The following is a 144,179-nucleotide window of genomic DNA, read 5'->3' as shown; positions in this document are numbered from 1 at the left end:
AATCACACAAGCTAAAAAAGTTAAATCACACAAGCTATCTTTATCACACAAGATAAAAAAATTTTACCTTTTTAAAATGTTTTCCCCCTTCTCTATATCCTTTCTTCTGGGTCTTCAATTACTCATTTGATATTAGGCCGTGAAACATTGAGAATAAGTTCATTTTATTTCAATCTATTTTCTGATGATTCACTTTAGATATTAATGTTAGTGAATTTTATCATAACATTTTAATATTTTATTTCAGTTGAGGCTCAGTGAATTTGATTTCATTTTTCTGTGACTTCAGTTTGTATAATTTCTATAGACTTCTACTGTGCTCTCTGTCAAGCACATCAAGTGATTTGTTTTAAATATATTTCATTTCTCAGTTCCCATTTCATTCTTCTATAGGTTTTATATCTCCTCCAAAATTTTGCATATTTTCCTCATTATATACATCTTTAACTATAGAACATATTTTACATACTCAATATTTTAGAGCCTTTCTCTGCTAATTCCAACATCTGTGTCATCTTGTTTGTCCTTTCTGTGTCCCATGGGGCCGTGTCCCACTTTGCTCCCCTTTTATTCAAATCTTGCATCACCACCAGTATCTACTATAAGCAAATGTTTATGGCTTGGTGGTCACCAATAGATGAATGGATAAATGCACTGATACATCACACAATGGAATATTATTCAGTAAGGAAATGAGCTATCAAGCTATGAAAATACAGGGTTGAATCTTAATACTGTTATGTGAAAGAAATCAGTGTGTAAAGGCTGACCGTTGTACGATTCCAATTACACAGAATTCTAGAAAAGGCAAAACTCAAGTAATGATAAAAACATCAGTGATTTACATGAGTTTTTCAGGAGAAGAGGGAGAAGATTTACTAGGTGAGACATAGGAGATTAATGCAGGGTGGTGAAGCTATTCTGTATGAGTGTGTAATGATGCATGAATGACACAATGCATGTGCCAAAATCCAGAGAACTTTAATGCAAGAAGAGTGAATCTTAGTATATGCACATTTAAAACATCATTTAGGAGGTCAGGGGATCCCAGAACAGAATGCAGAATGTCACAAAATCATCTAGCTGTATGACAAACATGAAAAGAATTTACTGAAGAGGATGGGAAAAATGGGCTGACCTAACTAATTTTGGAAATGGAGTATATAAGCATTAAGCACCATATGCTACTTGATAAAGTTGCTTCCCACAGGAGTATGGATGAGCAATTGATACTGCTATACAGGTGTACTGGAATTGAACAATTAAGTAAACGTGCAGTAGATTGTGGGAGCCAGGTATCTCACGGTTGGAGAGGGAGGTTACAGATAAGCAAGTAAGAAGAGTTTACAATGATCATGTTAATGAATCAGAGCTGGAGAAACCATATGAACTCATGTTTGGCCTAATATAAAGATGATTACATACATAATTGTAGATATTTATATATACATGTGTTAGTACATACACATATATTTACTTGTTTTGTCAGCTAAGAGAACCTAGAAACAACTACTTCCCTAACAATGAGCACACCTAGCTTGGTTTCCAATACTATTCTTAAATTTTAAAATCAGGGTTCTTTAGAAAAATCCATAATATACAAGATGAGCCTGGAGCATTTCACAGTTCCAGAAAATAAGGAAGTGTTAAAACAAAGCAAAATACAAACAGGAGAGAGAGAGGGGAGGAAGAAAAAGATTATGAGGGTATATCAAAGGAACACAGAAGCCAACTGAAAAAGCCCCCGATGGTGAAAGTTGAAATCATTTGAGAATGAATGAATAAATAAAGTAATAGTGGATTTTATGCCAAAAAATAAAATTAATATCAATGAGTTCATAACAATATAACAATATAATGATTGAGTAAAGATGGAGAGAATAGACAAATCTCCTATGTGGAAAAATTCCAAATAACTTATATCTAGTACTCTATCTTCAGAGCGGCAAAGCATAGCTCCTGACTCCTCAAGTATGGGTTGCATACGCTTCCTTCCAAAGAGTACAGTATGGAAAGGAGGGAAAAGGTAAGTTTATAGTGGACAAACCTGACGAACACTCCCTCAAGCAAGGTGATCAGAGTTAATCCTCGATATGATGTAATAAGAATGGCACTTTATCTCAGAGGTCTTCCTCCCCAAAATCCATAACATCAGTATAATCATAAAAAACAATCAGAAAAACCAAAATGAAGAACATTTACCTAACCAGTAATCCTCAAAACTGTCAAGGTCATAAAAAACAAGGAAAATCTTAGAAACTGTCATAGCCCAGAGATACCTAAGGAGATATGATGACTAACGTGCTCTTGATGGGATCCTAGAAACAAAAAAATAAATTAGGGAAAAACTAAAGAATTCTGAATATCACTGGGACTTTAGTTAATAATATATCAGTATCAGTTTACTAAATACAACAAATATCCATATTAACTAAGATATTAATAATTGGGGAAACTGGGTATGGGGTATATAGGAGATCTCTGTATTATCTTCATAATAAAATAAAACGTATTCTAAAATAAAAATTTTCTTTTAAAAACATATCCAAAGTATTTCTAAAGATGACATTGTAATTTGTCTTTTTAAAATGTAGTTAGATTTTAGCATTAAATATCCATCTAGTTGCCAAAGTATAGAATTGGCTTAATACTTTACCCCTCTTATGTATGTAATTGACATGTATACGTGTGAATATGTAAATTTATTTAAGAGGAATATTGTTCCATTTTGTTAAATGGTCCTCACCTGCTCTGTACAACAATAACACATCTCTGGGAATCATATTGGAACAAAAGGAAAAACAAGGAAATTGACGTTTGGCATTACTTGGAAACAAATGCTTTATTATGTATGAATCTATTACAGTCATGCTAACAGAGGAACTATTTGCAAGTTAATGTTTTTCTCTTATGCAAATGCTTCCTCTGCTCACATCCTCCCCATGCTCTAAAGCAGGTTGTCTTCAAAACTGGCAGCAGCATAAAGCACAAGCCTCTGTGGCATTTAGGTGCACTCACCTCCCCTCTTCCTGGGACTTGAGTCCACAGGGGAGGAGAAGCATAGGGTTTGAATGATATTAATCATATAACTGGATGATTAGAGTTATGATTGTACTGTGCCTGCACTGAGCGCCAGACCTGATGACAGAGGTGTTGATAGATTCTTTGTTTTTTGTTTGGTACATGTAGAGCCCTCTTAAGCAGTGCTATTCAAAATGTGATCTATGCCATGATGCCAGTACATAAACTTTTGGCAACTGGATGTCAAAAGATAATATGGAATACTTACTTGAGGATAAACATTTAGAAACTTATTGTACTCTGAAACTGCCATAATATTTTTATTACATTTTATGGAAATATCTGCAAAAGATTGAAAATATAAATTTCATCCTTGATCACAAATGGTGAGGAATACTGCTCTCAAGCACAGGGCCTAAGGCTGGGGTCCCCCTTGCCTAAGTTTCGATGTGATATTTATCATGGGTGAAAGGGAAGAGTACCACAGATGAAGAAAGATCGCCTCTGCCTTGTCCACAGTCTTGCTCAAGATGGAGCCTATCTTCAGCTCTTTGATAGCAGAGGTTATTTGTTGAGATTCTTTTTTATTCTCCCATGGGCTTTTAGTTACTAAGCTTATAATCACCTTCATACAACTCTAACAACTAACTGTGGGAAATATACAGGGGACTAGACACATGAACTTTAAGGAACAGAAAAAAAAAAAAACCTTTAAGGAAGTAAAAATAAGAAAACACAAGGTTGAACTGTGTGATTGCAAGATTAGTCATGCTTATTTTTCATGGACTGATCTTTGGATTATTGCACAGGGATAACGATGATGCCTGAAGAAATGTACTGATGTCTTTACATACACTGTGAATTGGAACTATAAGGAAAAGCATTGGGTTTTTTTAGCCAGTGTATTAGGAATTTAATCATTATGTTTCTTACTTTGGAGAATTTATCTAACTCAGCCTTTTGTCTCCTTAAGGCAAACTTCTACTGTCCTCCAATACTACAAACACCTGTTTTATTTTTGAAATGTGTACTATGGCATATGTTCATTTTCTTTTTTTAACTCATAATTTATTGCCTCTTCATATAAATTATTAAATTTATGTATTACAGTTATACACAAAGTCCCAGTTACACTGTGATGCCATATTACTGCCTTGCAAGTGTGAAGGTTATTACTCAGCTCTTCTGCCACCATGGATGACCACTTCTGTGGTGATGGATTTGCACTCCTCCATCCCAGGCTTTCACATTTGCATCTCATGAGTCATTACGTCCAGGATTAAAGGCTTAGTCTGTGTCTTAGTTCAGTTTGCTATAACAAATATACCATAGACTGAGTGGTTTAAACAGAGTGGCTTAAATAGCAAGCATTTATAATATTTCTCATAGTCCTGAAGGCTGGGAAATCCAAGGTCAAAGTGCCAGCAGATCCAGTGTCTGGCAAAAGCCCACTTCCTAGTTTGGAGATCATTCTTGCTGTGTCCTCACAAGGTGAAGAACAGAGAGAGGGAAGCAAGCACTCTTGTGTTTATTCTTATAAGGGCACTAATCCCATCTGTGAGGGCTCCATCCTCATGACCTAATTACTTCCCACAGGCCCCACTTCAAATACTATCACACTGGGGATTAAGCTTCAACATATGAAGTTTGGAGGGACACATTCAACCCATAGCACTCCTCCCCTGGCCCACAAAAATTCATGTCTTTCTCACATGCAAAATACATTCATTCTCTCCCAATAGTCCCAGAAGTCTTAACTTGTTCCAGTATCAATTCTAAAGTCATAAGTCCAAAGTCTCATCTAAATATCTAAATCAGATATGGGTGAAACACAATGTATGGTTCATCACAAGGCAAAAATCTTCTCCAAAAAAAAAAAAATCTTCTGCAGCTGTGAACCTATGAAACCAAATTCTCATTCCAAAAGGGAGAAATAGGAAGGAAGGGGTGACAGGTCCCAAGAGAGTTTCAAACCTGGCAAAGCAAATTCCGTGAGATCTCAAGGCTCGAGAATAATCTGTGGCTCAGTGCTCTCCCTTTTGGACCTTGTTGGGTAGCAATGTCACCCACATGGCTCAGCAAGGTACTACTCAAGCCTTGACTCTCTTCAGAGACACTGCCCAGGTCAAGACAGGGGTTGTGCCCCCAGGGCTGCCCCACCCCCATGGTTTCTGTTGGAAGCCTTGGCAGTGGCTCCGATGATCTCTGAGTCACCTTTGGAGCCCTTCCTCCCTTTTCTTGAAGGAGAGCACACATTCACAGCCTTCTTTCATCCTATCCCATTTCCTGTTTCCTTTAGTCACAGCTGACAAGAGTTTCTGCTGGTATAATCCCATCTCCATTCCTGGTTTCTACTGAGATGCTGAATAAGTCTGTGATTAAGTCTCTATAGCTTGCCTCTTTTCTTTCTAATACCTTACCAGAATCACCTTTAAAATTCCCTTACTGGCTTTTTCTAGCCTGCATCTCAGAACTCTTCCAGCTTCTACTCATTACCCAGTTCCAAATCCACTTCGACATTTTTAGGTATTTGTTTAGTTATTTGTTAGCACCCCACTTCTAGGTACCAATTCCTGTCTTAGTCAGTATGGGCAGCTATTAAACAAATATACTATAGACTATGTGGCTTAAATAATACTTATTTCTCACAGTTCTGAAGGCTGGGATGTCCAAGATCAAGCTGTCAGCAGATCCAGCGTCTGGTGAGAGCCCACTTCTGGTTTTCAGTGGTTGTCTTATTGTATCCTCTCACAGTGAAGAACAAAGAGAGAGGAAGCAAGCACTCTTGTGTCTGTTCTCATAAGGGCCCTAACCCCATAATAAGGGGTCCACCCTTATAATTTAATTACCTTCCAAAGGCATCACCTCCAAATACCATCACACTGGAGATTAGGTTTTAACATACGCATTTTTTGGGGACCACGAACATTCAATTCATGGTAGTCAAGATACAAAATACTTTGGGCTAACTCTGTATTAAAAGTAGCTGAACTATATGGCTACATCTGGGGATGAAGCAATAAAATATAAAAGTGAAATCTTGCAATAACGTGAATATTACTACACATGCATATTTTAAGATTACTTGGCTCATTTTCCTAGGCATTTTTTTAATAGTCTGCCTTATGTTATTGGTGGTAAAGATCTGGCCATAGAGATTTTATCAAACAGAGATGATTGTACCTTTAAGTCTAACTGTTCTTAGCATCACTTAGTGTGATGATCATCTTCAGGGCTGACAGAAATCAAATTCAAGGGGAATATATGATATATGTGATATTTCATTGGGATTCTTAGCCATTTTGTAAAGGAAATAGGGACAATGTCAATCAAGAAATAGCTCTACATAAAACTGTTCACAGGTTCCATATCAATTATTTCTGGGACTAATTTTTGATCTTCGGCTAAAACACTTTAGACTGTTATACTCCCCACCCCTGCACCCCTTTTTTCCTCCTCATAGAAAAGTCTTCTCTTAGAATGAGTAAAGGACCTAAGGCCAGAGTGATGAACAAAACCAAAGCAGGGAAGTTCTTTTTAATTTGAGCAAGACTTATGCTCTAATACACTCATGCTCTCACCTGCTGTCTCTTTTCATGTATAGGACTGGGAATGAGGAGAAGTAAATTGTCAAGGGTCAACTTTTATTCAACTAGAAAATGAATTTCCTCCTGAAACAAAGTTAAATATTCCATATTTTATTTCTTCCTATGCTACTGGACTCATTCAACATTTCAGCCAACAATATAGGATTTTTAAAGGATGAAGCAGTCACCCCACATGTGTTGCCAATAGTGACCATCGAGTAAGCCGTATAGAGGTGAACATGTTAAAGAATTTTTAGTGGAGGGGTGAGAACGTACATCTGAGGAAACGTACATACTGAGGAAAGAGTGGAATTAGAGCTATAGACAACATTTTCAAGTGGTTTTCTTGTCAAATGGGGCAATACCAGTAAAGGGATATGGGATTAATAGAGGTTTGTTATGTTGTTCTGACAAATGATATTTGAGCATATATTTGGTCTCATATACTAAGGCTGAAGTACCTCCTGGCCATGTTTTAAAAAAATGTTTAATTATAGCAGATTAGCAATTAACTACAAACACTTCAACTAGAATTACTGTGGATATGTAATATCACATGTAAATTGTTTAACTTATTCATACACTCCTTTATTTCTTCACTGAAGGGACAGGGATGAAGTTCGCTTTCGCTCCATACTTCATTTCTAGTCCCCAGTCTAGTGGTTATCACAAATTTGCTCTTCCTCTTAACTGCAGGTCTAAGAGAAGCCTGAGCTAAGAGAAATTCTACTGACAGATATCTGAAAAGCCTGAAGCATTTGTAAAACACAAGAAGAGACGTAAGCTTGGTAGCCAAGAAATGGAAAGAAGCAACTAAATGGGCGTGGAGTTAAGCTTACTCGTGGGCTCTTGGAGGAATACTACAATGAAAAGTGAGGCGAGACCTCAACAAAGGAGATCTTTCTTTGCTTGTACCTCCATCCTGTGGTAACAGAGAACTCAGCAACATTAGTATTTTATGAGAGAGGGTTTCAGTCGAAGGAAGGGGTATTTCCCAGAATATTTTAATTCTTTCACCTAAGCAGAAGCCTGATTCTAATTTAATCTTCACTGTTAGTGATGTTAGTGATAAAGCGTTTCATGAAACATAGAAGACAGAGTCTCTGCTCTCCCCGAGGATATAATTCAGTCAGGACTAACAAACAATGAAGAGATATTTCTTTCATTTCTTGTTTTAGTTATAAAAATAAAAGGCCAACCTCAGCTGTTCAGAAATACCCAAGTGCCGAAGGGAATTGTTCGGGGGATGGCAGCAGCTGAGATGGGCTTAGTCTGGGAAGGCTCTGTGATGCTAATTCCCCTAGTGATTTATCATCTCCTTGCAACAACCTTGAGTTTCTTGCCTCCTGTTTGAAATTTAGTCTTAGTGTCTCTATTCCCCCTGGTTCTTTAAAATACACATTTTTAAATGCTGAAATAAAAAAGTATCTACAGTTGACAGAAAAACTTTGGAACAATTTCTAAACAATGTTTAAAAAAAACAATTTATCTAAATTTGTTTGAGACTTCAATTATATTGCTTATTTTCCTGATTCACTGGGGTTAGTCCAATTCACTGAGTACCCTTTCCACACACTATTTCTCTTTAAAATGGGAGTAGGGCCTTTCTGAATGTCAGTGATAATAGGGTAGAAAGAAAGTACATTCTAAAGGGGGGAAATAAAGTAGGGAAGATTGAGTAGACATTGGCATGGCAACACCAATGGCTGGCTCTGAGTGTGCCTGTGAGAGAAACCCCGAGGGCATCAGAAAGAGTGGAGAATAAAAACTGCTAAGAGAGAAAAGACGAATGGGAAATACAATGTACGGGTTTATAGTGAGGTGGTAAGGAGTTTTGCCAAGTCTGACCCTAATGACTAGGATACACCATCCATTAGTATATTGACTCAACAAAAACATTAAGTCTTCCATGTGCTAGACACAGTGCTAAAAATTGAGAATACAAATTGATTTTAAAGTAATTTTTTCTTTCAAAGTACGAATAACTTTGCCAAGAAATATAATATTCATAACTAATGTCAAATTATGATTTGCTATCACTGCTACTTTTGTCTTAGAAGCATCTTTCTCTTAAGTTGCTTATTGTGTATTTTCCACTAATTGTTCCCTTATTGGTATTAGTTTACCCAACCTGCTTTATTAGCACATTCATTCATTTATTCACAAATTTAATTTCTATTCCTTTATTTATTGATGTCGTCTATGTACCAGCTAGCGAAGATTCAACAGTGAACAAAACATAGTCTCTACATTATTTTTCATAGTCGCTACATAGTTGCATCATTAGTTTACAATAAGCTAGAAAAGACAGACACTTAAAAAAATGGTCAAACAAATAAGTAGACCAAACACCAACTAGTGATCAAGTCTACTGTAAGTCTCTCCTTTCTGTTCTTTTTGTGACTATCACTCTTTACCCCTGAGATGGTGGTGCTGGCAGGGATGAGTGTGTCGGGGGTGCGGGTACTTTGTGTGTGTGATAGATGGGACTTGGAGATTCAAGGTCTTTAAGCTTGAGGACTATAGCATCTACGAGACAGACAGATAGAGAGAGAGAGAGAGACATCCCTCTCAAGAACCCTTAGTGGAAAATTGGTAGGTGTTCAGTGCCAACCCAGTATTTCCCGAGTGTCTTGAAATCTGCCTTAGGCATTTTCTTCTTACTATCCCCAAATGATACCAGACAAAACTTCACCTCCAAGTCAAATTTACTTTAAGTCATTCACTTCTATATTCACTCTTTCATTCAATCAATATGCATTGAGTGCCTGCTCTACACAATTATATAACATATGATAAGTGTTTGGAGAGAGGACAGTGATCAGTGCAGATAGAAACTTCTCATTCTGGGATTTACATTCTTACTGAAGGGGTAGGGGTGAAACAGGCTTTACTAATAACACTATTAATTATTTACATAAATTATGATAAATGACAGAAAGAAAAATACAGAGAGCCAATACAGATTATAATGAGGGAAACTGGCCTAGTCTGGAAAGAAGAGTAACAAAAGTATTCCTTGAGAACGTGACATTTAATATCATAAAGTAGCTAGATGAAGAGATCAGAATCAGAGAGACAATGACCTAAGATTCAAGGTAGAAAAGGAGCAAGTGGCATGGATAGAAACCTTACACTATAAAATCAGACAGACATGAAATATCATTTTTATATTTCCCTTTAAAGCAAATTAAAAATGACTCCAACCCTGCAAGATGATGGGGAATTCAATCTTTGTTATAATTCTGGCTTCCTGCCAAATTTATCATAGCCACATCATAGCCCACATCTTATCCTGGACAGACTAGTCGGAAAAGCCTCTCCACCTATCAGTTCTCTATCGTTACAAAAGACTTGTGGGTAGTCTGGTTCTGTGACACTTGAAAGCCCAGCTGCTCTGTATTTCTGTGCAAACCTGGGCATGGGAAACAGTTTGTGGAAAGGGCCCCTAGCCCCTAGGTTACAGTATCCCTAGATGTATCACCTGGGTTCTTAAGAGGAAACCAACCAAGAATTACTTCTATTAGTACAGCTAACAGCCATCAACCTCCCACTCTTAAAGGTGACTGCTCTTCACATCTTGCATAAACCTCCCAAAGAACTCAGGCTACTGAAAAAAAGTGGCTCGTAGCTTTTGTTTCAGTACTCCCAACGCAAGGGAACATGAAATTTTGAGTATTTGGTGAATTTGATGCAAAATTCAAGAAGCAAAAGCCAACATTTAACATCTCAATAAATTATGATGCTACACATAGCATGTTTAAAAAGTTAAAAATAGGGGACTTCCCTGGTGGTCCAGTGATTAAGACTCCATGCTTCCAATGCAGGGGGTGTGGGTTCGATCCCTGGTTGGGGAACTAAGATCCCATATGCCTCGCAGCATGGCCAAAAAATTTTTTAAAAATTAAAAAAAAAAAAACCCAAAAAACTATCTGTTTAAAAAAAAGAAAGTTCAAAATATGCCACAGTGACCAGTCAGCAAAGACTTGGGAGACTTTCATTATTTAGAGAAGAATAAAATCATACAGGGTCTGGAGTGCCACCTAAAATAGTATCTACTGTCATAAGAAATATTTTGTTGACAATAATGTTAGCATCTGTTAATTGTTGATGCTAATAATAATGTAATGGTGAAGTTTTACAAAAATGTGTATATTATGTGTAACACACATAAATATATAGATATATTTAACTCTTCATTTTCTGAAGTTAGAGTATCAGATTGTTATACTAATTAATAATAGAGGTATATATTATAATTAAAGTTACTATGAATCAGAAAAAAATATTAAAGCCATCTACCCTTTAGAACTATAAAATAACCACAAGAAGACATACAACGTTAAACCTACTGTTGTGAGAGATGCCTCACCCTCTTCACTTCCACAGTGTACTTTTAGGTCTCTCATCAGTTAACCATCATGGAGGAAAGGAAGTAGGAAAGATCTAATCTGTTACTGTTATCATTTTTCTGGATATTATCATTCAAAATTCTGAGTATTTTATAGGCAATTGAGAATTATAAGGCATTTTTCTTCTTGTTCCTAAGGCTATACAAAATACTTATTTTCATCATGACAAAGGGACATGGGCTTGACTAAGGACTTGACTAAAAGACTTGACTAAAAGATCCTGAGCCGGAATGATAGGTCTTGCTCTAAAATATGTTCATCTTACACAGATATACACCAGGGCTTATCTGATGGAGAAAGAAGAGGATGCTCTGAGAAAGGGAAGGAAAAGACTTGAGGGAACCAACAACAGAGAAGTAGATCATTTAAATTTGAAGTTACATGGCTTGGCTCTGATGCATATGAATCAGAGACTGAGTCATTGAGCAATGAAGGTGTTGTGAGTTGTTTGGATATGAGGAGAATTATGCTACTGTTAGTGAGGCAGAGACTAGCCAGGCAGACAACATCACAAAGCACAGGAGGCTTAGTCACCTAGCCAATGTCTGCCTGCCTACTTATAAAGGCTGGCAGAGTGACAAGTTGATGTTCATTCATTAGTTACACAACAGGTATTTACATCGTGCCTACCCTGAACCAGACATAGAACAAAGTCCCGAGGTCAGGACAGTGGACAAATAACAGATTAACAATAACATCTTGACCATTCTCAGTCAAGAAACTAATGTGATAGCTTTGCTTATAATACATTGAATTTCTACTAGAATACTTTTTGATGCTATCTTTATGATGATAAAAGTGTCCCTAAATTATATTATTTTCATTAAAGACATTAAATGTATTTTCAACCATGTACTGATTAATCCTTTAGGAAATATTATTCAGAGTTAATGATGAGTTCATGGACAGTTCTATTTTCCAATACTTCCTTTAACAGAAAGTTGAATGTATATTTATAATGATATTTAAGCCCCCAAATAAGGAAAGATTACTTTACATGATAATCATAGGGAATATACTTTTTGAAAGTTATGGTGACAAAGCTATGCTAACATAAGGCATGTCTTTAAATGAAATGACATTCCTTTGTCTCTGATATGAATTAGTGCCCCCTTTTGAAAGAGTGTCTTTGCACTAGCCTGAAAGAGGGGCTTGAAAGAGGAGGGAGTGAGGAGAAATATCTAGGCATGAAGAAGACATGAAAGAAGAGAAACACTCTCCTTTCAAAGCACTGCCTCTTAAGCCGCCCCCTAGTGTAGTACAAAAGAATGACTCCGAAAAGACAGGACCTCTCCATTCAATTCTCAGCTCTTCTCAATTCTTAATCCTCCCTTGAGATCTTATTGTCACTAGAATGAAGACTCTCATACATCTCCAATGTATTATGGCACATGCTTATGAATGGCAGAGGAGTACTTCAGGAAATTATAATCATCTTCCCACGTTATCTTACAGAAGCTAAGAAAGAATGAGACAAAGCTGGAAAAGCACATGGCCACTCCGATTGCTCTGCAGGATCCAGACTGGGCATCCACCATATTGGAAAGATCCATGAGCCAGAAGCAGCTGCAGCAGCCACTACAGCCCAGAAAATATCCCCATACATACATCCCTGTTGCAAGATACTAAGACTGATCCTTGAGTCAGGCAATATAGAAAATAAGAACAGAAATAAGCAATGAGTGCCAACTAACAGAGTTCTCTAAAAGTACCATATCACAGTAGTCTCTTCCCCTCAATTTTTTCTGCCATTATTTTTCACTTTATGCAAAAAAATTAAAATTGTTGAATATCTCAAAATGAACATTTTGATGAAAAGTCAAACTCAACATTTAAAAAGCTGATTAAACAAAGAGTTTCCGTCATACAAACTTTGGATATATCTTGACTATCCAGATATGATCAGTGACCAGGGACTGACTTTTTGCTGGAATTAGAGGAGCATTATTTAAACCAAACATCATACCATGCAGGTTTTGCATTTAGTAAAAGAGATGTGATTTGGCCTATGATTAAACAGGCCCTAATTATGAGTAAAAGCCATTCCAAACTGGACATTTACACGTCAGTGATTTGGCACAGATGATACATTTTATCATAGAAAAAAAAAGTGTATAGAAGGGTCGCCTTCCTAAGTGGCACCATGAAACTAAACCAAATCAAAAAATAACTGAGTAGATGTAATCAACTCCTGATGTTAGGCCTCCTGTAATACCCCTCAGTAGTGCACTTATGTATTCCTTTTGTTACCATCACCACACCTACAGTTAGAGTGGAAACTGGCTATAACAAAATAATCAACGTTCAAACGTTGTCATATAAGATTTGTGGTTGTAGTTGGTGAGATAAGTGAAATGAAAAAGGTAATGCGGCCATTTAAGCATAAATTCTAGGGGTCCAGCTTTGTGATATATACTGCTGTGTTTAACTACTAAGGGGGTGATTCTAGATCTTGTGGCTGGTTAAGACTGAGACAGCAGCACTGATTTCAGCAATCCTCTGGTTAATTAGTACCACTTTTGTTGACCAAATATGGTATAGAAACTGGACTGAGGGAATAATAGGAGATCAAGATACCTGCTATCAGCTTTCTTCCCTTTTTAAGTTGGGGTTGCTATTATTTCTCCACATAGCTTTATTTTCCCACAGAATCCTCTCTTATCTCGTCCCATCGCCTCTGAAAAGCAGATCACTATCAGTACTTTTTGTGAGGACATGAACGGATCACTTTTAATATTTCTTTCCGCCTTTTAATTGAAAATCTTAAATATAAATTTACTTAAGTGATTATGGTTCACTACATACTTCATTTACTTGGGGACGAAAATGATCATGCACTTCTGTTCTACAGTAGGTCATGTTGCTGAGGATTCACTGCAAAAAGCAAAAGTGATAACATGTAAAGGGGGAACTTAAATAGTACCCCCAGGATTCAGAGTAATAGGAGGTAACCAAGGAACTGCCTTGTAGTGGAAAAGAAAATGCTTTGGAAAAATGGAAAGTGAACAACTTCTGATGGTTCCTCACTTCTCCAAAGTTTCATTGCTGCCCACTGTGTCCCTACTCTGCTCTGTTACTTATTCCAGGCCCGGATGTCACTACACACAACTTAGGACTATGATGATTTTCCCTTACGTCTGAGACAGATGCAGAGGAAGGGAGAGAAAAATACTCCTAAGCAAGTGGTAGTTGTGCTGTCAACATGTATGCCTGTAGGTAGATAGGGGAAACTTATCCATACTTCAAAAAATGACTAGAATCAGATTCCTCCTGATTCTGAAATTTTCATATCAGAAACTAGAGCCATAGGAGAGATCTGAGATGAGAAACATGATCATTAGGGAGTATAAGAAACAGAATCAGGCCAGAGACATCTGAGATGACCAGACATAAGAGCCTTCCTGAGGAAGGCGAGGGGAGCAAAGTTACATGTATTTAACTTTTACATCCTAATTTTCAATCTGCCCATTCTCCTGCCTCGACTGTTCACTCCTGTCTCTGTGGATACCAGAGTCCCCTCTATCCAGATCAGATCTTAAGCACACAAAACCAGAAGGACTGAATAGACAGACCTGGCAACAGCCAGCCAAGGAAAATAAGGGGGAGACTAGAGAGGACTCCCTAGTTCTAAGCAGCACCAGTGGGAGCCCTGGGATATTCTGGGTAAGCACTGGTGTATAAAAATTGCCCTTTATAAGAACTGTTACATATTTTTTAAAATTTAAGATCCTACAATGGCTCATTTTGCTCTAAGGAATTTTTGGAGCAATATTAATGTTCTACCCTGTGAAAAACAAATGTTTTAAATATTACAAAACTCTCACATGTATACTATAAATTTATTTTTTCCAAGTCTGAGCTGTTTTACATTAATTAAAACTAGGATATAAATAATATTCCCCCCCCAAACTGATACTGTTATTATTTATTTTTTCCCTTCCTTAACTAGTGAAATTATTTCTTAGAATGTGTGAAGGAGGTTGAGACTAATATAAAATGTTAATAATACCTTTGAGGACTTGAAAGAACTCAGCAAATGTTAACTCATTAATTCTCAATATCCATGGGCAATGCTAGAAAAGAAGTATTAGCCATAATTCATGGAGGAGGAAACTAACGCACACTCTGGTTAACCAGCTTTTCTAAGGTCAATAACACAGATGTGCGTATAACCATGGAGATCAGGGAGCAGGTGATTTCCTCAATGTGATTCCAATCTCAAGCTATTCTTCCAATCTATCATGTTTGAAGCAAAAAAAGAATTTGTATATATATATATATATATATATATATATATATATATATATATATATATATATTTACTTATTTAATTCTGTTCCTGAACTAATTTTACTAAAATATGCAGATGATTATTAAACTTAATTGTTGCCCAAACCTTAGCATGATACAGTTAATTAAATGGAAGTAGAGATAATTTTAGTACAAAGATTAAAGTGAATAATATCACAAGGATTGTATGTATGCAAGACATCTGCAGCTGATGACTAAAGTCTATTAGAGAAGTTACACACACACAAACACTTGTACAGGTTGCTGTCCTAAAAAGAGACCTTTAGCTTAATAAAATCATTAATTCTGCAATTCTTTATTCATGTCTTCAATAGACATTTTATATACCACCATTAGAACATGATGACCCCCTAAAGAGAGAAATGGAGGTATAAAATAAGCAAATAAAAAAAAATGTTAACATAGTCTAATGAGTTTGACTTCAGATATTAAGTCATACCCAAGGTCAAAAAAGGTATTAACAATGTATAATTTGTTCTATGACTTTGAAAACTGGTCTCAACAGAATAACCAATGGAATAACTATATCAAAGCCCACTAACACAGAAGTTTAAAGGGAAATAATAATCATGCATTTCATGTCACTGAAGAAAAGAAATAGTAATCATAGGTAATGATGAATATAGTATTCAACAACAACAAAAACGCCTCAGAAGAAGTTCCACTCCTGGTAATTGCAGGAAACTTCTATAATGGATTAACCTCCTACAGATATTAATTATGAACTCTGGCCACATAGACAGATGTAATTTTATATTTAAATATGTATAAATTCATATAAATATAAAAATATATATTTATCATATTTTAGAGAGTAACTAAGGCAGTCAGAGATTGGCAGGAGGTATTCCACCCTTGAAAGAAATGGCAATGTTTACATGTCTTTTCCCCCCGAGGACTTTTACTAAGATGATCCCCAATGATCTCTGCTTCCTGGTTTTCATGCCTCTGTCTAATCCCTTCCCCTTGAACATGGGCTTGATCCAGGGACAAATGTCTTCTAAAACTGAATATGGCATAAATAACAGTGTCAATTCTGAGATTAGATTACAAAAGACTGGCTTCCATCTTGTTCACCCTCGCTTGCAGCCCTTATGCTGGAAGAAGCACGCTGTCATGTTGTAAGGAACCTTAAGACAAGGCCATGTGGCAAGGCACTGAAATCTCTGGCCAAATCCAGGGAGAACTGAAGGTTGCCAACAGCCAGGTGCGTGAGCTTGGGAGCAGATTTCACCCCAGTGGAGCCTTGAGATGACTCCAGCCCTGCTCCTTCCCTCGACGGCAGCTTTGTGAGAGACCCTGAGCCAGAGGACCCGGCTAACCTGCGCCTGAATTTCTGTTAAAATATATGTTTTTAATAAGAAATACTTATTAGAGCAATCAAAGTAGGCAGGGACTGGCAGATACTTGATCCCTGAAAGAAGGGAACCCTTCCAATAAGGATGAGATATGTGTTTACACGCTTCTTCCACTGACAGCCCTCTACAGGCCACATGGAAGATTCTGCCCAGAACTCAGCCAGAAGTGTTGATCTTATTAGCATCAAGCAACAGAGGATGGAGATTAAGGCTGTCAGAATAACTGTAAATTGAGAGGAAACTCCAGAGTGAAAGTGGGGGTGGGGTCACAGGAGTAAGTCTCCAAATATGTATATAAACTCTCCTCAAACTGCCGGCTGATCTGTGAACAGCATATGTCTGGGACAGGAGACTGAAAATTGAACACCGATTTCAGCTGCTGTGTACAGCAAGGAACATAGTCTTTAGTGTTTGATTCCTACTAACTTAGAGGGTATGGGAAACAACTTGCACTTTACATTGAAACCCCAGCAGGTCCATGCTTTCTGAGTAAATACTATATGTCAGGAATAAGGATTCAGTCTAGGATTAGGGGAAAATGAGACATGTTTGCAATAACCAATTTTTTTTTTTTTTTTTGCAGTACGCGGGCCTCTCACTGTTGTGGCCTCTCCCGTTGCGGAGCACAGGCTCCGGACGCGCAGGCTCAACAGCCATGGCCCACGGGCCCAGCCGCTCCGCGGCATGTGGGATCCTCCCGGACCGGGGCACGAACCCGTGTCCCCTGCATCGGCAGGCGGACTCTCAACCACTGCGCCACCAGGGAAGCCCACAATAACCAATTTTTAAACCAGCACTCCACTAGTTCAGGTAATTTTTTCAAGGTGATCAAACACCTAGTAGAAAAAACTCACTCTTCAGGGAGTTGGGGAGAAATAATAGACACCAGACTCTATACAAGGCATCGCTGAAAATTCTTAGTACACAATACTAAATTACTACTATGGGAAAATACTAAGCAGCCTAACATACACGAAACTGGAATAACAAAGGAGGAGGAGAGCCAGAAAGAGCAGAATAAATCAATAAAATAGTAATGACCAAATATAACAAATCATGTAAAAAAGATTCACTTACTGACTTAAACTTATTAAACCTCAAGAAGGTAAATACAAAGAAAACCACATAAAGGCGATCAAACTGATGAAAAATAAAAATGAAGAAAAACAAAAAAAGCCAGAGGAGGGGAAAAAATGATATAAGCTGTTAACCCAGAATTTTATGTTCTGAAACATATTCAGAGAAGACAAAATACAAACATTCTTCAGTTAGTTTTCAAGACTTACAAAGCTAGAGTAATTAAGGCACTCTAGAACACATGTAAGGCTAAATACATAAATAAAATATAATGATGAGTCTAGAAATAGACCAACGCATATATGGTCAGTTGATTTTCCACAACATTGCCAAGGTAAGTTACTGAGGAGACAATAGTTTTTTTGTAACTTAATGAATATTTCTGGAATATTTGGATATCCATATGTACAAAATGAACAAACAACTCTTACTTAGCACCATATGGAAAAACTAAGTTAAAATGGATCAGAAACCTAAGTGTTAAAACTAAATTTCCAGAAGAAAACAGATATTTCAATTTTATTTTAGGCAAAAATGTATTCATTGGAAACATAGGCACTAACCCTAAATGAAAAATATATTAATTTGACTTCAACAAAATTTAGCATCTCTAGTCTTCAAAAGACAATATTACAAAAGGAAAAGATAAGCCAGAAAATAGAAGAAAATATTTGCAATACATATCTGTTAAGTGACTTTTACCTAGAATATAGAAATATTTTTATTACTCAATAATAAGAGAGAACTCAATTTAAAAAGACACAAAAATTTGAAAAGACACTTCATCAAAATTAAATAGATGGGTATGCTAATTTTTTTAAATTATGAGAATAATTTCATAATAATGTCATCTACTTGTGAAAAAATTCATGTTTGGATACCTTAAATAACACGTTGCTTCAGAAACAGTGATCAAGAAGCTTGGGTTGACAGCAAAGAATGAAAAGATATATTTGAGCTACAAAAAGAAGGGGCAGGAAAACAAAGTTCATAAGACAGAAAATCAAAATACAGCACACTTTTAAGACTCAGAAAGTTAAAGTGGCAATTGGTCACTTCTGAAAAAGAAATGAACTAATGAAGACCAATGGACTGAAGATGAAGAAAGGGCTGCTTGTTCTGAAGATAAATAGGCTCGGAGGGGAGATAAGAGGAGACAGGGTAAAGGGCATAGAATGAATGATAATGCCTGCATAGGTAGCATGTTTATCACTGAAGTAGTTCACAGCACTGTAGATTAAAAACCAAAAGTATATTAAATCATTTAATAGCTTGCTATGAATTATGTAAGAAGGCCCATTACTGTGGTATGTTGTTATATAAAACTATATGTTCCAGAAAAAATATCCAAGCCATATGCAACCTTCCTCAGTGATTTCTTTATCAACTTAGAATTCTTTCATGTGAACTAGATCAAGCATTAAGTGACCCTCAGAGGAGTAACAAATCTTGTGTTCTCCAGAATGGTGCAATAAAATTTAGCCACTCACAGACATATGAATTCATCACTGGATCTGTTAAATGCAAAAAAAAAAAAAAAAAATCAAACTTGTGAGATGTCATCAAAATTTAGACAACATATACTTTTTTCCTCAATGAAGGAATGGCCTTAAAGAATTAAAGGTAATTGCTGAATCTTAAGAAAGTTTGTGAAACTTTTTTCTTTTAAAATCTAAAATAAGACACATGTAACAGGAATATCTTTGTTTTTGAAATAAGTATTCATATATGAGTATGTTAACAGTAATAAATGGCAACTAAATTTATGCAAAGGAAATGGAAACTAATTAGTTACATATTGATTATATATTAGTATCATTAGAAATGGTGATTTAGCTGAAATAATACCGTATCATAGACTTAGGGTTTGGAATTTAGATTTTGGGCTTTCAAATAAAAAAAAATACAAAGTCATATGCTTTACGCATTCAAGACCAAGAATAGCAAATTAAATTTTGATGAACATAGATATTATTTATGTACTAGAAACTAATTAGTGTGAATATTTAAATGGGAAATAGTTTTGTGCTGATACACACAGAAAGGATTAATCACTAGGATTAAAAACAGACATTGGATCACTTGCTGCTTTATTTTATAAATTAATCAGTAAATCAACAAATGTTGATTAAGCAGTAATGATTTTCTAGTAATGTACTGGACAGTGCAAGAGATACAAAGGAAGAAAAATATGTAAGTCATATAATCAAAACCTCAACTGCTGGGTGACCACCATGACTTATTTATGATTTTTAAATTTTATAACACAGATAAGAATTCAAAGTGTATTGTAATTGAATTCTTCTAAATAAAGCAAAATAGCTGGCATATATTTATGAAAGTACAAGTTTTCTTTAATAGATTGTGAACTTTAATATCAATGCGGGCTAAAAATTTGCACTAAAAGGTGCCTGTTCTACTATTTGAGATTTTGTAGGAAAAATCAACTGATTTGGTAGACTGAGTTTTTCACTGAATTGGTTAAATTTTGCATAACATCATTTCCATTTATAAAACCAGATGAAGGTTTTCGAGCATAAATCTAGCCATTAATTTATTATACTTCGACATGTGTTAAGTAAAGCCTAAGGGAAGAAATGGGACCCCGATAATTGTATTTCTGATAGAATTTTTAAATGTCTGCATAGACTGTTTGAAAAGGAGCAATATAATTTTGATTATGTTTCTTTTCCATGTGTACACAATTTAATGCACACATACACTCATACATACTTTTTAAAATACATATCATGGGTTTTAAAGAAACCCATAAATGGACAGTTTGGCATTCCAACTAAGGTATTTTTAGATATTTGGCTAATATTATTTTAAAAATATTCTGGAGCAATGTTTATTCTTATAATTTACTCTTCCCTCAAGTTTGAGGTCAGTCTCAAAAACAGGTATAATAAAAGACATGATATCATGCAAATTTTAATTTTTGTCACATTAGATTTGCTTTAAGTTAAATATCACCAATATATTTAAGTCCTTTGTTAAAATTTCCCCTGTACGATTTTTCTTCCTTTCTCTTCATCTCAGGGTTAACCATCACCATGGCTTTAGATGTATCTTTCAATAATGTTCTCCTCTAGATGTATATTTATAAGCTGTAAATAATTTTGTATTCTTATAACAATACATCTTTACAAGTCTAGGAAAAATTTTAGATTCCATCTTCTGTTTGGGAAATTAAAATCAGTAAGAAATTGTCAAAAATGTTTTTTGTCAAAATTTCTAAAGTTCGAAATAATTTTCCAGATGTATATAGATGTCAAGAAATTTATCTCTGATTTTTCAGGCCTCAGGACTTGATATCTAAATTTACTTTGAGGTAAAGATAAATGATTTTTCTAAACATGCAAAATATCGTTTATTTCAGTGGTGGTATCCTACTCTAACATGAGAAAGGAGAATTCCATTCTTACTATAATTTTAAATACTTAATTAAAAAATGCACAGGCTATTATATCAATCTAACCTTTTGTGTTTTCTTTTTTCCCTTAGATAAGTACAGGAGGAAACTTATGTTTGGTATTTCCCTACATAGGGTAGGCATGCCATTAAACAATATCCACTAGAGGGGTTTAAATGGAAAGGAAAGAGGATTTTGCTACCCCTTATGGTGAAGTAACAGAAATGAATTCACAGTAACATTTACCCTCCCACCTGAAACAACAACAAGAACATAAGTTCATTCAAAAAGAACTAGATCACATGAAGACTTGTATATCTGTTAATGACATTGTATTTATTGTTAACCTTTCCAAAAAGAAAACCCCAGGCCCATATGATTTTAATGGTAAATTCTACATATATTTAAAGAACTAATAATAATACTAATTCTAAGCAAACTCTTCCAGATATCTGAAGAGGAGGAAAGATTTTTTAGTTCATTCCAAGATACTAGAAGTACTCTAGACATTATAAGAAAACTAGAGATAAATTTCTTCATGGACATAGATGCAAAATTCTAAGCAAATTATTAGTAAATCAAATCCAAAGCATGTATAATAATATCTCATGACCCTATGGGGTTTATCCTAGGAACGCAAGTTTGGTCTACTATCTGAAAATTTCTCAGTCTAATTCACCTTATAACAATTTTAAAAAGAAAAACCATATGACACTCTCAGTGCATACAGAAAAACATCCATTCCTCTCAACAAAAACAATAATAATGAATTTCTCTGCAAAGAAAAAAACAAGGATACTTCCTGAACCTGGTAAATGACAGTTAAGAAAAACCTGTGCTAACCTCACACTTAATTATGAAAACTGCTCTCTCCCAAGATCAGGAACAAGACAAGGAAATCTACCATCACCACTTACACTCAACATTGTACTGGAGTTCTAGCCAGTACAAAAGACAATAAAAAGAAAAGACCAAGACTGAAAATGAAGTAAAACTATCTTTTTTCACAGAGAACCTGATCACATGTGCAGAAAGTCTGGTGGAATCTACCAAAAAGCTACCAGAATTAATGTGAGTGTATCAAGATTGCAGTATACAAGATTCATACAAAAATTAATTATATTCCTGCAGGCACAGATAAAAGAGCCCCAAGAAAAGCCTGCTCAGTCTAGCCAAAGTCTCAGAAAAAGAGACACCTGGAAGGAAACCTTTCTGACGACTACACACCCTACTCCAGCCAAAAATCAAAAACTGCTCCTTCCTCGGCTGCAAAGTCGGTTATGAATCTGAACCTCCACCACCAGCCAGCAACTACCTCGGGGTTCCCAAGTGAAATTTGAAACTGGCCCCCCATACGCTGGGGGCAAAGAGACCGAGAAAGAGGCAGATTACTCCAATTGGTAGGTGGCAGGTTTAATAAGCAAAAGAACTTACCAGGCTTGTCTCTGGCAGCCGCAAAACCAAGGAGATCTCTGTACCCTTTCGCCAGGGTCTTGAGTTTACGTAGAGGCCTTACCTGGGTTCAGCCACAGCTACAGTCCCGATGGTCGCAATAACACGACGCTCTCAAGGCTCCGTCCTTGAAGTGGCTCCTATTTATTACAGAGCAGTGGGTGGAACATACATTCCAGGGACTTGTGGGTTAAGAAGCTTCCAATTGCCTGGGTCTTGCCTGGGCCAACCCATAGTCACCTCCTCTCCACGAACTCCTCCAACAGGCTCTTCCTGTGAGTCTATAATCACTTCAAAATTAAAAATAAAAACAATTAACGTAAATCCACGGTGATTGCCGAGGGCCAGGGGTGGGAGGGGGAAGAGGTTGTAAAAGCGAATGAAAACTTCCAGGTGAGGGTGATGGAATGCTCTTTCTCTTGATTGTGGCAGTGATTACACAGATGTATATATTTGTCTAATTCATCAATAGGTATATTTAACAGGGGTGCATTTTACACTCCAATAAAATTGATTTATTGTAAATTCACTTAAATGTAGAAAAACATTTTGTCGTAAACAGTTGGGATAATGTTGATTAAAATATTCACACTTCTTCTAGTCAGTATGGAGTTTCAGTTTGCATTTAACAAACTACAATATTTTTTGGTAAAATTTAAAATCAGGTGTTGATTTTGCATATATTTTTGACAGAATGATACCACATTATAATATAGTATTTTTCATCTCATTGGATTGTAACATTAAAAAAATTTTGCCAAAATATGAAGTGTTTCATCAGTTTCCCTATGAAGCTCTTAGAATAACTGGAAATTAATTCTCTTTAATATGTTCTTTCATGTTATAGATTTTTCTCTTCTGCAGGTATTAACTGAGCTTGCAAATCAGATCTTGATAATGGCTTTGTTTTAAAATATGATACCTTAACACGTTCCTGACCAAATCTTCCAATTTTCCCCAAAATTTGAAGTAATGTTTTAAAAAACTAATTGCATTGTACTGTAAACGGATTAAGAGGTAGACAATGAAGTTGACATGGTTAGAAGGAACAAAGTTTTAAGTAGAATTTGAGTGGTCATTTTATTAGTGAGTATTTCCACATTTGATGACTTTCTCTTTCCTAGGCAACATCAAAGCTACAGGGATATGAATTTTGGGAAAATAAGAACTCTATATATATGAGAGCCCAGTGTTGAGGGACCACTTTTTAGTACGAGTCAGAGCACAGGTTCTATCTAATGATGCTTACTACTTGGCCTTAAAATAACCAGAACAAACCTGGGTCTCACTCTATGCTTTTCTTATACAGGTATATTAGAAGTTTCTTTCCAGTGTTAAACAACAACAATAGCAACCAACTATATGATAAGGAGGCATTATGAATATGAACTGTTCCCCCATTTAAATTAAATAATGTGTTTTCTTAGCACTTTTTTTTAATCTCCATTATATTGGTACAATAAAAAAGTATGACTTGGACTCACCTCTACTGGCCTTCTTTATACTATAGCCTTTCCTTAGTACTTACAAAATATTTAAATTGTGAATCACTTGATAAGGTAATATTTATAAGAACTGATACATAGGCCTGCACTAATGCAGTACTAAATGTACTGATCTGTACACATTACCAGTATTGACTGTAAACATGAATTAAAGAACTACTATAGAGACACTAGCCAACGCCTCATATAGTGCATATATTCAAGCTCAATTCATAGACACAAATCTATCTTTCAAAAAATAACCATTTACAGTTCCATTTGAATTGTGATGAATATAAACAAATACATAAATAAACAAAGCAAATTCATAAATAAAGAGGTATTCAACTGGGACATCTGCTCAACAGATAATAAAATGCAACTTTGCTAAGAATTTACTCATCACATTATTACATATAGACCCTGGACACAAACTCACATAATAATGAGAAAAGAAGCTTGTTAGAGTTTTATTTTAAAAGCTTGGAATTTGGAGAGGTTTTGCCAGCTACGTAACTTAAAATTAGGGTAAAAAAACTGAGAAACGAGGAAAATGAGTAAAGCTGATACTCAGACTTGATGTCAGTCCCTAATTTAAATACCTATTTTAAAATAGTTTTCTCACTATGCTACAAAAGGAGAAAAAAAAAAAAAAAAAGATAGGTAGGGACCAGAGAGTTAAGTAACATGTTAATTCAAAAGACCAAACAAAAATTCTTCTTTCACTAGGGAAGCCTTCAACGTTCCCCATTCTGATGAATGTTCTAGTTCCTATTGAGTAAAGAAGCTCAATTAAAAGATGAAACACAATTTAATTTAACACATACCATAAGTATCTTATTCAAGAAAGCAGTTATACATTTTACTTCAAATAAGAAGGGCTTCCAGGTTTGCTAGCCAGAGGCAAAAAATAGAAGTAGAACCGTGGTTGTGCTGCCTTACGACAAATTTCATTAGTATGCTAAGAATTATTCTGTCAGCCTTTTTTTAGGTAGACATTTAATTAGATTTGTCTTTACAAACCTTAAGTGAGGGGAAGACAGCTGCATACTTACCTTGAAAATGACATGCTACGTTTTCCCTGTAAGCTGATCTGCTACAGCTGTCTGATAATTTTTGTTCTTTTTAGGAAATGGTTTGTAAGAACTAGACAAGTGATCGAGTTTCAGCTGTCTGATAATTTTTGCTCTTTTTAGGAAATGGTTTGTAAGAACTAGACAAGTGATCGGATTTGGGGCCATACTGACTTTTACGGGATTTGGGGAAGGCTGGGCAAAAGAACAAAGGGAAATTTATATCAATGCTAAAAATTGGTCATGCACTTGTGATTTCTGCTGGTCTGCTCTGGCTTATTCATTATGATATTAATATGTCTTTTTCAAAAACAGAAAAAAATGACATAAATTTTGAAATGCAAATATTACAGACAAAGGAATAGATTCAGTCCTGCCTATGCGGTAATTTAAAATCAGTGCATTATATATATGATATTTCATCCCTTTCCAGTAATGTTTTCTCCTCATTCAAGTCTATGAATTACTCTGGAGGCACTGGAATATTCATTTATTCTTGGTTACTTTTGCACAGTCTGTTATTACAGATGAAATACACTGATGCTAATGGGAAATATATTGCTAGCGAGACAGTGACAGTGAAATGAAGAATTTCCAAAAATTACAGTGCCAAAAGTTCCAATGTTAAGCCTGGGAGTTTTATTCAAAACATTTCAATCACATGTTTGATGTTTGTATAAGTCATGGGCTCTGGTAGACTCAGGGAGGGATAGGCAACTGGTGGTACTGGCTGCCTAGGAAGCATGTTATGTGTGGGATCAATGATTTAGAAGAAACCTATGGTAGGCAGAAATAGAAAAGGCTTTAATTTTCTGGGATCACATAGCAGAGGTGAAGGTCATAGTTTAACAGTAAGATAGACCAAACACAGGAGGAGAAAAATACATGTTGATAAAAAGATTAAAAATGAAAAAAACCCAGAAGCTTGTTATCCAAGCTCTTTAGAGCCAAGAGATAGCAACAGGGGCAAGGAGGTGCCCCAAACAGCTTATCAAACAATTTACTGAAGACTGGCTTGTTTGTGATTGCTCCATCGGTCCAAGCCAGGGCAATTTCTTTGCTGCGGGATTTTCTGGCTATATTCAGTGTATTTCAAGGATTAGCAACGAAACATCCCTGGAAATGTTTTACAACGTTATGTTTTAAACTCATCCTTATTTATAATCAGTTATGCTTCTTACACTCTCCTCTATGAATTAAAGAAGCTTAAACAGCAGACAAGGGAGGCTGCCTCAGTGAGCTTGCCACGTGATGAGAAGAGAATTGGGCAATTTCAGAAAAGCAGCACCATGAGATGAAGCCAAAGCTGAGTTGGGCATTCATGCTCAGTTCCCTGTTTCAGTTGTCTTCCCAGTTCAATCACTCACTCCTCCTTTAGGAATTACTCTTTAGGGAGGAATAAGGGCTGGAGGTGGTACGGGTTGGAGTGAGGACAGATATGTCCCTCCCACATTTTTCCTCTGTCAAGATGGGTTTACGTGCCCCTTCCCCTAACTCTCCCCATCATCTTACATTCTTTATTCACTGGGCTGAACAATTGATCCTAGAATCAACCAAAGGGAGACTGGTCAGCAATATGTAGGGAAAGTGAGATTTTCACCTTTGTGGAGCTGCTCTCCCATCTGCAGTTACATAGCTCCACTGTGAATACTCTCAGTGTTACTGATAGGCACTTAGCTTTTACCCCTAAACTTCAGGCTCTGAAAGGCATTCCAGGCAAAAATATTCACACCCTAGTCTAAGTCTTATATCTAGTATTTCCAGGCATATGTTCTGAGATGGCTCATGAGTATTACACAATAAATCCAAATGCCAGTAGAAAATTATTCCATCTAGTTAGATGTCAGCATTATTAAAATATGCTAAATTTGAACCAATATTTATTCCATCACTTTATTGTATTCCAGTTGAAATTAAAGGCCGTAAGTCAGATAACTTGCTCCTTTAAATTGTAAAGAAATCAAAAGCTAAATTTCTTAAGTGTAAAGAAATTAAAATCCCCAAATTTATACTGCCTTTTTTTTTTTTTTATACTCTGTCTTAGCCAAATGAATCTCATTTTGATGCCTGAATAGTATGGGGATTCCTTTACCAACTGCGACCTAGGCTGTGATCCAGTGGGACTGGTATAGCCAAATACAGAAATTGAATTATTGCAATAAATCCTCTTAATCTAAGGCTATGGACATGTTTTAGCCAAAACTCTTAAATTTTCCACCTACTTTTTCAGTGCTCAAAGTAGTGTTTGTGATTACTTCTCAAAGTTTCAAAATAAAATACGTGTTCAGGAAGTCTAATGGATTTCCGTAATCTTCCCCTTATATTTATTTAACTTAAAAAACTGAACTAAGGAACCCAGCTTACCACACAGAAAATAGAGAATTGAAGCCTGCAAAGTCTAGGTACTTATGAATGAAACAGAGGGCTGAGTTGTGCAGAGCATACTTTCTATTCTTCTACCAGTCTTACTAACTGGGTCAATGAATCCTATCTTGAGGAAGTGTTCCTTCATACTTTTTCCTTTCTGGTGAGTAAAATGGAGCTTTACTTCCCTCTACGGAAGTTTGAGGATGAAAATAGCTCTTTACCAACTACAATAGATATACCAGAAAACTGCTAATTAAAAGAAAGATGGGCTCATGTCATTAATACTAGACATGATTTAAAGACATCATTTTTAAGGGCAAAGTACTCTGTCTTGATGAAGTGTACCATTTAAAATGAATGTATAATTGCTGTGCTAGACATATGTAGAGTTTTCCTTCTTAGCATATTTTTCCTCGTTGGGAAAGAAGAACTGCTCTCTTTTGGCTCAGATGGGCCTAACCCCACTTGCCACTCCTACGTAGGTTCAGGCATTTGATGGAGGTCTACTCTCATGAACTTGGACATCAGAAGCAGTTCAACAACAGGCCAGGAAACTACATAAGGACAATCAGAATCCTCTGTGTGGTTTTCCTGTTTGGATTATTTGGGAATCATCTCTCTTTCCAATAGGAAGTATCTATATGATGAGCCACAGGGTTACAGCTAATATCATGTCCACAACATGGAGACAACTTGTTCCAGAAAAAAAGAGTTAGGACTTACTTGATGACATATTTAAATACCTGATGGAATTATGCCTAAAACTCAAAAACACTTGAATTTTCAGTTACATTATTTAGTAAATTCTTCTTTTGCTTAAATCAGTTTTACCAAGTTTCAGTCTTGTATAATAATAATTCAGAACTGATGTGACATCTGTACTAAAAGAATACCAAGTAAGATTTAGCCAAGATCCATGTTTAAAGATGTTTACCACAGTAAATCTGGAAAACACACAAACTGCTGTATTATATTTTCATAAACTAGTACAAAGGAAAATTATGTTTGATATAGAACAATCTTCAAATTATATTAATTCAAAAAAGATGGGTACAAAACTATATGTATCTAGTATAATTAATTTCATGAAAATTAAAATAATACATATCAATATGTAAATTTATGCATCTGTGTTAGCATACATAAATTCTGGAATTACAAACACAACTTTTAATAATAGTTATATTTGAGCACAGAGAATAGAGATTGAGAAAAGGAAGATTTGCTAATAATTTTATCACTTTTCTTACCTTGATTTTTTTTTTTTTTCCTTTTTTGCGGTACGTGGGCCTCTCACTGTTCTGGCCTCTCCTATTGCGGAGCACAGGCTCCGGACGTGCAGGCTCAGTGGCCATGGCTCACGGGCCCAGCCGCTCCACGGCATGTGGGATCTTCCCGGACCGGGGCACGAAACCGTGTCCCCTGCATCGGCAGGCAGACCCTCAACCACTGCGCCACCAGGGAAGCCCTCTAACCTTGATATTTTTATCATTAATTAAAAAAAAAAATTTAAATAGAGATTACCTTTTGGTGTAATTATGAGCCACTTTTATTCTTCTTTTTAGGATCTTAACTTGAAATTACTAATGAATATCATATTTCAAAAATGTATATGAAGGTGAAGGTGGCACAGAGCTATGAGTGATAATAGATCTAATTTCAGTAAGATAGTAGCCCCTTGAAGAGAAGGATCATGGTTTCTTTTTCTTTTCTCCTTAATGGTAGCATATAAGTTCTGCCAAGTTGATTTGATAGAGAACGAGTAATATGGTTTGATGACATGTATTAATTGCCAAGTTCTTCCCTCTTCTCTCTTAGAGAAACTGTGAGCCTTGTTTGAAAATGTATGATTCTTCCAAAAAGCATCTGAAAATTACAAAACTGAAAATGAAATAATCATTTCATCTACTTTATGGCCAACTTCACATAGAAAAATGAACTTAAAAGCAGCAGGAATTGTGTGACCTTTGCAAAATATCAAAGACTCTTCCTCTTATAATTGTCTTCCAGTGAATGAATTTCTTAGGCTTTAGGACAAATTGCAGGGTTCATCCAACCTTGAACATTCCGTACATTTTCATTTTCCTTTAAAGAAAGCACTGGTATGATGCTTAAATAGCTGGTGGTCACATATGAATATAGGAAACATAACTTCAATGGCAAATCTCAAATTCTGCTATACTGCTACATCTGTAGTCAATGACTAATGTAAATGAAAGTTTCAAAATTTTCTATGTACTGTATGCATTTTTATTCCTACTCTTTTATTTGTGATTATTTATGCCAGCTTGTGATTTTGTATCATTGCAATTGCAAATGAAAGGTAATTGTAATATGGTTATAAAACATAACATAGTAACATTTTAGGTGATCCTCCAATATGTATCCAAAGCTTTCTGTTAAAGTTCAGTTTTTCTTTAAGAGTTATAATTGATCTCTAATTTAACAGAAATGTTGGATCAATGGTTTATTTTTACTACCTATTCCTAATATATCTATACATTAAATTAGTATTTATACAATAAATACAACTTAAATAATGATCAAGTTCATCTTACTACATTCAGGGAATGTTGAAAAATACAGGATTTAGAATTATCCCAAGGATGATATCAGGTATCTTTCTCAACGGCTTAATCAAAATTATATCAACTTAATGATGACTCTTACATACAGTAAAAAATATTATATTTAAATTAATCCCCAAAACAGTTATGTATTTGAAGGCAGTGTACTTTGTCTTCTTTAAAATAGCCCCTATTGATTTGAACTCTCTCACTGAAACTATAATGCTGACATGCATCCATATACCACAATCATTCATTACTATTTTTAAAGGGAACCTCAAATATAAGCATATCTATTTTCTGCAAATAGATACTTTAATGCATTCAAAGATCAGTTTCTTTTACTTTTTTTTTAAACTTAAATGTATTTTTTAATTAATTAATTTATTTATTTTTGGCTGCATTGGGTCTTCGTTGCTGCATGCAGGCTTTCTCTAGTTGTGGTGAGTAGGGACTACTCTTCACTGTGGTACGCAGGTTTCTCACTGTGGAGATTTCTCTTATTGCAGAGCACGGGCTCTAGGTGCATGGGCAACAGTAGTTGTGGCACGCAGGCTCAGTAGCTGTGGCTCGCAGGCTCTAGAGCTCAGGCTCAGTAGTTGTGGTGCACTGGCTTAGTTGCTCCACAGTATGAAGGATCTTCCCGGACCAGGGCTCGAACCCGTGTACCCTGTACTGCCAGGCGGATTCTCAAACACTGCACCACCAGGGAAGTCTCTCATTTACTTTTAAAATACAAGGTCTTAAGGGTAATTCTTTTAAGGCAGCTTTGCAATGCTATTGTAACTGGATGGTTTTCAGGTATCTAAAGTTGGGTTATTTTTCCCAGGAGTACATTCTAACAAATGTCCAAGTGATTTCAGGCAAAGCTACTATTTTTTTTTTTTTTCTGATACTGTCTTTTTTTAGCTTCAGGTAGTTTTTTCCCCCTTGGCTGTCCTCTTCGGCCCTCCATAGCTGCCTTTAAGCCCCAGGTCACATAGCAGGTACCACAAAGAGACAACTGCCGGAAATCTTGTGCTGATGGAAGCTTTTATTTCTTCAGCTTTTGCACAAAGTGATTCTTCAATTGCTTCCTCCTTCTGTCTGTTCTCCCCTATCCTGACTTTGGGTTTTATTGTTCACTTTCTATTTTCAACCTTGCCTTGTCTTTTAGACTAGATGTTCAGCATTGTTTTCTTACCCATAATCTTGTCTACCTGTTTTCCAAGAATTAGGTCCTTTCTGTACACTGTTTTGGGCTGCCTATCTCAATAAAGCTACCGTTTTTTAAAGGAGCTTTGAAACAAAGACAATATCATGGGACTATGAAACAGCAAACTGGACAAATAGTCAAATGGGTTTTCCTTGTCCCCTCATTTATAACATCAAAGGCTACAATTAGAATTGAATTTGAAAACACAGATTAGAAGGTATATTTAGACACTAATGATCTTTGAATAATTATAGAATTAATAATAAGAACTTAAATTTGCATTGTAAATTTTAATTTTCAAATGTATCTGCACAGATTTTATCTTATTGCATCTTATTACAAGATATTGAAATTCCATCTTATTGCATTTAGAAATAATTATTTTTTATAACCCTTTTAATTTTTACAAGTTTTATTGACAGAACAAGTATATTACACTCTATTTTGCAGGATAACTTCTGTGTGTTCTGTGTAATTAACGTCTCTACAACATTTTTTAATGATCTCTTAGCTCGAAGAATAATTATTTACGGCTACCAAAGCAGAATTCAGAACCCAAGTTTACTAATACATAGAACAAGACCTGTCCCATTACTCGACACTGCTTAAGTTGAGATGGTTCCCATTCATTACTGTTCATGGTGTACAATATGGTAATGCTTAGATAAAAAGTTATGGGTACTAAAGACTGTACTTCAAATACCAGTTTATAAACTAGCATGTATTTAGAAAAGGGGACTCCTAGAAAGATTTAAGAAACAATGACAAATGAGACTGAATCAGATGTCAATGTTCTTTTAAAATGATAACAAGACACAATTTAAAGCAACATTTGAGTTTTGGTAAATTAGATATCACTTAAGTTGGATTCTCATTGTTAAAAACCATCTTAAAAAGCTTCCCCAAGTTAATGGTTCATAGTACTAAAAGCAAAGCTCACAAGTGTCAGAGACGGAAAGATGTGTTTTTTATGAATATATTGAATATTTATATGTTTACATATGTATTTATGTGTATTACATATGCATTTATACATACATATATAACAATTGATTACTATGTATATGTTTATATAAAGAAATATAGAGGGTAATATGTACTTATATATACATATATATACACAAATTACATGCATATAAAATAGACATACTCATGTATATATGTATATTGACTAATAATTTTGCAAGGTATTTTCACATGCCAATGCATATGCATGGATTTCCTTTTGACTGAAAAATGTACACTGGTTCAATCATTTGTATTCATTGCTATTGTATACCCCCTTCTATTATTCCCAGAGACATGAAGCTAAGAGAATATAAACATCTGCCTGAAGCTAATACACTCAGATTTTCTCTACAGACAAGAGTTCCTGAAAATGGTGAACAAAGAGAGTAGAAAAAAGAGAAAATCTAAATGTAAAATAATATTGACTTCACTTCTTAATTTCCAGTAAGCCCATCCTAATTTCTTTCTGATTATGGGTTAGTATTGGTCAATATTTCTTTTTGTAGCTAATAGAGCAATAGTATATAATATTTTAATATTGTAAATGGATTCACTTTTTAATTCACTGGATGAAGGGAAAATGTTATTTGCCATTCTCCTATGACAATATGTATCATCAGAAGTATCGAAGGGGGAAAAAGTTGCAGTGGTGACGATATTCTTTAAAAATTTTAATTTAACATTTCCCTGAGCTTTACAACTAATTTACTATTTCCTCTGCTTTCTATCATATTTTCTGCTGATAGAAGTTATGAATCTCAAATAGGGTCTTAATATCTATTAGTATATTTCTGCAGAGAAAAACCAATCTCTTAAGGATATAAAATAAACAACATGCTCTGATTAAAGAAAACACTGTAGAAAATAAAATATTTTTAAATGTAATTTTTAAGCAAAATATTAACAACAACAAAAAATAATCATGAAGAAGGCTATATGTTTTACTATTTAAAACTGTTATTTTACACAATATATATTCTAAAAAATTAGCTAATAGCCAAACTTCCAGGAAGGATATTTCTTGTAATTTGCTGACAAGGCTATCTTAAGTTTAAATATAAAGAAAAGTTCATGACTTTGAGTATACATAAAATAGAACCAAAATGCAGTTTGCAAATATTTAATGGGAACACTTACCAAGAATAAAATAACAAGGACCACAGAATAATAAAGCAACACAATACTTATTTTAAAAAATAGAATTATTTTGACAAACCAGAAATTAAATGAACAAAAAATGGTGACGGATATCATATAATGGCATACATTCCTTCTATATGATGGAACGTGAGCTGATCTATTTTTCAAGTCCAAAGGTGTGCAATAATTGTTTTTGAGATTTAAGTAAATGCACAGGTTTGTCAGATACAAGTGATATAATTCAAGCATAGCCAATAGGCTATATCATCATATTAACCAAGCAATTTAATGCAATGTTTACCTCTTTCTTAGGCTTATAAGAAAATATTTAAATGTCAAGAACCATGATCTTGTTCACATTGGAGGTAACATTTGTTAAAGGTCATTCTGAAAATCTACAGATTATGAAGAATGGTTTTTAAAAAGTTATAAATGAATTAGTTCAGTCTATATAAATAGTATACGTGGGTGAGACCCAAATAATGATTAATTTTCACATCTAGTCAACTGAAAAACCTGCTGAATAGATTTATTTCTTAAGCCTGTTTTTCATCTAGATGTGTTTTCCCTCTAGCTTTCTATTGATTTTCCCACTACTTCCAAGGGTCATTCTACTGGTTCAAGAAAACGTTATCAACCATGTCAAAAAATACATTTAGTGATAAGGCAATACATTTATTTAAATTGTTATGGAAATGTTAAATTATAAATATATAATGGTGTTTTATATATATATATATATATACACACACACACACACAGTTTTGTAAAATGATATTTGATAATAACATACATATTTCATAGCCATAATATTGAATTTAGCTTATGCATAACATGACAGATGAAGAAAAATAACTTCTAAGGTTCTAAAAATATAAACCTGAAAAGAAACTTTTTCCCCTTAATAAAAACAAAATAAAGATGGTGTGAACGAATTGACTACAGTAATGTTAAGGGTATTTAAAATGATTCTTCCTTTATGTTTTAAAACAATATAAATAGAAAATTTTTATTTTGTAAAAATTATTTTATTCTATTATATACTAAAACAGGGATGATTTCAAATGAAAAGGTGTCATTTTTTTTTTCTGTCATCAGGGATATTCAAACTAAAACAGCAATTAAATATCATTAAATGCCCACTATGGACCCAGAAGTTTAAAAAAAAAAAAGAAAAAAGATTAAAGATGTGAAGAGCAGGAACTCGTGAACATTGTTGGTGGTAGTGCAAACTGGCACAAGTTCACCACTCCGGAATACTCTTTGGCCTTCCCTAACGCTAGGTTAATATTCTTACATCTGGGAATCAGCAAAACTGCCCCTAGTTACAGAACAGAAATGCATGCCTATATGCAATAAAGATATGCATTCTATGTTCCTAGAGTAATATTCAAACATCCCCAAACTGGAAACACATGCCTGTGAACCACAGAATGGATAAATTAAGTTGGAGTATAGTAATACAAGGGATAAGGTAAAGTAACCAGATTTAAATAACAACTACATACAAAACTTCCACAAATCTTACAAATATATGAACAAAAGTTCCCAGACATAAAACAGTAATAATTTATAATTCCATTTCAATTAAGTTCAAAAGTAAATGAAACTTATTTCATTGCGGGGAGAGTTGTTACCCTGGGTGGGGAGATAATGTTTGGAAATGTGTACAAAGGTGGTTTCTTGGTAAGATTATTGACCCCTGTGCTCACTTATATTTAAGATACATATTCATGAATTACACTTCAATTTTTTAAAAAGTTTAATTAAAAAAATACAATGATGCTTGAAATGATCAGAGTAAAAAATCAAGTGTTACCCTTATTTCCTAATCTTTTAAATAGCCATGATTTAAAACTGACGTGACCAACCTATCAGTAATACCAAAAGCCAGGCATTATGCACAAGCTCATTTATCAACTACAGTGAGTATTTTTGCAATGTATTTACCAGATGTCCAGCCCAAAATATTGTCACTCTGGTGTTTCTTAAGAGCTCATCAATATTAGCCCCAAGGAACTCCGGTTGGAGACCTGGGATTTGCTTTCATTGTCAATATCTACTGGCCTCTCCAGGTAAGTCCATCCTCGGGGAAGACTTTCCAAACTAGATTAAGGTAACCTTCCCACTTTATCATGATTAGAGAACTGCCTCCTTTCACTGACCCTATAAACTATTTTTAGTTAAAATGATAAGGGTCTTGGAAAAATTTAAAGCATAAGGTTAGAAATCTGGGAAAATACCAATTCTATTAAACACATATAAGGTACCATTATAAGTCACTTCAATTTCAAAGTTTATTTGCATTTCAGTGCCCTGGGCCATCTCTTGAGTATATGGAAACAATGTGTCTTGGTTCAAAAAAGATTTGCAAATAAGTTTTCTCCTTAACATTTTTTTCTTTCGTTCTTTCGTTCTTTCTCTTTTTTTTAGCAAAATAACTTTTTTCTCACTAACTTTAAAATTTTTTTACAATATTTTAACATTGTAATTAATATTTACACTGGCATCTAATCAAATATGGTAACTGATAACCATATGCTTATTTGTTTACAGTGATTTGTCATCTGAATCTAGGAATTTCCATCTGTGTTGAGTAATTTCTTGTAAAGGATACAAAACTGAAAAACTATGAAATGATTTCAATTTCCAGACAAGCCAAGAATCCCTTGTACAAGATTCCAATAAGTAAAAAGAAAGTTACACAAGGAACTGAATCTCTACATAATTTTGACAAACACTGTGACTGTTAATGCTCAGTTCCCAATAAACAATTTACCACAGACATTCTGAGCTCCCACTGAGCTCAGAATTATTTCAGTAAATGTTCTGAATATTAAACAAAAATATTTTTTCATGTTATCTCTTCATTAACACTACAGTTATATTGACTTGATTTCCAGATATTTCTAAATAGTTTATCATCTCATCACTTTAGGTGTTTGTTGTTGTTATCAAATAGTGAGAAAATACAGGGAAGCTCAGAAATAATAAAATAAATCATTGTGTTCTATGATTTATAGTTGTCTAACCAAAGCAGTAGTAAATTTATGAGAAGTGAGAGTGGTGGGTAGGGGAGAGCTAAAGTACATAAGCCTTCAAAGAGCAAGTAGATCTCTCAGGACATGGGTTGACAACTCTTCACCATCAAATTCCAAATATGTACGTATCCCAATCTATCTGTCTAAATAGTTTCCATGAAGGGGAAGTATTTGCCAATCAGTGTAGAACAAAACAAATTATTGACCCAAGTACCTAAGCCATTTTGTAATCTTGTGTAAAGTAAAATGAATATTACTGAGGTTTTAAACTTCCTTTTCTTTGTGTTTCAAGACATAATGCTCCTTATTCATCTTAGTGAAAAGATCCACGAGTCAGAGTAGTGGAATAGAAAACATGCTACAGACCCTCTGATGAGGGAAAGCTTCCTTAGAAAAATAGCAATCAGGGAACACTGCAAACTTAGCCTGTGAGCACACAGTAGAGTTGGCACCCTGAATTTCAGAACAGGGTCATGTGTTTTGAAATCTGCTTCTGTTTTGGTGGCAGCTGGCTGGGAGACCTGGTTGGTCAAGTTACCTAAATTTTCTGAAATTTAGTTCTATATGAAAAATGCTTAGCTCTTTCCCTTAAATAAAGGAATAAAGGCATTGTTTTTTGTTGTTTTTTGATCAGATGATTGGAAGGAGTGTAACACAATAATTTCTGAAACATTGCATTTTACACAATTTTGGGGGTATGTTTTGCAGCATAAATTAGAATATGGGAGTATAGGGTTACAGACACCTTTACGAATAATTTATATCTTTGAAGTCAGGGTCCAACAGAGCCAAATACCTGGTTTCAACACCATTCAAGGTCACTACACTAAGGAGGAACCAAGGGAGATGAGACAAAATGCTGATTTACTACTTTTAGGAGTATAGTTTGGTATACTTGGCAAAAAATAATAAATCTACTAATAAATCATCACTGTCATCTTTATACAAAAACCATACAGAATTTGCATCTTGTTTTCTTTCTCACACTTGATCCTTTCTTCTCTTATTTTCCAAGTTCAATTTTGAGGCAAATATTATTATCTAATATAATTATTTTTTTTTTTTTTCTTGCTGTACGTGGGCCTCTCACTGTTGTGGCCTCTCCCATTGCGGAGCACAGGCTCCGGATGCGCAGGCTCAGCGGCCATGGCTCACGGGCCTAGCCGCTCCGCGGCATGTGGGATCTTCCCGGACCGGGGCACGAACCCGTGTCCCCTGCATCGGCAGGCGGACTCTCAACCACTGCGCCACCAGGGAAGCCCCACATATAATTTTGATATGCAGTTTTCTGAGTGGCTTCTCTGACTCCATTACCTAAGACTTTAAGTCTTTTTTTTCCACAGCAGAAGCAATGTTTAGGATTATGGTTGATCTTACAAAGATCAAAGAGAGTATATGCAAATCTATACTTTTACTGTTTTCATTCTGAAACACAAAGAGTCTAAGGATACAAATAAGGGAAAGTCACGGCAAATGAGAAGAAAATATTTAACATTAAATGGAAGCGCAATTTAATTTGTGTTAATTGTACATCTATGGCTCAAAACTTGTGGAATGTCATAGCTGTGGTCTCGTTCAAAGGGGATATTAAGCTTTAAAAAACACATAGGGCAATTAATGCTGGAAAACACTTGGTTTTATATTTCAGCCTAATTATACTTTTATAGGATTTAAACTATTATTTAATTATGTTCTTTATGCAATGTCTCGTAAGAACTAGTTGAGGCCAGGCACAGTAGAACTGACATTTATTTTTATTTTATCACTATTATTATCGCTATCACTACTATTTTCCTATGGGAAGGCAATGGCTCTTCAGATCCTTTTGAGGACACGGACTTAAATAGCCAGCTAAATGGGAACAGATCAGGTCTCATTTTAAGTGAAAGCTGATGAATTATAAATGACTGCCCACAATGATTAGATTCAGGTTATCAATTTCTGGAAATCCAATTAAATTAATGATAACTTTAATGTTTACAACACACATCTGAGGAAACACCTGTTTTGAAATTTTGACTTAAAATGATAAATTCCCACTTTGATTTTTACCGTTTTGACAACTTTGCTCACTACAAGAAAAAGAAGAATCTGGATTTGCTCAACCAAATAGATTCTTGCAGAGTGATGATAACAATTACAGCAACAAATTACTGTAAAAGACGCTGTGTTAATCTAAGCATTTTACTTGAAACATTATTTCATTTTAACCACTGTTAAGATTTTCAGTATATAAATAAGGGATATATGGCTCAAAGAACTTAATTTACTAATGCACATTCGGTTAATAAATGCACCATCCTGATTCAAAACTCGTTATCGATTCATTCCTTCAAACTTTGTGAGCCAGAGCCATTGTTATCCATATCATCCAGATGTGAATATCTATGTTTAGAGAGTAAAGTAATTTGCTCAGGATTAACATGGAGAATCAATGGTTGAACTCAAAATAACGTATCAACAAAGAAGTAAACATCATTGAGCTAAGGGTCACGGAATAAAAGTCTAAACATTTTTATGTGCAACATCAACATGATCAGCAATGTGCATTAACTGTATTAACACACTCATTGGTTCATGTTTTTAAATTATTAGGTAACTAAAAATTGGTTAACTCAGTTTTTAAAAGTCCAAAATCCTGTACCGTTAAATAAACGAAGTGGATTAAAGAAAACGTATTTTGTAGCACTTAGGAAGTGGAGATATTAAACGGCAATATGTCTTACAAATAAAGGGTGTGATCCTAGTTGCAGGATGCATTACACATGAACTGAACCTACCATTTCAGTTAACTCCTCTGTTACGTATAACATCAAATCTCTTCCTCTACTCGATATATGACCTACAAAAATGCTTAAAGCACCTCATTTACAAAATTAAAAATCCCCTAGGTTCTATAAATTCTAACTGCCCCAAAAAGCCAGTGTAACACTGCTGTTCCCATTAGGAATTTTAATTGATAACAAAAAAAAAGAAGGACAGAATTTTGTAGAAGAAGGTTCATTGCTGCCAGTTTTCTAGAGATAACCATAAACGTCTGGTTCAGAAATCACAGAAGTATGCTATTTGTGCCCCTCATAAAATCTTGGTAAACTGTTCCTACAATCTTGTAATCTATTTAGGATCTTTTCAGACCAATTTGCTTAAAGAGCTAAGGCTGATTTCTAATGTTTTTAATCAAAGTACACCAACTCTTACAGAAATTATTATCACAAAACTTCACTGAAGTGTCATACACCTGGAAACGGTTATCTGAGATGAGGCAAATGGTAGTGACATTCATATTACACAATGGGAAAGTATGTGAAAGATACCTTTTTTTGCCTTAGCTCATCTGAGGTCATGCATTCACTGAGCACAGGGCACTAGGGATTGACTAGCTATAAAACTGTGTATTGAGTTAGAATCAGAAAGGTAGAGAAAAACAAGTTCAATCTCTACATTATATCATTAAGTTATTAAAATACATATACACACACACACACACTCTGGAAATCTTTCTGTGACCATTCTGCAAGACTGTATCTTCATCTGTAGCCAAGACTGTATCAGTAATTGTACCTTGAGGAAAATCAAGATTTTGGTTTAAAGCTGCTGAGTTATAATGGCAACAGAATTATAACGTCACCAGGTCTTGTATATGCGTAGGTCACTTATGGAGGAAAAAATACAATGTCAAAATTCAGAAAGATGACACTTGGAAGTAACTAGAAAACCTAGAAACTCCAAAAGTCTTCTAAAATCCTCTCTTTCAGAAAACACTGTCTCAGGTATAGGAGAAGAATATCAACACCCTCATTCCCTAACCCTCATTATAACTAATTCAGAAATCAGGGATCAATCAAACAGAGAACAAAGTAGAAGGATAAAATAAATATGAAAGACCTGTCTGTATCTGCCTTGTACAGCAGTTCCTAGATGAGCAGTTCAGACGAGCAATGTAACTCCTGCAGCAGCTCCATCCCCTGCAGCCTTTTCGTGGGTCTCTTTCAGGAAACACTGACAAGAGGCCACTTAGTGACACGCAGCACAACTCCCACCACTGCAGCTGATTCTAAGACCACCACAACTAATACTCATCACCTTCCTCCTCTACAATGCATTTAGATTTTCCGAACTCTCAACCAGCATCTCTGCTGGTCTTGTGGGATTCTCCCTGGCGCTCACTTCTGAAAGGTCTAAGCCCTGGTCATTATGCCATTATCATGCTGTGCTTCTTACTGTAATGTGCTTCTACTGTAAAAGCAGAGCAAGGAAGTACCAAGGGAGGCCCCACTGGATAACTGGGTACCAAACATACACTTCTGCATTGGTTAGCAGCAGCCCTACAATAACCTGGTGATCACGTCAAATTTCTTTCTTGCTTTTTATTCTCTAGGTTAACAATGAACTAAGTAAATGGATAGACAGAGCTTGAAACGTAATGAGACTTTTTCTCTGTCATCTACTAAAAGCATTTTTCCTCTGGAAGCCCTTTAAATCTGCAGAGTCCAGAGTAACACAAATGTATCCAAGTAAGCTTCTGGGAGTGACATAAGTTGGGCCCTTCCCACTTACTCCTTTAAATTCTCATATCCAAGTATTCTATCCCTAAGTCCACAGACCATGTAAAATAAACAAAACAAAACAAAACAATGATTGTTCATTTAGAGTATAAACTTATTATGGAGGATGACACTCCAACACTGCAGAGTTTCATCACCAAGTTGGTATCTCATGAGGCCATTTCATTATCCTCTCCAGAGTGGCAGTTTCTGAGTGCTGCAGCACAGAATAGGTCCAGTTAATTTCATGGTCATATCCTTACTGCTGCATCTCCTTTTATGTAGAGTATGTCTCTTGGTCCAGTGAAATGTCATGTGAGATTCCATGATAGTAGATCAAAAACTTGGTAAACTCTCAGATAATATTACTGGCTAAGGCCCCATAGAGTAAAAAGACAAATCCATACCCAGAACACATGTACATTGCACCGAAGATGAATTCCTACATCACTAAGGACAGATAATCTAATGTAGTCAGGTGGTTGATTGATGCCTTCAAGAGATGGTGACATAAAAGGGATCAGCTTTACACTCTGTTGCTAGCCTGTTAAGTATTTTTCAACAGCAGTGAGTAAACCAACATGGGTTGAATGAGAGCCTATGCTTGCACCTTCTCACCATGGAAACCTACATGTGAATGTTCCAGCAGCTTCACTGAAAATTGCAAAAAACTAGAAACAGTCCATATGTTTCCCAATAGGAAAATGAAGAACCAAACCACTGATATATATATACAATGAAACACTACTCAGTAATAAAAGAGAAATATCAGGAACATAGGTAAATCTCAAATTCATTATTCAAAGTGAAAGAATCCAAATTCAAAAGCTTATATACTATATGATTACATTTATAGAACACGGCAAAGGCAAAATCATAAGGACAGAGAACGTTTCAGCAGTTGAGAAGGTTTAAGTGGGGGGAGGATGGTTTGGCTACAAAGGGACAGACAATACAATGGAGTCTCTTTGGAATGATGGCACTCCTCTGTATCTTGATTATGGTGCAGCTAACATGACTCTATGCATTAGTCAAAACACATAATATACACCAAAAAGAGTTAATTTGACTTTACCCAAGTTAGAAATTAAAAATTAACAATGAATGAATAATTAAAACTTTAGGACATATAGAGGGATTCTTCTTTGTAAAGAGATAAAAAAACCCAAAATCATGAAACAGCTCACCCCCTTAACACTGATTACTGCAACTATTTAAATAAATAGAATTTTGAGCTATTAATAATATCAGCTTAGAGAATGTAAACACTTAAATCTTTTCTATTCAGCATTTTTTAAATTGGTGGATCACCAGTGAATAAAGCAAACTATTCATGCTGCTCTGTAATGATCCTCTTTTAATTGCTTCGACTATTTTCTACATGGCACTATTTCTTTTTTTTTTTTTTTTTTTGCGGTACGCAGGCCTCTCACTGTTGTGGCCTCTCCCGCTGCGGAGCACAGGCTCCGGACGCGCAGGCTCAGCGGCCATGGCTCACGGGCCCAGCCGCTCCGCGGCATGTGGGATCCTCCCGGACCGGGGTTCGAACCCGTGTCCCCTGCATCGGCAGGCGGACTCTCAACCACTGCACCACCAGGGAAGCCCCGGCACTATTTCTTAAAATCTAAAAGATCACCAATATTTTTTGAACTGGATACATTAAAAGGAGAATTATCTTTATAGCTCAGCTTTTATTCCTTTATGTTCTGCTTTATTCCCAGAAATCGCTTAATACCTAGTCAATCTTCTACTTCTAATTAATCAATTATCACTACTTGTTTTTAAGGTAACTTCATGTTCTGCTAAAACTGTTAAATGTCTTTACAGACTGTCTCTCTTGCTATGCTTAAGCTTTTGTGTTTTTAACTCTTTGTAAACTTTGAGGCAAGAAATAGGGACTATGTAGATTCCTCCCAAATCACTATTATGGATCACAGCACTTGAATCCTGACGTTGCCCATCATTTCCTAGCAGCTTCTGGGGTCTGATGATATGAAAAGTAATAAAGAGAAAAGATCAAGAAAAAGAAAAGATCCTGGGAGAGAACATATGATAAATAATCAGCAGAGTTGTTTATTCCTGTCCAAGTAAAGTCGTTTAAGAAAGAATCAGGGACTGATTTGACTTTGACTCCTGTTGCCTCTTAGTCATTTTTATATCCTATTACATTCAGCAATTCTGTTTAAGATGAGGACGGATAGGTACATTATTCTTGATATTTTTCTTGAACCTTATTGGTAAAGTCAGTATTGACTTTCTTTTCTGATGATGTAATGAGAGCTTAGTGGAATAAAACAGTAATGATAAAAGACCTGAACTCCCCACTATGTCAGAAGCAATCAGCTCCTATTTTAAAATGAGTCATTATTGTTCATGAGCAGATTTCTATGTAGTTAGTATTCTGTTGGTTCAGCTTTATGAGGCCCTTTGCTGATGACTGGGCGGTCTTTATTCCTGGATGTCATGTCAGCCGTTTATGTGAAATAATGAAAATGTAGTTCTGCTACACGGGCCAATGAACGTGTAAAGAGTTTCCCCATTGCATCATTCTTCTGAGGAACTATCACTATTGATTACTATGTAATCTGTCTTCAGAGAGCATTAAAAATGATGGATTGTTTTGCCTTGCTTGTACCCCAGAAGTCTTGACATTAACAGTTCTAACTTGCAGATCTGGCTTAGTGATGTCATTTGCTTCAACAATTTTGAGCAAAATACACACAAAGGAAATATAAAAATAGAGGCTTTCTCATGATGTCTCTGGTTAGTTAGTCTTAACTGAAGATAGTTTAAAAAAATAGTGTGTATGTAATTTTTCTGTAACAAAAACTATTACCAAACCAGGATATATTTGTATGTAAAGTAGGTTTTCCATAATTCAAAGCTCAGCCCAAGGAGCAAATAGTTTAAACCTTTTTTCCTGGCTTCAGCTAGTGGCTCTCTGGACTTTTTAACCATAGCTCTTTGTATATATTTTTATTTGGGCATATATGTGTGTGTGTGTGTCTATGTGTGTGTGTATGTGTGTGTGTGTGTGTATATATATATATGTATATATATAAAATCACCCAAGGATTCTGACCTCCTGAGCATGCTATATTGTTATTTTAGTAGTAGTAATAGATAATAGAGTACCTACTATGTACAGGCACACAGTAAATTACTTTGAATTAATTCAGGAATTAATATAAATTATAAATAATTTACTTGTAAAAAATTCAACAAATTTAAATTAAAATTAATAGGTTCTTGTAAGAAGGTACTTTTCATAGATTACAGTATAAACATTAGAGGAGACTATAAGAACAAAACTCTTAGTTTCAGAGCCTACCAGGACTCAAAGCAAAGTATCTATCTGCCTGTCTGTCTGTCTATCAATCTAACTGTCGACATATATGCATCATACATACATATACATATATTACACACTTGAAAAAAACCAGGTAATGTTCTACTTTTCATTTTTTCTAACTAGTACTGAGATTCATCGAAACACCTGCTATTTCTTATACCTTTCTTACATTCATAGCATCCATTTTAAAGTTAAATGTAGTCCACCTATAGAAAATAAAAGGAATTAAAATATATACATTTCTATTTAAAGCTGTAATAATGTATCTGAAAATATACTACTAGTAGTCACTTCTCACCACAGTTAGTAAATAAAAGCAAATAAGGAATAAAGATTTGAATTTCCTTGTAGTAAATACAGTTAATTTTTAAGTGAGTCTTTTTTCCAATTTTGATTCACACTTTATTCAAGTGCTAATTGCACTTACACACTGCTCTCCATAAAATAATGCATGCTGATTAATCTATGGGCTCCTTTTAAAGTCCTTCCCCCCATCAGATGTTTATAGACATTAATGACTCTTTTTTAATAACAGAAGAATAGGACCTTATGGAATAATTTAATTTCTTAGTATCACAAGCCCAGATGTACTTTTTTCTACATCATTTCTTAAGTCCAGTTTAAACTCTTCTTTCTGGATAATAATTGTTCATATCAAAAGATGGAAACTGTATTTTAAGATAAAATGAAAACTGAAAAAAAACCTATAATGTTCTAGTTATACAGTATTTAATGTGATAACTTACCCATTGTGATTCTGCGAATCATGTTTCTAATGTGTGAACTTTAATAGTAAAAGTAGGACTGAAGTTTCAGTTGCACTGTGAAATGTAGTAAAATTGCATAAAGAATGAAAATCACTTACTAACTGTGCTCACAAAAACCTCCAAAATTTCTCCATGGTAAAGTTATATATCATAGCCAAAAACAAGCAGAATATCATCTCATAAGAGATTCTTAAGCCAGGATGCAGGTTTGTTGTAAAACTTCAAAACATATACATCATATCCTAAATATTTAAGTAATTATTTCTATATTAAAATGTGTTAATGCTCAAATCTATAAAATGCAATATACCATGCATGTACTTATTTAACAAGGCAGTTTGGCTTGTCAAGAACCTGGTACTTATGCAGGAAGAGTTAACTGCCCTCCTTCAGCAGTCTTCCCTCCCCAAATACAACCACTGGGATTTGGGACTTGGAGGCTACAAGATGGGATATCATTTTCCCCCATTAGAGCACTAACTGTAGAGTAAAATATATTGATATTCAAACACGTCCTTACTTAAACTTGTCTGACACATTCTCAGTCAGATATAGAAAGGAATGATGAGTAACAGTAGTTCCCAAGGGAAAACTCACCATATGGAAAATGGTTCTCTGCAGGTAATCAATTTCACCTTTAGAGCCTAGGACATAGAAATCAAGTGTTGATTCTAATCAGCATGCAGCTAATGCAGAAAGAGCTCCCTGTCCCCCAAACAAAAAAGAAGACAAGTGCCCATCTGAATATTAGTGCCACAGTGAGGACTTGAGGAAGGTTAATTATAAAAAGCTATATCACAAGGTACACCTCTGTGACCCTCACTGAACGTTATACTGAAAAGAGCATAATTCCTCATAGCAAAAGGGGAAATCTTGATCTGCACAAATAAGCACAGAGAAGTGGCCATGATGAGGAAACCATGATGGGCTTGCAGGGGTAATGGCTTTCCTGGTCTGCCCTGAGAATGAGGCCAGAATGATGAAGGGATATGAAACCAGCCTAATCAGGACATATGATTTCCTGTTATCTCAGGTGAACAGGGGAAGGACTGATTCAATGACAAGTATAAGTTACCCTGGAGTTCCTAAGGATGATATCTGGAATTAAATCTTAGAAAAAGACTGAATTCCATACTAATTCAATGGTTAGAGTTTTACAGATATTCGATTAATAAGTTATTATAAGTAATCCTAGCAGTTAAATCTAATTATATGCCAGCCATTCTTTTCAATTCTTTACATTTAATGTGCCTTTTAATCCTCAAAAACATTCTATTTAATATATGGGATAACTGGGGTCATGAGATATCAAGTAACTGGCCCAAGTACACACATTCAGTAACAGGTAGAATCACTGTTAGAACCCAAGAAATCTGATTCCAAAATTTCCTTTTAAAAATCACTACCTTAACACTGGATATTTTAGGAAATGGAAATTTACAGTGGGGATGAGGCTAACAGAATGTGGGATGTTTAGGCTTCAACTGATCCCCTCTTATTTACTTGTATTTGAAGATCATTTAACTTATGAGACATAACTTCTTGTATCTTCCTAACTAAAAGTTTAGTCATTTCTACCAATGGAGCTTGAAAAACAAATCTATTTTTTGATAAATAATGATCTTGCTCTCGGCATCTAAAACTTATTACCAGAAACATACCTTCTGTCAGACAGACAAATGGTATTATTTCTTATCCCAATGCTTAGGGTATGATAGGCATTTTGATGGTTATTATTTTTATTGTGTTTATTTCTGGAATTTTCTGCTTCTTTAAGGTTACTATGCTTATCATTAGCTAGAAGCTACAATATGAATTTTGCATTCAAATCTCGGTGCTTTTTCCTTTGCGTGAAACTATTATACTGCTTTCAAATGATAACATAATCTGTTCATATTTTTAATGGAATATTAAATAGTAACACTCAAATATTAACACTTTGCTCTCTTTGAAGATGGTGATCTGAGTTTTATATAGTAAACATTTCAATTAAATTATTGGTTTGAGAGGAAATGTCCGAATTTTGATCAAATATACTTGGCAATGCTTTTGTCAGATTAATGAGGCATAGCTTGATTTGTTTTTCATTGCTTTATTTTGATACATGGACACATAGCATTGCTTCAATTCATGGATAAATTATTTTTAAGAATAGAAGCTGGAAAAAAAAAGAATAGAAGCATTTCTAAATTTCAGGTTTATATTTAAGATGAGTATAAACATGCTTAGATTGTTTCAAGACACTCACTATCTTTAAGTAAGATTTGGATTTAAAAGTTGCTCTACTCCCTTCCATGCAACTAAAATTTCAGAGTATTAGTGATTATATAGAAAACCTTTACAAAAAGCTAAAAAACAACATGATACATAAAAACAAAAACTTATGCTCATAGCATATTAATGAAAGTAAAATTGACAATTCATAAGAGATATAAAACAACCATTTGTAGAGTAGATGCAATCAATTACTATTGTAACAAAGAAAATTCACTCAACCAGGTTCAAGAGAATTAACCAAAATCCTTATAAACACTGCCTCCTCATTAACAAACCAGCTGAAAGAATAACAAATGCACTGCCCTTTCTGGAGATATTTAAAACGTCCCAAGTTAATGGTTCAGGAATTATGAAAGGATTTTAAAAAACAAAATCTTTTGAAAATTTCTATAATGGGTGCCTCCGAAGTCTGAAACCTGTATATGAATAGGATTTGTCTGATATTCTGCCCTGCCCTTTCAAGACTGGATAAGAGGGGAACATGTAGCACTAAATCAGACACCATCTCTTACATGATGTATTTTCCGATGGTCAAGAAAGGAACACCACTTTTGTTTATATTCCCCTTTACTTTCATACAATTTTGCCTCTCATCCTTAAGAGGCATTTATTAATAACAATCAGATTTTGTTTCAGTGAAGAAAGACTATGATTTACACTAAACCTCCTGCTGAGAACAATTTAAAAACCTAGACACAAACACCTACATGAAGGCACAAAAGAAATAATAAGATTGTGAAGAATAACCAGTCAGGATCTATGGGAGGATGAAACCCTATGTGGGAGCAAGTGTAGGGCTTCTTTTAAGTATTTTCTGACTCAAGAGGAAGTAGCACAGAAGCTGAGAGGCTGAAAAACACTTTTAACAGTCCTGCTACGGGGGGGGCAGAAACTGGAGTTCTGAGATGGTAATCTGGTGAACTCACCTTGATTTGAGGTAAGTATGGTCAATAAGAAGATGGAACTCACAAGAACTGAGGCTCAGATTTAAATCTACTCAATCCTTGATATTTGATTAAGTTGATTCTGGATTGTTAGCATCTCAAAGTGCCTGGCAGAAACAAAAAGATAGTATTTTGAGAGAGGATAACTTCATATGAGACCATGCTATTTCTACAAACAATTTTGTTGATACAATGTGCAGCATACAGTGTTAAAAAAAAAAAAAAGCAATATACCTGAGGAGAGAAGACAATGCAATACAATAATACAAATCAAAAGGATAAAGAGACATAAATATAAACTCGGGGTAAAGGGATCATTTATAGCAAATGTAATAGAAGATATCCTGTTATATTTGAATTTCAGATAAACAGTGAATATCCCATGAAATATTTGGGACATACTTACACCCCAAAATTATTCACTGTTGACTAAAAATTGCATTTGATGTTTAGCTGAGATTCAAATTCAGCTAGGCATTCTGTGTTTTATCTGGCCACCCTACCCATTGGGAACCCAAATATTAGACTTCCCAGAACCAGATTTTAAAATAATTATGCCAACAATGTTCAAGGAGTTAAAATACAGGCAAGAGAGAAAGGATCCAATAGTCACCAGCTACAGGTTTTAGCCTCAGTTGCCAGCAGGATATGCAATTATCGGGCAGACAAGCTACACAATCACTGCAGAAGCCCCTATGAACAGCATAATGGCATCAATCGGTTACGGGCACCCCTCCCCCACTACAAGAACCCAGGAAGAAACACTCTTCAGAAACCTTGAGCTAATCTCTAAATGTGCAGAGCTTTTACTTAAAGTGCAGTCATTAACCATCTGTGGTTAATTTTAGAGTAGACTGAATACGGAAAGTGAAATGAAACCATTTAAAACAGAACAGATTTGGACAAATGGAAGTTTCTTTACTCCTCAGCAGGGTGGGAACCTGTGAGGGAGAATAATGAACGACAGAGGTAATTATGTCTCCCAGATATATTTAAAAAATTATTGTCAGATCTTCTCTTAGTTATCATAAGTTTTCTCTTGATCCAATTTTCTTGTAATTCACCTCTGTGAAGATATTGTTTGCTTCCTCTACATTTTTTGCAGTGGTGTGTATAGCTGATCTGTGAGCTAGCACGACTCCACCTAAAAACATTGTGCAAAAAAGGAATGAAAAGAATTGAGGACAGTCTCAGACACCTCTGGGACAACATTAAATGTATCAACATTCGAATTACATCAGTCCCAGAAGAAGAAGAAGAGAAAAAAAAGGGGCTGGGAAAATATTTGAAGAGATTATAGTTGAAAACTTCCCTAATATGGGAAAGGAAATAGTCAATCAAGTACAGGAAGCACAGAGTCCCATACAGGATAAATCCAAGGAGAAACATGCCAAGACATATATTAATCAAAATATCAAAAATTAAATACAAAGAAAAAATATTAAAAGCAGCAGGGAAAAGCAAAAAATAACATACAGGGGAATCCCCATAAGTTTAACAGCTGATCTTTCAGCAGAAACTCTGCAAGCCAGAAGGCAAAAACCTACAATCAAGTTTACTCTAGCCAGCAAGGATCTCATTCAGATTTGATGGAGAAATTAAAACCTTTACAGACAAGCAAAAGCTAAGAGAATTCAGCACCACCAAGCCAGCTTTAAAACAAGTGCTAAAAGAACTTCTCTAGGCAGGAAACAAAAAACAAAGAAAAGACCTACAATAACAAACCCAAAGCAATTAAGAAAATGGTAATAGGAACATACATATTGATAACTACCTTAAATGTAAATGTATTAAATGCTCCCACCAAAAGACATAGACTGGCTGAATAGATACAAAAACAAGACCCATATATATGCTGCCTAAAAGAGACCAACTTCAGACCTAGGAACACATACAGACTGAAAGTGAGAGGATGGAAAAAGATATTCCGTGCAAATGGAAATCTAAAGAAAGCTGGAGTAGCAATCCTCATATCAGACAAAATAGACTTTAAAATAAAGACTGTTCCAAGAGACAAAAAAGGACACTACATAATGATAAAGGGATCAATCCAAGAAGATATAAGAATTGTAAATATTTATGCACCCAAAACAGGAGCACCTCGATACATGAGGCAAATGCTAACAGCCATAAAACGGGAAATCGACAGTAACACAATCATAGTAGGGGACTTTAACACCACACTTTCACCAGCGAACAGATCATCCAAAATGAAAATAAATAAGGAAACACAAGCTTTCAATGATACATTAAACAAGATGGACTTAATTGATATTTATAGGACATCTATCCAAAAACAACAGAATACACTTTCTTCCAAGTGCTCATGGACCATTCTCCAGGATAGATCATATCTTGAGTCACAAATCAAGCCTTGGTAAATTTAAGAAAAGTGAAATCGTATCAAGTATCTCCTCCGACCATAACGCTATGAGACTAGATATCCATTACAGGAAAAAATCTGTAAAAAATAAAAACACATGGAGTCTGAACAATATACTACTAAATAACCAACATATCACTGAGGAAATCAAAGAGGAAATCCAAAAATACCTAGAAACAAATGACAATGAAAACACAACAACCAAAAACCTATGGGATGCAGCAAAAGCAGTTCTAAGAGGGAAGTTTATAGCAATACAATCCGATGTCCAGAAACAAGAAACATCTCAAATAAACAACATAACCTTACACCTAAAGCAATTAGAGAAAGAAGAGCAAAAGAAACCCAAAGTTAGCAGAAGGAAAGAAATCATAAAGATCAGATCAGAAATAAATGAAAAATAAATGAAGGACATAATAGCAAAGATCAATAAAACTAAAAGCTGGTTCTTTGAGCAGATAAACAAAATTGCTAAACCATTAGCCAGACTCACCAAGAAAAAAAGGGAGAAGACTCAAATCAATAGAATTAGAAATGAAAAAGGAGAAGTATCAACTGACCCTGCAGAAATACAAAGGATCATGAGAGAATACGACAAGCAACTACATGCCAATAAAATGGACAACCTGGAAGAAATGCACAAATTCTTAGAAAAGCATAACCTTCCAAGACTGAACCAGGAAGAAATAGAAAATATAAACAGACCAATTACAATCACTGAAATTGAAACTGTGATTAAAAATCTTCCAACAAACAAAAGCCCAGGACCAGATGGCTTCACAGTGAATTCTACCAAACATTTAGAGAAGAGCTAACACCTACCCTTCTCAAACTCTTCCAAAATATAGCAGAGGGAGGACACTCCCAAACTCATTCTATGAGGCCACCATCACCCTGATACCAAAACCAGAAAAAGATGTCACAAAATAAGAAAATTACTGGCCAATATCACTGATGAACTTAGATGCAAAAATCCTCAGCAAAATACTAGCAAACAGAATACAACAGCACATTGAAAGGATCCTACACCATGATCAAGTGGGGTTTATCCCAGGAATGCAAGGATTCTTCAATATCCGCAAATCAATCAATCTGATACACCATATTAACAAATTGAAGGAGAAAAACCATATGATTATCTCAATAGATGCAGAAAAGCTTTTGACAAAATTCAACACACCTTTACGATAAAAATCCTCCAGAAAGCAGGCATAGAGGGAACTTACCTCACCATAATAAAGGCCAGAAATGACAAACCCACAGGCATCGTTTTCAATGGTGAAAAACTGAAACCATTTCCACTAAGATCAGGAACAAGACAAGGTTTCCCACTCTCACCATTATTATTCAACATAGTTTTGGAAGTTTTAGCACCAGCAATCTGAGAAGAAAAAGAACTAAAGGAATTCAAATTGGAAGAGAAGAAGTAAAACTGTCACTGTTTGTAGATGACATGATACCATGCATACAGAATCCTAAAGATGTTACCAGAAAACTACTGGAGCTAATCAATGAATTTGGTAAAGTAGCAGGATACAAAATTAATGCACAGAAATCTCTTGCATTCTTATATACTAATGATGAAAAATCTGAAAGAGAAATTAAGGACACACTCCCATTGACCATTGCAACAAAAAAATAAAATACCTAGGAGTAAACCTACCTAAGAAGACAAAAGACCTATATGCAGAAAACTATAAGACACAGATGATGATACAAAGATGATACAAACAGATGGAGAGACATACCATGTTCTTAGATTGGAAGAATCAACATTGTGAAAACGACTATACTTCCTAAAGCAATCTACAGATTCAATGCAATCACTATCAAACTATCAAGGCATTCTTCACAGAACTAGAACAAAAAATTTCACCATCTCTATGGAAACACAAAAGCCCCGAATAGCCAAAGCAATCCTGAGAAAGAAAAACGGACTGGGAGAAATCAGGGTCCCTGACTTCAGGCTATACTACAAAGCTACAGTAATCAAGAAAGTATGGTACTGGCACAAAAACAGAACTATAGATCAATGGAGAAGGATAGAAAGCCCAGAAATAAACCCACACACATATGGTAATCTTATCTTTGATAAAGGAGGCAAGAATATACAATGGAGAGAAGACAGCCTCTTCAATAAGTGGTGCTGGGAAAACTGGACAGCTACATGTAAAAGAATGAAATTAGGACACTCCCTAACACCATACACAAAAATAAACTCAAAGTGGATTAAAGACCTAAATGTAAGGCCAGACACTATAAAACTCTTAGAGGAAAACATAGGCAGAACACTCTATGACATAAATCACAGCAAGATCCTTTTTGACCCAACTCCTAGAGAAATGGAAATAAAAAAAACAAAAAACAAATGGGACCTAATGAAACTTAAAAGCTTTTGCACAGCAAAGGAATCCATAAACAAGATGAAAAGACAACCCTCAGAATGAGAGAAAATATTTTCAAATAAAGCAACTGGCAGAGGATAATCTCCAATATATATAAGCAGCTTATGAAGCTCAATATCAAAAAAACAAACAACCCAATCCAAAAATGGGCAAAGACCTAAACAGACATTTCTCCAAAGAAGATATACAGATTGCCGACAAACACATGAAAGAATGCTCAACATCAGTAATCATTAGAGAAATGCAAATCAAAACTACAATGAGGTATCACCTCACACAAGTCAGAATGGCCATCATCAAAATCTACAAACAATAAATGTTGGAGAGGGTGTGGAGAAAAGGGAACCCTCTTGCACTGTTTTGGGGAATGTAAATTGATACAGCCACTATGGAGAACAGTATGGAGTTTCCTTATAAAACTAAAAATAGAACTACCATACAACCCAGCAATCCCACTACTGAGCACAGACCCTGAGAAAACCATAATTCAAAAAGAGTCATGTACCACAATGTTCACTGCAGCTCTATTTACAATAGCCAGGACAGGGAAGCAACCTAAGTGTCCATCGACAGCTGAACGGATAAAGATGATGTGGCACATATAGACAATGGAATATTACTCAGCCATAAAAAGAAATGAAATTGAGTTATTTGTAGCGAGGTGGATGGACCTAGAGTCTGTCATACAGAGTGAAGTAAGTGAGAAAGAGAAAAACAAATACCGTATGCTAACACATATATATGGAATCTTAAAAAAAAAAAATGGTTCTGAAGAACCTAGGAGCAGGACAGGAATAAAGACGCAGATGTAGAGAATGAACATGAGGACACGGGGAGGCGGAAGGGTAATCTGGGACAAAGTGAAAGAGTAGCATTGACATATATGCACTACCAAATGTAAAACAGATAGCTACTGGGAAGCAGCTGCATAGCACAGGGAGATCAGCTCGGTGCTTTGTGTTCACCTAGTGGGGTGGGATAGGGAGGGTGGGTGGGAGACGCAGAGGGAGGGGATATGGGGATATATGTATATGTATAGTTGATTAACTTTGTTATACAGCAGAAACTAACACAGCATTGTAAAGCAATTATACTCCAGTAAAGATGTTAAAAAAAAAAAGTGTGATTTGTAGAATCTACTCTTTTTAATGTTCTTGTTCTTTTCTCCTGTAATCAGAATTAATGTCTACAGTTAAGACTTACATTGAAGTCAGCTCAGAAAAATATACCACGGCTTCCCTGGTGACGCAGTGGTTGAGAGTCTGCCTGCGGATGCAGGGGACACGGGTTCGTGCCCCGGTCCGGGGGGATCCCACATGCCACGGAGCGGCTGGGCCCCTGAGCCATGGCTGCTGAGCCTGCACGTCCGGAGCCTGTGTTCCGCAACGGGAGGGGCCACAACACTGAGAGGCCCGCGTACCGCAAAAAAAAAAAAAAAAAAAAATAATTTTCTTCAAATTAATATATTGGCACCCTTTTCTTGCTGAGATTTCTGGCAATTCCTGTGAAAAAGGCAGATAGCCAATTCGGAAGTGCTTCCTAGAAAGAAAATTTCCTTTATCCTAAAAATACCTGAATATTTACTATTCCTGTCTCCTATAGAACTCAGAGGAAGAATTAAGTAAAAGTTATACTATCCTAAACACTACCACTGACATTTCACAGATAGTGTAAGACATTATTACAAAACCTTTACAAGAAGCTACCAACAGGATTATAAATAGACAAGAAGAGCATTATTTATCCTGTGTATTTTCTCTTTAAATAGTTCGTTCTTTGGGGATCGTCTATTCACAACAATACAAACCCCTTACATTTGTAAAGATAGTCAGAAAATCAATGAAATTTCAGTAGAAATAAAATTATAAAGCATCATGTAAATTTAATATATAAATATATAATATATAAAAAAGGAAATTTTCTTATAGCATACTTCAGTAATTTTTACTCAGCTATGCATCTCAATTAGTTAACATTTATTAATCTAGTAGTTTGCTTACCATCTCCACTACTCAGGTAGAGATAAGAGGGATTAAATATTTCAATTTAATAGTAATTCCTAATAATGATATTACATTTACTCAAGTATATTTAATAAATACAGCTTTAACAGTATACAAGTCTCTTTTGCCCTAATAGCCCTTTAGGAAGTACAACAGATAGGCATACACGGCAATTGATGTTTCAAAGATAAGGAGACTGAAGCTGGAAGAGTTCAAGTTACTAGCTCAAAATCAGAGTCAAATTTAGAAGTGGAGGCAGGATTAAGACAGAAGTCTTTGGAAGGTAAGCACAGTACTCTTTTTGGCACAGTACTCTTCTGATTGTTCTGAAAAGTTTATATTTCATATGTTTGTAGTTCTCTGGTGGCATCTGAGAGTTGCATTTGTTATGATTTACACTGATTTTTTAAAAGGAAAGAAAATAAAATTGGAACATGCTTTATTTATCAACAGCTTACAATATTCCATCACTGTTTTAAGTGCTTTACATCCATTAACTCATTTAATCATCCCAAAATGATACGAAGAGGATACTATTACTAACTCCCTCTCCGGAGGGAGATACCGAGACTTGGAAAGTTTCAGGGCCAGTAAGCAGAGTGCTGACCAGACACTGAATACAGACTTAACTTGGTCAGAACAACTGGTCTCCAACAGAGACTACATTCCCTCAGGCTTATTCGCTCTGTGTCCGAACTGCCATAGAGTCCGTCTCCGTGACAAACACCTACGGATCAAGGGAAATGTTTGGCTCCGCTTCTAATCAAAGCACATTTCTTCCTGGCTTCAGATGCATTCTGTAAAGTTCAAATGGCCATTATTCTCCAAAAGAATACTGGAGAGGAAATTAATGATGCTGATCAACGTGCACGTTTTCCTTGGTCAATGCCTAAAGAACAGGTCCCTACCACGTGCTGCCATCACCACAGGGCTCTGAGCTTCTTTGTCTTTGCCACACAGCTCAACACTTCCGCTGTCCACAAAAATATAAACACTGTGGCCTCTCTAACTCCCAAATGATTATAAAGGGAACCCCAAACCCCATATATTGTCATGCCTCAGCATTATTTCTCAATATTCTTGAAAGCTGAGTTTTCCTTAGAACACCATTTCCTATGCATCCATTTAAGTGGAGACCTTATAGTCTCAGAAAATATATAACCCAGGGTCAACATTCTTGATTACCACTTTTGCCCCTCTAAAATTAAGCATTCAGGGCATTTTAACAAATACTAATAGCTAACATTTAATGAGCAATAACCATGTGCCCAATCTCTTTTAAAGCAGTTTTTATGTATTTGCACATAAATCCTCAAAATATCTATGAGACAGGATTATGACTACCACTGTTTGACAGATTTTATGTCTTAAGCCAGGAAGTGATCATTTTAACCCTGATTATTAACTTCCATGCCATACTGCTTCTCCGTATTGACTCTCCTGAACAATACTTAAAAAAATCAACAATATTTTTCTTTCAACAATAATTTACTTTCCTATCCCTATTACGTAAATACTTCATTATTTTCTCTTCTCTTCCTTCAATTATTTTCTACCATGCATTACTTGTGTTTTTAATGAGGAGGAATCTTCTTCATTTCTTGTCATTCTTTTCTTTAAAAAGACATTCAAGCCAAATTTACGTAAAAACAATGTTGTCATAACTTTTGATTTATAAGGCTACTTAGTTTCTTTTTGCTGGATCTATTATATTTTTCTTATGAAGGAAATAAAATACAGATGATGGAATAAAAGCCCTATTTTTAAAAAGTTATTACATAAGAGCCTTGAAAGAAGAAGAGATTTCCAGAAGTCCAGTTGTGACAAGTCTCCATCCTCCGACTGTAGTAAACCTGGTGTGGTTGCTCACTAGGTCACGTGCATTAACTGATTTTGAAATCAGATCTACAGGCCATGCCATGACTCACTATGGCTGTAATAATTGCTGCACTTTAGCTATTGAACCTACTTTTGATGTCAGAGATAATTTTTAATACACGTATGCTTAGGTTTTGTCCTTCTCTATAATACAAGCTAAATAATTTGTGGGAATGTTTTAGTATCGTCTACATAAGCAATGATTTTGTAGCTAGGCTACAGAAACATAGGTGGTTGTATCAACACACTACAAAATTATTTATGAAGAAATAACCATTGGAAATATACACATAAACTTAGGGACAGCCTCTAGGAGGAAAGAACATTTGGACTTTTCTTAAAAACCCTGTTTATATATTCAGTATAAAATATTAAGCACTTGCCACCAGGTCCATGTGCCAACACTGTCTATGGCAGTAACTATGAATTTTTTTTAAAGGCACAAAACATAAAGCCAGTGCCACAGACCCCCACACAACTGTTTTTGCTATGTGCTGTTGCACTAAAACTCTCTTCTTTAAAGCGTGCAATTCCCACTAGCAACAAAACTTAGCTGAAAATCAAAGAAAGGCTTGAAAAGTCATTCATATTTTATGAAAATTATTAAAAGAAGCTGAAACTGACATCGTGGAGTTCATATTCTGGATATATTTTGATACCTGACTTAGTAAGAATATCAGACTGACCACTATGTAACACTACTTATAAGAAGCTTTACTGATTGAAAAATACGCTACAGGGCTGATGTACTTTGTTCTTTTTTTACTGTTGTTGATTTTTCTTTGTTTTTTGTTATTATAATTTTTGAAAGACTAAAGTCTTTCCAATCTTGAAAGATGTTTTCAAGTATCAGTAGCTTATGCTACTTACGTAATATCTGAAATCTTTTCACCCATATTTATCAGTATCATTCTCTCCTTATTACTCTGTTATTTCCATCTACTGGATAATTATTTATTATTAACTTACTATGTGCCAGGCATGATTTTAGATTCTGGAAGTTCATCTATGAACAAAAGAGCCACCTACAGCTCTTTGACCCAACTCTGGCTGAGAATCAGTAATAACCAAACTCCAGTCTTCCTCTACTTAAAAAAATTCTTCCTCTACTTAAATATAACATTACCTGAGGGCCGTCAGTGAATACATTTCTCTCAGATCCACATAGGTCCCCTCACAGAGTAACATGAATGTAACCAAGTGAATATGTTCTGAGATGCTATCACGATAAAGAAGTTAGATAGCAACTATAAATATGAGTATCAAAATCATATATAAACTCTCATACATGAATCTTAGGTTAGTCATATTTCACCAGACTTGGGGTTAAGCCTTGGTTCTGTACCTACTTAGTGTGATAACTTCAGCTAGTTGAGTTTCCTCTAAGATTTGGTTTTCTCATTTTTATTTTCTTTCTTCTCTTTTCTCCGTCTTTCCCTCCTTTACTCCCTCCCTTCTTCCCTACACATCTCCCTACATATTCTAGTGTAGATAGTTGGACAGTGAGACAGATGACATAACTGATGATAAGTACTATGGAGAAAAAAAATACAGCAGGGAAAGAGAACTGACAGTGCTGGGAAGGAACACTTGCTATTTTATACAGGGTGATCAAGGATGTCTTATTTAAAAGGTGACAGTTGAGAAGAACTGAAGGAGATGAGGAGTGAGTCTTATTAGGCTATCTGACAAAAGGTTATTCGAGGAAAAGGGAACAGTACAAAAATCTTCGAAGTTAGAGGATGGTTGATGTGTTCAACAAAGAGAAAGCAAGTCAATGAGGCCAGAGCTGAGTGGGCTGGGTGAAGATTATAAGCTGATGATGTAAAAAGTTAAAGGGATACAGCACCATAGGGTGTGGAATCATATATGGTAATGTAGGTTGCTGTGATGACTTTAGTCTACACAACTCTGAGTTAAAATCCATAAAAGATTTTGCAAAAAAGGAGAGACATGTTTTAAATGGATCACTCTGGCCTCCAACGTGAAAAACAGTGATGATCTGGACTAAGGTGGCAGCAGTGGAGGTGATGAGAATTGACTGGATCCTGGTTTTTGTTTTGAAAGTATTTTTTTAATTAATAGATTTTATTTTTGGAATAATTTTATATTTTTTAAAAAATTGAGCAGAAAATATAGTCAGAAATACTGTAGCTACTACCACTTAGAACTTAACTTCTACAAACTTCTATTTATCAACTAAATATCAAGAAACTCCAACTATATAAAAATCAGTTACTATATAAAAATCAGATGCATCCACCCTCATTCGTGACAGTAGATCCAGTCTTTGTGAACACAGCTGCTATCTCAGTTGTTTCCTACTGACTCTAAATCTGACTCACGATTCCAATCCACATGTGTAATACTAGCTTTAAGAATCTGGGATATAAAATATTTCAGTCATCATCCTCCAGAGCAGTGGATTGGATGTTAAGTCAATCTTTGCTTCCTACTGTAAGTCAGAAGAAAGGTATGGCTTCAAACACTACTCAGACTTTTAAAGTAAGTGCCATGAGATCATGAGATTAATGACTGAAATAAGGTGGACTAAGAAATATCAAAATAATAATTTCAAATGCAGTTTCTTATTTATGTGCTCTGAAGTTTCCTAGGTTGTGGATATAATCTCCACCTATGTATTTATTAAATTTGAATTTTTCTATTTCTATGCACTCACCAGCTCATGTAAAAGCCCTTCCTGCTGCAATACTTTCCACAACATTTCTGGAAGTTTTTTTCAGAGTTAAAAAAAAAAAAAAGCTTCTGTCACTCACTGCTCCCATTTTCTACAAGCTACCCTTCTACACTACCTTCCTTCTCCTGCAAAATGCAGACTGCTGCACCCCCATGGGGACACTTAATATTCCTGTGCCCCAAGGGAACAGCAGCCTCTTTCAAAGTGGAGAGACTAGCTCTATCCCAGATGCTTCACACTCCAATTTCGGTCAGTTTTAACAACATTACTTCTGGAACCATTAAAGTCTTGAAGAGATTTGTAAAATAACTTTTTAAAATTTAAACTGTTTCTCCTTGGAAAACACAGATATCAGTGTTGGGATGAACTCAAAAAGAATTCTCTAGTCCATTCTGAGAACAGTGATGCCCCAGCTCAGTTAACGAATTCAGCTTATTTACTTGCAATTTCCTACCTTATAAAGAATTTCCTGCAGTACGCCTCAAACTCCTCCTCCAAGCTGGCGTCCATCAACTTCCTCCTACTGAGCCAGCCATAGCAGCATATGCCTAAATCACAAATATAGACACAGATAAGATTTTACCAGTTGATTCCTTAGACCTCAGGAATAAAAATATATTTATAAAAATATAAATATATTTTTAAAAAGAGCATCACCAGATTTGTTCTAATCCGGATTCTGACTCAGTTTTCCTTATCTAAACGGGCTTTGGCCACTTTCTTCCAGTGGTTTCTGTCCTGTACAGAGGTACTACATATGAAAGAGACTATGTATTCATTTAAGCATTTAATAATATTAATTTAAGTAATTGATTAGTATTTACTGAGCATCTCATATATGACTAGCACACATTCCTATCACTTCAATTCAAAATGCAATCTCTAAATGCTCTGGCTTGTGTCATTTTTCTCGCCATATCATTTTCCCTGGCTCGTTTCCTTTTTGAGACTAATCTAGTTAAAAATTAACTAATACTAGCAATACTTATTGATCACTTTTTTTTTTTTTTTTTTCGGTACACGGGCCTCTCACTGTTGTGGCCTCTCCCGTTGCGGAGCACAGGCTCCGGACGCGCAGGCTCAGCGGCCACGGCTCATGGGCCCAGCCGCTCTGAGGCATGTGGGATCTTCCCGGACCGGGGCACGAACCTGTGTCCCCTGCATCGGCAGGCGGACTTTCAACCACTGCGCCACCAGGGAAGCCCTATTGATCACTTTTTATGTACCAAGCACTGGTCAGGTCTTAGGAGACCTGATGGGATTTGAAGGTGAACCTGGGAGGGATGAAAGAAAATCAGAACCTTGTTCAGTCAAAGGGAAAACACAGTAAGGAATAAATAGGCTTCCACATAAACTCAGTGACAGACTATTTGAAAGTTATACTCAAAGACCTGCATTATATTCATTTTTTAAATAAATGATTGTTTGGCTTCTAGTTACAAAGACTCAATAGTGGCTTAATTTACTTCCTCAAAGTTTTCCAAAATCATTTATTCTTTCTTTACTTCCTTTCTATATTATTTTCCGTGATTGGCTAATTTAAGAATCACTTTGTTGAAGGTCTATAAAGTAGTCAGTTAACAACAATGGTTGTTATCCTGAGTTATTTATCAGAAAAAAAATTGAGAACATCTTTTTTGCCTTTTGGTTATTTTAAATACCTTCTAAAGATTTGGATTCAGTAGGTCTGGGTAGGGCCCAAGTATCAATATATTTTTAAAGTTTCCATGGGTAATGCTGACGCATGCACCCTCTTCCCAGTGATGTCTACTGGTTTCCAGCAAATTGAAGGGGAAAAATATAAAAGCATCCAGGGTCTTCTCAACTTACATAGTTTATATACATTCTCTTAGTATACTAAAACAAAACAGAAACACCCCATGACCTTCCCTGAACTGAGAAGACATATTCCACAAATACTTTCTCAAATGAACATTAAATTCCTACTTAATTACTGTTTTTCAGTAATAGGTATCTTGACATCCCTGTTCTTTACTTTTTTTTCACTTTGCAATGCTTGGGTTTTTAAACGCCCTTCATTCTGGCCGTCCCTGAAGACAACAGGAAGAGCCAAATGGAGTAATCCATCTTAAGGTGGGCACATGGTCCTCAAAGACAAGCCGTGTCTCTGGAACAGGAAAATGTCCATGTGCTTTTCTATCTCTTTGTCCTTAGTTGTTTTAACTATTAACTATACCTGAAATGTTCTCTTTGGGTATTTGAGATACCCCAGAAGTGAGTTCTTCCAGCAGCGCTCTGTTAAGAATGACTCGAATAATAGTTTTACAAAAATCTAATGATTAAGTATTCTCTTCCTATCACTTCTGAGTTGTCCATAGGCATATATGTAAGTTTATATAGCACATAGACAGATAGATAGACGTTTATATTTTTTATATATACACCTATCCATCTATATTTATCACAAGAGCATACAGATAGGTGGCAGTACACATATATATATATACCACACAAATGAGCACACGCCCGTGCACACACACACACACACACACACACACACACATCTCTGCGTATCCACAATGGATGCCAAGATACCAGACTCAACGAAGTGCCCAATTAACAGTTATTGAATAGACACATTAATGGATAAATGAATGAAATTGCCTTAGAAAGTGCTGACTTTCAAAAGGACACACACACACTGAGTGCCTGCTGTATCTGGTGTGCAAATGCTCTATTTTAAGTCTCATCCCAGGCAACAACAAAGAGACATAACAAGACCTCATGTGTATGTGCAGCTTCAGATCATAGTAACATTTGGGCCTTTTGGTTGTTTTGTTTCTAATTATTAGACTTTATTTTCTAGAGGAGCTTTAATTTTATAGAATATTGAGCAGACAGTACAGAGAGTTCTCATATACTGCCTCATCCCCTCTCATAATTAACTTAATTATTAATATCTTGCATTAGTGGGATACATTAATTACAATTGATGCATCAATATTGGCACATTATTATTAGCTGAAGTCCGTAGTTTGCATTAGGGTTCACTCTTTGTGCTGCACATTCTATGAGTTTTGATGTATGTGTAATGACCTGTATCCATCATTACATCATCATTCAGATCAGTTTCACTGCCATTAAAAAAACTGCTGTGCTCCACCTATTCATCCCTTTCTCCAACCACTGATCTTTTACTGTCTCCATAGTTTTGCCTTTTCCAGAATTTTGTAAAGTTGGAATCATACAGGATGTAGCCTTTTTCAGTTTGGCTTCTTTCACCAATCAATATGTACTTCAGGTCCCTCCATGTCTTTTCATGGCTGGAGAGCTCATTTCTTCTTATTGCTGAAAAAGATTACATTGTATGGCTATGCCACGGATTGTTTATCCGTTCATCCATTGAGATATCCATTGGCATATTTGTTGCCTTAAAATTTTAGCAATCATGAAAAAAGCTACTATAAACATTTGTGTTCAGGCTTCTGCACGGGCACAAATGTCTGAAAAGACATTCCACCAAAGTAGATATATAAATAGCAAGCAAGCGTTTGGAAAGATGCTCACCTTGCATGTCATAAGCAAATTGCAAATTAAAACAACAATATACCACCACACAGCTATTAGAATAGCTAAAATCCCAAACACTGTCAACACCAAATGCCGGCCCGGATGCAGAACATCCAGGAGGGGAATAAGATCCAAGTTGGTCATCACTGCATAACAGAAGATTTTGATACAGCTGGGTAACTGTGTCACCAAAGAGTTACACCCAGAGAACAAATTTAATGAGCTATAAATGTACCAACCCAAAAGTGACAGTAAGGATATCTGGAAGTCTAGGAAGAAAGAGAAAAATGAATTATACCTGAGAAAATGAACTGCAAACCAGTATTCATACAATTATTTCAAACCACCAATGTGGTACAAAAAATCCTTAAGGAGAAAATTTAATCTAAAATGGCCTCAGATTGGTAGGACCCCTTACGACTGGCATAAGCAGACTCAGATTATCTCCAGAAGAATGCAAATTGAATCCAGGCCAGCAGGGTCTACAAAATGCTTTGGATTATAAAAGGCAATTTCAGAGATGTTAAAATGTTTTAAAAATTACTTTTCAAAATTATGGAATTTGGTATATCTGTTTGCTACAACACATTCTTTGCTATTCTGAGAGAGCTGCTTTACTTATTTCTTAGGTTAATATGCGAAGCACGTGTGTATTATTTTCCAAGAAGGATCATCAGGTTATACAATGAGAATCCATTTGCCTGACTTAATGGATACTTCTCTAATGCTTCATCTCCACGGAACATTTAAAATGTTTTACATTCCTTCTGTCTTAAAAGTCATTTTCTTCTTTGGCTTCTCTCACATTCCTCTCTGGTGAATATCCTCTATTTGCCTGACTATTTTTGAGTTTCTTCAACTCAGAACACTTCTCTATCAACTGGCCTGTAAGTATTCTTGTTCTTTAGAGTTCTAGCCTCAGCCATTCTCACTCCCACTCCACATTATTCAAACTCATTAGTTCAAATGTTAATGGAACGCATTCCTAATCATCAGGGCAATACAATTCAAAGCCACAATGAGATATCACCTCACACCTGTCAGAACAGTCTCATCAAAAAGAACACAAATAACAAATATTGGGAAGAATGTGGAGAAAAGGGAACCCTCTTGCACTGTTGATGGGAATGTAAATTGGTGCAGCCACTATGGAAAACAGTATGGTGTTTCTCAAAAAACTAAAAATAGAACTACTGTATATGACCCAGCAACTTCACTCCTGGGTATATATATGGAAAAAACACCCCGGTTTTCATAGCAGCATTATTTACAATTGCCAAGATATGAAAGCAACCTAAGTGTCCATCAACAGACAAACAGATAAAGATGTGATATACACACACACACACCACACACACACACATACATATACACACACAATGGGAAACCACCTAGCCATAAAAAAATAATGAAATTTTGCCATTTGCAGCAACATGGAGGGACTTGGAGGGCATCATGTTAAGTGAAGTAAGTCTGACAAAGAAAGGCAAACATTATATGATATCAATTATATGTGGAATCTAAAAAATACAACAAACTAGCAAATATAACAAAAAAAGAAGCAGACTCACAGATACAGAGAACAAGCTAGCAGTTACCAGTGGGGAGAGGCAAGGGGGAAGGGGCAATATAGGGGCAGGGGATTAAAAGGTATAAACTATTAGGTATAAAATAAGCTACAAGGATATATTGTACAACACGGGGAATATAGCAAATATTTTATAATAACTATAAATGGAGTATAACCTTTAAAAATTATGAATCATAATATTGTATACCTGTAACATATAATATAGCATGCCAACTCTACTTCAATATAAAAACATTTTAAAAAATATTAATGGAACCCAAATATCTATGTCCACCCAAGACCTCTTTTCAAGTTTTCTTTTCAAACAACAAACTGAGTATTTCAGAGTAACTTCAAATTCCAACATTTCTAAAACAACATCCATTCTTCCGGTTCAAGCTGTTTTTTCCTGGGTGTCTCATCTTTGTCACATTTTCAACATTGAACTGAATGGATCAAATTAGAAACCCAGAAGTCATTTTTATTCCTCCTTTCCCTCTCCTCTAATATAATTAACTTAACTGAAAATCCTAATATTCTTTATTAAAATGTTTCTCATCCATGAACCAACTATTCCACCCTGAATCTTGTGACATTGTCACTCATTCCTAAACTAATGCAGCTACTTACCTGTTTCTTTCTGGCTCCAGCTTCAGTCCCTTACATCCATAATTAATTCCCTGAAGATGCGAAAACAAGGAGCCACAAATCAGGTGGCTTAAACAACAGAAATTTATACTGTCTCATAGTTCTCGAGGCTGGAAGTGCAGAATCAAGGCATCAGCAAGACTGATTCCTTTCGAGGGCTATGAGGGAAAATCTGTCCCAGGAGTCTCTCTGGTAGCCTCAGGCATTTCTTGGCTGGTAGATGGTATTCTCTCTGTATCTTCACATCATCTTCCCCTTGTACTGAATATGTGTCTGTTTCTGCCTAAATTTCCCCTTTTCATAAGGACACCAGTCATACTGGATTTGGGTCTACCCGAACGACTTTTGTCTTAACTTGATCATCTACAAAGGCCCTATTTCCACATAAGGTCACATTTATAGATACTGGGCATTAGAAATTTCATGTGTTTTTATGGGGGGAAACAGAATTCATTCCATAACAGTTGCCAAAAGGTATCATTATAAAAGAGGTCCCAGCATATTCATCCCTTTCTTAGCTCCTCATGACTACTTAATACAGACTACTTTCTTAGGATAAAGTATGTAAGGCTGTTCCCATTCTGCTCCCAGCATATCCTGATGCTCTGACTCTTCTGGGCTTTGCTGATATCACACTCCACCTGAAATCTTTTTTCCTTCTGGTTGAAATTTTACTTAACTTTCATAACCGAACTCATATGATGTATTCTTTAAAGAGAGTCACTTGATTCTCTGAGTCCCAATTAATCATTTGCTATCCCCTTTCCCGTGGCATTTATTTAAACCTCTTAAAATTAAGATTCACTAAGCCTGGCTTCTTGAGTCTTAATAAAAGACTCTTATGAGTCTTTTATTCTCATTCTTAGACAGATTCTATTGTATTTCTTTTAATACACCAATGGCACGTGAACAATACATATTCGAGAATATCTGATTTAATTGATCTACGTTTAAAAGTAGATGAATCTGCGCCTCCTCAAACTTTCAGACCTGACAGAATTGCAATGCCATTGATGAAAATGGGAAAGCTAGAGCAGCCTCTTTGTCAGAATTATGGGTACCTGTTGAATATGTCATGGCAGAATTTACATCATCTCTATAAATGTGAGAGTCTAATTCATCATATAAAATCTCCAAGGGGAGAATATAAATAGAATAACCAGGGACTCCTCAGCTTTGGGAAACTCTATGTGGTAGAAGAAGAAATAATTGCCAACACTAGATAAAGTGAAGAAATGATGATCAAAAGAAATCCATGATAGAAATTTGATAATTATTGTTTCACATCTTAGTTCTAGACTATAGAAACCACAAAATTGGAAATATAGGCTAATATATTTACAAAGATAGGTAGATAACTTGCTGGCATAGGAAATGTTCTAAAAGGTTTCAGTAAAAATACATGTACAGATTTTTCTTTTAACTAAGGAACAGTGTTTTTCCAACTCTCTGCCTTAGAAACTGAAGGAGTAACAAGGAGAATATTCTCCTCATGATCTTGGCCTGTTTTTCATTTTATCTATTTTAGTTCTCATGTTAAATCATAACATTTAGCTGAGCTTTAATGTTTGCACTTAAGATGAAAACCTAAAGTGCACATTTAATGAGAATGAAATTCTTAAATCATACTACTTTATGATGCATGATTTAAGAGTTTCATTCCAATTAAGTATATGTATAAAGCTATAATTATTGCCACTCTGTCTTCTATTTATACTTTTACCCTCTCCAAAAGGCTTAATGAGTTTACTGGATAATTTTGGGAGATGAAACCTAAATCTTACAGCTTCTTTATTTCATTTGAAATTCTAAATGCAATGTTTCACCTTCAGCATTTGGTTACATAATGGATAACACAGTTAATCCATCTTTCCTTGATGATAATTCTGGCCTTTACTTAAAAGGTATCATAATTTAAATGCTATAAATCTAACTAGTAGATGATAATTTATTTTTGCTAGGATTACGGCAAGGCAGCTTGAGAGTAACTGATGAGTTTCTATCACCATCTGCCAAGAGCAGAGACGCATTCCCCTATGGTTCTCTTCTTAATGGGAAAATGAGCGCGTTTATATACATCTCTGGCTAATTTGGGGCCAAATACATCTCTTAAGAATCTTTGCTTCCTTTTAGAGAGTGTTAATTCTGAGGCAATTATTGTTTGACAGGTGGAAAGCGCAAGTGAAACCACAGCTGCAGTCCCTTAAATGATGCCTATAAACGATTGGAAATAACCTCGGATATTTCCATCTTACAAGAAGGGGTTGTCAGCAAGTCATTGCTGCTCTCTCCTAGTGGGAAAGCCCTGAAGGCAGCAAGTGATGTTTTACATGTTGCCAAACTATAAAATACACTGTGGTCTTGTTTGCTGTTCCCAATGACCTGCCAGTGTGGAATTCTCATTTGCTTCTTTTGGGGATTGTGGTCAGCAGTTTTACTTTTGAAATCTGTCACCTTCTCTATAATGTATAGAATCTCATGACTCAGTATATTTTAGAGAAAAAAGTGTTCAAAAATTCAGAGAGGTATACAATTTGAAAATAAAAATAAATGTTATATTTAAAAGAGAAATAGTTCTTTATGATCTGATGAAAACAGATGTCAGTTAAAATTCTGAAAAATATTAAAATTATATATAAGTATGTAAATTATTAAACACATTTAATAGAGTTCTAAGTATCTTCTTTAATGCAAAGAAAAATATAAACTTGAAGATCAGAGAATCTCAAGATATTTAAGCGTTAACGCTTGTATTTGAGATCAAAGAAAAATAACAGATTCTGTGAGTAATTAGTCTTTAGTATCTTGGTAAGTCATCCAAGAACCTGTGACCTTTTTGAATGTATAATAATAGTCATCAATATGAGCAGTAGTTGAAACTCTCTGAAAGGATGGAAGGAAAACTGTAGCAATATGGCCGCTTAGGATCTTATATTTGGTATTACTTGTTAAGCATTAACAATCCTCAACTACATTAATAAGATGCTAAACTTCTGTCCTAATTGCTTCTATGTCCTGATTGTAATTCTAGACAAGATGAATTAGAAAACGGGCAATTGACCCTGAAATTTGACCCCGAAGACCCGCTCTTTTTGGGTCATTCTATGAAACAAAGCACATACTGTCATGATTCAGCAATCTTGCCCTGGGGAATTAGTAATAGGGGGGGACAATTTTTCCTTTCTTGTTTAAGGAGACTCTATCTTCCTTTCTCCAAAATGTTCTAATTCCCTTACCCAAAGGAACTGGTTTGCAGTAGTATAATACAAGAGAAGAATTAACAGTGGCTTTGTGGGTCTTCCTCTAGCCTTGAGCATGCCTGAGAATTCTGACCCTTGGAAACTCATATAAATTGCTAATAACTTACTTATACCATATTCACAATAAGGACTATGTACCAGACCACTCACCTGTCATCAAGTAACAAACAACTCAAGTTAATGAGATGCAGCTACAAGAGCTAGTCACACGTGTGTGAAGGGACTGCAAGACTAGTCATGCCAGTCACAGTGGGGTCTGTGACTAGTTAGATATAAAAGCTAAGACTTTTTAGAGATAGTGATTCCCTAAATCTCAAGTAGTTTACACATTCTCAGAGAAGCCTATGTGAATTATGCATTTGATTGTCAACTCATATCCTGAACCAGTGCTGCTAGTGGTACACAGTGCTTTATGACTTCTTATCTAGAAAGAATTCCTCCACTTTACAAAAACTATATTGATATGTAGGTATTAGAAATTAAAGATACAAAGACGAAAGACATAATGCTTGCCCTCAAAATAATTTCTAGTGGACAGATAAGCGAATTAATTGCAGCTTAATAAATGTTAATAATAGAAACTAGCACAGGATATTTGGTGGCAATGCGTTTGGGGTTTACATATTGTCAGAATGGGGAAGAAAGATGTTAAATACTGCTTCTCCCCAAAACTATACTGGCTCTGGGTGTTGAAGGAACAGGATTCATCTACGAGCAGCATGGAAACGGCTCTGTTGGCTGCGAGAAGTAGATTGTTCAAAGCACTTGGATACTCATGCTTTGTTCAAAGAACTGCAATTTAGGAGTAAGGAATTAAGAAGAAGAATTAGGAGCTCTAGGCAGCTGTATCATGGGGGATGTTTTTCACATGTTAAAGAAATTGGGCACTGCCATGTAACAAATTGAGAGATACTAAATAATTTTAATTAGGTAACAATGATATCATTTTGGAGAAGCTAGAGAAAAATAGTCACCTTAGTTATGAGGAATCCATGATAAGAAATCCCATTGTAAAACTACTGCATAAAAGAATTATTTAAAAATAACTTTTTATCAAATTTAAACTGAAGAAAGAATTATTTTACTAATTTCTAAACATTTAACGTGACATGTTTGTGTAAGAAAATAATGATGGCAGTTTTAGAGTACACAAGATACAGTGCATATTGTTATTTCTCAGAAATAATATTTTATAACTTCTATAAATAAATATACTATATACCACTTCCATCTATAAATAGGTACGTTTACTTTTGTTCTTACTCATACCTTGCAGGATATTCATAACTCAAGAGGCATAGGAACAAAAAAGTTTGGTGGTGCTCTGTTGTTTTGGAGACTTTAATTTTGTTCCTTTTACAAGAAATAGACCTCAAGTGTAAAAACAAAGAAAATTTGATAATCAAAGGTTGGAAAAATATATAACCCATGGACACAAATCAAACTTTGTTTAACTATATTTATCAGACACAATTTACTTTAAGACAATAAGCATTATTAGAGATAAAATGGGACATTTAAAAATAGTAAGTGTTCACTCACCAAGAATACACAATTCTAAATTTGGAGACATTAATGTTAATTATCAGAACTAAAAAGGGAGCTAGAAATATCCCCAAACATGAGAAACACACAGTTCTCAAGATGTCAAGGCATCTGATAAAACAAGAAGATGAAACATCTGTGAGGTATAGAAAAATTGAACAAAATGATTAAGGAACATGATCTAATTGGCAAATATAGAACAACTCAATAACTTAAGAATATATACTACTCCCAAATCCATGTGGGACGTTACCAAAGTTAGCCATATACTGTGTCATAATGCTAGTCTCAACAAATCTCAAAAGATTGAAATCAAGCCAAATCTATAACAAATATGTATCTAAAAATCTCACCACATCTTTAGAAGGTAAGCAATGCACTTCTAAATAATCCATGGATCAAAACCAAAATAAAGAAACACTACACTGATTTCAGACAATATTTTAAGTTAATGATAAAGTATGATATATCAAAACTTACAGGATGTCGCTTACCCCATACTTAGAAGGAAATGTCTAGTCTTAAAGGTATATATTGGAAATGAGCAAAGACTAAATAAAAATAATATAAGTATCCATCTCAAAAAGTTAGAAAGAGAAAAGCAAAGGAAACCTGAGAAAAATAGGATGAAATGGATAATAAAGATGAGAGCAGAAATTAATAACAATAAAAAAATCAAATTGCAATAGAGAAAATAAACTAAGCTAAAATTTGTTTCTTTCAAAAGACCTAATACATTTATTTCTGGAGGTCACTCTAACTTTGATACAAACACCAAACAAAGAATATTGCAAGATAAAAAAGCTAAGAAACAAAATCCTCTCAAGAACAGAAATGCAAGTATCATAAACACATTTTTAACAATTAAAATCCAGGATTGTATAATATAGGACTATATCATGACCAAGTTGTGTTTATCTCAGGTATGTATTGGGAGTTGACATTTCAAAATCAGTCTATGAAATTCACAATGCATGACAGAATAAGAAAAACCACCTAATCTCATAAGCATTTCATAAAATTCAACATCCTTTATTTATAAATAAATGTAAAAAAATTAATAAGAGGAAAAATTCCTTCATCTTATAAAGAGCATCTACAAAAAATTACAGTATGCATCACATTTCATGAGGAAACATCAAAAACCTTTCTCCTGAAGGAGAAAAGGATATCGACTATGACCACGTTACTGAACACTGAACTGGAAGTCATAGATTAAGCAATAAGAAAAGAGAAAGAAGTAAAGGTAATGATGATTGCAAAGTATGAAATAAAACTTTCCTTTTTTGAGACAACATAGAAAGTAAGAAAGCATCTAGTGATAAGATTGATATGTGAAAATTATTTTCTCTTACTGGCATTTAAAAATAAAAACTTAAAAATGTCCATTGCAATAGCAATAAAAAGCACCAAATAGTTACGACTAAGTCTAAAGAAATTTGTGAAAGCCCACCACAAAGAAAACTGCACAGCTTCTCTCTTTTTTGTTTTTTTGTAGTTGCATATTGGTCTCTCTCATTCTTCAATTGTGCTGCTTAGAAATCAGACAATATCTGACAGACTCACATCAACTTGTTTCTCCAATGCCTTAAAATAAATTTCTGTTTGTTTTCTGTTCAGTATATTACCCAGTTTTTCTAATTGTACTTTGAGAGAGAAATGCTCTCTGCTAGATAGATGGATAGTCAAAGAAGCAGAAGTCAAAAAAGTATTCAAAAATCTCCTTCATACCAGCAGAGGTATCTTTCCTTTCTATACATTCATCACAAAAAGTTAGCTCATGCCTGATACAACATTTAATAAGGTACTTTGTATTTATCCTTTAAATAAAGAAAGTTAATTGTGTAGTTGACAGATTTTTACTTGATTGAAAGTTAAATTATCAATTAAATGTTTCTCATATTCAGGCACCTATTTGAATACAAACACTAGCTTTTATTCAAACACTCTGTTCACTCTTGAAATTTCATGATAACACCTGAATGAAAATACACAGAATACTAAATTTAAAAGCCAATACTTAAATTTTGAACTGAAAGATAAGTTAATACTATCTTTTCCATTACTTTTCACTGCTCTAAAGAGATATTTATCTTGGTCATTTGTAATGCACTTATGTGAACAGAAAATCTATGGTATAATCTGCCACAATCCTGTCCTGAAGAGTGAATATGTAAGAGAAGTTTTGAAAACGCATGGCCTGAGGAGCACTATCACCTACTCCTTGACTTTCCCACAAGGCCTCAACTCTGATACTCCTAGGCTTGGTCTTAGTGTGTTCACTGTTTAGTTGTAGGAGGAGGATTGGAAGTTAAGAATGATATAAGAAAAATATAATCAAAATAAATGTTGAAGAAATCAGAAAGAATAGTTGGCAACTCTTAAAATGTTCTAATGGATAGGTCCATCCTATCCTGAAGTTTGGAGTATCCTACATCTTCTGCAGACACTCGGAAGCTCAGGACGTAAAGCACCAGATATCCCCAAAGTCCAATACTTCATTTACTGTTAATGACCAGATAAGTCAATAGCATGGAATTTTTGATACATCCTTCCTTGTATGACGTCAACAAAAGTTACCTCTCGTAAATGAGGTTGAAATAGGCCACATATGAATTTCTGTATTTACTGAATGATGTACTTTTGAATAATACGGTGGAAAGCTGCTAAATCAAGTGTTCTTTCATATCTCGCTTGCAGTTGATTAATTGGCACAAACTTCAAGAGACCAGTGTGGCTATGTGCAAGTATTTTTCACAACTGCACATCTGCAAGTTTATAATAAAGAGACAACAAGAGATATATAAAAGGCTAAATGCACAAAGATGTTCATTATAAAACTATATAATGTCATAAATATAAAAAATTTAATGTGCAATAACAGCAAATTATTAATTTATAGTAAATAATTATGATGGAAAAGTTTATCATTGCTAAGATGTTGTTAACAAAAATTGCTTTAATGGCATGGAGAAGTGTAAATACTACAATGTTAAGTAAAACCACATGATAAAAATGTCAGACTAGCTAAAATTTTACAACTAAATTGAGAAAAGTTAAAAATTCCTGCCAGGGAAAAACAGATTTGGTTTGTTTACTGAAGCAAAAGCAGATAGAGTTTCTGTTTCCAGGATAATATTATTTAATAGGAAGACCCCACATGTATCAGTTTCTATGCCTTACGTGCACATATAAACTGCCAATTTATACTTTTAGAGTTTACTGTCAGAATATTTTCAAGTTGAAATGCATAATGAAAAATAAAATATGACCAAAATTTTTGAAATGTAATGCCCATGGCCAAAAGGCAGTGGTAATAATCATGAACAACTCTCCTGGAGTGCTGTTTTCTTTTTCTCTTTCATTTCTTAATTTCTTTGCACTAATTCAATGCACTTGACTCAGATACCTGAAGCACAGAACTGAAGGAATAACTCAGAGACTGAGTTTTTTTTTTAAGGTGGAAAGTATTATAGACGCAATACAGGGGCAGATAATCAGAGGAGAGGAGGTACTGGGCTGCTAACATCTCTGTGCATACAGCGCACTGGAGGAGGCTTAGGGAAGAGTGTGGCACTTTAGAATATGGCTTAATACTCCTTAGGTGCGCTGCCTCCTCACCGCCTCGTCATATGTAACACCACCTCTGTTTCATATCATACTCCAGTTGAGGCAAAACTGTCTTATTTCTAACAACATGCTACACATATTTCATCCTTACATTTTGATTAGGCTCTGCACAGAATGTTGTGCTACCTGTATTGTTCCTTCCTTGGCTCACGGTTCAGTGTAGCAAACCCATTAAAATCAGCCCAGCCTTTGTTTGAAAGTATTGCATGACTACGACTGCAGCCAGTAATTGAGGGGTCAGATCTTGGAAAACGAGGGAAGCATACTGAGGTAACTACAACTTAATGCATGCCGCTTTGCCCTTGGGATGCTTACCAAGTCTTGGAGTAAGGCAAACAGCTAAGAAGTGCTACAAATGATTTCTTCTAACAGGTGAAAAATCCAGTGGAACTTGAAGCAGTCTCTGAGAAATTCAGAGAAAAATACTGAGTTTGGGACAGCCAAGATATCCAGAAATTGATGAACTGAGATCCCCAAGAAAGGGTAACACAGAGAAGTGAAACAGACACTCTACACTGGTTTTTCCTTTAAGACATTTGCCAGGCATAAGGGACTAAGAAACCAAGCAGAAGTATCTGAAATGCAGAGGAGAGATTTTTGGATAGCTCACTGTATTGGGAATATAAAAATTGGGGTCCAGAAATCACTAAATAGGAGAAAGCCTGTAAAAATTCCAGAGGGCACACTTGCAATTATTAGAGGGCTAAAAAACAGGAGTGAGGCCAAATCCAAGGAGACACAACAAAAAACAAGAGAGAGAGGAAGAGAGAGAGGCTGGAAGGGAGGGAGGGGGAGAGACAGAGAGACAGAAAGTGAGAGAAAGAGGAGGAGGAGGAGGAAGAAGTGAGGGAGAGAAGGAAAAAAGGAAGGAAGGAAAAAGGAAGAAAAGAAGAGAGAGAGAGAAAGAGAAGAGTGGAAGGAAGGTAGGAAGGAAGGAAGAAAAGAAGGGCGGGAGCGAGGGAGAGACTCCAAAATCAGCAATCAGCCAAATCTGTCTTTAATTGGATTGGGGTGATCTACTCCTCTGAGTCTGGCAAATGATGATGTAAATTATCTTTGGAGAAAAACAGAAGAAACATATTGAAATGTCTAGTATGGTGTAACTAGTATCCTAGGCTGGAGAAGAGAGGGAAAGGGAAAGAAAAATATTTGAAGAATTTATGGTCAAGAACTTTCTAAACAGACAAAAGTCATCAAGCCACAGATTAAGGAAATTCTACAAAACTCAAGTAAATAAATAAGAAAACTACACCAAAACACATCATAGCAAAATTGCTGAAAACCAAGGACAAGGATAAAAATATCTTAAAAGCAGTCATAGGCAAGAAAATCACATGCTTTCTTCAAAGGTATGTAATTAAACTAGCCGCTGATAAAATAACATCTTTAAAATGCTGAAACTATTGCTAACCTAGATTTCTAGACCTAGCAAAAATTTCCTTCAAAGGTAAAGAAAATAATGAATGTTTTTCGAACAAGATAAAGTAAATAAAATAATGTTTAGCCAGTAGATCAATATTAACAAAATTTTAAGCATACAATACAGTATTATTACTATAGGTAAAATGTTGTACAGCAGATCTCTAGAACTTATTCATCTTACTTAACTGAAGCTTTATACCCATTTATTACCAACTCCCAATTTCCCCCTCTCCCCAGCCCCTAGAAATCACTCAATATTAAAAAAAAACACTAAAATGAGTTCTCATGCAAAAGGAAAATCATCCTAGAAAACAAACAAACAAACAAAAACCATGCGGAAATTCAGAAAAGAATAAGGCAATCAGAAAAGATAAATATTAAGGTAAATCTATATGAATATTTACTGTACAAAATAATAACAGTAATTTTTGAGGGGTTAAATATATATAGCATATATACTTCACATTATAATTTTAATCTACAAAAAATTGAAAAAAGTCTACATGATAAAAAGCAGTAGCAATTAATGTATTTTCTTTGTAGAATTTACTGACTCTGAAAGCAGTGGGCTGTGATTCCTCTGTTAGAGCTGTATTGCTGAATACTTGTGAAGCTAACAACACAGGATATATGGATCCACGTTGAAGATTTAATATTTGAAAATAATCATGAGTATATGCAGAATTTGGAGCCACATTACACTCAAATATGAAAAAAATACCTTCAAGTTTATTATAATAATTGTAACTGATAGTTATGGCAAACTTCATATAGGATAAGAATATATGCAAAGCATTTACAAATTCTTACACGGATCACAATATCTATCACTGTAATATATACACACCTTAGATGACACCTTTACAGCAACCTTCCATTAAAATGAAAAATATTAAAACATGCTTCACTTAAAAGGTAATTTGAATAATGAATACATACACTTTCTTAGGGTCGCAATCAGCTGGTGGGAGAACTGGGATTATAACCCGTTTCTCCAGGTATATTTACATATAACACAAGATATGTCACTGAAATTTATTTGTTGCTCTGAATATTTAATCTGTTAGACTACCATAAATATATTTCAGTATAGGTAAAGTCTTTCCTCCTTGAATATCACTAACAAAACTTACATATGGACCCCTATTATAATATGGCTTTCTTGATCAGGTGATAAGGAAATTGACTCAAAGTTCTTTCAGTTTATCAATTTCCTTATTAAACCACAGTATTTAGAACTGAACACAACACTCCACATGTTGTTTGGTCAATTGACTGTTCTGGAAAATATGCTCTATTTAGTGAACTCAGATGGCCTCTTAAATTTTCAAGCATTGCTTTCCATGCTTAACCATCAACACAGCTTTTTATCATTGATGTTCTGAAAGTCTTTGATGCTCTTCTAAGGATTATTTTGTCATTTATTGTGCTGTAGGTCAGGAACCTTGTTAATCTGAAAAACAATTTGTCATTTTCTTAAATAACTAAACTTGCAACTATCATATGACCCAGCAATTGCATTCTTGGGCATACATCCCAGAGAAATGAGAACTTATAGCCACACAACAACCTAGACACAATTGTTCACAGAAGCCTTATTTGTAAGTCTAAAACAAGAATAATCAACCCAGATGTCCTTCAGCAGGTGAATGGTTAAAAAAAATGGCTGTTGTTTTTTAACTCAGAAATGGGTGAATTGTTTTTATTTGTTGAAATAAGTTGAATTTTTAAAAAACTGTTGTGCATCCATACCATGGAATACTATCCAGCAATAAAAAAAGAATGAACTATTGATACACACAACAACCTGGATGAATCTCTTAAGAAGTATACGGAGTGAATAAAGCCAATGACAGAAGGTTACATAATATATGATTTCATTTATATAATATTCTCTCAGTGAAAAATTTTAGAAACAGCCGATTCATGTTTCCCAGAGTAAGTATGGGGAGAGGTGTAGGGACAGGGAGGAAAGTGGGTGTGTAAACTGGGAGACCCTTGTGGTGACAGACCTGTTCCATATCTTGATTGTGTCAATGTCAATATCTTGCTGTGAGATACTGTACTACAGTTTTGACAAATCTCATCTTTGGGATCACTGGGTAAGGGATGCATGGGCTCTCTTTGTACTATTTCTTCCAACTGCTTGTGAATCTACAATTATCTTAAAATTAAAAGTTTAATTGAAAAAAGAAAAAGCATGTAGATTAAAAAAAACTCCTTGAAGCCTGGAGAGATAGACGGAACAATAACTGGAGATCACACAAAGGGCCAGAATAATTCCTGTTCTCATCAGCCAGTGTGTGATATCTTGGGGCTTGAATAGAGCACTGAGTGTTCTGTGTCACTAGGGAGACAAAATTAGCCCTAAAGTAAATGCCAACAAAGCTTAAAATCACGACACAAAATCATCAGACTGTTCCCAAAAAACTTCACTGCCTTCAAGAACAAAGAAAGCTCAAGAATATTTTTAGGAGTGCAAAATATCCAGCATCCAACAAGCTAAAATATCTCGCATCAAATCAAAAAACACCAGGCATTAGTTTCTTCTATACTTTCAGCTTTTTGTCTTCCTGGAATGTTTTGATATCTTTGAATCACTAATGACTTCCTCTGTTTTTTGTTTTTTTTTTTCCTAGTCTTGCTTTAATGAGCTCTTTCTATTCATATTTCCCCACTGAGGTAGAAAGCCCCAAGGAAACACCTTCCTGTTCCATACTGGTATATTTATTTTTGTCATCCAAGTAATATATCCTCCACCTTTCTCAACTTGTATGAATCACAGATGTGATCAGCATGATAGACTTGAGAAATTATTTAGTAATGTATTAAATAGAGAATCAATACAAATATAATTGACAAGTAATATCAATTCCAATCTTTTTTAACTAACTGGCCCAGATGTTGCTCATAATTATTAATTGCACATTAAGTTTTTGATCCATAGTTTATAACATTTACATTTTTTGTTCTAACTCTAATCTCTACAGTTAAAGTTTCAAAGTTGAGAGAGATGTGCACTTTTGAGAAGCTAAACATCCTCTATATTGCTCACAGGTAGCACCCAAGAGTGAAAAAAAATTTTAAATGAGCACAGTTGGAAGGGTAAATAAATAGAGCCTGCCTAATAATGAACTTCCTAGTGAACAATATTAACTTTAACTTTATCCCAAAATTAATAAGTAGACATTGGAAAGAGGTGATCAGATTTACATTTTCAAATTACTCTGAGGGGTATACAGGATATATATTGGATAACTGAAGATTCCAAGCAGGAATGTTGGTGAAAAGTAAACAGAATCACGAAGTTTGTAGGATATAGAATCATATAAATTTACATGAAGAAGAGAGGTATCTCCAATATTTCTTGCCCAGGCTAAGGGGTGGCTTTGCAAAACAGAATTACAAGGGAATTTCACAGCGTGGATATTGAGACGGGCTTTGTACATATTGATTTCAGATGCCTGTGAGACATCCAGGTAGAGGTGGTTCCTGCATTTCAACGTCTATAGCGTCTGTTATCAGGCTACTTATGAGAAAATCAAAGGAAACACTGAAGCCCTGGACAGCACCATATACCCACAGACTCATCATTTCTTCCTTGCCTTCTGCCATCTGGATCATTGCTTTGACTTGCTTTACATTTCCTGGTACTTCTAGAGAACAATGTACATACCTTTGTGTTTCGAAAGTCTTGCACAAGCTCCTAGTGAACTTGCTGTTTTTAATGAATCTGCAGCTGGAAATGTTAACTCACATTCAAACATGCATATATACACAGATATAGACACAGTTATGAGTATTTATTAGGCAAAAATATTTAGATAGTTTATAATTTTCCTGGCCATAATTAAATTATTTTTGAAAAAAATAAGTGCAAATAATACTTTTCAGCTTTATTTGTATTTTATTGAAATATTATTAAAATATTAAACTAATAAATTAGTTTGTAAATTAGTAAAATATTATTAAAATATTAAAGAGTTAAGAAATTCATAACAGTTTAATGGCATCTCTACTAAAATGCTCCTTTCTTGTTGATGCTGACAGATAATTATACACATTTTTGGCACGCTTATTCCATTATTTAGGAAGGCACCAGATTATACTAATATTCAGCACAAATGTCTCAATTTTTCTTATAAGGATAGCATGAAATATTTGTTAAACGCCTTGTCAGTATCCAAAAACATAATGCAGCTTTCATTGCCACATGTTGAATAACATTATTGAAATGAAAAAGATAAATATGAAGTGAGTTGGTCTTAGAGTATTTTTTATATATAACTTTAATAATTAGAGCCCATTGGTTTGGGTCCTTTGAAGGTCTTCACCACACACTGTTACTCCAAACCCACATTTTTATTCCAGAAACATACTTGTACTTATATTTTAAACTGGTGACTAAAGCTTTATTCTGGCTACTTTTGAAATGGGTACGGCAGAATCTAAGTTTTAATTTTTCTAACATTAGAGTAATGGTGACTTAAAGAAAAACACCAAAATGTACAATGCAGGAAAATAATTTCCTACAACGTAAATAAAGGTTATAATAATGTAACTGAATGAAGATACTGTATAAAGCATGAGACATAACAACATTCTCCCTGCCAGAAAGGCAAACCCTCCTGGCCTTTAAGTTTCATGAAGGCATCACACTATGAAAGAAATCACCCAATAGGGGTGAGGACCATCAGATTCTACAGAAAGCTCTCTACTAAGTTCACAAAGGTTTGTTTTCAGCCTAGTGATACCTTCCCACCATTCTGGAGATCTGGAAATGTGCCTTGTGCCTTTCTGCCTAAAGAACTAGTAACAACCACAGACTGTAGGTAAGTGATAACTGTGATGACATATTCAGGATCAATTCAAAAGTCCTTTCTTCTCTCTCTACATTCTCTCCATTTCATAGTTCCAAGTTAAATATCTCTAAGCCAAGCCCAGTCTTCAGAGCTAAAAACTGCACATCACATTTGCCTACTTAAGATTCTTCTTGGGAGTCGCATAGTCAGATATATTTTTCGTGTAGTCAGATATATTTTAAGTGTCCTAGAAATTAGTTTCCCATCCCTCTAAACCCCAATCTTTCACATAATGGTAAAAGCAACACCATTCTCACCCAATTGCTTAGGTGATTAACTCAAGAATCCTCTCTACATTCACCTTCTGCTCTAACTGTACACGTGTGATTAATTTCTCTCCATTTCTCTGCCTAAATCCCAGTCTAGTCCACCATCATCACTTACCCAGAACATGGCAACAGTATCACGACTCATCTCTCTTTTTCTACTCACATTTCCCTCAGAAGTATTACCTACACAGTGGCAAGAATATTATTCTTAAAAAATTTTTACATCAATCTATTCCTCATAACCCTTTAAAAAATAACCCAAGTCTTCTGGTTGTCCTTAGAAAAAATATAATGCTTTATATTGTCCTAAATTTTCTCTGTTATCTGTTTATTCCTACTCCATTTGATATCATTCAGCAGCCAGAATGATAGACTTCAAATCTAAGGAAAACTGTTTCATCCTCTTGTTTAAAATCCTTGTTCTTATCTTTAATATAATTTTCCTCCTCAGCACAGCACTTACAATGTTTATTAGATGAAAGAACAAATCCATCTTAATTGCTGAGGGGATTAAACAAAATGAAGTAAACATATTGCTTGGTATGGTGCTTGGCATATAGTAGATGATCAACATTAGCTAGCAATCTTGTATATCATACTATTATAAGCTCCATGACTGTCTTCTTTCTGTAAATATAAATACATGAGTTGTTATACTTGCCCTCATAAAGATGGAAGTCAGTGGTACTAGATATATTTTAAATAAATGATAGTCTACAAAGAATAAATGTTCTTTTAATTTATGGAAAAGTATATTGACATAGGCAGCATCTTAATCTCTTATTCTATATTGCACAAAGTTGATATATTGAAGGAGATTTAAGGGGAAATCTCTCTTGAATACTAAACAAGTAAAACCCAGTAAGAGTCTTCCTTTTCATGATAACCTAAATCCAGGGATTTGAACACTGACATAAAAATCAAATTAGACAAATGTTTCCAGGATTTTGAATGTGTTCATAGCCCATACATTAACCCTGGCAGTATCTATCAGCTATCAAACAAGAAGCAAATATTGAACACTGTACAGTGATCAAAGGGAGAGAGGAAGATACTCTAAGAGAATTTATTATAATTGGAGATGTTTAAAAATCACTTTTCATAATTATTAAACACTTTCATATGACTGAGCTCTTTTCTATATATCCCCACTCTGCTCTGAAACCAACTGGAATAAAGGTGAATGAGAAGCAGAGAAAAAATATATACGGACTAGCAAATACCTGTAACCCTATATGCCATGTGAAAAGGACAACCAAGGGTGCTACGTGAACGGGACCACCACAGAGGACACAGAACCAGCAGATCTTTCAGAGCAGGTAGATCAAAAGGCCTCCAAAGTAGGAGCAAGACCAGGGATTTCACACTTGGAATTCCAAGGTTGTGCTGCATGAACTTGCTCTGAGAGCCTCCTTGAAACTTACTTAGCAGTACTGAGAGACAGGGGCTGGTTGGGGGTATCCATATAAACAAATGCACAACTATTGTAAAATGCAGATTGCTGAGCTTGGAAAGGGAAGAAGAAACTGAGTAGCAAAATGCCCTGGATCTGCAAACTTTGTCATCTGAAAAGCATTAATGGCTAAATCATACTAGAAAAAAGTCTACACACAAACATGAAGACATGCATACATGCACATGCACGCGCACACACACACACACAAACAGGCACAAATGAACCACCATAGCTGTCATGGCTTCATCATGAAGCCCCCTAGATGTTCAGAAGAGAAACATATAAGAAACACAAGACAAAGATAATGCAAATCAAACAAAGATTTTTAAAGGATGATTAAAAGAAAGAAATATTGAAAACATAATATAAAACAAAGGTGAATATACACATGTGTGCGCCTAGACACACACACACATATACATGCATGTTTGTAATCAGCAGTTCAAAGGGAAAAAAACAATTATTTGACAAATATGAGACAAAGCTAAAACCAAAACAAGAAGTCTGAAAGTAATAGTATTGTTAAAGATATATCCAGAAAATGCAAACAAAAAGAAAACAAGAAGCATAATCTTACAGCAACAGTTTGAACTGAAGGTGGAAAAATAAACTTTTCTGAAGAAAAAGGACACTCTAAAAATAGAGTAAACTGAATCATGAAAATCTATCATAAGTATTTTTCTTTCAAATATTCCAGTATCAATATTAATAAAAACTAATTTGAAACAATTAAGGAAAATCTAAAAGTTGAGAATCATGATAGTTGTAATGAGGAGACTTTATAATGACTTTAAAATCAAACAGAAGAGCTTCGATATTCATAAATAAAAACTACAAGAAATGCAGGGAGAAACACAGAAACAAAGATAAATTAGAAGACATTAATTTATTTCCATCAGCACTAAAAAGCAAATAAAAAATGAGTAAACGTAAAAGAAATCAAATTAATTTTCTTTAGAATTCAGACTATAAAACTAGAAAACAAACTTTCTTTTCAGGGGTACAAAAACCATCTTAATTAACTGAATACAAAGGGAATTAAAATATTTTATAAAAAAATAAAATTATACATTCTGATCATAGCGCAGTAAAACTAGAAATTCATCGTAAAACTGGAAACAATTGAAATTTTTAAGGCTAAGAAACAGCCTTAAAAATCATTTAAATAAAATAAATCAAGAACACAATTTCAAAATATCTAGGAATGTTGATACTGAAAATATTATGTACTAGAATCAATGGATTGCACTCTGGAAAGAGAAATGCATAGCTGTAAATATTTACAATACAAACTAAGAACAAATGAAAATTTATTGACCATTAAACCCAGCAAGTTAGTAAAAATACAGAAAAATAAAACAAGGAAAGTTGGAGGAAGAAACTAAGTAATATAAAAGCTGAAATTAATGAGCTAGAAAACAGAAAATCAGAACTAATAAATAAATCAATGATGTGGTTCTTTGAAAATGCAAATGGGGGGGCTTCCCTGGTGGCGCAGTGGTTGAGAATCTGCCTGCCAGTGCAGGGGACACGGGTTCAAGCCCTGGTCTGAGAAGATCCCACATGCCACGGAACAACTAAGCCTGTGCGCCACAACTACTGAGCCTGCGCGTCTGGAGCCTGTGCTCCGCAACAAGAGAGGCTGCGACAGTGAGAGGCCTGCGCACCACGATGAAGAGTGGCCCCCTGCTTGCCGCAACTAGAGAAAGCCCTCGCACAGAAACGAAGACCCAACACACCCAAAAATAAATTAATTAATTAATTAATTTTAAAAAATGCAAATGGGAAAAAAGTAAAATAGATAAACCACTAGCTAAGCTAATTCAGTGGAAATAAAGAAGAAAACAAAGGAGAATGGAAAAATACATCTACAGAGTACATTAGAAAAAAATCGTAAGGAATTATTTTGCTAAATACAATATAGATAAATTTTAAACCTTGGCATGAGTGAAACTATTGACATAAAATGAATAGATAACTTCAATGTAATTTAATTCATTCCAAAGAGTAGAAAGAGAATAAAGCATTCAAAATCTTTTTGTAATGGCAGCATAATGTTATTTTAAAAATCTAATAAAGACAGAACTACATTATACATAGATTAAAATTTTTTTCATTATAAAAACATACCAAATACATGTACAATATGAATAACAATGGGTTAATTTATATAGTAAAAGGGCTATTATGAACCTCTAAATAAATACTAATATGAGATGTTCAAACGATTCCTGGGAGAGGAACTGCCTAGCTATAGGTCTTCCATATTGTCATATTAATTAGATATATAAAGTGCTTATAATACCTTACCTGGAGTGTATGTGATTTACACATTGCTCCCTATATAAATGAGCATTGGTATTGTCAGACTCTTAGTGCTTTCTTGTTTGCTGGTTCTGAAGTAACATCTCATTGTGGTTTTAATTTTAACTCACTGATTATTACTGAAACTGTATACTTCTGTTTGAGTTTCATTTCAGTGAATTACCAGCTCGTAATGTTTGTTCATGTTTTATTTTGTATTGTGTGTAGATCATTGTAAATCTGTTCTAAAAGTCTGGTACATATCTTTTCAATTTTTATAGCATTGTTTGATGCACACTGTTTAATTTATTATATGGAATTTTGTCTATCATTTTTTAGGGACTGTGATTTTTGTATTTTATATAAGAAAATCTTCACTATCCTGAAGCAATAAGATAGTCTTTTATCTTCTAAAATTTTAAATTCTTAGTTTTCATATATTGATACTTAATCCACCTGGAATTGATTCTAATATATGTGTTTTATATTTATGTTTTGTTTTACAGTTAACCTATAGCCTCAACATATTTCCAAAGAGTCCACTGATTTGACATGCTACCTGTTTTGTAATTCAATTTTCCAAGTATTCATGGGTGTGTCTCTAAGATACTTATTCTCTCTAGTCCATCTTTTTTATCCTTGTTTGAATACCATACTGCATTTAATTTAATATACCCTTGTTATATTTTGGATTGCATAGGACACATTCTCCAACTTTATACTTTTTCAGGAGCGTCTTTGACATATTTGGGCCTTTGTGCTTTCATGTAAATTTTATAATTAGCCTTTCAAGTTTCATTAAAAACCTGGTTGGTACTTTGATCAGAATTACATAGAACATATAATTTTGGGAAAACTAACATCTTTATCATATTGACTAATCATGTATAAACATGTACATCTCTCCATGTATTTAGGTTTTCTTGAATTGCTTAAAAAAAGGTTTAATGGACTTCCCTGGTGGTACAGTGGTTAAGAATCTGCCTGCCAATGCAGGGGACACAGGTTTGAGCCCTGGTCCAGGAAGATCCCACATGCCATGGAGCAATTAAGCCTGTGCGCCACAACTACTGAGCCCGTGCTCTAGAAACCGCGAGCCACAACAACTGAGCCTGCGCACCACAACTACTGAAGCCCGTGCACCTAGAGTCTGTGCTCCGCAACAAGAGAAGCCACCACAATGAGAAGCCCATGCACCGCAACGAAGAGTAGCCCCTGCTCACCGCAACTAGAGAAAGTCCATGTGCAGCAATGAAGACCCAACACAGCCAAAACTAAATAATTTTTTTAAAAAAAGGTTTAAGATTTTCTCTCTTAACTGTCTTACAGATTTATTTTCCCTTCAGTATATTTTTATAGTTATTATTAGGATAATATGTATGCTTTATTGCTATGGTAAATATTTCTTTTCTAAGTTACATTTTCTGGTTTTTCTAGTATTCAAAATTATACAATTAATTGTGCTTTAAAACTTTTATCCTGAAATAATTATAGGCTCCAGAACTTGTAAAAATAGTGCAGAAAGGTCCCACATACCCATCACTTAGTGTCCCTCAATGGTAACATCTTATATTACTATAGTACATACATAATCAAAACCAGGAAATTGCCATTGATGAAATACAATTAATTACCCTAAAGACGTTATTCCAATGTCACCAGTTTCTGCACAAATTCTCTTTTTGGTATGTCTTTGTGTATAGCTTTATGTGTTTTTTGTCATGTTTAGATTCATATAAACCACCATCTTAATCAAGATATAGAACTGTTATGTCACCACAAAGGAACCCCCTGGAGATACCATTTTAAAGTCACACCTCCCTCCTTCCCTAACCACTGATTTGTTCTCCATTTCGTGAACTTTGTCTTTTCAAGAATGATGTAGAAATTGAAATATACATTATGTAACTTTTTGAGATTTTCTTTTTTTTGTGGTACGTGGGCCTCTCCCTGCTGTGGCCTCTTCCATTGCGGAGCACAGGATCTGGACGTGCAGGCCCAGTGGCCATGGCTCACGGGCCCAGCCGCTCCGTGGCACACGGGATCCTTCTGGACAGGGGCACGAACCCATGTCCCCTGCATCGGCAGGCGGACTCTCTACCACTGCGCCACCAGGGAAGCCCTGAGATTATTTTTTTATCTCACTCACCATAATGCCGTGAGATCCATTCAAGTTGTTACATGTATCAGTAGTTTGTTCTTTTTAAATTTAATTTTTTAGCTGAACAATAATCCATTGTAGGGACATACTACAGTTTATTTAACCATGTACTTGTTGAATGAAGGACATCTGGGCTATTTCCAAATTTGGGCTATTACAATTAAAGCTGCTATGAACAATGTGTACAGGTGGTTTTTTCAGCTTTGTTGAGCTATAATTGATATAGAAAAAAGTCACATATTTAATGTTTACAATCTGATGAATTTGAATATACACAGACAGCCATGATACCATTATCATAATTGAGGTAATAAACATATCGATCCATATGAAAAACCTTTGGGGTTTTCTGCTTGTTTTATTGGTTTTGTTTTTGTTTTGTTTTATTCTGTGGTAAGACACATAAGATCTACTCTTTTAACAAATTTTTAAGTGCACAATGCTGTATTGTTAATTATAGGCAGGATGTTGTACGGCATATTTCTAGAACTTATGCATCGTTTATAACTGTAACTTTATACCGGCAGAACAAAAATCTTACATCAACACACTGTCCTATTAGTCCTATTGATTAACTGTCCTATTAGTCTAAGAATTTATCTGAAGATTCTCTTGGATTTTCTTGGATTTTTCCTTAAAGGTTCAAAAAAAGGGAGTTTTTTTTTTTTTTTTTTTGCTAGAGTCAATCTTCAATATTATCAATTATCAAAATTAATGTCTTACTTTTTTAACTTAAAAAATGCTAGTTCACTAAAAAATAATAAGAAATCACAACATACCTTGGAAAGATTTCTTCAATTTAAACAGACTCAAATCTTTGAAGTTCTTTCTGATTTCTATGTATACAATCAGTCGCCAGCAAACTCATCCCTTCACTGAGTCTTTAATATATTTATCCTTCGTATCCTCCTGGAAAGCAAGAATTTCAACTTATAAATATTAAGTCACCCACAGTAACTATAATAGTATGAGAAAACTTTAAAAATTCAATTATTATTTTTATTTTTAAACATCTTTATTGGAGTATAATTGCTTTACAATGGTATGTTAGTTTCTGCTTTAAAACAAAGTGAATCAGGTACACATATACATATATCCCCATAGCTCCTCCCTCTTGCGTCTCCCTCCCACCCTCCCCGTCTCACCCCTCTAGGGGGTCACAAAGCACCGAGCTGATCTCCCTGTGCTATGCGGCTGCTTCCCACTAGTTATCTATTTTACATTTGGTAGTGTATATTAGTCCATGCCACTCTCTCACTTCATCCCAGCTTACCCTTCCCCCTCCCCGTGTCCTCAAGTCCATTCTCTACATCTGCGTCTTTATTCCTGCCCTGCCCCTAGGTTTTTCATAACCACTTTTTTTAGATTCCATATATATTATAATACGTTTTAAAATATGGAAAACATAAGTATACTCAGTCACCAATTAAAAAAAAACTTTCCATGAAGAATTAATTGCTATAGGAATTTCCCTCCCATCATAGACGCTTAGAAAAATGGACAAATACTAAAACAACTACATTTAGTCTTGGACAAAAGCCAGTGCAAGTGTCTTGACAATGAGATGAACCCACAATTGCTCCTGTGTACTACCTAATGCCATTTCCAGGGCACTTCTTAGGGAGAGAAATCCTAATAAAGTCCAGTAGTCAAAAAGCTAAGTAGACAGAGGCTGGAATATGAGAAAGGAGATCTGAATAGACCCATGGGGCAGAATACCAGAGGAAAGAGAGTTGCACTGAGAGAGACAGAGCTCTGGAACTCTGCAAAGAGGTTACCCTTAAATGTTTATCTAAATGCTGATCTCAACAAACTTGAAGTGAAATGCCATAAGACTCCAAAAAGCACCACTGGAAAGACCAAAGAAGTTTTGCAGAATACTTATGAATACTTTGCTTTTCACCAGGCAGAGTAGAGAGACCTCATAAATCATGGGACATTGGATAGAATATTCAGAATCAAATTTTCTTAGGAGTGATACCTAATTAGCTCTAAACTAAAGGCTACTGGACAGAACTAACAAAGCTTAAAAACAAGTTTTCACTGGATCCAAACCACCTCAATACTTTAACTACATGCCAGAACAAAGACCAATACTCTTTAAGAAATACAACAAAATCCAACAAAGTAAAATTTATAATGTACAGCATCCAATCAAAAATGATCAGGGGTGCAAAGTAACAGGAAAATATGGTTCATTACCAGAGAAAAATTAGTAAATAGAAATAGACGCAGAAGTAATACAGAAGATGAACTTAGTAGACAAAAGCCTTTAAAAATCTATTGTGAATATGATATACATGATACTCAAGAATATACATAAAAACATAAATATGATGTGGATGGAAATAGAAAGTACTAAAATGCCTCAATCAGAGATGAAAATTACAATATTTAAAATGGCAACTACAGTGGATGAGATAAACAACACAAGAGAGTGCAGAACAAGGGATCAATTATAAAGAAATAAAAGTTTCCAAACTGAAGCATAATTTTTTAAAAGATAAAAAACCAGTATATTAATCTAAGCTGTCTAACATATGTGTAGTTGGAATTCTTGAAAGAGGACAGTAGAAAAAAAATTGAAGTAATATATCCAAAAAATTTCCAAATTTGATAAAAACTATGAACTCATATATCTAAGATTTCAGATTCATGAATCTCAATGAAACTTAAGCCACATAGAGATCAGAGCAAAGCAGAACATAACAAATTGCTAAAAACCAGTGATGAGAAAGTCTTAAAAGGTGCCAGAGAAAAGAAGACACACCATGTACACAGGAACAGATAGGAGAATGACAACAGACTTTTCCTGAGATATTTTGTGAGCCATAGATATAGCATCATCTTTAAATACTGAAGGGGAAAAAAAAAAAAGAAAAAAAGACTGTCAACTTAGAATTTAATGATCAGTGAATAGTTTTCAAAAGTAAAGGTAAGGGGGCTTCCCTGGTGGCGCAGTGGTTGAGAGTCCACCTGCCGATGCAGGGGACACGGGTTCATGCCCTGGTCCGGGAAGATCCCACATGCCACGGAGCGGCTGGGCCCGTGAGCCATGGCCGCTGAGCCTGCGCGTCTGGAGCCTGTGCTCCACAACAGGAGAGGCCACAACAGTGAGAGGCCCATGTACCACAAAAAAAGAAAAAAAAATAATAATAAAGGTAAGGTAAGATTTCTATGCCTTCCAGTACAGCACAAACTTTTCTTGGGACAAAAAAGGAATTTAGAAAAGTTCCATTAGCTCAGCCAGGCTGAGGACACCCTCGTTGTACGTCAATTTTTGGCAATGGCTCCAGGCTCTGAGGTGAGGTTGAAAATTCTAAGGACACTCAGGCAGAGGGTAATACTTTCTCCAACTTCTCTAGGAAGGCAAAAATGGTTCCTGGGCCCCCAAGTAGACTTAGAAAGTTTTTGGTAGTTCTGGTGGTGCAAGAGGCACTCTCTGGGTCTTCCAGCCCAGCACAAGAGTTGTTTGGGCCCTGGAAGGGACTTAAAATTTTGCTAGAAGCTTGGCCAGGTAACTGGCATCATCACTGAGGCTCAATTTTCAGCAGTGTTGATCCTGGGGTTCTGAAGTAAGGTAGAAAATCCTGAAATCACTGAGACAGGGGTAACTCTCCACTGCTTCCTGGAAAGCAAGAGCGGTTCTGGGCTCTTGTGGTGTCTCTGGCAGCCCAGAGAGCCCTCTCTGGGGCTTCCAAGTCAGCACAAGCATGTGCTGGGTCCCCTGAGGAAAATTACACAATTGTTCATGGGCTCAAGCATGCTTAGCGCTTCATCTCTGTGGCTACCCTGCTAGCACAACCAGTTCCATGTTTCTGGAAAAGGACTTAGAATATTTCAGGATTCTGAAATAATCACTTCCAAATTCAGTGTCTTAAACAACTTCTTTTTAGCTCTCATGAGTATACAGGTGGTCTGGGTGTTTCTATTAATCTTGTTGGGTTCGGATGATCTCGCCCAGGCTCACTCATACAATTGCTCACCTGGTAGTTAGGATGAGGGCTGGCTGTTCTAACACAATATCCTTGACAGATTTAGTCAGTTTTAGGGAAGTCACAGAAAAGGTCAGGAAATGAAAAAAAGAGAGAAAACACTTTCAGAGTCATACGATATCAAGGATTTGACTTAGGAAATCTTCTCTTAGTCTTGACTGACTTTCCTATCATTTATATCTTCATAATTTCATTGTTATTTAAATATTCTTTTATCACAAGAGACCTCTAACACCTATCTTACATGGACGTCTAAACCATTAGCTACTGGATTTCGTTTTCTAAAAACGAACAAACGAGAAGAAAAAGAATCATTCTTTTCAGAACCAGTGAGACATTAAATCTTTCTCTCTTTCACAAACACACACACATACAGAAACCATTTTCATTTTTTGACCTCATGCTACTAGCAATTTTATAATCTACTAGATTAGTTTTTTCCTATTAAATGATAACCAGTTTCTAGCTGACAGTCTCAGACTGATGAATTTTCTAAATTACTGAACATCCCAGGAATAGTACGGCACCTTCTTATGTGGGGGGACTGTCCCTCCCCTGAACCTAACCACCCTGTTGTAGAGGGAGTTACCTAATCCTTGTACCCAAGAACTCTATTTTTGGACACTTCAGCAAAATAAGACTAATTAATTTATTCCTCTATGACTTTTTAACCTGAGGACTGAAGTATGATATGTAACGTGCCTTGCGTAGCACAATGGAAATACACTAGCTCGAGAGCCGGCACTGCCATGGTGAATTAGCTAGTCAGCTGTAAAAAGCCTGAATAATGAGAGAACATACTAAGGTGAAGACAGAGAATGATCAACACCTGGTGTCTTTCAAATCCCTGTTCTCAGTCATTTCTGAGAATAGCTAATGCTTTGTGATTCCTAAAGTCTGAGTAGATAACCAATACCACTCTCGGAGTAAATGTGTTCCAGTTGGATTTCTGCCATGTGCAGTCAGAATGAATCCTGGCTGAATATTGAGGAATGCCCTTTTTTTCTAGGACTAATTTTTCTCTCACCCATCTACTACATTCAGTAGCTGTAGAGTCTGAGACTGGAATAATGCTCATCATAGAGAGAGAATGAGGTTTCAAAAGCAGAAGAGCCTGTCACCCTTCATATTCTATATTTTAACAGCTTTTAGATTATGGAAAGGCTGAGAAGGAGCTTCAAGATGGCGGAAGAGTAAGACGTGGAGATCACCTTCCTCTCCACAAATACATCAGAAATACATCTACACGTGGAACAACTCCTACAGAAAGAAAGAAAACTACAGGCCAGTATCACTGATGAACATAGATGCAAAAATCCTCTACAAAATACTAGCAAACAGAATCCAACAGCACATTTAAAGGATCATACAACATGGTGAAGTGGGGTTTATCCCAGGAATGCAAGGATTCTTCAATATACACCAATCAATCAATGTGATACACTATATTAACAAACTGAAGGAGAAAAACTATATGATCATCTCAATAGATGCAGAGAAAGCTTTTGACAAAATTCAACACCCATTTATGATAAAAAACCTCTAGAAAGTAGGCATAGAGGGAACTTACCTCAACATAATAAAGGCCATATATGACAAATCCACAGCCAACATCATCATCAATGGTGAAGACTGAAACCATTTCCACTAAGATCAGGAACAACACAAGGATGTCCACTCTTGCCACTCTTATCCAACATAGTTTTGAAAGTCCTAGCCATGGCAATCAGAGAAGAAAAAGAAATAAAAGGAATACAAATTGGAAAAGAAGAAGTAAAGCTGTGACTGTTCGCAGATGACATGATACTATACATAGAAAATCCTTAAGATGCCACCAGAAAACTATTAGAACTAATCAGTGATTTTGGTAAGGTTGCAGGATATGATATTAATGCACAAAAATCTCTGGCATTCCTATATACTAACAACAAAAAATCAGAAAGAGAAATTAAAGAAAACAATCCCATTTACCATTGCAACAAAAAGAATGAAATACCTAGGAATAAACCTACCTAAGGAGGTGAAAGACCTGTAGCCAGAAAACTATGAAACACTGATGAAAGAAATCCAAGATGACATAAACAGATGGAGAGTATACCATGTTCTTGGATTGGAAAAATCAATATTGTGAAAATGACTACTACCCAAAGCTATCTACAGATTCAATGCAGTCCCTATCAAACTACCAATGGCATTTTTTACAGAACTAGAACAAAAAATTTCACAATTTGTATGGAAACACAAAAGACCCCGAATAGCCAAAGCAATCTTGAGAAAGAAAAAGAGAGCTGGAGGAATCAGGCTTCCTGACTTCAGACTATAGTACAAAGCTACAGTAATCAAGACAGTATGGTACTGGCACAAAAACAGAAATATAGATCAATGGAACAGGATAGCAAGCCCAGAGATAAACCCACACCCATGGTTATCTTACCTTTGATAAAGGAGGCAAGAATATACAATGGAGAAAAGACAGCCTCTTCAATAAGTGGTACTGGGAAAACTGGACAGCTACATGTAAAAGAATGAAATTAGAACACTCCCTAACACCATACACAAAAATAAACTCAAAATGGATTAAAGACCTAAATATAAGGCCAGACACTATAAAACTCTTAGAGGAAAACATAGGCAGAACACTCTATGACATAAATCACAGCAAGATCCTTTTTGAGCCAACTCCTAGAGAAATGGAAATAAAAACAAAAATAAACAAATGGGACCTAATGAAACTTAAAAGCTTTCATACAGCAAAGGAATCCATAAACAAGATGAAAAGACAACCCTCAGAATGGGAGAAAATATTTGCAAATGAAGCAACTGACAAAGGATTAATCTCCAAAATTTATAAGCACCTCATGCAGCTCAATATAAAAAAAAAAACCCAATCCAAAAATGGGCAGAAGATCTAAATAGACACTTCTCCAAAGAAGATATGCAGATTGCCAACAAACACATGAAAGAATGCTCAACATCATTAATCATTAGAGAAATGCAAATCAAAACTACAATGAGATATCATTTCACACCGGTCAGAATGGCCATCATCAAAAAATCTACAAACAATAAATGCTGGAGAGGGTGTGGAGAAAAGGGAACCCTCCTGCACTGTTGGTGGGAATGTAAGTTGATACAACCACTATGGAGGACAGTATGGAGGTTCCTTAAAAAACTAAAAACAGAACTACCATACGACCCAGCAATCCCACTACTGGGCATATACCGTGAGAAAACCATAATTCAAAAAGAGTCATGTACCACAATGTTCATTGCAGCTCTATTTACAATAGCCAGGACATGGAAGCAACCTAAGTGTCCATCGACAGATGAATGGATAAAGAAAAGTGGTACATATATACAATGGAATATTACTCAGCCATAAAAAGAAACGAAATTGAGTTATTTGTAGTGAGTTGGATGGACCTAGAGTCTGTCATACAGAGTGAAATAAGTCAGAAAGAGAAAAACAAATTCCGTATGCTAACACATATATATGGAATCTACAAAACAAACAAAAAATGGACATGAAGAACCTAGGGACAATACGGGAATAAAGACGCAGACCTACTGGAGAATGGACTTGAGGATATGGGGAGGGGGAAGGGTAAGATGGGACAAAGTGAGAGAATGGCATGGACATATATACACTAGCAAATGTAAAATAGATAGCTAGTGGGAAGCAGCCGCATAGCACAGGGAGATCAGCTCGGTGCTTTGTGACCACCTAGTGGGGTGGGATAGGGAGGGTGGGAGGCAGGGAGACGCAAGAAGGAAGAGGTATGGGGATATATGTATATGTATAACTGATTCACTTTGTTATAAAGCAGAAACTAACCCACCATCGTAAAGCAGTTATACTACAATAATGATGTTTAAAAATAAATAAAAATAAATAAAAAAGATTATGGAAAGACTAAACATAGTTCAGCCTCCATTGATGGGTTAATAATTTTTTCCAAAAATCACTGCAGTATATAAATATGAATTATAAATCCTCAATAAAAATTAAATCATTGCTGCAGTTTAAATCTATTCTTACTTGTCCAAAAAATAATAGTCAATTTCACTAGCCCTTTACTTTTATTACATCCATACAGTAATTTGTACAGTCATTCAGAATATATTTGCTAAAAACCTAGTATGTTTCTGGTGCACAATGAGAATACACTATTAGACAAACTGTATAATATCATGAAAAATCAGTCTTCACTACAGTGTTTTAAAGTGGAATTTGTTAGCCACATTTTTTTTTTACTTGGAAAATAAAGGACGTTATAAAACACTAATAGTCATTATGTGATGGTTAATTTTATGTGTCAACTTGACTGGGCTAAGGGATGCCTAGATAGCTGGTAAACATTATTTCTAGGTGTGTCTGTGAGGGTGTTTCTGGGCGAGATTAGCATTTGAATTGGTAAACTTAGTGAAAAGAGTGTCCTCACCAATGCCAGTGGACATCATCCAATCCACAGTGGGTCCAAATGTAACAAAAAGGTGGAGGAAGAGTGAATTTACTTTCTGCTTGACCTGGATATCTATCTTCTCCTGCTCTCGGACACTGGCAGACTCCTCAGCCACCATCATCGCATGAGCCAATCTTTCATAATAAATCTCTTTCCCTATCTATCTATCTATCTATCTATCTATCTATCTATCTGCCTATTAGTTCTGTTTCTCTGGAGAACCCTAACTAATACATCCTTTAGAATAGTTGAGTTAATCAAGACTGGATGAATGAGGTCAGAATCAGCAGGTTACTTATCACTGGAGTGGTGAGAAAATCAACCTCATATGCCAAACAAAGCTTATCATTTTGAATGAACAATATTCCATAATCCTAAAAGTTTTTCTTTCCTAAAGCAAACATGCAAAATCTAAAGATTACAAGTTTATTGTCCTTGGTACTACTCAAATGTGTGAATACTATGGAAAATATCTCTCCTTCTTTTTAGAAAAAATATTTTTAAGAAGCAAGATACAGAATAAGTACAGATTTCACCTAATTTTCATGGTAACTTCCATGTAAATATTTGCTATTATCTTTCTTTGTAAATGAAAGTAATGGATAAATCCATTGCTTTGCATGATCAAAAGGACTTGTATGAACAGCTTCTTAAATATTATCATTAAAGTTTTATCACCAAATATTAGCTTGCCCTTTGTGGCCTCAGATATCAACTCCAATTTTAATCAAAATTGGATGAAAAACATCTAGTTTTTGATTTTAATAGTGGTGAAACACTAGCACATATGTTATTGTATATGCAGACCATGTATAATGAGATGTTTTATTATACCCAACTGTATCTTAATACAGGGATTGAACATTTTTTTCTACTCTCTTTCCTTCGTGTACATATTTTATGAGTGAATGGCAATGGTATTATTATGGAGGTAATATTATTATATGACCATAGATATTTTAAAATTTAATTTATTCCTCCTATTAGAATTATGTACAAGAACTACTATTGCATATGGAAATATAAATAGCTGCATCAGTTGCCTTATTCAAACTGACAAAGTTAAGCTTAAAAAAATTAAGCCAAAGTCAACTAATAGTTAGAACGCTTTCCAGGAAATCAAACTATTTGCTTTTTTGGAAGAATCTTAAAATGACATGGGAAAATGTCCACGACATAATTTTATACAAAAAAAAAAAATCTATATAACTTTACATAAAATAGGATCCCAATATAACAGATAGTAAGCAAACACAGAAAGTTAGGACTAGATGGAAATACATTTTAACATAACAATACGTGGGGTGATTAGATTATAGGCACTTTCCATTTTCTGTAATGTATGTGTCAACTCATGCATGTAGAGGTAGGTGTGTATGTGGGAGAGAGACAGAGACAGAGACAGAGGGAAATATAGCTTCTCCAGAAATATTAACTTGAAAACAGGAAATTTTTAACATCTAACAGTTTTTGGAGAAAAACAGACAATTTTATTTGAATTTCAGTCAAATTATCAATAATATAATTATAAAACTTGTTGTTCATTTTGGACAGTGTTATAGGTGTAATGCTTAGTTATTTTTTTAATGAATTTTTTCTCAATATATGTTCTTCAATACTTGAATTGTAACACAATAAAGTTAAATGATTATAGACACATTCAAAAAACAAAATGTAAGGAAAAGAATTGTCCGACGTTCAGAAAGTCTCTAGATAGTAAAGCTTTCAGACATCTTGTCTATGTTCTTTACAGAACATGAAATGAAAATTTGGGAGTGTTAAATAGATTTCTCCTAACAGTCTGTTTTTGGAATCTCCAGGACCAGAATCAGATTTTTTAAATTCCTTTCTTTAATACAATAACTCTCATAGAGTATATAACTGCACATATTTTTTTTCAAATTTTACATCATATTGTATATTCTAGAATTCATGTTCCAAAAAATTATACTATATAATATATATTACCCACAAGTACTTTGTGTACTTTTAGCACAGTTGGTTTGGTTAAAAGAAAGTTTGACGGAGACCTATTTTACAGCATAATTGACTTTTCCCATAAAAATAATTGCTTTGCATATACTGGAAAATATAGTACAGCTGCATAGGAGTGTTCCCCAGTGCAAATTTTTAATTTGAATTGGTCTGAATACTTTGAATATAAAGATAAATCAGATGTTTGATCTCTTCTACATATATATAGAATTTAATAATGCTAAGAATTCTTAAATATTTGAGTATTACAATATCCGTTCTAATATATGAAGAATAACATAAAAATGAGTGATGATAAACCTAGCTTAGAGTTCCACTAAAAGATTATGGAACGAGCATTTTTACTCTTCCTCTTTCTGAGACCTATAATCGGAAATCCAAAAAATGCAACAAAAGGGAAACAATCTGATCAAAATTTTCAAATGGCCACATCCACAGACCATAAATAGAGCATTTGACAAAAACAATGAAATCTGAATCAAACTGGAGAACACTGCCATACTTTAATACATTCTTCTCCAGATCCTTAGCAATATTCAGATTTTTCTAGGATTATGTGTCAAGGTCTAAAAAAGCCTAATGATGCTTGAGCTGACGAAATGACAAGGCTTGGGCAAGTCATGGGAAAGTGGGAAACTCCCCTATACTATTCATACTTACCCTGCTGACTGGCACTGGAAGCAGATCTAGATGAAAAGGGGATAAGTGGAGGGCCCTGCCATGGATCAGAATCAACTGAAAAAGATAACTCTGGGTCGGAAGTTTGTGACGCAAGTGACAAGAATATGAGTCATGGTGACATCCTGTCTACTCTAAAAGTGAAGGGAAATGCACCTCTTGAGGTGAGAAAAGAATGTAGTAAGTTGCATGCGAACAAATTAGAGAACAGCACTTTGGATGTGCAACAGCCAAATTCCCCTCGTATGCTATACTCTGTTGTCCCCTTCCGAGATTACTCGTGAGCCAGTAACTTCCCTGATTGAATTATCTCAAATCAAGATTGTAATGATTAGAAAAGAACCAGCTACAGAACAATCAATAGATTGATGAAGAACATACACCAGAATAATTACAATATGAAATTTCAGATACATAGCTCTCAAAACTCTTATTTCTGAGCCTAATGCAAAATCCAGAAATCAATTAGAAAATTTTGGAATACGAGCGTGAGATCAGTAAATGAATTTAGGCCATTAACTGTTAAGTGAAGGGGAAGGCATGAATACTTAGAAAACAAAAATGGAATAAGCCAAGATGAGGGAGAGAGCTAACTGAGTACAATAATACTAAAAACTATCTTTTGTTTTCTAGCCATCTTCTAAAATAAGAACATGATGATGGCATTTCCCAAAACAAAATATGTTGCTGGCTGTCTACAGTGCTTTAAGCACTTTTAAATTTATTTTCTGGCTTCCAACCTACTTTTTCCTCTTTCATCTCTACCGTTACATCTTACTTGTCGACTTGTTCATAAACATGCCATGGACTTTTGTGACTTTTATATTAACTTCATATTGGTCTTTCTACCACCTGATTCGAAAGCTCCTTCCTGAAACTTTTGTTATTATTGTTGATATCCCCAAAGAACCAGGTCAAATGTCACTTTCTATTGTCAGGCAAAAATAATCGCTCTTTCATGACTTTGTTTATGCTTCTATCAAAATATATGACACACTTAGAGCTACATTAATTAGTGGTATTTGCATAATCAATATTTTTTCAATTGAAATTAATTATAATTCCACATAGAACACTAACAAATTTCGGATCAATGCTTTAGAAAAAGGGGAGAAAGGGATGGATTTGGTAGTTGTCATGGAAGATTCTATAAATTTATTTTGCAAGGGACCCGGACTTATTTGTGGATATTCTGGGGAGAATGAGCCATTTGTAGGAAACACAACCTAAAGGGCATGGCAAACAAATAATTAGCAAAAAGGAGTAGTTTGAAAACGGGGAAACCCAAGGACAGAAGTTACCCAGAAACACATGCCAGCAGCCCCTATCAGAGAAGTTTATCTGCAGCCAGCAGTGGCCATGCTACCATATTGGTATCTAGAAATGGAAAAGTTTATGAGAGAAAAAACAAAAGACAAAAGCAAAACAAAGATCCACATGTGGACTAAGCATTAAATGGATTACTAAGACAGGAATTCAAACCAAGGAAAATATAAGAGAAGAAGAGTTGTTAGAATTGGACTCGCCATGAGAATGTCAGACTCAGCACAAGAGTGGCCTCGTACCAAATCCCAAATATTTGTGGTAGAATATTAACTCTTTCCTACCTGAGTTAGTGATTCTCAAACCTGCATGATTATGAAAGTTACTGTTGTCTCTTAAATTACAAATCCCAAATCCCACTTCCAAACATTTAGAATCAATACATTTGTATTTAAAAACAAATAAAAAACAAAGAAAGAAAAGCATTCTAAGTTCAGCCTGTTTGTTCTAGACTAGAAATATGGCATAGAGTCAACCCATGCTTGTCTCTATTTTCCTAACTAGAGCTTTTAATTTCATTTCATCTGCTTTTTATTGAAAACTTTTCTCATTTGTAGTATTTCACCCCAATTCCTCTCAGTTTTGTCCCTTGGATATCTTGCTCTGTGTGATAGCTTCTTTTATTTCTCTTTCAAGAAAAGATCCCAGGTGTCCAGAGATGTGCTTTCTCCCACTTTTCCCATAGTTCTCAGCCTCAAATCCCTGTTCATAAGTAAGCTAGTGTCTTTGATTTCACCTTTCCTGGCATCAGCAAGACTCATCTTGACTTACAGTGTCTATCCTCACATTTCTGTCAACAGATTCATCAAGAATCTTTGCAATTAATATGCTTATCCTGGTGTTAATGGTAAAATTGCAAACCTATACTTAACATGTCAGTATATAATTAATACTAACATTTCAACCATATATTACAGCTGACAAATTTCTGATTAAATGAATGACTCAATAAGTATTCAACAAACATTTATCTACAACGACTATGTGAACCACAGTAATTAGATGAAGATTGTGGGACAATGAAAAATCAATTCCAAAGGCAAATTTGCAATCTCTTGAAAATGAAAAAAGAAAACCACGATAGAGACGTTTTGATTTTAAAAATGGTGCAACACTAGCACATATGTTATTGTATATGCAGGCCACGTATAATGAGATGTTTTATTATATCCAATTGTATCTTAATGCAGGGGTTGAACATTTTTTTCTATAAAGAGACACAGAATAAATGATTTCAGATTTGTGGGCCATATAGTCTCTATTGCACTATTCAGCTTCGTCATTATAATGTGAAAGCAGCCACAGACAATATAAAAGAACAGGTATGACTGTGTTCCAACAAACTTTACCTACAAAAAATAGGCACACGACTGAATTTGATCCCCAGTTTATACTTTGCCAGTGCCTGTTTTAGTCGATATTCTTTGGTCCATGGTATATTATATATTGGTGCAATGAAATAGGAAATTTTTTTCTTTTTCAAAATCCTTTGTATAATACACACTGAAGATAGGATAAATTTTGATTGTATAGAATGTAGCAAATTATTTTCACAATATAAAAATTCTAGGATTCAAGCCACCAAATATTTATCACATTCTCTATGCTGCAGGATGCAAGAGGAAAAGGAAGAGGAAAATACTGGTATGAAAACCTTCCTAACAAGCTGTCAGGACCTTGTTAAATGAACGTTTGTTAAGTGGAGCTCAGGGTGCTGTTGTGGTTCAACAACAGACCACAAAAAAAAAAAAAAAAATTTGAAATAGGTAAGTTTATTACTCATAGGTCCTGGAGGACACAGCATGCCTCAAAGGGCCACAAGAGGAGGTCAAGGCAGAGTGCAGACAGAGAGACAGACAGGAACTGGGTGGGGCACATGCTTTTGTTAGGGTGTGTGAGTAGAATGCTTTGGGGTTCAAAGGTAGGGCCAGCTTGGTCAATTCAAATCAAAAGAGCAGGGTTTTGGCAACCCCATGGGGGTCTTATCTAAGGAAAGCATAAGGCATCCAGGTGCTGGGAGGCAGGGGAGACTGTGGATCACAAGGGCTGTTGGGGAAGTTATGTCAGGAACTTACATTTGCTTGTGACTCTGCAGCTGCTATCTAGGGCATGAGCTCGCATGAGGGGGCTAGTGTCAGTTTAAGGTCCCTGCAGGTCACTTGACCAAACAAAATGAATGCCAAAGCGACAATACCATGGAGTGGCTTAGCTAAACTCTCAACACAAGCTTTGTTTCAAACTAGTCATACTAATTTCCTAAGACTGCTGTAACAAATTACCCAAAATTAGCTAAAACAACAGTAATTTATTCTCTCACAATTCTAGATGCTGGAAGCCTGAAATCAAGATATCAGCAGAGCCAGTTCCCTTTGAAGGCCCTAGGGAAGAATCCTTCCTTGTTTCTCCTTATCTTCTTTTGGCTCCCAGCAGTCCTTAGTACTCCTGGGTTTGTAGCTGCATCACTCCAATCATCTTCATCTTCTCTGTGAGTCTCTGTATCCCCTTCTCTTCTTATAAGGACACCAGTCATTAGACTTGGGACTCGCCCCAGATCCAGGATGAATTCATCTTGAGATCCTTAATTATTAACATCTGCAAGGACTCTATTTCCAAATAAGTTCACATCCTGAGGTTCTGGGTGAATGTGATTTGGGGGCACACTATTCAATCCACTATATTAGTCATTATTTGCTTGCTTATTTTTTATTTAAGTCTGCTCTGATGACTCATTCAACTTCTTCCAAAAAACTACTATTTTGATTTTAACTCCTCAAAGTTCAGAGTTCAAAGCCTTTATCAATTTGTTATTGTTGAGGAACACAAAACCACTACAAGTATTAGCATAATCATGGGTGTGTTACTGTAAGAAAATCCTTCATAAACACCTAGACTTTCCTTCTTTTAAGGATTTTTGGGCCTGTGAACTAGCTCAGATCTGGGAGCTGTGTGAGAGGCCATGAATAATGTCAAACCTTGTTGTTTATATAAATCTAGTAAACATTAAGACAGCTAGCCATCTATTTCAATCCTGAGGATATCATGATATACTCGCAAAGACTGCCGAAGATCTCTGAGGGCCAAACCATTCTTAGTATCTACAATTCTGGTCCTGCTGCGTATTATGCTAACCATACCCAGGTTTGGTAATTAAGTTCCACCACTTGGCCCTGCCACTATAGGATTCTACCACCTCATTAAACTCAGCAGCCCCATTTTAATAGCACCACCTTCCACTGTCATTCTTTGCTTGCAGAGAACAGCCTCTAGCCCCTACCGTAACTTTCAAAAATACTGTTCCTGGGCTTCCCTGGTGGCGCAGTGGTTGAGAGTCCACCTGCCGATGCAGGGGACACGGGTTCGTGCTCTGGTCTGGGAGGATCCCACATGCCGCGGAGCGGCTGGGCCCGTGAGCCATGGCCGCTGAGCCTGCACGTCCGGAGCCTGTGCTCCGCAACGGGAGAGGCCACGGCAGTGAGAGGCCCGTGTACTGCTAAAAAAAAAAAAAAAAAAAAAAAAAAATACTGTTGCTTCCTTCACTGTATGGGTTAACTTTTGTCCATCAAAAGCAGGTTGAAGATCTAACCCCTGGTACCTGTGAATGTGACTTATTTGGAAATAAAGCTTTCACAGATAATGTCAAGTTAAGATGAAGTCGTACTGGATTAGAGTGAGCCCTGAATCTAATGACTGATAGTCTTTAATAAAGAGAGAAAGATTTAGAAATACAGAGACACAGAGGAAACAGGGAAGAAGGTAATGTGAAGACAGAGACAGATTGACGTTCAGCTGCTAAAGAAACCAGGAATGCCAAGAACTGACAGTAACCATCAGAAACTAGAAGCGAGGAAGGATTCTTTCCTAGAGACTTCAGAGAGAGCAGGGCCATGCTGACAGATTAATTTTAGGTTTTTAGCCTCCCAAACTGTAAAAGAATAAACTTCTGTTGTTTTAAGCCACGATGTTTGTGGTAATTTGTTACGGCAGCTCTAGGGAAAAGATATATACTCATAATATATCCCTCAAAGCTCTGCTGAAGGGACTGGTCACTGGACCCTCACAGGTGACCTAGTTAGGGGTGAGAAAACAGTTCGCAAACAAAATTCGACTCCAGCATTCCTACATCCTTAAACCCTGGAACTCAAAGATCTTATGGTATCTCAAATGTATATTTTTAAATATTGCCCTTCACTGCGTCCTAATTACCACTGGCAGTGAGATCATCAATACCTTTAAATCTAGTTAGATCAGAGAATGAATGTCGGATTCCCATCCTTAAGTCTGACCCCCGTGAAGTACTTCTGGTGCCAAAAATTTTATTAATCTTGGTGTACCCAAGGAGATAGAGACACTACAGTTTTTCAGGGAACAGTTTAATGAAGGAATGTGAGCTTAATAGTGGGAAGCAGCTGCATCACACAGGGAGATCAGCTCAGCGCTGTGTGACCACCTAACCGGGTGGGATAGGTAGGGTGGGAGGGAGACTCAAGAGGGAGGGGATATGGGGATATATATATATATATATACATATATATATATATATATATGTATATATATATATATGTATTGCTGATTCACTTTGTTATACAGCAGAAACTAACACAACACTGTAAAGCAGTTATACTCCAATAAAGATGTTAAAAAAATAAAAAATAATGCTGGATGAAGAGCATGAGGTCAAGTTTTAGAGGGCTTTGAAAAATGGTAGAGAGATTTGGACTTGATGTGATAATAATTGGTTATGCTTGTAAAATGACTTCTAGTCTATAATGCACAATAGATATTTTTTCATTTAAACTTTAATTTTTGACAGGCATGCTGTATTATAGGTGAGGAACTAGAACCAGAGCAGTTAAGAGTCTGCTGAAAATCACACAGCTAATAAAATGCAGGACATCTGGGGAAAAAAAAAAAAAAAGGAATGTGAGCTTAAACAAATGTAGAAGTACATGTTGGACAGAAAGTCTGTGGTCAAAGAAGTAGAGAAATTGTTACTAATGACTTCAAACTAGAGCAGGTAGAGAACTGCAGAGCTTATGCAGATGGTGAAGAAGCTGCTACATTTGTTTGCCACTAGCACAAAGAGGGAGTTTGTTGGAGGGCGCCTTAGCTGTGATGTCTTGGCTCCCGAGAGTAATGGCTTCTAAGTTTCAACTAATCTCTTCTCATTAACAAACCCTAACCTAACACCACACATTCTAGGAAAACTAGTTCCCAGCTTTGGCAGTGGTGCATCGAAGGTAAAGGTGACTGACACTGAACCCTTCCATTCCAGACTAAAAACAGCTCTCACATATTTCTCTGTAAATATTTCCACATGTGACTTCTTCCTCAAAAAATGAGATGTGACACTCTCTTAAAATACTACCTTAAATTGTAATCCTATATTGGATGATATTGACTCAAGTTAGTTTCTAAGTCTTACTGCTCATAAGTAGAGCAGGGGAATATTGTAATTTTCTCTGGAGTTGAATTTTAGTATAAAGAGCAAATATAAGATTTTTAGCAGTCATCTTGATGAGGTTTCAATGAAACCACCGACATCACTGAAATATCAGGATTAAAACACTGTGACAAAAACCGGGAAAATGTTCCAACTGAGACCTCTCATACTTCAAGGAAGCTGAACAGTTCATAATCAACTAACAGTATCACGTGAGAGCCTGTTTCATGTTTAAGTGCAGGTTCCATTGTGAATTGTAGTTATTTATGTTTCTAATAATAAACTGGACCTCACAATAAAGTAACAAGGTAATGTATTTTTACTTTCATCCCTATAAAAAGTCAGTATATTGCTTAGTCATTTTTATATTTCCAAGAAAACAATGTGATGGCATAAGGAATTGATTAATGATTCCAAAATACTCCCTAAAGCCTGCCTGCTGCCTTCCTTCTTTTCTTCCTTCCTTTGTTTATTTATTTCTATTTTCCCAGATTTACTGAGATATAATTGACATATAACATTGTAAAAGTTCAAGGTGTACAGTGTGTCAATTTGATATGTTCATATATTGCAAAAGGATTACCACCATAACATTAATTTGTAAGCCCTCCAGCCTCTCGCATAATTACCATTTCTTTTTTGTGGTGAGAACAATTAAGATCTACTCTCTTAGCAACTTTCAAGTATATAATACAGTATTATTAGCTACAATCATGCTGTACATTAGAACCCCAGAATTTGTTAATCTTATAACTGAAAGTTTGTATCCTTTGACTAATATCTCCCCATTTCCACCACCTCCTAGCTCCTGGTAACCACTTTTCTACTCTCTGTTAGATTTCATATATAAGTAACATCTTAAGGTATATGTCTTTATCTGTCTGACTTATCTCATTTAGTATAATGCCCTCAAGGCTCATCAGAGTTTTCGCAAAAGGCAGGACTTCTCACTAAATAATACTGTTTTTCATATATATATGAAATGTGTTGATGGACATTTAGGTTTTTGAATAGGTTGAATAATACTCTAATGGACATGGGGGCACAGATATCTCTTCAAAATCTTGTTTTCATTTCTTTTGGATATATACCCAGAAGTGGGAGTGCTGGATCATATGGGAGTTCTATTTTTAATTTTTTGAGGAACCTCCACACTGTTTTCTACAGCAGCTATACCAATGTACATTCTCACCAAGAGGGCTCAAGAGTTCCCTTTTCTCCACACCTTCAACAATACCTGCTATTTTTTGTCTTTTTGATAATAGCCGTGCTAACAGGTGTGAGATGATATTTAATTGTGGTTTTGGTTTGCATTTTCCTGATGATTGGTATGTAGAGGCTTTTATCATGTACCTGTTGGCCATTTGTGTGTGTCTCCTTTGGAAAAACGTCTACTGAGTTGCCTGACTGTTTTTTATCAGGTTTTTTTTTTTTTTCCTGCTATTGAGTTATATGAGTTCTTCATATATTTTGGATATTGACCCTTTATCAGATATATGATTTGCAAATATTTTCTCCCATCCCATAGGTTGCCTTTACTTTTTGCTGATTGTTTCTTTTACTGTGCTTTTAGTTTGGTCCAGTCTCACTTGTTTATTTTTGATTTTGTTGCTTGTACTTTTCATATCCAAGAAATCACTACAAAGATCAATGTCAAGAAGATTTTTCCCTATGTTTCATCCTAGGAGTTTTCAGGTTCAGGTCTTATGTTTAAATCTTTAATCCAGGTCTCTATGAACAGTCACTCCTGCTGCATGTCTGCTAATCTGTGTTTTTCTTCCTTGTTCCTAGCCAGCTCTATATATCTCAGCTTTGCCAGACTGGGTGCGATGAAACCTAAGCAAGATCTTCATGCAGTGCTCCCAAGAGGCTGGAAAAGGTGGTTGCTCACTCTGTTCTTCCTTTCTTGGTGAGAGAAACTCTTTGTACCTGGTAAACTCCTTGGCACTGAAGAGTGCTGGCTTGGGGATAGGATGATGCAAGCAAAATGAAGTTGTCTTCCTTCTCCTCTGTGTGATTATTTCAGTTTTTTCCACTGTGCTGCTAAAACTTCCTAAGTGGACTCTAGTGGTCTCCCAGAGCTGTTTTTTATTTGTGGCCAGCTATCCAATCATTTATCTTTGTGGGGGAACGGGGAAGCTGGGTTCTCCTAAGTCACCATTATTTTTTTCTGCAGCCTCTTCATTAATTTTTAGGTAAATGAGATTATTTTATAAAGCAATGTTGTTTAATATTTCTAAATTATCATCTCATCAATTTTTTTTCCTCATCACCATTATAACAAATATAACCCTTTGTTCCTAGTTGCACAACAAAATTTCAAAGAGTGAAATTCAGTTTACTCAATATTTATAAACTGATTGCTCATCTTCTTTCTATTTCCCTCAAAGAAGATAAATAAACAGAAAGAAAATAAACCTGGAATTTTGACTGTAAGGAGTCATGTGGTCTCAGAGGAAAGAAGTTAATGTATTGAAAAGAAAGAGGAGACCCAAATCAGACTGAAGGGACTTTAATCCTATGTCTGGAGAAACATGTACATTTTGTAGATACAAATCTAGTGTATTCTGATGACCCTTAGGGTTACTACCAGCTCTTCCATAATATATACCTTGTCTCCACTGTTAGAGACAAAATTCAGAATGAAAAAAATCATTCTGAAAATATTCTCTAACGTTTGCATATCATTAGTCTATTTTAAGGGTAGCTAAAGCTGTGTCTGAAGCTAGAATTCAGCTTTCACAGGTGAAAAATTTCCAAATCCAGTCATTCAGCAATTATTATTTTTTGAATATATACTCTTCAGGATACTCTATTAAAAACAAAACAAACAAACAAAAAAGAAACAAATAGATAATAGTCAAACTTAAATGCTATAATGATTTAAAGAGGGATAAACGGTATACGGCTAGAATGATTTCCATGACATTATATTCAAGTATATTTGGAGAACTTTGGTCTATAATGTTGTTTTCAACACATCAGCTTTTGGAAGAAGTATCACTTGGAGATAAAAAGCCACAAGTAATTACACTTGAATTTTACCAAATTTGGAGTTGTCAGGTCACTGAGGAGTAGAGATGTAGAGTTTCCACATGTGTGTGCACCTCCTATAATGAGATTTCCCAGCAGAAGCTGACAAAGTAAGTCTGTGAAGCTAAAAGGGACATAATTCCAGAATAATATCACAGCAATAAAGAGCACACGGTCTAGAGTTAGACAACTCAATTTGAAGCAATTTCTAACAGTCTTCAAAAATTACTGTCAGTGAGAACTTTGAGAAGTTATTTAATTTCACTGTTGAGTCTCCTTTTTGTAAAAATGGTGGTAATAACAATTCCAACCTCATACATAAAAGCTGTAAACATTTAAAGTCATGTCAAGCATGTGGTAGATGTGCAGCAGGGTAATTATTATTGCTTGTTAAAAATTTCAAATATATTTTGTCCAATTAAATAGAAACCTGGAATATACATTTTGGCCTTTAGATACCTAGGTTCCCTCAAATGCAGAGTCAGTTGCTATATGATTCAGCTTTAGATGTTCCTGCAGTTTTAACTGTGCCACAGTTCTTCAGGGTTTAAAATAAAGCTTCCTGGTTATACCTTACCACAGGAAGTACGGTTTGGGGTTATCTTTTGTCTTTTTTCTCTCTCGTTTCTTTCTTCTTCCTGTCTTACCTTCCTCTTTTCCTTTCTTTTTCTTTTTGTTTCCACTGCATTTACTACCAATATAAAAAAATGTTAAAATGAAAAAACAAACTATTCTTAGTTCTCCAGTGGTTCTCATCCCTCCTTCTTCCCCACACAGCTCCTGACCTATTTCCTCAGGGTCAGTTCAAAACTGGACCTGGTGCTCGCTTCAGCAGCACATTTACTAAAACTGGAAGGATACAGAGAAGATTAGCGTGGTCCCTGCGCAAGGATGACACACAAATTCGTGAAGGGTTCCGTATTTTTGAAAAAATACTGGACCTGTTCACTGGTGTTTTCACAGAAAACAACCAACGCCAGGGATGCAGAGGCAGAGAGTGGGAAGAGGGCGACAGTACTATCCAGGTTCCACCAAAGGCAGGCCAGGTGGAGAGGCACAAAATTCAAACAAAAGGGCTGATGGCCTCACAGTGACATAGTCTAACTAAAATGGACTGGAAAGGAACTACAGAAGGCCCCTCAGAGGCTTTATAAAACATCTCAGCGGCTGTGTCCTACCCACGATAACTGACTCCAGGAGAAGGATGAAGAGGCCAGGGAAAGTTGTGGAAAGTTTCACATGTCAGGAGGTGGGGAAAGTCTAGAAGGCACAAAGAGCCTCACTCATTTTGACAGAAAAATTTCCTCTAGTGTTAGGAAGTCACAAAATGCCAAGGACGCTGAGAAAAGCTATGAGGGGGATGCAGAGTGTCACAAGACACAGCGATCACAGACCACGGCGGTGGGGATCGTGCTACTGAGGCAGAAACTACGGAGTCCAAGAGCAGGGAGAGTGGCCTTTCAGGAAGTGACTCTGGTGAGAGAGAGGAAGATCCAGGAAGCAGCTGAAGGGAGCAAAGATGGGGTCCTGAGGCAAGGCTCTGGAGGTTGGATCAGAAGAAAGGGCACCAGTGATGAAACACAACTCTGGGGGCGGGTGTCAGTGACTGAGGTCGGGGGTGGAACAGCCGCACAGTAGCCATCACAAGGCACAGGGAAATAAATGGCTGTTGGCCATAGAGGGCCCCTTCCAGGCTGGTGGGAAGGCACAGTCTCACAGAGGTCCACTGATGCCTGGGTGGCAGAAGGCACAGAGGTCTTCATATCAACAATGGCCCTTTTTGGCACTGTTGGCAGAGAGGGTGGTGGGATCTGTCTTCCATAACCTGGGGTCCATCCTAGGGCTGGCAGGCATTCTTGTTAAGGGGCCAGTTGTGAGTGTTCAAGGGTGTCTCTCTTCTTTGTGAAGGCCTCCCCTGGAGGGACCCCCTTGGCCTGGTCCAGGAAGGAGGTTCAGCACTGACTCCCCCACCAACCATGACCATATGGGCCAGACCAGGGACCTAAGCCTCCTTGAATTGGGCCTCTACCCTAAGGAGGAAACGGGAGACTCCCCACTGGTGCAATCATGGGTCCCCTTGGTCCTAGAGGGCCTCTGGGAAGAGCAGTGAACCCCCCATCCTGTCTGGGGTCTCTTCCCCTCTGGAGATGGGGGCTGCAGTGGCCGTGGCTGCCCCTGCTGATTCTGCTTCTTTCCTTTCAGCATCGTGGTGATGGCAACGGCTGCAGCGGGTTTTCCCGTTCTTCCTTTTGAAAGCAGGTTGTCCTATCCAAGCGTTTCTGGAAATTCTCAGGGAAAGTTACGTATTTCTTTTTCTGACTTCTAGCAGACAGCTGATTTCAGACCTGACCTTCACTCTTTGAAGTTCTCCAAGGTGATGACTGCTGAAAGCATTCTCACATTAATTCATTCTAAGTGTGGGCATAAGCCCCTCCCTGAGAGGAAACAATTATCTTTAGGAAAAACATCACTGTAACCACAGAAAAGGTAAAACCAAATTCTATATACTCCAGGCTCAGCGTCAAAGCAGATATACCTTCCCTGTCTCCACCTTTCCAGCCTCCCAAAGTTTCTGTAAAATTTTAAAACAAACAAACAGAAGTCTCCCGCAGTGCGTGGCTTGCTGTGAACGCCCAGTACTCAGAGATAGAGAAGGCACTTCTTCCCTTTGTGAACACACTCCTGGATTTATGGCATTTTTCTTTTACTTTGGTCATTCTCAAAAATCATGTTCATTGTTTGAGGGATAACCTATTCCTGAAGACATCAACCTTGAAATTCCAAACATCAGTTTTGCACTGGAAATATAACAACATAATAGGTAAAAGTAGACACACTAACTTATGAACCTCTGTTAAATCACCAAAATAGGTGTTTTGTTTTTAATTTTTGAAACCAAATATTATGAATATCATCAAATGTTTAAAATACCTCATTAGCAGGTTTTGGCAGTTGAAACCCCATTTTAAATTGAATAGCATTTTAGAAAAATTATGTAAACTACCGATGAGATAAACACATTGAGTAAGCAAAAATGCCTACATTTCAATTTGATGGCATGCATGTATCCCTAATCTGTATGGGGGAAACCTGGTATATCAGATGCCTATGTGATGATGTTTGAGGTTGCCCACAATGGTGAAGGTGGTTTGACCCCTATATACTGGTATATATGTCATATGTATATATATACTTACATATATATACACACATATATATATACTTACTTATTCATTTAAATTTCAGGAGCATGAAGTTAAATAAATTTTATTCCTTAGTTTAGGATATGCCATCTTCATTATAAAATTTTACTCTTATTTGAATTTATTTGCTTATGTTTTCCCCTTCATCTTTTACCATCACTGCCATTCCTTTCCTCCAATAAGCACACAATGTTAGGATTTTGATAAATATTGTTTATGTAGTATCCTTGTCTCCCTGAGAGGAAATATAGAACAAGATGCTAAAATAAAAATGACACGTAGTGAAGGACTCGACTTTTACTGTACTTTACAAAGGCCCCTTATCTTCAGTGCTGTCCCGCAAACTAAGAACAATAATAATAATGAAATAGTCAAACTAAAAGCATCACTGCTTTCAAATGTTTTGCATACTATCTTAAGGCAACAGAAAAAATGGCTTAAGTGTAAATCCTGTTTTCCAGCAATAATTGTGTTTAAAAGGGATTTTTCCCACAAGGTCTACATTAACTGGTTGAAATTTCTTTCCAACCTGCAGAGTCATAAACTTTTATTTGTTTAAATGCCAATATAGATGTGCAGAGCCTATCTTTACTATACATGAGCTGTGAAGGATTTGAATCATAATTACATGATTTTAAGAGGCACAGAAAACATTACCTCTACTGATTTACTACAGCCTCCTCCATATGCCTCAATTTTTAATACAATAGCACTTACACAGAAGGTGGAGAGGCACACAGATTGAGAAATAGATACTCTTCTATATTATTATAAATTAATGGTGCAAAAACAACAGAGATCTTCTTCTCAGTTTTCTAACAGAACATGACAGTATCGCCTTTCTTGAAATGGCAGAGGATGGGTGGGAGAAGGGGGCTCGGACTCCTATACACAGTAATATTTACTACAAATCACTGCCTTAAAATCAGATGACCAAAGAGACTTATGGCAACTTTATAGGGGATCAGCCCTCTGAATGTAATAAACATATCATATTGACTAAATTTTTAAATTAAATTCTGTTTTTAAAATTGTTTTCCCACATTTTTTTACAAAAATAAATTCTAGTATTTTTGTTGATGGTGATGTCAGTAATGTTTTAAAATAAGTAACACTGTAAATCTGATAGGGAATACTGGGGTGAAAGAATTGAACTAGTTATTCCAACTTCTTGAAAGCAAGCATTATGCCTTGAACTTGGTTTATATTGATGATGGCCCTGTGCAAGACACTAGGCAAATTGAAGAATAATAAGTCTCTATTATGTATTATTGATAATAAGATCAATCTGTATGCTTTAGATTAGAATGAACTTTCTCTTTTATATTCATAGACTCATGCATATAACTCACAGTTATAGGATAACTTGATGAGAATTAGAGCTTGGGCTTAATAAAATTCAGTTTTCACCAAGGAACAATAAAGAGACAGCACATTAAAACTATACTGTACTGAAATATAGGGCACTGAAGTGAAAAATAAAAGTAAGAAGATGTAGGAAGTGAAATTGTAACATACATTTATAAGTATTTTCAGCCAGAGTTGCCCAAGGCCTAATGAAAAAGGTAGTAACTGGATATTCATCTCGTATCATAGGGATTCCACACATCATGAAAAACATGTGGCAAATAGGCAGAAAAAGCAAAAAAAAAAAAAAAAAAAAAAGGTTACAAGTTGAATAAAAAAATCAGTGAAGATTTTATAAGATCATTAAAAAGATAACATTTCAAAATGGAAAGAGTAGTCTATTAAAGTTAAATGCACAAAAGAATTTGGTATAGATGTAGTGTTATTAGATATTATAATATTGATACTAAGCATCATTATCATATCTAAAAATCACTGAGACCTACCATGAAGCAAACACTATACCGGTATCTAGCAATTCCTCCTGGTAGCTACAATTTGCAGGTAAGTAAATTAAGGCTGTTAAGAGTTCCCACAGCTTTACGATGAGATCAAATAATTTGCCATGAGTCTGATGGAACTAGTCTTAAATCCCAGTTTGTCTACCTCATCCATCAGTAGAATCACCTTAGTTAAATATTTTAACCTTTAACCTCCTGCTTAATTGAGACTTATTTTATTAAATCGGGTTTGTTGTTAAAAAAATGCACTTTATTTAGTAGCTCATTTGTGTCACTGATGCAGTATTCTAAAGATTTTTTTTTTAATGTGGGCCATTTTTAAAGTCATTATTGGAATTGTTACAATACTGCTTCTGTTTTATGTTTTGGTTTTTTTGGCCATGAGGCATGTGGGATCTTAGCTCCCTGACCAGGAATCAAACTCGCAGCCCCTGCATTGTAAGGCAAAGTCTTAACCACTGGACCACCAGGGAAGTCCCTGATGCAGTATTTTAAACTCTTAAAGAACAGTGGGTTTGCTTATAAAATTTTTAAAGATATTGAGCTCATTCTTCTCAGACATTTTCTTTATAAGAATAGCACCACATTTAGGGTTTACATGCAAAAATAGTTTTTCATTATTTCCCAGACATTAAATACTCTACCTCAAATTGAAATTCAAACAAATACACCAATTCTACAAAGAGATGTCTACAAACCAACCAATTGGCTGAGCTCTAGGGTGTAGTTTCGGGTTTTCTCTAGGCTGATTTCTAAAAATATTTTGTTGGTATACCAATAATCTGGTTAAATTACCTGACAATATTTGGTTAAACCTGACAAACTGTATAACATGGCGAAAGCAAAAAACTATATCATTCTATTTGTCTATGCTAAAGACTGAAGTCCAGCACAACTACAGCAATGAAAAGAACATAGAAAATATATATCCTGCTTCTCCATAGCCTTACATTTCACTCCTAAGATTATACTTGAGTATATAAAATACTTTCAGATTTTATATGTTTTTCTAATAAAAAGGATAGTGGTATGGACACTTTTAAATCACAAACAATTTAAAATTTTTTATTGGGCTGTAAAATTATAAATAATTTTATTTTAAAGCAGATTTATCTTCCGAAGTGTCATAGGCTAAAATTTTCTTCAAATCTTTGAATATATTATCAAGTGAATAAGTTAGGTTATGGGATGATCGAAAACTGCATAAAAACAGAAAAATAATCCTACTCTACCACCCCAAGGGGTAGCATTGGAACCAAAGAAAAGTCCTTAAAAACTGCTCAGATATTAACAATGGAAAACTCTGGATATAGGGTTTGGATTCAGTTATTCATTCTGAAAACTGACTCTTACCTAATTCAGATACTTTTCTTAACACTGATATTCCTTCTATTCATTACTGCCTTCCTTTAGATCAAGGAACTGATGCATGGATGCAAACAAGTTCCCTCACTCCATTAGTTGTAAACAGTTTGGTATTCTCCTTGGCAGCATTTACAATGAGGGAAGGAGGAGATGGCAAATTAGATCTCTCATTCGGTGATATTCCTTTTTAGTAATCTTTCTAAATTTTTTATCAAGTCTCTCCTTTGATCCAGCTTCAAAAATATATGTTCATCCCTAATTTTGAATTTTGGTTCTTTTTCATTTTTGATTAATAGGAAAGTACATATTAAAGCTGTCATCTGGGAATGAGTCTATAGTCTACAGATCATAGGCAGGTCGGCCGAAGAGTTTTTCTACCAAATTATATTCCCAGCAGGAGTAGATATGGATACTCGCACAAGCTCTGCACACGGTGACATCTGTATCTGTGAGAAGGGTTCTATTTGCATACCATCTGGCACCAGAGAGTTGAACTACTTGAAGTCATACTGGAGACATTTTTGGCTCTGGCAATCAGGGTTACAGATATCTGGTGAGTTAAATGCTCCAACGGAGCTGCTGACAGGAGTATTACAGCCCTCAAAAGGACAAACTGGGTGGTATCATTAGACTGGCTAGAATTATTGTAACTAAAGGAAGACATCTAAGTTAGGAATTTCTCTTCTTGTGGAAAATCCAGAAAGGCTTATATGTCATATTAATTCACAGTATTAAAGTTCAGCCTTCAAAAATAAGTGAGTTTTTTAAATAAAGACATTAGCCTTGAGACTCAATTAGAAAAGGATTAAGAATGTTCTTTCCAAGGTGCAGCATACTGTATAAGTAACAGCTTGAGAGAAAATTACAGTCATTAGGGTGCAATGGTAAAGAGTTTTTATTTCTATTTAATTCAAATTAAATCTGATTCAAAATACATGGGGAACAGGGGTGATTATTGCCAGAAATGCTATTAAAGCTTCTGTTCAGCATTTCTGTAGACTCTTTTTTTTTTTTTTTTTTTGCGGTATGCGGGCCTCTCACTGTTGTGGCCTCTCCCGTTGCAGAGCACAGGCTCCGGACGCAGAGCCTCAGTGGCCATGGCTCATGAGCCCAGCCGCTCCGCGGCATGTGGGATCCTCCCGGACCGGGGCACAAACCCGCGTCTCCTGCATCGGCAGGCGGACTCCGAACCACCGTGCCACCAGGGAAGCCCCTCTGTAGACTCTTTATTAAAACGAGATTGACAGTATCATCTCTGCCATTGCCCTTTTGTTTACTCTCCCCTCATGACTACCCTACATGCAACTGCTTCTGGTTGGAAGCAGAATCAGGGAGTGGAAATGAAAGAGTGAGGGAAGGGAAACATGGTGGAAAGAACTACATATTGTAGCTTAGGAGAGAATAAGTTTAAAAATTTTTACTCATCATTTCTAAGATTGGGTTTATAAAAAGAAACTCTGTACTTGGTTGTGATTCTTCCATTTTTAAATTGAATTACAGTATTGATTCAGGTTTTTTTTTCTTCTTACAATGCCTTGCTCGTGATAAAGGAAGTTTCATAAAAACTCTGACCAACTTCCAAGTACATTTAAAACTAATGTACTTGTTTTAAATTTTGTTCCCAACAATGGATGTTTTATTTTCTGCCCACTATAATTTGTGATGATTAATTGTCTATTCAGTTATTGGTTCTTACTCATAATAACTACAAAGGTGTAATTTGTAGTAAAGCATCCTTTGTTCCTTCATTCTTTTGTTCTTTCCTTTATTTTTATCTTTTATTTTCATTATCTTTCATTCCGGGAAGTAGATTTGATTAGTCTCCTATGGCTGCTGCACCCACAAACTTAGTGGTTTAAAATAACACAAACTAAAAATAACATAATTTGACCTACAATTCTGGAGGCCAGAGGTCTTGACAGCAATGTGTCAGCTCTTCTGGAGGAGCTAAGGGAGAATCCATTCCTTTCCTTTACCAAGAGAGCTGTCCACATCTCTTGGCTCACAGCCTCCCCTCCAGCAATGGCACCACTAGGACCTCTGCTTCCATTATCTCCTTCTTCAAAGGACACTTGTGATTACAATGGACCCACCTGAAAAAGCCAGAATAATCTCTCCATCTTAAAATCCTTAATATAATTACATCTGCAGAGTCCCTTTGCTAGGTAAGGTAACATATCCACAGGTTCTGGGATTAGAACACGGACAACTTTGTAAGAACATTGTTTCACCTACCGCATACACAGAAGGCACCAAATGATCATATCAGAAGGTAACAATTTCCACTAGTGTGAACTGCCATCTTTTTTTTTTTTTTTTTTTGCGGTACGCGGGCCTCTCACTGCTGCGGCCTCTCTCGCTGCGGAGCGCAGGCTCCGGACGTGCAGGCTCAGCGGCCATGGCCCACAGGCCCAGCCGCTCCGCGGCATGCGGGATCCTCCCAGACCAGGGCACGAACCCGTGTCCCCTGCATCGGCAGGTGGACTCTCAACCACTGCGCCACCAGGGAAGCCCTGAACTGCCATCTTATTGAGACAGATGATGTAATGGTGTTGCAATCATCAGCAATGTTCTCTTGGACGTAAGGAAATGGAAGTCACTTACCTGCCTCTAGAGAGTCGTTGGTTCACTTATGCATGAGTCTTATTGAACAATAACCTGAAGCAATGGAAGAAGTTCTCTCTTCGCAAGAAGCTTAAAATCTAGTATAAGTAAAAAGGTATACAAATAAGTAATTATTAGAAAAGGCAATGTGGTAAGTGCCCTAGGAGTTGAATCTAGTGCATCAGGAAATAGGGGACAAAGAGAGCACACTGATCAGGGTTATCAGTGAAAGCCTTATTTTTTAAAAATTTATTTGGTAAGTACTTATGCAGCTCTTACTTTATTCCAGACATCAATCTACATATTTTCAAAAATTACTCAATTAATTCTTATAACAACCCTCTGTGAAATTTATTATTATTATTATTATTATCCCAATTTCGCACATGAGGAAACTGAAGAACAAAAAGCTTAAGAAGTTAAATAAAGTCATACCTAGAAGGAGATCTGAGCCCAGGCAGTCTGGCTCCAGGTTCCCTTTCTTAACCATTACCCTAAGCTGACTCTCAGAGAGAGCCACTAGGGCCAGACTCTTTCAAGTACTATATTAAAAGGTTTGTGAGTGGAGAAGACAAGGAACATTCTGGGTTATAAAAAGTGGCTTATCTGAAGGCAGGAAAGCAAAGAAGGACACAGCTGTTCAGCTAACTATCATAGCTCAGTTATCTTGAAGAGTAAGGAGATACATAGCTGTATGTAATTTGTACCCATACATATAAAGATGAGTAAAACTCCAAATCACTGGGCCATGCCACCTACCCCAGGGCATCCTAAGCTTTCAAGTCACCTTAACCTGAATCTTGAGTTGAGCATAAATATGAAGCCCATAAAATCTTGGTTTGAGGAATTTTGGTTTACTAGCAATTACCTGTCAGGGTATTTAGATAATTTCAGGTCTGGAAATGTCTCTCTCAGTTCTTGGGATATGTTTTTCTCATCATAAGAATTACTAAACAATATATAGCTTCATGATAACAAAGGGCAAAACAGTAAAGTGGTAAAGAGCTTCAGAATCAGACACACCTGGATTGAATCACAACTCTACTAGTTGCTAGTTATATACAACATATTTGCCTCCTTTAGGCTAAGTTTCTTCATCTGTAGAATGGGGGTAAGAGCAATTACTACTTCTTCAAGTGGTAGTTATAAATATTAAAGATTGCATATTGAAACACATAATACAGACTATTAATTACTCAGTAAATGTTAGCTACTATTACTATTATCAGCCGATCATCTGATTTTTATATTGACATTATGTGGCAGGAATTGGATTGTGAGGTATTCATAACACAGCAAACTGAAAATTTCAATGTGTAAGAAAGCTTAGTTTTGAACAATGATAAAAAAGGCAGCAAGGTACAGCAGTTAGAAAAATAGATTTTGGAATAAGACAGACTGGGTTGAACTTCTAGCTCCATGACTTGCCATACTTTTACAGCTATCTGACTCTGAGTGTGTTAATTAGCTTTCCAAATCTATTCTTGCCATCTGAATAAAATAATACAAATAATATCATATACTCAATGCATTACACATATAAAGAAACTAACACACTGCCAGAAACACAGTAGATACTCAAAAAATATTAACCTTGTTTAACAATTCTAACTGGATTCCTATTATTTCCTTCTAAATGTTATTTGTGATAAAAGCTAACAAAGGTAGAAGAATAGCACATTATTGGCATATCAATGTTAGATCAACAATTTACTAATGGTTACAAGATAACACATCATTTAGATATTTTACAGTGGGTCACAATATCTTTTTGACAAAAAAAAATCTTATATTGCATTTTCTTTTTAATTACATAGGTTTATGCCTGAATTCACCTATTTAGTTTTGATGAAAGCAGTCAAATTGATCAGTGTTTGGGAACAACTGTTTCTAAAAAATACAAACTTAAAGTGGTATAGTATCCAATTTCATTAAAAAAAAAAAAGAACAAAATAATGCCATTTGCAGTGACATGGATGGACTTAGAGACTGTCATACCGAGTGAAGTCAGACAGAGAAAGACAAATATTATATGATATCACTTAAATGTGGAATCTAAAAAATGGTACAAATGAAATTATTTACAAAACAGAAATAGACTCGTAGATATAGAAAACAAACTTATGGTTACCAAGGGGGAAGGGGGGGTAAATTGTGAGAATGGGATTGACATATACACACTACTGTGTATAAAACAGATAACTAATAAGGACCTACTGTATAGTACAGGGAACTCTACTCAATACTCTGTAATGACCTATATGGAAAAGAATCTAAAAAAGAGTGGATATATGTATATGTATAACTGACTCTGTTGAACACCCAAAACTAACACAACATTGTAAGTCAACTATACTCCAATAAAAATTAATTTAAAACAAGAAATTGGAGTTTTAGAATTTACTTACATACTTTAATTAATAGTTACTGACTGAATCAAAGAAATCCGTTTGGAAAATTTAGTACATTTCCTGGCATTGTTCTTGGGTCATTATTTACTAAAGCTGCACTTTTACAGCAGGAGGGGAAATTATTATAAAGTTAATTGATAAACTAAGCATTTCCGCCAGAAGGAAAGAGCTGATTTTACAACTGCAAATGGGTCTGAAAAACTTAAAGCACATATTCAGGGAGTCCCAGATTTACACGTACAGCCTCCCTGATACCAATACTTTTAGCTAGCATTTATTGAGAACTTTTAGTGCCAAGCACTTTAAAAGAAGTAGAACATTTAACTGACAAATTAAGACCTATGAGAGTTAATCTCACACACACCCATTTTCCAGATGAGTAAACTGAGGTTTGTATGAGTTAAAAAGTTTTGTTCAAGTCATATCATTGGTAAGTGGCAGATGTGGGACTTGAATTCAGGTATGACCAATTCTAAATACCATATTTTTCACTTCTGTTTTTAATATCTTTACAGATAATCCCAGAAAATAATCTCTCTATAGATAATTACAGAAAATAACTTCTCATACGCTTTCTATAAATATTATTTTTATCTTTCAAAGCACATCATATGATGTTCCTTACTTCTATCCTTGCCCCCTTCTCCATCACCAGGATGCCCTCATCACTGTTATAGGCTGGGCTCTTCTACTTCTCCCAACTCCACAGCCTCTCAACTATGGCACCCATCCCATTCAACCCCTTGCTTGACTACCTTTACTCTTTCACTGCATCCATGCTGTACTGTATGTCTGGAGGAAGGTGTCCTGGGATAAAAGAGCAGAGTAGGCAATTCCTACTTTCTCCACTGCAAGTTCCAACACACTAATTTTGGATGCTATATAGCAACTTTGATAAAATGACTAGTATGTACAGTCTAGGATATTCTCTGAAAAATAGATTTTCAAAATTTCATTTCATACATTTACATACTCAAAAAATTCTCTGCTTTTCCATCAATTTTTTCATCATTTTTTATTTAATTCCAAGAGATAACTATACTAGAACCAAAGGAAGGAGACTTTTAAATTTTATCTTTTTCTTTATAGCTTTTAACACAAAACCCATTAAGAGAGAAAGAAAAAAATGATCAATAAGTAGTGTTTATTGGTGACTAGAGAATGGATCAAATGTTTTAATATTCATTTCCTGTAGAAAGTCTAGGATGATAAGGAGTCATGGAGAAAAAGAGGAAGGAGGACAACTCTTAGAGTGAGAATAAAGGTTAAACAAGTTAGAGAGCAAAGGAGAAAGGAAAATGGAAAATATGAAAGATTGGAAAGCAGAAAATATAGCAGATTTGAAAAATACAGAAGACAAAAAAATTAAAAATATGGAAGACTTGAAAGCAGCAGACAACTTCCAAAGGAATAATATAATATACCATTCCACAGACACTGGAAGCATCTATTATCACTATCCACCAGATCCCAAATTCAAATCTCAGCTCTTCCCTTTACAGGCTTCCAATCCTGCAGGCTGTGAATCTTTCTAAGGGCCTCAGCTTTATGCTTTAGAAAGTTTCAGTAAAGACCAAATGAGACAACATTTTGTGCACTTTGCAAACTGGACCTTGAAAAGGGATATGGTTACATGCCAGGAGGTTCAAAAAACAGCAGGATAAATATAAGACATGTCCATTGAGTGACAATCTATTTAAAATATTGTTTGTATGTTAAAAAAGACATCCATATTTGGAAGTAGCAAGCAAATTCCACTTTTTTTTCAGATGCCACACATAACTTTAAAAAAGTTAATGCATATGAAGTAGTCCAAATAGTGCTGACCTAATAAGCACTATTTGTTACCTTAGAGAAAATTAAATGTCCTGTGAGCTTTTCAAAAGCATTAGAAGTTTCACGGCAAAATACATTTCAGAAACATTGTATGTTGTATCTTACAATGCATATTAATGCACATTAACATTAAAGGCATTGAAGAATCCTACAGCAAGAAAACTTGTTTAATTCATTCAACTCCAACATTAATCAATATATTTACTCCTGAAATTCTACTTTTCTTTGGAATACCTATTAATAACTCTGTGAATACTAATGGTCCGAGGGAAAACTTTTAGTTAGCTGTTCCGAGACCTTTGCTCACCAGCTACCATAAATACTCCTCTTTCTCTGGGAACACACAACTGGAATTCTCAATAAATATCTTATACAGAACTTTTTGAACATAACTCACATGTAAGGTAAGAACAATTTTTATGACATGATTTTTCTAAGAGTTGGATCCTTTCATACCAATCTATGACCAAAATGGGAAAAAGACAGCTTTACATCAATTTCCTATATGGAAGTTGACATATAGAAAGATTAAATAGCTTCAGTTTTATATGTAATTTATAATTTTCCTCACAAACTGCAACAAACATTTTTTGAAAAATTAAGTGCCTCATTCAGATCCTGAATGATTATACAAGGGTCATTGTATAATCATTTATGCAATGTCATTATTCAAGGTCATTTATAAAACTATTAAAATAAATCCTGTTATTTAAATACAATATATGTAATTTTGTTATTTCTCTGGAAACATTAACCAAGAAACTTCTGAAGTCTTTAAAGTTCCTATCATTTTCTTTTTTTAAAATTTTTATTGGAGTATAGTTGATTTACCAAGTTGTGTTAGTTTCGGGTGTACAGCAGAGTGAGTCAGTTATACATATACTTATATCCACTCTTTTTTAGATTCTTTTCCCATTATAGGTCATTACAGAGTATTGAGTAGAGTTCCCTGTGCTATACAGTAGGTCCTTATTAGTTATCTATTTTACACATAGTAGTGTGTATATGTCAATCTCAACCTCCCAATTTATCCACTCACCCTTTTCCCCCTGGTAACCATAAATTTGTTTTCTACCTGTGACTCCTATCATTTTAATAGTCACTGCTTATGTAAGGACAAGTAGAGGACAAGAAAAGTGCACTGAGATGAGTTTATAGGGCATTCACATAAGCTCACTATCTGACTAAATGAGAGAAAAAAACCCACTGTGAATTATTTAAATTCTCACCTCATCACCTCATCAAAATCATACTCTACTAACAGAAATGGAACTTACAGAATAATCAAAATGGCAAATACTGAATCTTCCATTGCAGAAGTTATACTCTCCTTCATAAAAAATATGTTTGAACTGATAATGCCAAGTGAGAGTTTGAGCACATAAATTAACATGTTGGTTAATTTTTTTTTAAATGTTCAGATGTTTTGTACTTGAATATACCAGTTTGCATGAAAAAATGTCAATCTCAACATTCTTATAATCAATTATACAAAGAGATCTTTATGTTTTGTATGTTAATCACCATGAATGACATCAAAGCAAAATTTTCCATTTAAGCTTTATGGTTAGATAACAACTTAATTGTCACTGTAAAAACCTGCAATTTTACAATCTCCTGAGATACTGGTTATTAATTACTTTCTCTGATTGCATTACTTCCAATGAAAACAATCATTCAGGCAATGCTGGTTTTAAATATTTAGTAATTCAGGTGTTGTAGCTTAAACTTCCTCTATGAAAAAATGATGTTAATTCAATGGAATTAGATTCCACATATAAATGAGATCATGTGTTTTTTTTTTTTCTTTGTGTCTGGCTTATTTTCACTTAGCATAATGCCCTCCAAGTTCATCCATGTTGTTGCAAATGGGAGGATCTCTCTTTTTTTAAGACTGAATAATATTCCTCTGTGTGTGTGTGTGTGTGTGTGTGTGTGTGTGTGTGTGTGTCACAATTTCTTTATCCATTCACTGAGGGACACTCAGGTTGTTTATCATGAGCAATGCTGCAATGAACATGGGAATGCAAATATCTCTTTGTGGTACTGATTTCATTTTCTTTGGGTATATACACAGAAGTTGGACTGCTGAGATATGTAAAAGCAGAGAGTAGAATTGTGGTTACCGGGGGAGATGTTGGTTAAAGAGTACAAAGTTGCAGTTATATAAGATGAAGAGATTTAATGTATAGCATGATGACTAAAGTTAATAACAATGTATCGAATACTGGAAATTTGCTTAAATTTACCTGAATATGTAAATTTCAGGTGCTCTCATCACACAAAAAAACGGTAACTTCATCAAGAGATAATATGTTAATTAGCTTGGCTGTAGTAATCATTTCACTATATATATGTATATCAAATCATCATGTTGTATACCTTAAATATATACAATTTTTATTAAAAAAATAAAATATACTAAAAGACGGCAGGTTTTTTGGATTCAATTCTCTGGCAACAATGTACTCATTTTAAAATCATCACTATATGATTGGAATCAAACAAAGAATAACTTTAGAAAAAAGACTTCAATGGGTTTAGGAAAACAAATTGTTTTTAAGCACATCTGAAGGATCCATTCACATTCAGTCATTTAAAGTCCTAATCATTCTTCTTACATCCTTCCACCTGCATTATAAGTTAGTTTCCAATCTGTCAATATTGATTTGGTCCAACTGGAAGGAGTTATAGATTTAATTAAATAAATTAACTTTTTATTTCTAAAATTCAGACTTGGTAACAACTCAGATTTTCATTCTTCTTTATTATTTCCACATAAGAAGAACCTGGCACATGTGTTCCTTATATTAAATATATATTATGTGTTAATTTGTTTAATTATTATTATTCTTGAGAAAGTTTTCAAAACACAGTATTATGTACTTCAAGCAATGACTGAAGTATTAACTTCTTACATATAGCATTAAAATCTATCAGGACAGGTCACACAATCTTACAAATTAATAGCTATTTTACACTCAGAAACACTAGAAATAAAGTAGTTCACAATAAAATGTTATAATACTCTAACAATAGCGATTGACATTAAATATATTAAATTACGTGCCTCATATTTGAGAATGTATTTCAGAAAATGCAGGATAAGGAAAATTCCTATGATAAATCTTGTCACCTCTACTTAAACCTAAGATTTTTCTCAAAATATGATTACTAAGATTAATCTCAAAAAGTATATTAGCTCTAAAAATAAAAAATTAAACATTTGAATCACACTTCTTATTGTAGTAAGAATATTTAACATGAAAGCTACCCTTCCAAAATTTTCAAGTGTACAATACAGCATTGTTAACTATAGGCACAATGCTCTCTAGAGACCTTAACCGTCTTGCATAATTGAAACGCTATGTTCGTTGATTAGCAACTCCCCACATGCTGCATGATTCCATTTACATGAGGTGTCTAAACTGGCCAAACACGCAGAGGCAGAGAGTAGGCTGGTGACTGCCAGGGGTTGGGGATAAGGGGAAACAGGCAGCTGATTCACCTATTTTTAAAGTACAAGTTGAATCGTAGTACAATTGAAACAGTCTTCTGTCTTCTCATTTTGTTTAACCTTCACTGCCTCTATGAAATTTGGTGAAACAGTTTCCTATCCTGGTCCTGAAGGGGTATCCTTATTTGGGAGTATCCCTATGCAGTTGACATGTGCCCAACAGCTTTGGTGGGAGAGCTGAACATGGGTCACATCTTCCACTAGGGTGTGCTGGGGGAAGACTGGAGCTGGGGATAGAGGAGCTAGAGCCAGAACCAGGTATGAGCTAGGGCTTTTCCTAATGCTCAGAGCCTGCCACCACCCTATCATGGGCTGGGTTGGGTCCCAAGGTGCTAAAGCAGAAGCCCTGAGGGTCGGGTCCAAGCTGGTTCCATTCCTACTAAGTGTGTGTTCTCCCTCCTTCCAGCAGAGAGGAGCAGTGCTTGAGGGAGAGGGACCAGAGCAGGTGACCAGTGTGGGCAGGGGCATGTGCTGGGGCAGTCTGGGTCGACAGTCAGAGCCCAGGAAAGCTCGCAATCCACTGCCTCCTCGAGCACCAGTAATGGCTGCCCTCACCCCATTTAGATTAATTGCAGGTTCCTAGCCAGCTCTGTTCCCCCTAACCTTGCACCCTCCTTGGCAACAGCAGCCTTCACCCTAGTGGGGAGCTGCTCCAGAGGAAGAGGGGCTGGAACAAGTGCTCAGCATGGGCCAGAGCATGTGGTGCGGTGGTTGTGGGAAACTGGCCAAGGCCCAGACAGTTTCAACCTGCTTCTCCTGCCTTGGTCCCAGGAGTAAGCAAGTGTGTGTGCTTGCTCTTCATGAGAGAAGTCTAGATTTCTTACAGACCTCCTGTTAGTCCCACTGGTTTTCACAGCACCTAAGGGGATTAGTCTTGCCGGTGTTGAACCGCAGGGTAAGATGCCCAACATGTGGTTCAAACCACTCACTCTCCAGGGAGGATCTCAAGACAAAGTAATCCCCCTCCTTCCTCTTCTGTCTCCTCCTAGGGGCACAAGCCCTGTACTAATCGCTTCTCTTTCTTTCCTACTGAACTCTGTGTGGATCTTTCTTTATAGCCTTGGTTATAGAAGAGTCTTTCTGACAGTCTCCAGTTTGTTTTCAGTGAGAATTGCTCCTCATGTAGATATATTTTTGTTGTGTTCATGGGGAGAGGTGAGCTCAGTGTCCTCCTACTCCACCATCTTGATCTCCTCTTCTAAAAGTTCCATTTTAGAGAGTGTCCACACTGGTGTACTATTGGAGGTACCTGAAGAAACTTTACAGCATGGGCCTATCAATGACATTTTCAGATTTCATTGGGGTTCAACTATTGAAATACATAATATACCTAACACCGGAAATTAGAAAATGATAAAGAGGGAAAGTAAGCAAGGGATCATAGAAATGATAAAGAATCCATATTATAATTGTTTATATTCTGCATTAAATTGTCAAGTTTATAGCATCTTTCTAGCCATTTTATAGAAGTTCATGTAGGAAAAAGAACTTATCATTTTGTAAACAAGCTGTTAAAATCAAAAAGGAAACAAATTCCATGAGCAGTAACAAAGCTGAGATAATCACAGAGCACAACACATTAAAAATTCATGATTCTATAAAGCTTGTGAGAGAGAAAGTAATAAATGAAGTAATGACAAAAACCTATAGTGAGCTATTACTCCTGTAACGATGCCTTAGTGACCCTCTAATAAGTACTTAATTTGTTTCTTGGCAGGAGAACCCTGTTGGAAAGCCTAAGGTGATATGGTCAAAGCAAGATGAACAAAAAATTGCCTTTTAATAGCTACCTAATGAACCCTGCATGACTTTAAAACACTGAAATAAACTTTACTGTTTCATATTGCTGTTTTCCTATTCTGAATTCCAAAACTAAAGTAACAGTGCTACTTTAATAACCTTGTCATCTACATTTTAAAGAAACATTCTTTCATCTTAACTCCTTACGCTGAACAGAACGTGTGAATAACTTTAAGATACACTACTTAATATGGCTTAATATGCCTGAACATAATGGCAAATTTTACTAAATTAACAATTAATGAGTATTGGTTTTACATGAAGCACTTAATATTTTTGGATGCATACATTAATTATCTTCTATATTTATCATGTTCTACCATTCTTTCTCTAATTAGGATATATCTTCAAAGAATCTGAATGCTTAAGGAAATATAACTCTTACTTCTTTGTTTAATACTTAACTAAGGAAACTACAAAGAGTGCTATATACTTTTGTACACTTTTGATACTGTTTGTCCTATGATTTTACTTACATTCACTTCTTTTAACTGCTGTTGCTTCTGAAAAATTCAAACATCCAGCAACTCTGAATTAAGCCCATTATTAGGGCTTGATGTGTATGTTAGAAGGGTCTGTATTTAACTGAATTATTTTCAAAGCCAATCTTATCTCTCTTCCCATGGTCCATGGATAAGAGCCCAAGTGCCCTACAATAGTCTACCTTTGTCAGAGAATCTCAGTAAACTAGTTTCATATACGCTCCTGATACTTTCTGATCAATCTCACTAAACGTTATTGCAAATCCTTTGTAGCTATATCTAAGTAAACTCTCGATTTTTACCAGGTGCTTCTTTAACTTGGTTTTGTCACTTCTGAAAGTCCCTGCTGGTGTGAGAGCCCACAGCTGCCTGTCTGCTATTAGTTTCTCTTTACTTCAAGTATTATGAATACAGATCCATACACCCTACTGTCAACAAAAAAATTAATCTATTGTCGATCTAAGAAAGAAACGAAAATTTTTATTCAAGCCACTTTAGAGAGTCAAGAGATAAACTTGTGAAAACTCATATATTATAGCTGTGTCAGAGGAAGATCATGGATAAAGAGAAAGGAAAAGACGAGGAATAGTTATAAAGCAATTTATAATTAATTCAAAGATTGGAGGGTCATGAAATGTTGACCAGGGATTATAAGTAAGTTTCACTTTTTAACTGAATCAATATCATAGCCCATTCCCAAAGAAACCATAACAAAGACCAAATTGAAATTCATTTTTGGTTGAAAGTCCAATACAGTCTTAGACCCATAACCATTCAAATATATTTAAGTATCATATTAAAAAAAGGCTTAATGTTATTTTCACTTAATTAATTGTATTCTTACTTAAATAAATTATTATAATGAGAAAATAAAGAGTTCAGTCCTGGAATATTCCTTAATATCCTCCAAGAAATACAATATTTAACATCAATAGTAATCCCAAATATAAATCACCTCTTTACAGGGGTGGGTCCTAAATTTGGAACTGTGCCTTATTTTTTCTGAAAGTATAGTTCAATCATTTATAGTCACTTTTTTTGTATAGTAAAATGTATAGTAAATGTACAGTAATGTAAATGTATAGTAAACGTATAGTAAAAAGGAGCTTATAAACAATGGCATACTGCCTGGAGGCTTTAAAAAGGAGTCTTCTAGACTACGGAACAGATTATATGAGTGAAATTTCATTAACAAGAGAAAGCATTTTAGGACCCTTTAAGGCTTTCAGTAGTGCATAAAAAGTTATTTAGAAACTAGAAACCACTTCTGCATCTCATTTACCTAACTGATGAGAGATAAATGAGCTTAGCATTTAAGCCTTGAGGTATTTTTTTTTTGGCACATGAACTGAGTCTAACTCTCTTAAAAGACAAGAGAATCATTAGCTTTCTGCTACTACCATGCCAGCAGCAGTCACTAACCTTTCCTACCATAAATACTTTGAGAAATAGTAATAGAACAATTATAAATCATGATTCTCATGTCTGATTTAGTATATTTTTGTAAATCTAAACTAGAAACTCTGTAAATGGTAACACTTTATTATGTGTAAACAGGATACTATTATTTATTAAAAATGTCATTAAATCTCACTCTGGTAGTGTGAAAATAATTCATACTGCCTCATGGGAGGTCGTTTTTATGAAGCAAGCTGAGAGATAAATATTCTGTAGATTGCTTTAAAAACAGATGAAAATTTCATCTGCTGAGAAGGGTGAAACATCACCACCATTTGGGCAAAGTTAAAATCAGACTTGAGGCTATTGCCAAGACCAGAATCTCCCTTGCTTATACAAAAGCTGCTGATAAAATGTCTACTTTTAAAATGAGATGGAATTAATATTAATATGAGAATGCATTCCAATACTAGGAGTATGATTGCTGTGCTGTATTGTAAGTCAGCTTTGTAACAAACTCTCAAACTGTCTTCCAAATGGTTGTACTGTTTCCATTTTCAGCACTGATAGATAAGAGTTCTTATTGTTTTATATCCTCACCAGCAATTAGTATATCCTTTAGTTTTTTTAAATTTTAGCTATTCTAATAGGTGTATAGTAGTATCTTATATTTTTAAATTTGCAATTCCCCAGTGACATGTGATGCTGAGCACCATTCTTATGCCTATTTGCTATGTGTATATTTTCTTCAGTAAGTTGTCTCTTTTAGTGCATTTTCTCATATTGGGTTGTTTGTTTCCTTATTGTTGAATTTTAAGAGTTCTTTGCATATTTTGGATTCAAATCTTTTATCAGATATGTTTTATAAATATTTTCTCCCATTTGTCATTTATCTTTTCAACCTCTTAACGTTGTCATTTTCAGAGCAGAAGTTTTTAATTTTAATAAAGTTCAACTTATAATCTTCTTTCATTCATAGATCATGATTTTGGTATTCTAAGAACTCCTCACTGAACCCAAGGTGACCTAAACATTACCCTATATTTTCTTCTAGAAGTGATATAGTTTTGCATTTTACATTTAGGTTGATGATCCATTTTGAGATAATTTTTGTAAAATAGGTAAGTTGTTTGTCTAGGTTCACTTTATGCATATGGATTCTCAAGTGGTCCAGCACCATTTGTTGAAGATACAAATTTTCTCTATTGGATTACCTTTGCTCCTTTATCAAAGATCAGTTGACTACAGGTGTATTTCTGGACTCAATTCTCTTCCATTGATCTATGTGTTTAATCTTTTATCAAAAACTATGCTGTTTTATATTGCCTTGAAATTGAGTAGTGTGAGACCTCCAACTTTCTTCTTCTTCAGTATTTTGTTGACTGTTCTAGGTCTACTGCCTTTCCATATAAACATTAGAATCCACTTGTTGATATCTGATAAATAGCTTCCTAGTATTTTGATTGAGACTGCACTGAATCTATAGAGCAAGTTGGGAAGAACTGACATCTTAACAATATCGAGTCTTCTAATTCATGAATACAGACTCTCTCTCCACTTATCTAGATCTTCTATGATTTCTTTCATCAGAATTTTTTTTAGTTTTTCCCATATAGATACTGCCCATATTTTCTTATATTTATAACTTATTTCCTTTTTTATACTATTATAAATGTCTTTTTCTTAACTTCAAATTCCTATTGTTCATTGCTAGTATATAGGAAAGCAACAGACTTTTGAACATTAACCTAGCATCCTGCAACCTTGATGTAGTCATTTATTAGTCCAAGGATTTTTTTGTCTATTCTTTGCAATGTTATACATAGCTAACTATGTTATCTGCAAATTGAAGATATTATTTCTCCTTTTCCAATTCCTGTGATGCCATTTATATATTTTCTTATTGCACTAATTAGAACATTCAGGATACTGTTTGATAAGAGTGGTGTGAGAGGATACCCTTGCCTTTTTCTGGGTCTTAGGGAAAAAGTGTTCATTCTTTCACAGTTAAGCATGATGTCGGTTGTAGGTCTTTTGTATATATTTGTTATCATCTTGAGGACTTTCCCCTCTATTCCTAGTTTTCTGGTATTTTTTATCATGAATACATGTTGGATGTTAAAAGCTTTTTCTACATGAATTGATATGATCATGTAATCTTTCTTCTTTAGCCTGCTAACATGATAGATTACAACATCTTTAAATGTTGAATCAGCCTTGAATATCTGGTATAATTATTTTAATACGTTATAGAAATTAATTTGCTAACTTTTGTTAAGGATTTCTGAGCCTGTGTTCATGAGAGATATTGCTCAGTAGTTTTTGTTTCTTGTAATGTCTCTATCTAGTTTGGGTATGAGGGCAATGGTGGTCTTATTGAATATGTTAGGAACTGCTTCCTCTGCTATAATTTCCTGGAAGAGATCATTATGAAAATATGGTATTATTTTTTCCTTAAATCTACTATTCAACAATGAAACTATCTGGGCCTGGTGCATTCTTTTTTGGAAGATTATTAATTATCGATCTAATTTCTTTTAATAGTAATAGAGCTATTTAGGTTATCTATCTCTCCTACTGTCAGTTTTGTTAGATTTTCTTTTAAAAAATAAGTTCCTTCACTAAACTATCAGATTTGTGGACATAAAACTGTTGGTACTATTCCTTTATTAGCCTTTTAGTGTCTATGGGATCAGTAGTGATGGCCCCTCCTTCATTCCTGATACTGGCAGTTTGTATAACTTCTCTCTTTTTTCTTTTGGTTAGTCTGGTTACAGGTTTATTAATGGTATTTATCTGTTCAAAGAACCAGCTTTTGCTTTTGTTGATTTTACCTATTTTCTTGGTATGCCTTATAACATTTTGTTGAAAGCCAGACATGTTGTATAAGATTATGGGAACATTTTTATGGCTTCAACAGCTTCTGCTCCAGATATGCAGGTCTCAACTATGACTTTCTATAAAGACCTGTCTCTTCAGATTTGGGGATGGTGGTTTGCTCTGAAACCTCAATTCTCTGGTGGGACCCAGAAAAGTCATTGGTTTTCAGTTTGTCAAGCTTTTTCTTATTGTAAGGACAGGAGTAATAACATCTAAGCTCTTTTCATGTTGAAGCTGAAAGAGGAAATACCCTCTTTTTAATGAAAAGAAATTCTTAGAAAATTTGTTCTATAATATTTTAAGGAGATCAATGATTATTTCAGAAACGGAACTATTCATTTATTAAAATATCCACTGACAAAATCAATGTCTCAATCCTTTCATTGATGAAGTATGTCTGTGTAAATAAGGGAGGTTGATCACTGGAAAGTCTGGTTAAATAAATGCCTTGTTCACACTAGGAAATTAATAATTTATTATTAATATTTTTAATTTTGAATTATTAATAAAAAGGTAAGAAATAACACCAAAATCATTATCTACAAAAGAAAAAAAATTGACAAGTAGGACTTTACTAAAATTTAAAACTTCTCCTCCACAAAAGATGCTATAAAAAGGATGGAAAAACAAGCCACACTGGGAAAGACAGTTTCAAAACATACATCTGATAACGGACTTGTATCCAAAATATACAGAGAACTTCTAATACTCAACACTAAGAAAATAAACAACCCAGTTTAAAAATGGACAAAAGATCTGTATACATAGCTCAACAAAGAAGATACACAGATGGCAAATAAGCACATTAAAAGACGCTCAATATCATATGTCATTAAGGAATTGCAAATTAAAACAATGAGATGCTACTATACACTAAAATACAAAACACTCACAAACCCAAATACTGGTGAGAATGTGGAGCAGCAAGAATGCTCACGCACCAATGATAGGAATCGATAATGATACAGTCACTTTGAAAGACAGTTGTGTAGTTTCTTACAAAGTTAAACATAATCTTATTTGCACTGTATGATATAGCAAACTAATTGTTGTCTGCAGCTTGGTACATGTCCTTTCACTTCTTCTAGTTGTAGTGATGGATCCTCCTCCCTCCATCCCTTCCCTTTAATCTTAAACAGAATTCACAGGTGACAATAAATAGTTCAGTAACTGGGTACATCCCTTATGATTCATGCCTCTGAACTAGAGAGAGAAGGTTGAACTCAAGCACTGCTTCTTATAGCTCTTAATCTGATGTCAAATAGAAGCTTCACTCAGTTACCACCCTGGAAAATAGTCTAATATTCTGAAAGTGATTTTCTTCTTTCTTAGCTCCTGATATGTTATTTGACAAACTGCTGTAATGATAACCTAATGATTTCATAATCTTTATTGATAAGTATTCTTCAAGATCTAAGGGCATGTATTCAACTCCTACCCAAAATTAGACTAGGTGGCCTACTTCTACCATCACTTAAGACTTTCCTTGCCTTTGCTAGATGATTCTGAACACCCAAACATAGATCAAAAACCCATGAAGTTCTTAAAACAGTCCCTCTTTACTCATATGTTTGGATGCTGCAATGCATTTTCCTGGCAGAAATTCCCCAATCTGATTCTCTCTGGCCATAAAAATGAGGACATTTCCTCGCAATGATAGTCGGATTCCAGAGGAATGCCCAGTGGGATGGTGTGTTGTCCAAACCAAAGAGAATCCTGGCTAATGCCAAGGCCTGAGGCTATTTAAGAGAAAACATCTTATAATACAATTGGCAGTCCATAAAATTGAATAAGATTACTCAGATTACATAATTCTGAATGTAAAATGACACCATACAAGTAAAGTTCTAACTCTAACGTTCTTTTTTTTTAAGATTCAAAAGGAAGAACAATTTTGATTTCAGAACAATTTTTCCAAGATAGATGACTCAGAATTTAATTTTGCATTTTTTAGCCTTTAGCCTTGATATAAGATTTGGTTGTCTTTTGTTGAAATCATTGAATAGATGTCCTTTTCTGAGCATGTCTGTGAGTGAGTGCAAGAGTGAAAAATACTCTCCTCCGATGTGAGGAAATTAACTTTTTTCAGTTACTATAACTTTTATCTCTTTCTTCTTAGCTCCAAATGTTTAAACTTTCTGTTGCCAAGGTTACTTTTTTTTTTTTTTTTTTGCGGTACGCCTCACCGCTGTGGCCCCTCCGTTGAGGAGCACAGGCTCCGCACGCGCAGGCTCAGTGGCCATGGCTCACGGGCCCAGCCGCTCCGCGGTACGTGGGATCCTCCCAGATCGGGGCACGAACCCGCGCCCCCTGCATCGGCAGGCGGACTCTCAACCACTGCGCCACCAGGGAAGCCCCCAAGGTTACTTTTTATTGGCTTTTGCTGCTACTTGATTCCCTTTCTCACAAGTATCTTTATGGCTTCTAATACTTCTCACCCATATATATCTCTTTTTTGTCAGTGCTCGTTCTCTGTTCTTTCTTTCAACAGATGCAACTTCTTAAGAATCTTCCCAGCAACAGTTTCTAAAGTCAAGCAATTTATTTACATGAATCATCATAATTTTAAATTCCTTCTACACACACTGAGGTATTTGAGGATGCTGCTGTAGACAATATTATATATTTGTGTGAGAGTAGCTTAAAACTTCACACTAACTGTACCTGGAAGTATTTTGGTTGAGACTAGCCAAAGCTAGACTTATTTAGAGCAGGCTATCAGTTACAACATACTCATTCCTTTTGATAAAGCATTTATATTTGAAATGGCTTTATATTTGAAATCCCAGGGAAATTTGAAAATTCCCCTGGGATGTCATCACTTCTTCATCTCCTCATAGTTTGATCAATGCTATTCACCACCTGAAAGGTTAATATCTTCCCAGCTCCTGAGCCAACAATTTTTTGCAAACTTAAACATGTAAATCATCCTCAAAATATAGCTCAGAGGTTAAAACGTAAGGTCTGGGGTTGGAATGCATGGGGTTCAAACTTCAGATCGCATTTACTAGCTGTAAGACCATGAGCAAGCTATTCAGCCTCCTTGTGTCTGTTTCCCTATCTGATAATTGGGAAGGGATTAACATACAGTTTTGATGAGAGTTAAATAATCTGGTAAACATAAAGTGCTTAGAATAATGCCTAATACAAAATAAGCACTAATTTAAGATTATTTATGACTGTCTGCTCACGTAGTCAGTACTTGTAAGCTGTCTTATTTCTCTTTTGAGTTCTCAGTATGAACTCAAGCCCACCATCAAGTGAATGTCTTGAGTTAGTTTTCTCCAGTTCACTCACTTCAACTCCATCACTCTTCCTCTGTTTTAGGTTACTCCGTAAGAATGAGAATGCTACCTTTCTGTGTGATTTATATTTTATTTAGTCTCTCTACTAATCCAGATGCCCTGAAAGGCCACGGCCCTGGGGACTAGTCGCTTGAACAATTCCTCATGGTTTACCTAATTTAAAAAGACTGCCTCCCTTCAGATAGCCTGGTACTAGCCTATTATATGTTTGCAGCCTGGTAAATTTTTATAACCAATTCTCTGCCCTGATTTTAGATTATTTTGCCAACTTCTCACTTCTTATGTTGCTTATTCTAAGCATCCTTATTCTTAAACCATAATGCAAGGGCTATAGTGACAATCCTTGACTATTACATGTAGTTATATTGAGGTATTAAAAGAGTTATGATGATTTAAGCAGCAAATAACAGAAAACTTAAGTCGAATCTCTTAACTAAACCAGAATATATTCCCTCATATACAAGAGATATCGAGTATAGCATTTCCAGGTTTGGCTAATTCAGTTGATCAACAGTGTCAAGGACCCAGGTCCCTTCTCTCTTTTCATTCTGTCACCCTTAGTGTGCTTGTTATTGATTAAAACCATTTCTAGAGAAGATATCTGATGGAAGAAAGTGTACTTTTGTTATACATGTGATTCCTTTCAGTAATTGCCCCATATCTTACTGGCCATACCCAAGTCACCCCTAAACCATGCTTATTCTTAAACCAAGTCAGAGAATGAGAAAACTTCAATTAATTTAGACAAAACAGGATTTACTCTGAGTATAGAGTGGTAGAGTGGAGGCCTGAACAAAATCTGTGCCTGTTAGTACTGAAACATAATAAATCATACCAAATTTATGTATTTAAAACAAATTTTTTTTTTTACCTCTTACATTAGGTTAGGAATTTGGCTTCAGTTGAACACTTTTGCCTCAGAATATATCATGTGACTGTAGTCAGATGGGTTGGAACTGGAATAGCAAATGACTAAATTCACTGAAAGTTCTCTCTCTTCATATAATCTCAGGGCCTCTTTCTGTGGTTTCTCTACATGGTTAGTCGACACAGACTACTTTTGGCTTCCTCAAATCATGACAGCCTAGGCAGCTAGACTGCTCACATCAAAGCTTAGGGCTCCAAAGGTGAATGCCTCAGGTAGTTAGATGGATCCTGCACCCTTTTAAGGCCAGCCTTTAAATTAACATAGCATACTTTTGGCCATGCTCTCCTGGACACGTGTAATTCACAAAGTCTGCTCAGAATTAGGAGGGGAATTAACTTCTGCTTCTTGACATGGGTGTGGCAAGGTTCTAGAAACACACAGGAGATGAGAGATACTATGTAGCCACAGACAAAAACAGAAGGAGAACCCCCTTTTGGGTATTCTGCCATGAAAAAATTATTCTGCTTATCCTATGTGAATGGAAAGTAGGGTAGATTAGTTTGGGCAAAAATTCAATATCAGGAAATCTCTAGGTGAACCATTCATAGGAAGGGTCCCTGGGCCAGTCACAAGCTCCTAGGTTGAAAGATCTTATGCATATTTGTTGAGGGAGAGAGAAAAGAAGAGGGGAAGTAACAGAGAAAGAAGAGGAAGGTTTTAGAAGTGACAGTGGAAGTGATGATGTTGCCAAGTAACTAATTTCTTTTTTTTCATAGTGTTGCTAATGGTTAGCCATCTGTGAGCCACTATCAGTCAAATGTTTATGACCATGACTCAGGAGTGCCACAGATTCAACTAGCCTCTTTCTACTGTCTGTGCTCAAGTGATCTGTCCGTTAGAGCTTTTATCCAGCATTTATAGCTATGGAACACTGCCTGAAGCTGTGTTGTTGTGTGCCTTTAGAGAGTTTCTTCTTTATATTCTGATAGTGGTACTCTCAGCTCTACATACCATTTTAAAAATGAGCTAATATAGTTTAAAATGAGATGGGGCTTGGTAATTGAATGAAAGGACTTTGTGGTCATATTGTAAAGGACTTATATATTATCTTTTTCTTTCCAAGATTTAAAACAAGTGTTAAAGAAGGGAACGCCATGCCCAAGTCTGCAAAAAAGGATGAGTCAGAGAATAAGAGATATCCAAGAAAGCTCAGTTCAGTGACTTGAAATAATTGAGAGAATTGGGAAAGGAAATCTGAACTGATAGAGCTACGGAGAAGAGAAGAGGGATTTCATAGTTAACAGGGGAAGTTTCAATTAATGACTTGATAGCTAAAAGATATGGACTGAAGCAAGGCATATCAAGGATATTTGAGTTTTCAAGTATGGATACTTCCACTAATAATAACTTCATTGGTTCCATTTAAGGAAATAGTAAACACAGGAGGCTTTAGAGATTAATTTCATTGGCCTTTTAAATTGGTGTTAATAAAATCTATAGTAGTGGATAAGATCACACATAAAATTATGTCTAATGGGTTAAAGGTCAAAGGTGGAACCATGGAATTTACCAATGGTTAGGGACAGAGCTAGAGGAAATCCAGAAAGAGAATAATTAGTGAGCTGAAGGGGGGAAATAGAAATAACATATAATAGTGAAGAATACTATAGTGGAAAAAAAGTTTGATCAATATTATTATGTTATAGAGCAGCCAAATTAAGTAGAAGGCAGTCACTGGATTTGATAATTACAAGTCTATTTTCTATCTCACTAAAATAATCAGATCAAAGTGAGTTTAGCAGCAAACTGGACATGAAAGAACTAGCAATTTCTTTAGACTCTTTAATGAAGTTTGTTTGTAGAAGGGAGAAAATGAGAGCACCTGCAATGCAGCATTGGTAAAGTGTATGTGAGAGTGTGTTTTGAGGACATGTTTGTAAATTGTACCTAAGAACAATATTCTTAGAACAGGTAGAAAAGGTGAACTTGAACTAAAGAAGGGTCAGCTCCTCCTGTGAGAGGAAAGAGATAGGGAGTGATAAAGATTGCTGGAGAAGAAGGCAGATGGATGCAAGTGGTTTTATGAGTATGACTGACATGCAGGGTTTAAGAAATTTGAAGAGAATGTAACATATCCACTGGATGATGTATAATTTAAACAAAAACTAAACTCCGCATGACGAGCCAAGGCATGGAGTTGGTTTGAAAAAAATATAATCTAACCACCGAAAGTAATGAAAATAAATCCCTATTTACTAGAATCTCTCAAATAATGTCAAAGGGTAAGAAACATATTTTCATTGTGCTGAAAATCTAAAACATTTTCATTTCTGTCATCATCGGTATCCTACCCTTGAATTACAAGTGGTTTCCTCAAAATCTCCCACCCCACTTACTCTGAACCCCTACTTCTTTTGCTTTAAGCCACTATTGCTCTTATTCCCTCTTGAGTAGACAAAGCCCTTCCCAGTGTCACTCTATTTACGTATCTTTCTCTCTACTTGTCCTAAATTTATCATGCTCTATTTATTATCTTAAAACTATATCACAAAAACCTAAAGAAACAGCTGGCACAAAGGGGATACTCACTAGATGTAGCTGGGGTGGAAAATCTCAATGGAAAACAATCAATTTTCCTGAACATACAAGGCAGAAAGAAAACTGAAAATGCAGATGTTTACCCTGTCACAGATGGGAAGGAAAGCCAAAGTTGCAATTGATCTGTTCATAATTTTCTGCTAGAGTTGCTAAAATATTGATGACTCTTGAAGGGTAATTCAAAGATTAAACTGTTCAAAATGTAAGCATATATGTTCCTAGAGTCAATTACTAAAGTATTATATCATATTAAATTATCATATATCGCCTCATAAGTCCTACCACCTACCATCAGTATGTGTGGATGATGGAATTTTTAACCTCATGAAGGTGGTTGTAAAATTATATTATTCCCCAAGCAATAAGAGCTTCTGAAGTGTGTGATGTGTGCCAGATTCTTCTACGCATACTCCTGCAAACAACTCTAGGTGATATGTACGACATTTTTTACTTTTTACAGATGAGAAAATGAAAGCATAAAGGTAAATTAGAAGAAATAAAGAACAGTAAAAATGATCTAAATTCATGATGCAGGAGTATGGTAAGCAGAATAATGTCCCGTCCCCAAAGACGCTGCTGCCCTAATCCCCAGAACTTGTGACTATGTCACTTACCATGTTACAAGGGACTCTGCATATGTGATTAAGTTTAAGGGTCTTGAGATGGGGAGATTGCCCTGGATTTTCCAGGTGAGCTCGGTGTAATCACAAGAGTCCTCATAAGAGGGAGACAGAAGAGTCAGAGTCACAGGAGACGTGAATATTGAGGCAGAGGTAAGAGTGATGCTACCACAGCCTAGAGATATGTGCAGCCCCCAGAAGCTAAAAAGGGCAAGGAATGGATTCTCCCCTAGAGTCTCAGGAAGGAATGCAGCTCTGCTGACGACACTTTGATTCTAGCCCATGAGACCCATTTCATATGTCTGACCTCCAGGACTATAAGATAATAAATTTATGTTGTTTTAAGTCGCTAAGTTCTTTACTAAGAAGTCACTAAGTTCTTTACTTGTTACAGCAGCAACAGAAAACTAATACAAGAAAAGACAGGAATAGGGAAAAGAGTGAAGTCTTTGAGTAGCTGTGAGGGAATAAAGCACCAGACTAAGGGGACTGGCTTTTTTATTTGTCCTGGGGAAGGCCTTTTTTATCTTTGATTCCCATTAAATATATATATATATATATATATATATATATATATATATATATATATATATATATATATATATATATATATATATATATATTAGGAGTTCAATAAATATTGGTGAATTACAAAAGGCTAGAAATGTCCCCCAAATAATAGACCATCTCTCTCTATACTGTGAAAAATGATTATATTTCTAAGACATGATGCTGAGTTGCTACTCACAGTAATTTGCCTACCCTATTCCTTTTAAAACCTTGTTTCTACCCATATCATCTTTGAAAAAACTAAAATATTTGTGAAAATAGGGTGGAGGGAGATATAAATAAGTTACCAAAAGGACAAAAGGGCACCATCCACATGCCAGAGGTATCAAGTAGATTCTGAAAGTTACAGGGTTGAGGGCAGCAGATGGAGGGCGAGGCAAGCCAATCTGGAATTGGCCTTAAGTACAAGACTGTCTCCGGTCGGCACGTGGAACAGTCACCAGGAGAAAGCATGTATCTTTATACGTCTGGAGCAAAGCAGGGTGGGGTTGCATATAGAGATCCTGCTGGAGCTTCCTGACCATGTAAAGACCATCTAGAGCCGCGGTCCCCAACCGTTTTGGCACCAGGGACCGGTTTCATGGAAGACAATTTTTCTACAGCCAGGGCGGGCGACGGGGGAGATGATGCAGGTGGTAATGCAAGCAAAGGGGAGCGACGGGCAGCGGCAGATAAAGCTTCACTCACTCGCTTGCCCACCACTCATCTCCTGCTCTGCGGCCTGGCTCCTAACAGGCCACGGACTGCTAACGGTCTGGGACTCAGGGGTTGGGGACCCCTGATCTAGAGAAGGAACCTGCAGATGGCACTACTATACATGAGGAAAGACAGTATTTTATGATCCCCTTATGATAGCTATCATGCCAGCCAAATCATGGTGGCCCTTCCCATCTAACTTGGTAATGACATAATAACGAGTAAAGACGACTCTTGACACAGATAGTAAGAGTCTCCCAATTAGCAGCCACCAGGGACACCGTACCTTTATTTCCTTTTGTCCACTGCTTGATGCGTGCGTGGTTGAAGTAAGTCCAGAACGCACGTTGCATAAGTTTTCTTGTCTTCTCTCTCTAGATATGAAAAAACACTCATTATATATTTGCATAGGCACAGAAGTGGCAAAAGTTTTTCTCTTTCCATATTTCATTATGAGCAGTCTGCATGATCTTTGGAAAAACTCACCATGATATTTCTGAGTGCTGAAAGCACTCAAAAGACTTCTTGCCCTTATGATACACTGCTTACCGTGGAGCCCTCCTTTTCTGGCTTCTGCCTACTTCCCCAGCATCAAAAGACCCTGACACATTATGCACTAGTAGTAACATGGAATAACTTTTATTTCTCCTCAAGTTCAAGGTTCTCTCATCTCAGGGCCTTTACACATATAGTCGTTCTCTCTGTTTGGGATTCTCTGTCTCTCCTACCCTCCAGGTCTCCAACCTTATAAACTTAGTGTGGCTGATCTGGACACATTTCAGGTCTCAGCTGAGAAGTCAAATCCTCCTGAAGGTCTTCTCTGACCCACCACAAAGGAAAATGTGGTTGTGTCCCAGCACCATCCCATCACTGTGCTCTGTTCCACATTTTAGAAGAGCAGAAAAACATGAGTGCCAAAAGTCCTGTTTGGGAGAGCACTATTTTTGGGCAAATAAATACATTAATAGGCTATGGTGTGGTGTTTCCCAAGAAATTAAAATTATCACTAAACTGCTATACAGGAATTTATGAGGGAAATTTATATTTTGTTTCTGAGAAAGAGAAGAGAGAAAAAAGTAAGAAAAAGAGGAGATCTAAACAGGGAGTGCAGTTAGATGACCCCCACTGTCATACATTTACTTGTCTGTATCTTAACATATACTAACATGTCTATGATAATTATCTCTGAAGTCATTATCAGGAATTTATGTTATCTTCTTCTTTATATTTTTTGAAGATTTCTAAAATAAGCATATTTTTGAAATTAAAAATAGAGTACTGGTTTATTTGTTTATTCATTCAGCATATGTGGTGGACATTTACTAAGTGCCAGATATTTTTCAAAGCCCTGGAATAAAACACTGAACAGGAAATGCAAGGTCCCTGCTTTCAAGGAGCTTGCAATCTAGTAGGAAGTGTAGAAATATAAACTAAAAATAAGTAAAGCAATATCAGATAGTAAGATGCAATACATAATATAATAAAGGGATATACTGGGAAGTAAGTGGTCAGAGAAGGCCCTCTTCAGTGACAAGAAAGTATTGTTCATGTGAAGATATAAGGAAGAGCCTTCCAGGAAGTGGGAACAGATAATGCAAAGTCCTGACAGTGGAAAATGTCTTGGCATGTTAGCGAAATAGACTAAAGAGCAATGTGGATGAAGTGTGATGACTGAGGGAGGTAAGATGGAAAGTATAGTTGTGTAGGAGCCCATAATTATGCAGGACCTTAGAGGCCAGGATAATGAATCTAGATTTTATTCTCCATGTAGTACTGATAGTAAATTTATTATAAACATTTTCCAATTTTACTAAGTATTCTTCTAAAATACCATTTTCATGGCTTCACATTATTCTATCATAGGGATGTGCTAAGATTCAATTAATCATGCCCTTATTATTGGACATTTAGGCTATAAGCCTTGGCCAAAACCCAACTGGACTCAATGAGTGAAACAGAATGAATCCACCTCTTTACTGCTTCAATCAAATGCCAGTTAGTAGAAATTAGTATTCACTGAAGATGATATGTGACACCGGAAATTATAATCAGGTAAGAAATGTGCATTGTTTTCTCTGATATAACTGATTTTGACAAATAATAAACAGTAGATGCTTACATTAATATCACGGCATGTTTTCAACTATCTCTGGAGATCGCTTACAAATCTAATAAGTGGATATGCTGGCATAAATAATGAAAATTTTAAAAGTGTTTTATTTGAAATAAATATTTCACAAAAAATATTCAAGAGGTAGCAAAGTAAACATGGCATACAGATTATTTGAAAGAATAATAGAGAAGACTTTTATATTTATAGTGGGACCAACCATTATTTTAAAGGAAGAATTATGTTGATAGGACATGTCCGTGGTCAGGGATCCTGTCCTACTTCTTCTAGATTGCTGAGGTTTGAAACGCATCTACAGTATCTACCAGCTCCTCTTCCTGCCTTCACCAGAATCCCCTGGAGCACAAGCCTAAGCATATTTTATGCCACAATCCCTTGATAGCTGGATTAAAGCTTATACGGATCCTTCTCAGAATACTGATTTTAGCTGAATAAAATTAAATACATAGGATTGTAAAGGAAACCAATTTTACTGAACTGTAGTTCTATCTATAGTTTTGGAACTCAGATGAAGGCCTAGATTATCAGCTCTCCATGAATGATTTCTAACTTGTAGTACAAGACCTCGACTACCGTTAGCTCAGGTAAATATATGTGCAATGTAGAGCTTGTTTATGCTAGTAATAGGTGTGTGTGTGTGTGTGTGTGTGTGTGTGTGTGTGTGTATGTGTTTATAAAAACTGGTCCCTCAGGCTACAAGAGCCTGGATGTATAGTCAGCGTTCAAGCAAATTTTAAAAATCCGTATTTTGTATCTGGGTCGCAGGAACACCAGCCCTACACAGTGATTCCTTTACTTTGGTTCAGTGCCTGATGGTGTAGGGCAAAGAGAGTGCCTACACTTTCTCAAAAGCTGTCATCCTCTGGGTCCCCTATGAACTGGGAGGTTGCACTCAATGGACTGTTACATTAGCCTTCCAAAGATGCTACTTGTTATGGCGGGGGGGGCGGACGGCTAATTTCTGGTTTGGTCACTGAAGTGCTGAATTTCTATAGCAGTAATTTCTTCACTGGCTGTGAAGCTGGCCAACCCTGAGTCCTGCTGGGAAAGAGCTGCTAGAATGGTCACACATCATTCCTTAAACAGAGGTGCTGTGTCCTTACTCACATTTCCCTTCTCCTCAAAGAAATAACATTACTTAGACACAGACCTCAAATCAGGCCGTAGACTTGAGCCTTTTCTGTTGCTGTTTGCTTGATTTTGTTTTTTGGGATTTTGTTGTTGTTTTTAACTTCTGGCACATTCCTAGACCAGGAAGCAATGTCTGTTCTTCTACCAACTGTCCACAGAACTCCATACTTTCTCCCAGAAACCAGTTTTTATTCCTACTTCCTTCAGTTACTGGTCAGCTACTTCTCTCAAAGTTCAAACAAACTAGATTCAAAATTAATTTTCTACATATAGTCTTAACAGCTAAGTTTGAGCTGTAAAACTTTCTTTGAACTTTTACTAGACGTGATACGATCAACTTTTGCTTTATATGCCAGTTCTACTCACACCGTGATTTCTAATATACATATGTGTATATTAGTGAGTAGAGGAATGCGATTTGTATCTCTATGTGAGCATCTGCTATTGGAGTTTAAACATTGGAAGAACTATGTGTTTGTAAAGAGAATATTTTTCTTTCATAGCTATATGTAGGATTATAAGGAGAAGACATGCGCATCTTTTTCTGGATAATTATATTTCTCCAAGAGTTCCTCTGGGCAGGCACATGGGAACCACGTGTAAATGTCCTTTAAAATTGTTCTGATTGGGAAGTGAAGAGAGAAGACTGAAAAAGGAGCAAAGATTCTGACACAGAATAATACAAAGAAAGCAGAGAGGCCACTGGAGTCAGGTGGTCCTAAGACCTCCTTTATCTGCTACCTGCTGTGTAACCTCAGTCAGTCACTCAGAGTTTCGATTTTCTCATCTTTAAACAAAGAAAACATATGATTATTTGAAGATTAAATGCCTAGCACAGTGTAGGAGATCAATATATGCGTTCAATAAATGGAAGGTTCCATCCCCTACCTCAGTCAGCAAGTGTTGCTTCTAAGACTTTTAATGCTTAGTGATCAAATTTGCATAGGTCCATAAAAATAGCAACTTTTATTAAGTATTTAATATACAGGAGGTGCTCTTCTTAGAGCTTTAAATCTTTTGCATCATTTAAGTCTATGAGATAGGTATTTCTGTTATTTGCCTTTACAGGTGAGTAACCTGAGGCACAGAGATGCTAACATGCTGACAGTCATAGAACTCACAAGCAGAGGAAATGGGATTTGAGTCCCAGGAGCGTTGCTCCAAAGCCCATGCACTCTTACCCTATGTGCCAAAATACCTCTTATAAACTAGGTAGAATTGAGATGGTTGGGCATGATGCAGTAATCAGAGATTTTCCTATAGATGCAGTCTTTGGAATTAGGAAGCAGTAAAATGGTCTTTTCTCAAAGAAGAATAGGTAGTGAGTCCGTATCGTACAAGAATCAGTGCTGCCTGTAAAAGATCCTGGGTGTCCAATGCTTGCATAACAAGCTACCTGGGTCTCAGGTCACTCCCTTACTGCCCCAGCTAGAACAGAAACCATATTCAGCCTTCTATAGGATTAGCAGTTCCCTCTGCCTGCCACATGACATCCACTGGCTTTGTTTCCCAGCTGTCCCTCAGTCAACAGGTGCAGGGAAACTGGCTTTCC

At 35.7% G+C, this 144,179-nt stretch overlaps 1 long non-coding RNA gene across 1 annotated transcript; it reads right to left on the bottom strand.

Annotated features, from left to right (window-relative positions):
* Positions 1-45,768: 45,768 nt before the first annotated feature.
* LOC307191943 lies at positions 45,769-139,794 on the bottom strand. Its single transcript, XR_013829908.1, has 6 exons — positions 139,652-139,794; positions 116,385-116,482; positions 87,197-87,326; positions 60,214-60,307; positions 48,375-48,499; positions 45,769-45,815 (listed from the first exon to the last, which is right to left on the bottom strand). It is a non-coding gene; the product is annotated as an uncharacterized lncRNA (long non-coding RNA).
* Positions 139,795-144,179: the final 4,385 nt, after the last annotated feature.

The sequence above is a fragment of the Stenella coeruleoalba genome (assembly GCF_951394435.1).
Source record: "Stenella coeruleoalba genome assembly, chromosome: 9".
NCBI lineage: Eukaryota > Metazoa > Chordata > Mammalia > Artiodactyla > Delphinidae > Stenella > Stenella coeruleoalba.
This window is presented reverse-complemented; position numbering and strand designations above follow the sequence as displayed.